Source organism: Lissotriton vulgaris, chromosome 7, assembly GCF_964263255.1.
Source record: "Lissotriton vulgaris chromosome 7, aLisVul1.2, whole genome shotgun sequence".
In the NCBI taxonomy this organism is placed as follows: domain Eukaryota; kingdom Metazoa; phylum Chordata; class Amphibia; order Caudata; family Salamandridae; genus Lissotriton; species Lissotriton vulgaris.
The window spans coordinates 1,151,649,935-1,151,794,113 of record NC_141695.1 but is presented as its reverse complement, the minus strand read 5'-3'; the positions used below and the strand labels follow the sequence as shown (position 1 = coordinate 1,151,794,113).

Genomic DNA, 144,179 nt, shown 5'->3' with positions numbered 1-144,179 from the left:
GATTCATCATGTTTGTTAAGTGACCTAGATTGTACAGTGGCGGTAACATTGCACCTTTGTTTTCTTGTCCCCTTAGTTTACTCTAATATGTCCTCAACTACCCACTCCATTTTTGTCCCAGAGTACTTGCACCTTATATTTTCACAGACTTTGTTACTGTACCCTGGTGTGCCTTGAACAATTTGTCTGTGTCCTCATGTTTCCATTTCCCAAGATGTGTCTTTAAGACTCTCACTCCATCAGGCAGGCTTTTAACCACTTTGTTGACCCTTGAAACTCTCTGTTGCTGAAGGTTCCCCCGGCTCCCAGTACACTTACATCAGCCTGTCCCTGAATCTTCAGTCCAAGGTTCTTCTGTCTCCTTCACGATCTGCCGGATTTTAAGAGATGAGAGCAGCAGAAACCGTTTTAGACAGCTCTAATATGTCTATAGACTATGATAAAAATAGAAATACAATGAAAGGAAGCATAAACTGAGAATATCCTCGTGCAAACATGTTAAAAGCAAATTTAAAGAATAACAAAATGACAAACTATAAATAGCACACAGGCAGTAACATCCATGTTTCATCTAAGTAAGGGTTGAGTCTTTGATCTCTAAACTAAAATTTTTATTTAAAAATGGCTGCCACATCATGACGCATATGAGCGCATGCGTGATGACATCTCCATATGTATACTTTATTACATAGTGCCGTCTTTTTTTTTAACAGTTGCTGTTACTGAACAGCAAAACAAGCATTTTTTTTGCCGAATTGAAATAGCACCTGCAAAAATATTGGTTAAGCCAAAAGGGTGGGTAACGCCACTGAAATGTCGATTCTATTGCTTTCCCAATGCACCTCTTGGTATATCACGCCATGCAATCCTATATGCAAAGTGTCAAATAACAGCAACATCTTTTTTTTTAAAACAAATACAATTGTGCACCATATCAATTGGGTGCCATTTTTGACATACAGGTCATTATTGTCCGGTTCAACCCACACTATATCTTTCAAGATTTACAAGGAGCATCTAAAGTGGGCCTATTGCGATGAGTTTTTCCACTGTACAGAGTCCTACCAAGGAATTATCTAGTTTACTGTGGCTTAAGAAAGTCCAAAAAACGTATGTGTCACTTTGCTTTACAAATGAAAAGATTGTGCACTCATTCGATGTATTTGTCACGCATGTCCTACACGTCATAACATATGCCTGTTGTGGTGCTGTTTACTGCAGGAACGTGTCTAGTCTGGTAGTTTGGGCCTGTCTTTCTTTTTTGGCCATGTTATCTGCCTGGCTTGTCCTTCTTCTGGACGGAAGTTACGTCTACTTCAAGTAGGGTGACCAGACGTCCCGGTTTTCCCCGGACGGTCCCCGTTTTTGGCGAAGTGTCCCCGTGTCCCGACACTATCCGCCAAATTGGTCAAATGTCCCTGTTTTAGAACAGTGTCCGGGGCAAACAGAGAAATGTCCCCGTTTTTAACTGTCCCGGTTGCGCGCATGCTCTGTTTGCATGCACTACGTGTGCCTGTGACGTCACGGAGGTGTGCGTGGTAGCAGGAAGGGAAATCCTTTGAAGAGAGACATTTTCTCTCAGGATTTCCCTTTTCTTTGTTCACGTCGCAGCGCCACCTACGTCATCATGGCAGTCATCGCACAGCAGCTGGTTAGAACCATCTGTGACAAGGATGACCCTGCTTTTACCTCCAGTCAGTGTGGCCCTGCTCTGCCTTAAAGCGAGCGAGGTTCGGACAGTCTCCGACTAAAACAGAATCCAGCTGAAGTTTTGTGACGCTTCCCCAGCCCAGCCGTACCAGCACCGTCGACGGGACCCTGCCTCCGCATCAGAGATGCCTCAGCCTGGAGCCAGGATGATCTGTAGCCATACAACGAGACTTGCCCTGCCAGCCCGCAACATGAGTATTTTAATCCCTTTCCACACAGCAAACCACCTTGCCCGAGGCCTGACACACGAGCATAACTGCCATCACAGTCAGTGCCCAATTGTGGCTTGACCAGTAAATTTAAAAGCGATAAACCCCAGCAGAGTAAGTGTTCTCTTATAGTATTTTTTTTTAAATAGGATCAGACTTACGTTTATATGCCCTTGTAGCACATCGGATTGGTTTACCTTTGTTTCGGTGTAAGATGGGCTGAAACCTGATCAATGAGTTGCTAGGTTTCAGTATACGGGCTTAAATATTGTTACCTATTTCCTTGCTCTTTGTGTCTTGCCTGCCCCACTATAAGCAATGTAAAGCCTGCATTTTAAAACTTTGTCACATTAATAAAACTGCTGTAGGTACGTCTAAGAAGCACTGTTAGGTTTGCTGTCCTATAAATTGAGTTGTTGCAATATGTGCCAAGGCATTCGTTGCTGTTTGGTGACAAGAGTTTAGATGTTTAGATTTCTAAATTTCGTATGGGCTTCAAACTAGCACAAAGCCAGCCGGAGTGGACATTTTGCTGTCACTTTTCACCAAAATCGCATGAAAGTAGATCTATTAATCAGGATGATGGCATATGCAGTGGTACTACCCACTAACGTACACTTTTGCCACGGGTGGAGCAGAAAAAGAACAGCAATCATAGTTGGTAGGGCCTTTGCAACCCAGCAAAACTATTACTAGAAGCAGGGCATAGCAGACATTTATCCAACAATATCTGCAAGAAACAGGCATGCAACCACTTGATGAAAGTAAGAGATGGGACTGAAAGGATTGATTTGCTGGAGCAATCACATTAGGAGTCTTTTCAGGCTGCTTCTCATACATATATAGACTGCAATCTGATGGCTTGCCTAAGAAGACTTTTTACCAGCAGTCAGGTTTCCCACTCAGAGCCTCACTTGACTGAAGTTTTAGATTCTCTTACAGAAACCCTTGTCGGGCTTCAGTAAGTTTGATTCACACAGGTCAAAAGCTCTCCTTCATTGTGATGTCAAACTTTTTACTTCGATCTTAGAGTCCTGATTGGCCGCAGTATAGCTCTGTCTTATTTCACCTTATCAATCCGGATACATTAAGGTCAGAACCAACAGCAATAATACTAGGTTAGTGCAGTCCCCAATAAGGGTATGAGAACAGTCCAACTTCTCTATGATAGTTCTCTGTTTAGAGGCTGAGAAGTTGTTTGATAGTGCAGAATACAGTTACCTGTTTAAGTTAACTGATAAAAGTACCCTAGCATTGAGCTTAAAAACAAATATCAGGGCTCGTTGTGTGCACCCAGAGGCCACTCTAAAAATGAATAAGCACTTGTCATCTACAATAGGTCTGTCTCATCGTACTTGACAGGAATGTCCAGAGCTACACTCCTTTAACCCCTTTGCTGCTGGCAGGATTCCCCCACTGTGCTGGGGGTGGGGGGGAGGGGGCACGCACAGCGCCTCGGTGCTCCTGTCGGGCTCAGCTCGTCATGAACCACGGCACTCCGGTGCTTATGACGAGCTGAGCTCGTCATGACCACGCCTGTTCCAATGGAACGCTCAGCACAGCAGGGGAATCAGCCCAGCATGCGAGCGTTCCATTTAACGGGCGCGGTCAAGACGAGCTGAGCTCGTCATGAGCACCGGAGCGCCGTGGCTCATAACGAGCTGAGCTCGTCATGAGCACAGGAGGGGTTAACTACTTTCTTTAAAACATTTTTGTTTTAAAATAAATTCAATTTTATCAGAAAACATGCTTGGAATTTCAAGGCAAGGGTGGTCACCAACTATAGCAAATGGTGAGGCAAAGTGTGTTTAAATGAAATTAATGGTTACTGCCGATAAAAGACCTCTGATTTGTCGTCTGTAATGCTTCATCTCAGTCTGTGGAGAGAGCTGTCATTGTAGTCCTTTTTCTATGTCTGACAGCTGTCAAATAGTCCTACTTTTATGTCGATGGTTACTGCAAACCTTAGTCCTACTTCTATGTCTATGACCTGTCCCCGTTTTTTGTTTTGAGAATCTGGTCACCCTAACTTCAAGTCAGCCTCGAGGCACAGACCGCCATCCCTCCCCCCGCATGACATAAATACACTGCCATGTAGGCACAGCAACAAATGAAACCGAGATGTTGCCTGCGCCGCTCCGCCTGTGAGAGCTAAGCTCCACTTAAGGGAGGCTCTCGTATCCGGAATGGAGAAGCCGGTCGGCCCGCTGGGACTTGCCTAGCCGCTCCCTGCGGTATCCACAGTGAGCCGAGATATTATCACCTGGCTCGGGCACTCCCTGGTCTCTCGGTTACAGACTAGTCCACGCGCCCTGCAGAGATGACGGTTTGATGACGTATCCGCCTGCGGTTGGCTGGGGCAGCTGCTGTGTTTCCGGGTGCTGGCGCGCTTCTTCCCCAGGCATTTCGTGTCTGTTCTGTTGCAGGTGTCTGGTTGTGTGGGTGGGGCTTTCTTTGAATCCCTTGATGACAGTGGAGAAGGTCACCTTTTCCTATTTTTTTGTTCTCGATTTCTCCTTCGAGCTAGTGCGTCAATTCGTTTCTTGGACGGAGACAAAGCCTGCCAGCCACCCTGTGGCTATGGTCGGATTGGGATCACAGTTGGGCCCCGACACTCCGAAAAAAGTGGCGTACATTAACGGAGCGTCCCTTTCATGGATCGCCGTTTGGCTAATCTCATTGAACGCATTTTTAGAGAAATGTTTGTTAAATTAAGCATTTTCAAGCTTATAGAGCCAATAACATTGATGAAAACTAGAAGCACTGCATTTGGCAAGCTTTGCCACCTGGCTGGTCTTTGCCAGCCTGACTGGAATTTTATTGCCCTGCCAGGTACGAAAATGTGTACTAAAGCTTCCCTAACGATCTGTGACTGATAGTAAAACTAGACAAAGGCAGGAAAGCCATGTTAAAAATGAACACAGATATTTTTATATAAAGAGTCCTTGCCTTATCTTGTTCAGACCGTAGCATAATCTGGCCGGACATTTTGTGTTTGTGTAGTTTTATATAGCATGAACTTGACCTAAAGACATTGCAGTGATTTACATGCACACCGGTTACATTACAGAAGATCAAATTCATTTTTTTATTTTAGACCTTGGAGGATTAAGTTATTTGCCCCAAATCACTCGAACACCGTTCACATCCTTGGAAAGGCGGCCTCACAGTGAGGCCTATGCAAAGACCCGCCCCCCCACCAAGACCTAAGAGACACTTGCCTCCTTGCCCCCAGTGAGGCCCCTGTATACTCCCTCTTCGCCCGTCCAGTATGGCCTGAAAGTGGCAACCTGGACGGGAGGGGAAAAACACTTGTGCTGGGCCCGGTCAGACACATGGGGTGCCAAAGTGAGAATGGCCCAAGGGCCAGAGCAAAATCTGGACCACAGCCTGGCTCGGGTGATTCCTGACTTGGATGAGAGTGTGTGGCTGAGGTGAAGAAAGCCCAACAGCCACATCACCTGCCCCCCAAGAGGTTGCTGAACTATTTCCACCCTGCCTCAGTTTGACAGCACAGTAGTGGAGTGGGACTTTCTTTCTGGGGGTCTGTGCCCTTCCCACGGGGACCAAGCTGAAGTGTGCCGGCACAATACTAGCCTAGAGTTGCTGTAAGCTCCTACCCTCTGAGAATCTGCCTGCCCATGATGCTTGCCCCATATTACAGTGGCCTGGTGGCAGGGCCGACTGACTACGGGGCAGTTTGGAATGCTGCCGAGCTGGGGGCTGATTTCGTTTATGGAGACCTGCGTGTGCTTCGAAATAATGAAAGCAAAACGAATTTTGTTTAGTACACGCAGGTCCCCATCAACGAAATCAGCCCCCAGCTCAGCAGCATTCCAAACTGCCCGGTAGCCAGTCCGGCCCTGTCTGGTGGGGGCCTGAAAAACAGTAAGGCTTTGTGGGCTGGTGAACTGAGCTATTTAAAAAATGGCCCACAGGTAAACCTGACGCTTTGGCCCATCGCCCAATGCGTGACTGCCTACAAACCCTGCATGTGGCCTGCTTTCTCAGGCATTTCAGCTTTTCCGTGTTTTGTATGTTATTCATGTGAAAGTGTAACATCCAAACAGCTTTAACACTATACAATTGTGGTTCAGAAAGCCTCTCAGTTAAAAGAAACAAAGCGTGTGGATTGACGTATTTGGTGGAAAAACTCAGTAAAAAAAGGGAATGCCTGCTTAAATTAATTGACGTAAAAGTCCTGGAAAAAAAGGAAAAATGTGCAGGTTTTGGTGCATTAAGTACTGATTCGGCCTGTTATGACTAATTCCCAAGTGAAAAACTTGGAATAGGATATGTTTACCATGGCTGGTAAATATCTCACCCCTAGGTAATGGCATTTACTGTGTGCTGTAAATATCTTACCCCAACTAGCCCTCCTGTATGCATGGCCTATATGTCCATAGTGAGTTTGACCTCATAAGGAACCATTGTTACTCTCATAGCAGTTTGAGTTAGGGTCAATCCAGTAAGTGGAGTCACAGGAAAGGGTCCTAGATATGATCGAATGCTCCTTTTTGAACATTCAGACCATAGATCATTGCTTCGAGTAAAGCCTAACATATCAGTTTGAATAGCCAATCGTATCAATCCTGTCGGTGTTGCTGATATGCTTATTTTCAAAGTTTATGGAACGCATTGGTAAAAAGAGACTCCTATGATTTTCTATTAAATAAAAAGGAGACGGCTGATTACAGGTGCCCTGTTAAATTACCATTTTCACACAAACACGTGTTTGCGCATGGGTCGCAATTAAAAGTAATGTGATGTTTATCACACCTAGTAATTACCAGGTGCAATAGAGTTCTCACCCTTCATTACATTTTGGCAGGTCAAACATGCCTGAATTTAACTAAGAGAAACACTTGGTGTTTACCAGGACAAGGGGATGTTGTAGCGGTAACCACCAAAATCCGCATGTTCTTCCCCAAACAGTCGAAATAGGCGATGATAATTTTAACATCCAAAAAATTCCTAACACTTCCGTGCTGGATTTGATTGGTTATGATGATTATTCGATCCGACATGAACCACTCATAATCAGGCTCTTACAATTGAAAACACCGAGAACATAATAATTAAAATCACAATGTTCTTCTGTTGCAGAAGGTGAGAGGCAGAATATGAGGTCATAGTGTTTTCAACACACCCTCATTCTCCACTTTTTTCAAATTTGGTTTCCTCCTCAGTCCCTCACTTCTTTGTGCCATTGCCACATACAATTCCTTGTTGAAATGTTATGTTAGATGCCTATTTATAGTGCCTGTGCATAGTTCTATAGGGCTTTAAAACCTGTGTGCCGTTTATGGTTCTAAGATTCTCACTGACCCTGGTCAAAGAAGTTATTTGGGCATTAAATAAGTTACATTTCGTATTATTTAAAGGTACATCATCTTCGCTTTCCCCTTTTCTTCAATGTACTCCTAAAGAGGGGTTTCCTGCTTCTTTGTTATCATAGTTTAAGTATGGGTTTTGTCTTCGACCAACCTTTTCTTCCCTTACTTATTTTAGCACAAAACACATTTGTTTATTTATTTTACAGAACTGCAAGTCCACTTGGCATATGTCCCCACCCAGTACAATGCATGGAGACTTTCCTGAAAATGTAGCTTCACTCTGGACAGCACACAATTATTAGGGTACTTTTATGAAACGTAGTTGTGTTATTAGGTTTGCTACCCACCACTTTGCACAGTCTACATTTTGAGATATTGCCAACTGCTCCTTACCAAAGACAAGTTAAGTCCAACTTGAGGCTCAGGCCACAAGCAAGGCTTCTAAATAGAGACTGTTTCAGGGTGGCCAAAATCCCACAGGGTTTATGCACATTAGTCCATATCTAGCGTTGGGAAGTGCGAACCCGTGAGCCTTTGCTTACTTCAGCTACAAATTTGAGCTGTATTTCTGTATAGTAAAAAGTTTTTTATGGAAAATCTCGAAGAGCGCACATTTTGAGGCCTCGTAAAGTGTAAAAGGTGTGCGTGCACTGAGTGCATTTCTATTAAGAAGTGCTGATACTCCCTCTTTGATAGTAATGGATCTCTACTTAGATAGTACTGTTACTCTCCCTGTCAGACTACATGTGTAGCTGTTAATAGATTGATATTACTTGCCTATTTAAACACGATCAAAAGACAAGTGGCAGCTTTAATGGCAGTCAGTATGCAGACTTAGAAATCTTTACCACCCTCACTCACTCTTCTGCCCCTTTTCAGTGGCTTTCCATGTGACTTCTTCAGTGAATTTAGTCTTTTCACTCGACAACACTTGGTATTGTCTAACTCACTGTTTAGCTGTTGTCAGATAAATACGTTCCTATAAGCCCCATTGTGCAGAGTGATGCTGGCTAAAAGATAAGAGTGCGCAGAATTGGCAACATTGACTTTTGTGATTTTTGTTTTAAACTTCATGAAGTCAGACAAGTTAAAATACGTGGCAGGTGTAAAATATAACAAAAACTAAGATTCACAAAAATGACGAGCCTTCTTTGGCAGGGAAATTCCAAGCAGCACGTGTTTTTTTTGTTGGTACTACTAATCTCATATTTCGCTAGAAGAATTTTAAATTCACACTTAACAACCAGGACTGACTGATGGTGTCACAAACACGCTGCAATTTGACACTGTTTCACAGCTCACATCATCAGTGACTCATGTTCAAGGAGAAACGCGAGTCATCTCCTAAAGGTGCTCGGTAGCTCTGGGCAATTTTTGGTCGTCAGAGTAAAGGAAGCATCCGAGACACAGCATTTCCAATACTCTTGTACTTGCAGTCTTTCTCAGACTGATTTTTGGGTAATATAAAGGGTCTTGAAAGCAATTAAGTTGTTCAGTGGGTAATGGGCCTCTAGTTTCTTCCTAGGTACATGTCAACCATGGTGATGTCTGTCGTTGGGGTTTGGGCTGTCTTTCAGATAAACCAGTGGTTCCCAAACCTTTTCGACCTGTGGCTCCCTTGACCTAATTGGCAGTTGGCCGTGGCTCCCCATCATGACACTTTTATTTTACCGGTGGGGGGGGGGGTGTAAGCCAGACCTTGGGAGTACTTCCAGTACTATAACTGGTTAAGTGAGAAATAATACAAAGCTCTTGCTTACAATGAGTTGTGAGATTATACTCATCATAGTGTAAAAAAGATCTACAAGCCCCAGAATGCACTGTCTTAAATGCTAAAAAGAGCCAAAGAGCAGCTGCCTGTTCTGTGCATTAAAGGAAGCTTGCGTTGTTGCAAACCCAGCTGTATCTGTTTATGGTCCGTTAATAATGCTTTGAGAAACTTTCATTTATGAAAAAGCTAAAACATCTTCTATCCTCTCAGCCTTTTCGTTTCTCAACCTCTTGTTGCTGCCTTTCCTCTTCAGACATTCTTTTCTCCCCTTTCTCTGCCTTGTCCTGCTTTCCTTCTCGTTCCCTTTGATTCTTTCACACTTTGTTCTACCCTTGTGTATTCCTTCTTCCACCTGCTGCTTGCCCTTATTTTCTCAGGCTGAAAGTCTTGGTGTCACTTTTAGTTTCCTATTTTTCTCTCATCCCAGAAATAAAACACACGTGGGCGATCCAGTCTCGGGTGATTTAACAGCCTCTCCTATGCCCAGGTTGTTTCAGTCTGAGCTGTGATGTTTTGTCTGAGGTAGTAAGCGTTTTATCCATGTAATTGCAATACAGTTCAAGAGACTTTTTTAAAGGTTTTATTATACTTACTCGTTTAATTTGAGAGGCCTTACTCTTCTTGTCACTAACATGGAGAAACATTCGGAGAGAAGAATGAGGAACTTTCACAGAGGCTGAGAAGGAAAGGTTATTACAGTGACTGGGTTATTACATGGTTCCTGCCAGGCCTTGCTGAGGGGAAGACTGGGGCTGGGAAACTAATTCTGTCTGTAATGCGGCCTATTTCCACTGCGAGTTTGCCCACTGAAATTTCTGACTTGTAAAATTCGGTACAGTTTTTCCTCACACGAACAAAGTTCAGGAAAAGCAGCCAGCATGGAAATACACGGGCTGCTTAGGGGTCACGAGTTTGACATGTTCCCCTTCTTGACATTAATGATTAAAGTAACAAGTAACTTAAAGCAAGGAGTATTTTGAAACCAACCTATTTGTCTCTTGAGAAGAGGGTCCCCAGAGGCACGATTGAACACCGGCAGCAGTAACTATCAACATTCATTTCTGCAAATATAGGCAGAGGCAACGTGAAAGCACGTAACCGCAGCTGTGCGCTCTTGAGTCAAACCATTCATCATGATCATACAGGTGGCATTTGTAACACCCCTGTGTGTAATTTAAATAAGCTTTGGTTGGTGCCTTCAGGCCGATGGTAACCTAGGGTGTCAAAAGACGCATCATTTTTTATTAATTGCTTACATTCTCACCTGATTACATTCTTCCTCGGCACAAGCTCTTTCCCACGTCGTGCTCCGGCGGCGCCCCTGGCTACTCCTAATGGCGCACCATGGAGCCGCGGCGCACTGTTTGGGAATCACTGAGACAAACCATTGAAGATGGAGGGGAAACCGCAAATACCACGACCGCTGAACTATAAATTGCTTTTACAACGCGGGCGGAACAACAAATGCATCTGACCACGTATTCCATTTACAACGCAAGTCGTTACAACGACAAGTGTTAGGTAAAGCGGCAAGACTTTTTAGAATTGCTGTATTAGCCATGCCATGCCTCATCAGGGCTAATTCCCTCGGTTGCTTATTCACATTCTTTTCCCTATTTTCCAGAATTCTTAAGGGAATCAATGCTGTATTTCCCCAAAAGCTGCTGCCGTCTCTCAGCCATAATTATTCCTTCCTAGATCGGGGAGTCGAGGCTAGACCTGGATAAGCCAACTTGGAATTTGGGAGCATTTTTACAAGCGGGTGCACTAAAAGGTTTGTGGTGAAATGAAGTCAGGAATAGTATAGGAATATGATTCAGTGTAAAGTGCTCCAGCAGCTAGGGTGAGGAAGCAGTGACTCAACACCCAGGAGTTTACTGTTCCTTTGTTTTGACACTCCTCAATGTCAGTAAAGCGAATCATTGTATTTGGAGTTGACGTCACTACTCAAACGGAAATCCTTTGTGTACTTTTATTATATACATTTAAGAAATGCTCTGTGTCTTGCTGCTGATAACTGTGACAATTCAGGAAGAGCACACAATGCACCATATTGATTTTGGGAGCTTTAAATTTTGATATCACTACTCATCAGAAGGAATGTATTTTTTCACCAGGGGATAGTAAATGGTTAGTCTGCTCAGCTGTATTCAAATCCTTTGAGACTCTCAGATTTAGGGCCTAACTGGCTTTTGAGCCACACTTGCATTTCCCTGGTTGGATCCTGGCTCTGGCGCTACGTTTAGCGCTAGATGGGCTGCCATGAACCTTTGATGAAATCCACACGCTATAAGGCCGAAATGTAGTCTCCACCTCCTGCAGTGCGGAGCTGGTTTCAGCATTTTTGCCAGGGCTGAGTTTTCGTTCCAGTCCAACCTTGTTAAAGTTCCACACACTTCACCACAACTGTTGTCTTAACCGACTGCACCATCTTATTGACTGTGTTAGTTTGAGGAGTGGAACATAATGAGACCACATACTGCTGTTTTCTAATTTTTAGGTTCAGCGTTAGCCAAGGCCTTTTGATGGTACTAAAATTAAATGTATGATAAACCTACTTATTGGGGCTTCCATCCAGCCCTCTTTATCAATTGGTCTTTAATTGTGTCATTCAAAGTTTTCTTTCGGCCATGACAGCATACATCATTGGGCAAAGGGTCAGCCCACTTCAAATATTGGCTAGATTCACTATAGGTGACGGCATTCTATGGTAATGTTATTGTTTTTTAACACGTTTTTTTTCTTCATTTTTTAGATTGACAAGGGCCCAGCTGCTTCCCCTTCAATAACGTTTTGGAAAAAACTGGAAAAACGATTCAAGCATCGACAAAGCCGAAAGGCCTGCGTACAATTTGCCATAATCGCAAATTACAATTTGTGGCCACTTGAGGGCGGGCTAGGATTAAGGTTCAGTAGGGAATTCATGGACTCCCTTTGCATGCGTGTCTATAGATCACAACTTGAGAGCTTACACCTGAACTGGTAAGCTTTCACTCTGTGGCTTTTAGTGACCTTTTAGTCCAACAAGCCTGTTTCTGTCTCTTTAAAACAGGTTGACGCATTCACTACATTTTATTAGTAATGTGTTTCTATGTAGTGCTTGCTGTTTTTCATTACTGTAAATAATAAATCATACTTTTACTCAATTTAATTATACTTTTTAGTGTGTGTGTGTGTGCGCGCGCGCAGCACAGTTATCAATTACATGTGGAACCACAACATGCACTAGTACCACACATTGTATCATTGATACCATCGATTTCCGAAGCATTAGCAATTGTTCCACTGTAGGCCTATGAAATAGGAAGTAACAGGAGGAAATGGGTACCACCTCATGAATTTCCACACGAGTCTGATTTCCAGGCCTTTTCCGGGATCAAAGTCCTCCAGGTTTGACCTGGATTTGTTCCCGGAAAACAATGCACTATACCTGCATGTGGCAATACCATTGGAATCTTAGGGGCTTTTTTACAGGCCCCTTGCACTGCCGGTGCGTCACGTTTTCCCCTATTAAAAGTGACGCACCCGTCGGCGCAAGGGGATTGTAAATAAGCCCCTTAATATTTTTGGGACAGAAAACCATGTTTCTGCACAATGGTATAAAGGGAAGCTGGTCATAATGAGATCCATTACCATTTAAGTGCGCAGAGAGGGTCTTTCAAGCCTGTATGAGCCTCAGCACGTGGCCACTGTGTCAGAGCCCTCCTGATCTGGGAGGAGGGGCAAAAGTCTGAACCTTGTTTTTTCTCTCCACCAGGGCCGGTCCTAGAACTTCTGGGGCCCCGGGCGAAAGGGAAGATGTGAGGCCCCCCTAATTTCTATGTAACATCCAGTCGCGGCCGGCATGATGCACGGGTAAGGGGTCTCGTAGGGGTTCGGCGCGGGGTAATTAAAAAAATTAATAAACTTACCTTCCTAGGTCTCGTAGCCGTCTCAGCTCCTGACCTGCTCTCCTGCTTTCCTGCCTCTGGCAGGAACAGGAAGCAGGCAGCCTCCTTTCCCTAAGCCAATCGCAAGGCTGCAATAGCAGCATTGTGATTGGTCGATACGCCGACCAGCCAGGCGCCTATGGGGAGGCCTTTTTCTCCATGTAGGGTGCAGTGCCCATGACTGATTTGGTCGGCCCGGACCAAACAGTCAGCGCCCTTAGCAGTGGGCTAGGGACTCCTCCCCTGCCCTAAAGCAGACCCGCCCACCCCCAACCAAACACTTCTGCTTTCTTGCAGAGCGACAAGCAGAAACATAAAATGGGAGTTTTAGAATTTTGTCTTTCTGCTTCTCGCACTGTGAGAAAGCAGTAGGGCGACGATCCTCCGCCCGAGTGGAGGAGCCGCCCTTGGTAACATCACAAGAAGTGACATCACTGAAATTGACATCTAAGCACAATTGATCTCATTTGGCATCCCGAAGAGACCTAACTTGGATACCAGTAACATGGACAAAAAGATAAATATACATATAAAATAAGTCCATATATTTTAAAACTGTATTAAATGGATTACATTTGTCACATTGGATGGGACAGCTAGGTGCAGTTCTCACAAAAATGTATATTATTTACTCCTCGTTAACTGATTGTTTCCAGATGAGTGCAAGATTCAATTTCCAGTTCTGCCTCATAAAGGGGGGAGATCCTGTTGAGGTAATGAGAGGCGGAATCATTCAAAATATGAAATGACACAAGAGAAAATCTCTCACACTATGAAAATAATTGCAAATTTGAAAAGGCTCCCTTATCTTTCTGTGCCATTATTGTGCTACCTTAGGATGACATTAATACTTCTTAATTTGTTTTAACATAAATCCTCTCACCAGTATCCCGCATACACATGCTAAGAGATGTAGGACAATCTTTTTTGTGTGTGGGATCTTTACTCGCCAGAATTATGTTAAGTGCAAAAACACAACGCCTAGTACAAAATTACAAGACACCATTGCAAACAAATAAAGATTGTACATAAATGAAAAAAGACTTGAAACAACCAAGACCACTGCTAAATCATACATTGACTTGAAGGTAAACTTCAGATTCAAGGGTTGTCAAATCAACGTTTTTGATTTGGTGGTAGAACTGTAGGAAGTAGAAGTGGCCGCCTTTAGCGCTGGTGGAGCCCTGTGCGACAATGTTGGTGACCCTCAATGACTCTGCCATGGATTCCCTCACTACCACCCTTTAACAGTGCCACTCAAGTCTCCATAACCACACTCTCTCTCAGATACATTTAATTTGATTTACAGAGCCGCTGATACCAGTGTAGGGTGTCAGAGAATTTATATCACACTTTACATGGAGACAATCAATCCTACGTGTGTAAATCACAATAGGTAATGTTACATAAGACAAAGGACTAGGAGTCACATTACAATCATACTAGTAGGCAGTATGGTGTATTAGTGATTGACCTGGAAAAACACAAACTCTGAATTTAGAATGTAATACCATGGTTCAGGGTTCTATTTAATAACTAGAATGGATTTCTGTCCAAATTAACCCTTTTTGCAACATTGGGATAATCAAAGACTGGGGAAAAAACCATAACACTGTAATTTATACCTTGTAGTTTGCATGCAGCTCTTATGACAGTTAATAGCTCATTGTTCAATGTTAGGATTTTGACTTATAAACTGCAAGTAACAATAGCATCTGTCTGACAAAAGCAGTAACCCATTGGCCTATTTAAATTATGTGGATTTAGTGATCTGCATGGTACATGTTCTTTGCAGCAGGCACATTAACCCTCTGCGCTACCTTTTAAAGAAGTCAAAACTTCCACTTGACAAAACTCCATCTCTCTCTAGGAAGAACATTAATCTTCGGAGTATTCATGACAATTTTATTGTGACCAAAATTGTTGGAGGCCAGGAAGGAGGCAACAAGTGCTTTTAGAAACATAATATACTCGCAAACATGACTCCCCCGCCCGAAGTCAGCACTCAGTGCAATCTCATAGGTCGAACCGCCCTAGAGCCTTCCTGCTGAAGGGTCCTATGACCTCAATGACGGTCACTAGGGTGTGCTGCTTCGAAGGCCTGCCCAATAAGGGTTGTAATGGACAGGCCTTCAAGTTTAACCCACACTTGCCACCGCTATGGTCCACCTGCTGGTGCTCAGACACTCTTCTTCTAAAGTCTTTCGGGGCCTACTAAATGTGCTCTCTTAGGAGAGTGGTCTGGTGGACTGGTCATGAAGGCTAAACCTGGTTTCCCAGTTCCAAATTTGGCAGCTCTGACCATAGTGCCACATCCTCTCCCTCACTGAACACCATACTGCCCCACTGGGAGAAACTTACATTTTGAACCTTTTATTTCTCTCCATCCCAATGCTGCAGGTTGGAAGAGAAAAATGTCAGAAAAAAGACGACCTTTCCAGCAACAGTTTTTATTTTTTGGATTCATTTCACTGGAGAACAAATAAAGTAGTACTGGCTACAAGGCCCAGGGAAAGGGGCCCCCACACCTGGACCTTGCAGCTTTCTATAGTGCTTAAAGGCCCAGGGAAAGGGGGCCCCCACACCTGGACCTTGCAGCTTTCTATAGTGCTTAGAGGCCCAGAGAAAGGGGGCCCCCACACCTGTACCTTGCAGCTTTCTATGATGCTTAGAGGCACAGGGAAAGGGGGCCCCCTCCCCTGGGCCTTTGAAGCTGTGAGTCAATTCGTAAAACACTGCCCTAGCACTGGCAGTTCTACATACATTAAGTTAACAAAAGCCAGTTGATCTGGCTGCTCCCTCCTCCCCTCACCCACCTCTCCTTACCTGTGTCTGGCTGGTCCTGGAAACAAAGGGGCCTCTGTCACCTGGCAACAAAATGCAGACAGGGAATGGCCGGTACTTATCAGAGGTGCTGCTCCGCCCCTGACACTGTGATGCTGGCTGGCTGCTCTGCCTTCCCCCCACCCCTGCACCCCCAGGAACGCCAACACGCCGTGATCAGCAAGGTCGACTCCAGACTTGCATGTGTATTGTATTGTGATTGTGCGGGGAGGGGGCCCAGCAGGAGCAGATGGGCAATCTGTGAAAGTGTGGCCTTTCACAGTGAAGCGGTGGTGGCCCCCTGTCTTGCAGCCGAGCGCGAGGCCCTGGGCAGCTGCACACACTGCCCATGCCTAGCGCCGGCCCAGCTCTCCACCCTTTCCTATTGTTGTAGGCTGGGGTGGAATCAGGTTCACTGATCCCGCTCCCAAAGTGTGCAGTCTAGTGCGTTATCCCAGCCCCCCTCAACTTGACACAGTTTGGGGGTGGGTCCATCAAACCTTATCACACCAAAGCTGGTGACGTAAAAACGAATACGAATAAGTGTGAGGTCAAAGGCAGCTCCAGCGTCAGTATTGGTCTACACCTCCTTCAGAGAATAAGACCAATGGCAACACTTTAGAGGCTGACGGTCGCCCCTGCACGCAGGGCACAGGGCACAGTGCAGTTTATTAGCATGCCAGCTTGTGTTTTTGCTAGCCTTGCCCTGTACACGGGCACAGCAGCTGCCAGAGTTGGTGTACAGTGGAGTGGAAGCTCCAGGAGGAGAGTAGAACAGGGTGCTAATTGAGGGTCGGGTTGGTAAGGCGGGCACTCGGGCAACTGCCGATGGGCCGGTATCGAAATTCCAGCTGTGGGCTGCTTTTTTTGGCAGCCTGGGGAGCTGCTTTGGGCTGTGTCGGGCGTGTTCAGATGTCACCAGCGGCCCAGTGGTACCCTGAGTGGCTTTTCTGAAGGCAGATGGGCATCCATTACCTCCCTTTTATCAACGAGCAGAGGTGGCACTCCCTTTCTCTCGCTGTGCAGGCCAATGAATGTGTGCATACTGAGCGGGGGCAGGGGGCCTGAGCAGAAGTGGCCTCCAATGTTTTCAAGTGTTTATAAAACTTCGCTGAAGCAGTATTTGTAGGAAAGGCAATATGCAAATGTGGGCCACTTTTTTTTAGCGTGTCCGGGCCGATGTCTAATCCCAATCCAACCCTGGCTGTTGTCATTCGATGCAGAAGGCTCACACACACTGCTCTGCTCCTCAAGTTGACTGGATTGTGCTGCTTATGCTGAGAAAGAGAAGCCGTGAGGTGGCAATGTAAGGGGGTGAGCATGGAATAAGAGTTTTATTCTTCCTTGCCAAATTCTCATCCCGTGCGACGCATTGGCTCTTCATTATTCCACACTGTACCACTTCTTTAGCTATTTTTTTGTCCCTTTTCGAGCTCGTTGTCTGTGAGATAGAGAGACCATAGAGGGTACATGGGGTGTGAGCAAATGACTTACCCAAAGAGACCACATTCATATTGTGTGTATGAGGAGACCCCACCCCTTTATCTTATACCTATTTACTCTGAAGGAGGAATGCTTAAATAAGCCCTGCCTAAAACGGGTCAACGAAGGACTAGTGGGGGATGCCTGAGAGGTGACTTCAAAGATGCCCAGGAGGTGATTCCAAAGATGAGAGGCTGTTCCATCTCGCTTGGCATTCCTGCGATGAAAGCTCTAGGGAGGGGGTGCATACCTGAGCTCTTTGGAAGGTCTGAACTGCAGCGGCGGCTCCTCTCCTAAGGCAGAGGAGCGTCGTCCCACAGGAAAAATAAATTGATAATTGGGGCGGAGCTAGCCAGCGTCGATGGCGGACGCATAAGCGCGAAGCTCCGCACCATCGCCTCACCATAATCCGCAGATTTATCCTTTTCTCGGCAGGGCTGCCCTACAAACCCTCGGGGGTCCCTCCGGATCCCCCCGCCCAGACTCCGGTGCAAGTTTCGCCAAGGGACGACCCCGAACTGCGGCGCCAACAAGCTCCGCCTCAGAGCGCCGGACCAGGCCGGAATCCCCGAGCTCCCCTGTAAGGCGAGCCGCCCTGCGTGCGGGCGCGGGCGGGACCAGCGCCCGGGGGGTCCGGGGCCTCGGAGTGACTGCTGCTGATTCTGCACCAGCCCACCGCTAGCCTCACCGCATTACGGGAGACGGGAACGGAGACCCGCTGGGAGCCTGCGGACCCCCGAGACCCCCCACGTTGTGGCCCGGAGCAAGCACACAACCTCGAGGCCTGGAGGTGCCTCGCTACAGCTGTCGACAGAGACTGAGGCCTACCAACTGGGTGTAAGGCGTGCCTGGAAGCCGTGCTTGTGACAGGCCATGGAACACCAGGCGGGGGGGGGGGGCACTAAAGCGGTAGGAGACAGCCCTGAGACCTCCCCTGGAGCGGCGGTGACAACCCAGAACCGGCTGCGGCGACCGTGGCCTACCAGGAGGAGTGCCCCACAGCCACGCACTGCAACAAGCGGGACCGCCGCGGAGCTACTGGAGGCCGGCGCTATCCCCCTGAGCACGTGTGGGTGCCGCATCGGGAAAACCTACGAAGAGTCCTCGACTGTCCCCCCTTGCCACCACACCCCTCGCCCTTCCTTGGCCCCACAGTCACATGAGTGGCGGGACAACTTCATCTGAGGGTGCCGAAGCAGGGACTTGCAACCCAGGACTGCGGGGTCTCGAGCTGTGCCGGGACCGGACGGCGGCAAGTACCGAGGTGACCAGTGGAGCGGCTGATTAGGGCACTGACACCCGCCAACGACTCCGGCACACAGGTGCTCCCTATCCCCCCCTACGGTGCGACCATGGGGAAGGGAGACAGAACACAGTCCAAACTCTCCTTCGACCAACGTCGCCAAAAAGACCCGGAGCCGAGAGCGGAGGCGACGCCAACACGTGGTGACGAACCGGGGAGCTCCCTCTGCGCTGAAATCAAGGGCATGCTTACAACTATGGAAAAGGGGCTGCAGGAGGGCATATCGGCGATTGGCACCAAAATAGACGCACTCTCATACCGCATAGACCGCATGTCCGAGAGGGTAGACAAACATGCGGAGAGGCTGGACATGACTGAGAGACGCCTCACTGAAGCCGAGGAAGCCCAGACCGAGTGGGACCGCGACCGCAAACAGTTCAGCAGACTATTGCAGGCCATACAAGATAAATCCGAGGATTTAGAGGCGCTCTCCCGAAGATCGAACATTCGCATAACGGGAGTGGCGGAAACGACACAGACTGGGAAAATGGAGCTCTTTGTGGAGAAACTCCTGGTCACTCTCCTGGGGGACGGCGTCTTCTCACCAATGTTTATCGTGGAGCGTGCACATCGCACTCTGGGACCGCGTCCACCCCCGGGCGCGAACCCCAGACCGATTATCGCGAAACTCCTCAATTACAGAGATAGGGATGCAGCATTGAAGGCGGCGCGGGAGAAAGGAAAGCTGCAATACGAGGCAATGGATATCTCGCTCTACCCGGACTTCACGGCGAAAGTGCAGGAGGAGAGGAGACACTTTGCCCCATACAAAAAGCAACTTCGGGAACTCGGGCTGGATTACGCCATGCTGTATCCTGCGAGGCTGAGGATTAACAGGCAAGGGCACTCGCACTTCTTCACAGACCCCAAGGAACTGCAGAAATCTTTGAAGGCCTGGGCCAAAGAGCAACGCAGCAGCCCTAGGAGTCAGTCCGGAGAACACGGCACCAACAATGACTTAGAAGAACAGGACTAGGTGGAGGCCGCGGAGCTATGGGCCCTATCGGCATCCCCGGTACCACGGACTCGACTCCTGGGCCCCCAGAGCGATGGCGGGGGTGCCATGGGGACCTGCTGAACATGGACAGGAGAGACAACGAGAACCGACTTGGGTGAGATCCTTGCATGCAGGCGTGGCGACAGGGGGGAGAGCCGCTTTGCCTTAGAGACACTGCTGGAAGTTTGGGATTGTACATATTGTTTGGTTAAATGCTTTTCGCGCATAAACTACTGCAGAGTTCCTGGGTGGGGGGGGGGGACGAATTGGGGCGACACAGCCTACTCGGTGTAGACATTACCATGCCGAGAATGTCACTCCAGTGTGGGGGGGTGGTGTGGGGCAGGCCAGTGACACAAGACTGTAACCCAGCCTGGAGGAGCTGGACAGTGTTCTCTGTATGGCAACCTCTGCCCTGGCGCTGTTGGCACTTCTGGCCCACATCAGGTCCAGCTTGGGAGTGGGAATTGAGTTCTGGTTGGGGAGGGTGGGGGGGGAGGGATGGGGTTTCGGTCTGACCAGATTGGGGTTGGTTGGCTGTGGGAGGCGGGGGGATCTGGGGGAAATGTTGAGGTTCCGATACGCTGAGTGGTTCTCAGAAGGTGTGGGAAAAGCTCCGCTGACGACTGTTGCGATGGTCTGGATGTGTACCCAGAGTGAGTTATGTGCTACGGCCCAGTCCCTCCCACACTGGGTTAGGCAATTCAAGGCCCAGTACCCGAACGAGTTAGCTGGGTTCAACACTGCCCACAGGTTGGCTAGATATCCACTAACCTGTACTCCACCTGTTGGGATCCTCTTTGCAGAGGAAGTCCGGAACAGACTAGTAGATGCACACACAATAGAAACCACAAATGACTATGGCTGACGTACATTTGGGACAAGCGATGGGGGACACTGAGTCCTTCAAGGCAATGACATGGAATGTGAGGGGTCTCAATGACTACCGAAAGCTCCGTAAAGTTCTACATTACTTACAGAGGCACCAAGTAGATCTCGCACTACTACAAGAAACACACCTCCCCTCTAACAGCAAGATGCTTTCCTATAGGGGGCTCCAAGGGAACATCACACATGCGGGCTTTACGACACATGTGAGGGGGGTCATCACCTGGGCAAACCCGAAGTCCAAACTGCGCCTCTCACTGCTGAGTGCTGACCCAGAGGGGAGATTCGTGCTGTCTCGGTGTGTGGGTAAGGGCCATGACCTAGTGGTGATGAACGTATATGGCCCCAACTTTGACTCCCCCGACTTTTTTGCTGCGGCGGCTAGGCACTGCGCGGGGGTTGTTCCCTCTAGAATGCTATGGGGAGGGGATTTCAATTTGATATTTAACACTGAGCTTGACAGGTCTTCGGGCCCCCTAGACGCCCGGCGGCGGCAGCTATACAACTGCAGGCTGAAATGGTGCAGCTGGAATTGGTAGATGTCTGGAGGGAGAGACACCAGGACAGGGGGGGCTTCACACACTATTCTGCCTACCACAACATACACACCAGGATAGATTACTGGCTGGCCACGCGCTCACTACTGGAGAGGGTGCGAACATGCAAGATTCTGCCGCGCCCGCTGTCAGACCACTCCCCGCTACTACTGATAGTTGATACCCCTAAACGTAGGATCCCCCCCTTCACATGGCGCTTCCCCCCGTACTCACTGCTGGACGAGGCGTTTAGGGGTGAGCTGAGTGACGAGATAGAGTCCTTCTTTGCAACTAATGTAGGTTCAGTAGACAGCTTCCGGACAGTGTGGGAAGCATTCAAAGTCTATATCAGGGGAGTAGCTATGGCTAAACACTCTAGTGTGTTGAAAGATATTAAACAGAGACTGGCACACCTCGAAAGACAGATAGCAGACCTCGAGAGGCGACATATTGCGGGCATAGTAGAGGCTGAGTCGGGGGAACTGCAGACACTACTCACTGAATTCAATGATGAGGCAGATAGGGAAGTCCGGCACCTGGGCAAATACGCGACGGCGCGGGTTTACGGAGAGGGGGAGCGCCCGGGCTCTCTACTGGCCAAACTTATGAGAGGTAATAGGAGGAGACAGGTGGTCACGGAACTGGATACGGGGGCAGGGGGGCTGCTCACTGAGGAGGGAGACATCCTGAACGAATTCAGAAGCTACTATGCAGAACTGTATACCACTAGGCTTTCTGGGGTGGAGGAACAGATCGACAACTACCTCAGTTACATTAAGATGCCGTTCCTAGAGAACTGGCAAAGAGAATTCCTGATGTCACCAATCCTACAGGACGAGATCTCGGACGCGCTGGATAGCATGAGGCCTGACGCGCCTGGCGCGGACGGGCTGACGGTAGGTTTCTACAAGACGTTTAAAGACAGGCTCCTCCCACATCTTTCCATGCTATTCGACGATATCTGCGAAGAGGGTACCATGCCGGCCTCAATGAGAGAGGCAATGCTCGTTACAGTTCTCAAACCGGGTAAGCCCTCAGCCCTAACAAGCTCGTATCGGCCGCTGTCCCTGCTGAACGTAGACGCCAAAATCTACGCGAAAGTTCTCGCAGCACGTCTGGCACTGGTGGCCCCAGACCTGGTGGCCCCAGAACAGGCGGGGTTCATCCCTTCACGCAACCTCACCTATAACATACGCACGGTGATGGGGACAATCCAGCACACGCGACAGGACACCAAGGCAATAGCGGTGTTCCTGGACATGGAAAAGGCGTTTGATTCAGTGGAATGGCTGTTCCTGAACAGGGTCCTCAAGAAAATGTGGCTGAACGAGCCTTTTCTCCAAATGCTGGGTTCCCTCTACCATGGGCCCACGGCCCGTGTCCGGCTGGGCGACAGGGTCTCTGAGCCATTTGAAATAAGCAGGGGCACCAGGCAAGGATGCCCGCTCTCGCCACTACTATACGCATTGGTGGCGGAGCCATTGGCCTGTGCGATTAGAGAATACCATTCATATGAAGCCATCAACTACCCGACGTACAAGATCGGGATATCTACATACACTGACGATACCCTGCTTTATGTGAGGGACCCAGCTAGTAATCTATCATCAGTGCTGAGAGAGGTGGTACACTTCGGTGCACTCTCTGGACTCCGGGTCAACTGGGCTAAGTCGGTTGCCTTCCCTCTCACTCCCGTCACCGAGCCCTTTGACATGGACTACCCGCTACAATGGACTACTGAGCCGATCCGATACCTGGGTATTAAGTTGCACACTGACCCGGAGGTCATGACCAGAGAAAACTATGGTGTGGCCTGTAGTAAGCTAGAAGAGGATGTGAAGATCTGGACTAAACTGCCCTTGTCCCTAATGGGGCGAATAGCAATAATGAAAATGGTAGTACTCCCGAGGTTTCTATTCCTCTTTAACAACATCCCGATAGTACTGTCACAGGCATTCTTTGCCAACTTGACGAAAATTCTCATCCGTTTGGCCTGGGGCGGCAAGCAACCCAGAGTGAAATGGGACGTGCTGAAACTTCCATATGAGCAGGGGGGCTTAGGCGCTCCAGATAGGGAACGGTATTACAGGGTAGCACAGGCCGCCCATCTCCACACGTGGATCCACGGGGGTCCGAACATCCCACATGTCATAATGGAGAAACTGTTCGTGGACCCGGTCCCCCTCCCGGCAACGATCTGCGGCCGGTCAGACCGCAGAGTGGGGACGTTGGACTCTATCATGACCACCAATCACGCTTGGCACTCCCTGCTACGTAAACAGAACAAGGAGTTGCTGTACTCGCCGCATATGCCTACGAACTGGGCGTTGTGGCTCCCAACCCTGGCGGAGACAGCGGTCTCAGGTGAGCTTCGGAAGCTAGGAGTGCACACAGTTGGGGACATATTCGACCAAGGGAAGGTTAGGACTTGGGAGCAGATTACACGGGAGGGGACCCGGCCCACACACCTGCAGCGATTTCACTACCACGGGGTACGCAGTGCATTCCTTGAGCTGCTGGGCCCGGATCTGGAGGAGCCACCCGAGGTCCCGGAGCTGTCATATGTCATCAACACAGCTGCACCACAGAAGCTCATAACGAAACTTTACAAGATTGGCCACGAGCATACAGCACAGCGATACACTAAAGCGCGACTAGACTGGCAGAATGACTTACACATACAAATAGACGATCACATGTGAGCTTACTGCTGCGCGAACTCTAGGAAAATATCCCTGAATGGTCGACACCGCCTGGTCCACTTCAAATACCTGCAGCAAGTTTATTATACACCAAGAAGGCTCCACAGGTATGGCCTACGTGAGACCCCAGAATGTGAAAGATGCCGCGCCCCGGTGGCAGACTTTTTACACATGGCTTGGAATTGCCCGGGAGTGCAGAAGTTCTGGCACTCGGTGTTCTCAGAATTGGGCACAGTGGTTGAGTTGGAACTGGCGATGGACCCAGCCCTTGCCCTACTAGGTTACTCGAAGGGGATACCAGTGGCGGTAAGAAAACTGGTCGGTATGGGGATGCTACTTGCTAAAAGAGTGGTGGCAAAGTGTTGGATGAGGGGCCCCTTACCCACATTGAAACGGTGGTCCAGTGATATGTTGTTTTGCAACACACAATCAGACATATATGCTGAATTGCTCCCTCCCAGGAGTCGCCCAAAGAACTTCTGGGGATTGTACCAGGCCTTTATCATCTCGAGGGACACTGCTGAGGAGCGGGAGGGGGAGGAGCGGTCGGAACTACATGACGCAGGCTCAGAGGCAGCTCACGAGTAGAAGTGCGTCTCTGCAGGGCTTGAAAGAGCAAGTTCCCGGGGTAGAAGACAGACGGGAGGCACTACATGTCTTGTCCACGTCGGGGGGGAGGGTTCATGTTCGATTGGAGCCCCCCTAGGGAGGGACTGAAAGACTAATTTGGAGATTATGCGACAGACCTGAGCACTACATTCACAGCAACTGCATAACCCATAACTGGAGCCACTTCGGGGGCAGGGGGGTAGTTGGGACAGGTTGTTTGGGGGGTGGGGGGGTGAAAATGTTAAAATAAAATGTTACAGGATATCAGAGAGGGGGCAAAGTGTAGCTCTCCGTCCGCGACACCTATCTGAGAACATGATTTGTACACTGTCTGCATTTCCGTAATATGTCAATATTTGATCAACCTCATTGTTATGCCGGCCCGGAAGGGTTGTAGGCGGACAGTTCTGTGAAAGAAGCATCCTGATAATAAAAAAATAAAAAATAAATAAATAAATTGATAATTACACCATTTTATTATCATTTTATTTTTCTAAACTGGCTCGGTTTAGGTGCAGGTGTGGTGGGGCTGGGCTGCCCACAGAGCAGGGGGAGGAGGCGTGGTGGGCACTTTCTAAGTGCGCATGGCAGTTTGGCCGGCTGTCTTGGGCCCACCAAACAGTCATGCGCACATAGCGTGTTTTCCATCGGCTGTATTACACAGCTTGAGTGGGGAACATGCACAAGCTCCCAGTCCCTGTCTGATGGCTCAACTATGTCAGACCAATCACAATGCTGCTGTCATGCTAGTAACAGCAGCGTCATGATTGGCTAGGGGAGTCTGGGAGCCTGTGTGCTTCTTGTTTCCTGCGTCGGACAGAGGAGAAGCGGCAGCTGTCATATAAGTAGATTTTTGCATTTTTTACAAATCAAACTAGTACAGCCCCGTAGGAGCTGCTGCTGCTCAAGAGAGGATGGGGAAGGCTGAGGAAATCCCATCTTCCAGCAGTCTTCCAAATTGATGCATGGGGGAAAGGCATTAAATCCACCATTGCGAGGGAATGGAAGTGAATTTATAAAGCGCATGGCTAGGATGTATGACGTTACCACGCATACTTTTAGCACGCATACTTTACCACGCAATTTTTACAATGCAGTATCCATTACAACGAAGTACCATTACAACGCATTTTTTTACAACGCAGATGCCTTTACAACGCATACCATTACAACGTAAGTATTGGTAAGTATATAATATTTTTAAAAATGTAAGTAATTTAAATTAATATAATTTAATTTATTTTAATTTAATTTTAATAAAAACCCAAACCTATCCCTGAACCCTAAAATACCCCTTTTCCCAAAAACCCAAACCTAGCCCTGAACCCTAAAAATACCCCTTTACCCAAAAACCCAAACCTAGCCCTGAACCCTAAAAATACCCCCTTACCCAAAAACCCAAACCTAGCCCTGAACCCTAAAAATACCCCTTTACCCAAACACCCAAACTTAGCCCTGAAACCTAAAAATACCCCTTTACCCAAAAACCCAAACCTAGCCCTGAACCCTAAATATACCCCTTTACCCAAAAACCCAAACCTAGCCCTGAACCCTAAAAATACCCCCTTACCCAAAAACCCAAACCTAGCCCTGAACCCTAAAAATACCCCCTTACCCAAAACCCAAAACTAGCCCTGAACCCTAAAAATACCCCCTTACCCAAAAACCCAAACCTATTACATTTTAAATATAATTAAATACTTACCAATACTTACGTTGTAATGGTATGCGTTGTAAAGGCATCTGCGTTGTAAATAAATGCGTTGTAATGGTACTTCGTTGTAATGGATCCTGCGTTGTAAAAAATGTGTGGTAAAGGTATTGCGTGGTAAAAAATGCGTGCTAAAGGTTGTATACTGCATGGCTACCCAGGGCCATCCCAGCGCTGTAGGATTAGCCAAAGAACAACTGAAATTAGGGGAAAAGCCAGGTTTTCACAAGTGTGCAGAATTTTAAGTGATTAGTTTCCTTCCGGATGTTGAGTGGGAGGGAGTTCCAGAGCCTGGGAGCATTGTAGGAAAAGAGGAGTCCTCCCGATCGCGCCCTCTTGATTCTAGGAGTGTTGGCTAAAAGGAGAGAATCGGACCGAAAGTTTCTATGGGGTTTGTAGGGGTTCACCAAGGTCCGAAGAATAGGGCGACCCTTATCCTGAAGTATTTTGTGTGAACCCTATTCAGAAGGAACTTGGTTCCCAATCTCCCAGGTTTTGTCAGCGGTCCCTCGCGGCGTTCTCCCTATTATATCCATTTCCTGCACTTGGAAGCCAAGAGGGAGGTGGATGAGAGGCTACATTTAACTAAGCCTCCTCAGTCAGGTGACCAGACCTCCTGGATTTCTGCGAACAGTTCTGGTTTTGAGAGGAGTGTCCAGGTGTCCGAACACCTTTCTTAATTTTAATTATATGTCCCTCTTTTTGACAAAGGTCAGGTCACCTTGCAAAGTAAAATGAAAAGGTATGCTCTCCTTTCACAGGCCCTGCTAAAGTTTGAAATATTGTAAATCATTTTTCTGCTTCTGCCAGGCAGCTCAGAAGGAGGTCCGCCGCCTGCTCTCAAACAGACAGTCGGGAGGAGGGCGTGGAGGCAGGGCCGGACTGGCTACCGGGCAGTTTGGAATGCTGCTGAGCTGGGGGGTGATTTTGTTCATGGAGACCTGTGTGTGCTAAATTAAATTCGTTTTGCATTAATTATTTTGAAGCACACGCAGGTCTCCATGAACGAAATCAGCCCCCACCGCAGTGAAATCAGCCCCCAGCTCGGCAGCATTCCAAACTGCCCGGTAGTCAGTCCTGCCCTGCGTGGAGGTCCTGCAATAGCCAATGTGTAGTAAACATAGCCTTGTAAATTGTGTGTGTGTGTGTATATTCTCTGTGTGAGTGTGTGTGTAGAGGCACACATTTACACGCCTATAATATATGTATATGTAGGCATACATTGAAAAGGGTCAAAGTAAGAGAGAAGACCCCTCAGGTTCCAGGGAACAGGGTGCTATGTAACCAATAAGTCCAGAAAGAATCCCTGGAGTACTTTTAAGAATAACGGTCTGTGAAGACCACCCCTAAGCATGTATTTTAGGGACACACTATAATACACACAATACTCTCTTTTGTTCCCTTGCGACGCAAGGGAACAAAAGAGAATCCAACTAAGCCTAGAAGATACCAATTATACACAAATGTAATAACTGTGGTATCATGTTACAAATGCAGTAAGGCTATTGGATCCCATTAATTGGTTGAAATATCATTCGAGCAAGTACTTTCTTTGGGGTGTTTCTGTCCTGTACAATTTGTGTCATTGATATTCTCACATTATGTTGTATTTGTCTCATTTTCAGGTCTACATGTAATGTTTTTGCAATTATGAAATGTTTTTTTAATTATGAAATGTTACTCTTGTGTTTTTAAAGGTATATTTTTAATATGAAATGGTAATGCGCATTGTATACACTGTATATTTTCAGAAAAATGATTTCTTTTTTCAGAAATTTTAAATTCTAGTTTTTTGTTTTAATAAAAGACTGTAAACGTTATACTTTGGTTGTTGGTGTGTCCCTAAAATACATGCTTAGGGGTGGTCTTCACAGACCGTTATTCTTAAAAGTACTCCAGGGATTCTTTCTGGACTTATTGGATACATTGAAAAGGGTATGCAAAAAACTGACAGACCAGACATAGAAGTAAGACTAAAGGCTTTAGTCCTACTTCTATGTCTGACCTGTGCGGGTTTTTGCATCTCGAATTCTAGTCACCCCTATTCTCAGGAAAGAGAGGACTGCATGGGCCGAGCTACATCTATCATTTCACTCCATCACCCTCCAGACCACCTCAGAGACTGAAGTTTTGGCCAAGTACTGCTCCTTTAGCACTTGGAAATGTGGTGAGTCATTACTTCAAGGAAGGAAGCACGAACAGTGAGGTTACCACTGCACATAATGGGCAAGAAAGCAGGTTTCCCTTCTACAGTATTAATGTTCGCTCCTAACCCAGCCACCAACAGCCTTTTTACAATTTCTTTGTGGACCCCGCACCGGATGCCATGATTTTAATGGAAACTTGGCTCCATGATTCCTCCATCCAGGATGTTATTGCCACGTTATCACAACATTATTCCATGGTAAGAAGGGACAGCCCTAGCAAACCAGGTGGTGGGATTGCTATTGTGTTTAAAGAGAACTATAAATGCAACATCCAAGAATGTATCAATATCAGCCTGAGAAGCAGTGTCCTTCTCAATGGAACTTACACACAACTTCACAGTAACTGGTGCACTAATATACTGCCTACCCAGATACACTGGTAAGTGGTGTACGTTGCTTCCTGACCTACCGGCCCCCCATTTCCTCAGATCTGCCAATTTTACAATGTATGGGGATCTGAATATCCATCTTGAGTGTAGCTTGTGCCCCCCTGGCCAGATCCTAATACAGGTTCTCAGGACACTGAACCTGGATATAATTTGTTCCGAGCAAATTCACAAAGCAGGACACCTTTTAGACCAGATCTTTTCCAATATAAAACATCTTGACACTGCCCCTCCCCTGAATTACTGTAGTCGGATCAGTGTGGAATATGGTTCTCTGTCCAAACCTGTCCAATTCCGGCCAGAGCGAGGGGTGGATCACACTTTAAGACCGGAACTTGGACAAGACTAAACATCACACTCCTTAAGAGAAGTGTGGCTCAAATGGTTAGAGCGGCAGACCCTGATGCAGAGGTGTGGTCAGGGACCAGGGGGCAATACCCGCCTCGGCGGGTCTTGGGCTCAATTTCTTCGGACCTGATAACTCTCGCCTCAGTGCCTATTCTAATCATGGGTCCCACTCTGCAACTCTGGGCAATAGCTTGCTTAATCTCCACAACGGCCCCAACAGCGCTCCAACAGCGCTGGGATGCCTGGCTTCACCTTGGGGGTGCCCAGGAGTGGGCATTCCACAGGGAAAAACCAGGAAGGGTTCCTAAGCGGTATACAGACAGCGCTGGGACACCTCCGTTGGAGGTAGCTGCGTGCTTTACAAATGGCATTTACAATAACCAACTGAGGAACACAATGCCTTAGCTCAAGAGACTGAGCAAGACCAACCTAGGATTGATGACTCTCTGCAGGACTCACTGGATATAGTCCTGCTAGCTAAACTCAGTCACCCAGTCAGATCCTACCCTACCTCTCCTTGGTTTTCCGAGGCACTATGGGTGAAGAAAAGACACAAGGGCCTGGAGAGGTCCCGGTGGCTCACCTATAATGAGGATAGCAAGCTCAAATGTATATCAGTATTGAGAAACTATCAGAGTCTCTTTAGAGCTGCCCGGGCCACTTTTTACTCTGAGCAAATCACATCAGGCCAAAACTACCCCAAACTCTTTTTAGAGTGGTAAAGGCACTCTCCGATCTCAATAAGGTTTCATCAGCACCGACATTGTCCCAGCCTTAGTGCGAGGAACTGGTGCTTTTCTTTATCAAAAATGTGTCCGATATCAAACAGTCTCTGAAGGCGGTCTGGAGGTACATTTTCCTGTAAAGCATCAGCTTGTCCCCTCTTGTTACTGAGGACCTGATTATTTCAGCCACCTTACAAGTTCGCCATAAATTGGATTGTTGGGCCACTCTGGACGTGGGTCTATGTCTGTCGCTGCTGCAATCAATAAAGTCCAGCTCCCCTAGAGATCCTCTTCCCCCTGCCAAGCTCAGCACCCTATACCTGGATATCTTGCAGCTATTGATTGGGCTCCTCATTTCTTCCTTACAAGAGGGGCCTATCCTACAGGCATGGAAACATGCCATGGCCGAGCCTCTCTTGAAGAAACCCAATCTGGACCCTTCCATTTGGTCTAATTACAGACCAATTTCTATGCTTCCCATCATGTCCAAAATCATGGAGAGACATGTTAATAAACAACTCACCAGTTTTGTGGAGTCCCAAAATTCCCTGCACCCTTCTCAATCTGGGTTCAGAGTGGAACATGGTTCTGAATCCATCCTTCCAGGAGTCACTGAACACCTTAGAGGGTTCCTGGATGAAGGCCATACAGCCGCATTGACTTTACCCGCTCTCAGTATGGACTTCAATGCTGTGTCTCATGCCACTCTCTTATAGATGTTGGCTAAACAACGTCTCCAAGGGACAGCCCTTTCCTGGATGACATCCTTCTTAAAGGATGTCTCCTCAGGCAGTGCCTCTTCCAAATGGCATGTCCTTGTCTCAGGGGTTACCCAAGGATAACCCCAAAGCCCGGCATTCTTTTGATTTCAAAAGTTTTTTATTGGTTGTTTCCAAATAAAACAGAACATACAATACTGCAAATGAGGGACATACACAATAGACATACGAAAATAAACAATTAGAATAAGACACTAAATAAATGGCAAGCAGATGCCACTGTTAAACAAATTGATATGGCCGTAAATCACAGATTAAACACTTTTAGTATCAGAGTATTACCACACATGCGGCGAAGACTGTATTCGAAGCCATGAGAAGTATCCAAATGATCAGCAGAGAGAGCCCGAGCACATGGTACATAGCACAGATCACTTAGAAATCTGTCTTAAGAGTAAAGCCCGGCATTCTTTAACATCTATGTATGCCTATTGACTGACTTGGTGGAAAGTTGCGGCCTCACTTTATTTTCATACACAGATAACACACAAATCATCTTCTCGTTGTTATCTGATCAAGGCCATAATCCTGAGGCCTTGAACTTCTGTTTGGGCTTTGTTAGCTATATGAATGAACAACAATTCACTCAAACTTAATGGAGACAAGACCGATGTACTGGTGCATGGCAAGAAACCGTCACTTTGTGGCCCACTGCACTGGCCACAAAACATGGGCACTCTACCATGCCCAGCCCCCAGGTTAAGAACCTTGGCTTTCTGCTAGACGTAAGATGTCCATGAAGCCCAGGTGACGAAGGTGGCTGCCACCTATTTCGCCATCCTGAAATGGTAACCGAAAATAATTTGGCAACTCCCCATCCCAGGTCAAAGGACGGTTATTCAGGCGCTCCTTATGTTGAGACTGGACTATGGCAATGTTCTTTATCTGGGACTGATAAGGCATCCATCACATGGCTGCAAGTGGTCCAGAACTAAGCTGCAAGGATGCTATACAGACTCCCTAAAACTACCTCGACCTCATCTTTCCTCCGCAATATCATTGGCTTTGAGGTGGGTATGCAGATTCACTTTAAAGCATTGTGCTATGTGTACCGAGCTAGTTCAGTGTCTGGCCCACAGTACCTTCACAAACTGGTGAGACCACATCCCCTGATCTCCAGCGAACTGTCTCTATGCACTGTCCCCAGAGTCAAACGCACACGCATAGGAGGCAGCTCCTTTGCATTTAGGGTACTAAGTTGTTGAGAAGTTGTACCTCCCAGTCCACCTTTCATAGACAGTCAGTTGAAGACTTGGTTGTTCTGAGTCAGTGGGGCATGGACAGACCCGACCTGCTGCTAGAGCACCGGTACACCCCATGTAGGTAGTTGTGCGCTATACAAGACTCGCTAATATTAAGAAAAACTAATAGTTATGAATACAAAAGAAAATGATATAACTAAATGAGGAAAGAGAGGAAAAAGTACAGAAACTGGAAATGGGGATATGGCTCAGATGATTACAAAGCAATAATGTTTACAAGCCAATCACTGCCACTGAAGTGTAAGTAAAGTCAGGCGATGAAAGAACAGTCTTGGACCATTAGGAGCAATAACTGTCCAATGGAAATAAGTGAACTACATGTGGAAACGTGCATTCATTTGGGGAGCAGCTCAGGACCCTGGTAACTCAAGTATATGCCAGTGGGACATTTCATGATTGCATAAGCGTTCTACATAGATAAGAAAAGGTCTCTGAGTTAGTGTCTTAAGAATCCTTTAAAACGGAAAGGATCAGGGCGCCATTTAATAAAAATAAGACGTCATCTTGGCATCTGTAACGACGATGAGTGGGAGTTTTAAAGACCGAATGAATATGTCCATTATATGAAAAGTGCCTGCTTCACTTTAACTTACGCTTAGGGGAGAATTCTGCAGGAACACCTCCTCCAGAGTGCGCTTGTGTAAAACAGAAAGTGTTACAAATATTCCTTGTTCGATTTCCAGGCAATTCAGAGGAAGAACTAACGAGATCACCCAATACCCGGGCATGTAAACACCAAAATGAGAAACGTTTCCATAGGGTCAAAGTATGTAAGGCCCTAAAATCAAGCCAGTGTTGCCCCTCTGTATAATACACCTTAGGTAGGTCGGTAGTGCTTATGCCCCGGGATATAAAGTTCAAATTCCAAGCCAGTCCCTGTAATGCCCCACACGCTTATACACTATCCTCTGGCAGGCATTGGTAATGCCCCAAAGTATAAGGCAGTGGCACCATGCCCAGGGAATTACATGTAATACCCAGTTTGTAAAACACAGTTCCCAAGGCTAGTAAAAACATGTATTTGCTTATATATTTGATAAAGAGTGTGATTGCCAAAAGGGCGTCCTAGTGCTAAAATCAGAGCATCCAACCATCTTTGGCCTACATTGTAAATAGCCAGGTCTTTCATTTCCTAAACATAAGAAAAATATTCTGGCTTCTCAATTCTAGTATTAGAGAGTTTCAAGCTGTGACCACCTGGTAGGTTAAAGATATACCATGCAAACAAGATTGTTGTGTCATTTGGATCTGTAAAAATGTGACTATGGAAGATCGTAACGTTATGGGAAGCCAGTACCAAGAGAAAATCTGTTGGACACATAGAAGTTCAGTTTATGCAAAGCCTTGAAGCCGATGCACCAGCTTTTGAACAGAATTCACCTCTGGTTCAGGAGCCGGTGCAAGGGGCAGAAGTGTTTTGTAACTGAGGCATTGCGTGGCAAGTTCTAAAGCAGGCGAGCAGCACTAATTTGGGGCAAATACATCTGTTGAACAGTCAAAACAGAGAGACCGAGATAGAAAGCATGAGGATAGTCCAGATGAGATCCTACCTTGTATTAATGGGTATTGAGCCAATTTGTAGAGAAATCGTGGTTTTCCTTAAGATCTTCAACTGTCAAAAACGGAGATGTAATTTTGTCAGTTTGAGTATGACATGTGAGACCCTCATCAAACATAACTCCTAAGTTTTTTTCACAAACTCCAATGGGATTGGAGGCTGGCTAAGAACTTCAGGCTAACAATCAGGGGTCCAGAGGGAAGGGGAACCTGACAGTAACATGCCCTCTTTTTTGTCTGAATTTAATTTTAAACAGATAACCAACATCCTATGTGTCACCGCCTTAATCCCGAAACAAAAGTAAGGACTACATTCCCTTTACCATCAAGTCTTATGATAATCTGTGTGTCAACAACATAACACATACATGACAGATGAAAGTCATTAAGTATAACAGATGGTATAACGCTGTACTTAATTTGTCAAATATGAGTGCATTGACCATGGTATTGTACTGCAGCCGGCACCACCCACTGTTGCTGCTGCTGAATGGCAGTGCCAGCATTGCCTACTAACCATCACGCCTCACACAAGTGTGCCATTTTGGATTATTGTAGGTCACCCCAAGGTATAGGGATGGCCTGGAAATGCAAGTGTTATAATTTTTTAATACATTGAATATTAAACAGTTGTGTAGTGTTGAAAAATAGGCTGAGACTGCCACCATGAGGTGTGAGTTCATAAACAAGTGCCAGCATTTAGAACTAAGTGCCGTTGCTGAGCACTGGCAAACACCACCACAAATTAGCACTGAGGCCATGTAAAGATTGTATAAAATGGGGCTCAGGGAGGACCTTTGAAGTACTCTGCACTGCCAGGGTTTGGTTGTAGATCTGTCAAGAGGACTGACTACGGTGAGTTAAGAGGGACTGAAACCAATTCAATGGCTGCTCTTGCACTTCGACCTCTTCTCTTGACATGACCCCCTCACGTGACGTGTCAGATGGTCTCAAAGGCCTGTGGAGAGAACAAGGAAGATGTGAGCAGCAACTTGCACTAGCTCTCCGATCATGTACAGTTCATTTTGAATTGCTTTTAAAGCAACCTCTGTTTCATAAAAAGGCTGAAATTCACCCTGAACTTTAACAGTGGTCAAAGTGGGCGGGATCGGTAGAGCACGGTGTACCCCTACTTCTTTTATTAAAACGATTCAGTTCCCCTACTTTTTCTTTTCAAAACTGTGTCCCAGGACGGCAGAAATAGCAAAGGCATTCAGGTAAGGCTCGGCTTCCTTTCGTGGACGTTCGGGGACGGGCAGAGAAGGAAAAGGACTCTGTCTCTTCCTTACTGCCCAGCGAAGACACAGACAATATTCTCTTCTTTTCTGTGCGGGCAGCTGCCCCCCTCTTCTTATTATTCCATCTCTTTCTGTCTTGCTCCTCACTTACTGAAAACCGGGACTTGAAGAAACGGTTCACAACCTCTCTTTCCTTCTTTCATTTAGTTGCTTCCCTGTGAAATGGATTCAAAAAAGAAAAACAATCTTGCGGGAAATGCCCCTTTTCTGTTGTTTTTCTATTCAAAAGTGCAGCCTCGGGATGGAGAGAAATAAAAGGTTTTAAATATGAAAAATAAATACATAACTAAATAAAGCAAGACAGAGTGGTTGCAAAGTGCCCAGATTGGTTTTATTCACATCCAAACTTTTGTTTTCTCATCTTTCTTTGAACAGCATTGCTGTCCCCAGGTGGGGAAGTGCACCATTCCTGGATGTATTGCAATACCTGGTTGATGGGTGGATTGGAAAAAAAAATGTGTACCATGGCTCTGTGTTTATGGATGTGTTTTTTTTAAACCATACTGCTTACGTTTTGTAAGGATATAAGCAATGGTCATTTGGAACAGCTCCCTTCAGGGCCCTGCAGTCATGTCCTTAACTTTTCAGGTAAAACCTCTTGCTGAATTCTGAATTGTGAGTGAGAGATCTTTAAGGTAACCATGTTGTTTCTGCGTACATTTCACATGCTTTACTTAATCTTGCATTCCCTATGAGAGTTTGCTTTCACTTTTCTTTGGGCAGCATGTTACTCTTATCAAGTGCATAATTTGAATTGAACCACATACAAGTGTTTATAGTGGGGCACAATTAAGTCGTAGCTGAAGGCAGTGCGCTTTTTTTCTCTGTGGGGCAGTATGGTGTTCAGTGGGGGAGAGGATGTGGCACTATGGCCAGAGCTGTCGAATTTAGAACTAGGGAACTGGGTTCAGCCTTCATGACCAGTCCACCAGACCACTCTCCTGAGGGAGCATATTCCCATGATAGACCTTAGAAGGCCCCACTTGACCTTAGAAGGCCTGATGCCTTAGCACAAGCAGGTGTACCCTAGTGGTGTAAATTGTGGGTTAACCTTGAAGGCCTGTCCACCACAATCCATACTAAAGTTCATCTCCTGTCTTGCGGGTAGGCCTACGAAGCAGCACACCCTAGAGCAACAGTGATCCAGTCACTGTGACTCTGTCACTGAGGTCACGTGAACCTTGAGCAGGTTAGGGCAGTGTGAACGGTGTGACCGCACTGGGTACCTATTTCAGGTGGGTGCGTAGTGTTGCAAGTATATTATGGTTTTACAACAAACTTGCAGCCTCCTTCTAGTGGAAGGGTTGACTCCTGGAAAGGTAGCACAGAGGTTTAATGTGCCTGCTGCAAACAACATGTACCATGCAGATCACAAAGTACACATAATGTTAACTAGGTTAGTAGGTTACTGCTTTTGCCAGAGAGATCCTTTTGTTACTTGCAGTTTATATGTTAAAATCCTAACATAGAACAGTGAGCTATTAAACTATTCTGCCTGCTAGTATGGTTGTTTCGTGGCTTCTACACCTTGTAGTCCTTTGTCTTGTGTAACATTTCCTATACAGTGATTTACACATGTATAAATGATTGTCTCTGTGTAGTGTGTGTGATGTAAAGTACTTACACTGTAGACTGGAATGAGTAGTGTTGTAAATCAAATTAAATGCATCTGAGAAATAGTGTGGTTATGGAGACTTGAGGGGGACTGTTAAAGGGTGGTAGTGAGGGAGTCCGAGGCGTAGGTGATAATTGGGGGCACCAGCAAACATTGTTGCACAGGGCACCCACTAAAGGCGGCCTTGCCATCAAGGCCAGTCCACCTCACACATTGGTACCTCCATTGGCCTTGTTTCAGCAGTAGTAGCTGCAACTCACCAAGGATCAGCAATGCAGGATTTGCATGCACACCAAACTAAGTTTGCAAACTTCACAGTCTCTCTGCTTCATGCACAAGCACTTTTAATATGTCCTACATGCTCTGGAGCCAGTGGAATTATGCAGCAATGGGGGACAAAATGATGCTGCAGTGTTGACTAAATTATGCAACAAAAAAGGCTTCATCCTAATGCAATATATTTCTTATACTTTATTACTTAGACATTTTTACACATGTTAAGTCTCAGCAAATATTCTGTCTCATTAGTATCAGTATAACATACAAATGCAGCAGTAAGAAAAGTGATCAATCAACCTTTGCAAAGGGCCGTCCACTTTGCAGCAACTCAAGTCACGTTTTTTAGTAACTTTTTATCCGTTTGAGCTACCAAAATGATTCGTTAAAACTGTAAGATTATGCAGTGGATGATGTATTATGTGGCAAATATGGCAGAGCCATAATTATATAGAAAACATTTGCAAACTAGGATATTTTGCCATTCATGTTTGAACTGCTCTTGTGGAAGAAGGGAGGAAAAGTGCTAATAAGAGAAACTGCATGGCTTGGAGACCAATGGCGTATGATTCCACTTTTAAGCATATTTGGGACATTGTGTGATTTCAAATATATCCTACTTTGTGAATGTATTTAAATGTAAATTACTCCTATTAAACTTTAAATAATCAAGTGAATCCATTGGTTTAATTAAATAAGACAATAAGCTGTAATTGGTCGGTGAAATGCCAAACAAATACTAAATATTGGGATGTTTGGCACATTCCGGCCACACCTCTGACTCCGCCCACTGATGCAAACCGTGGGTTAGCTACGCCCTCAGAGTCTCCGCCCACAGTTCCCCTACTTTTTCCCCCCACTTTGACCACTGAACTTTGATGAAATTGCATTAGCAGAAATTAATTCAGAAACCTGTCGATTGACAACTTTTTGAGTTACGTTGACATAGTAAGGAAAAAATAAAATAGGGCAGTAATTGCAAAGAAAATAAAAGACCAAAAGAGTATTTTTTTGTTTGTTTTAGAACTGGAACAATAAATGTTTTTTTCCAGTCGGAAGGCACAAAGCTAGTCTTCAGCGATGAGTTAACTAGATGATAGACCACTGGATTGATGTTAGTGGCAATAAGATGAAATATACGATAAAATGGTAAAGCACCATCTGTGGACCTGTACCTGTAATGCCCTTGTGTGCAAAACATATCCCCAAGCCAGCCAGTACCAGTAATGCCCCAGTACGTAGAGCACCATCCAGAAGCTGTAATACCAATTGACTGTAAAACACTAGCCCCAATGCCAATTCCCGTAATTCCCCAGTGCATAGAGCGTACAATACATGTAATCTCCAGTATGTAAAACACAATTCCCCAAGAGAATACCCATAATGCTACAGCGTGGAAAAGTTAACCTCAAGCCCGTACCTACTATACCCCAGCATATAACACACAATCACCTGGGGCATGCCCATAATTCTCCAATATGTAGCAATACAGGAACCGTGGCATCTCGCCCAACAGGGAGTTTGGGAGCAGAGCTCTGCCAGTCCAGGGGAGAGGGAGTAAAATGAGATTGACTGACCAATCTGCTGCAGTCCCTCTGCCTCTTCTGCAGTAGAAGTGCATTCGAACATTGTACAGCCACACACTCGTCATACGTGGGTGGGCACATGCAAGTTCAGCCCATTCTTGAATGCCCACTGTGATTCTATCAGGTAGCAGTGAGAGCAAAAAGGTCAGTCCCGAAGATGGCAGCCCCCCCCATCCTCCAGCACAATGGGTGCATTGAACCCCCTGGTCTACACCCCCTTTCTTGGGCTGCCCCTATGAAGGGTAAGCCAATGAGCCAATGAGTGGAAATGGTGGAATTGGATAGTGAAGTAGCCATTGCTGCTTTGCCGCTGTCTTAGCCTTCCCTACCCTTGCCATTTCTAGATGTGCCCAGTCTGTCCACTAAGCCACCACCCTGCCAATCCCTGACCTCTATCCTTTGGTCCCTGACCCACTTCATGGCTCTCCCAAAACGTATTTGGGCGGAGGAGGCAGAGAGCTCTGGTTAGAAGTTCCCCCTCTCCTGAGTCAGCCATGCAGGGCCGGCTTTAGGCATGTGCAAGCTGTGCACCTGCACAGGGCCACCAAACCCCAGGGGCCACCACGCCAATATATATCCATCCTCTGAGGATGGATACATATTTGCGTGGTGGCCCCTGGCAGGGATTTGGCGGCCTACGGCTCTGTTCCACTTCTAAACACCCTGACCCCCTCCCCTCTTTACTGGCCTGCGCATTCCGCCCGCCTGGACCCCCTCTTCCGGGCCCCCTACCTACGCTCCTTGCCCAGGGCCACCATGAGCCTAAAGCCGGCCCTGAGCCATGCACCAAATGGCTACTTCCTACAGAGACCTGCACTCACCTCCTGCTGTCACATTACCCCAATGGGTTTGGATCAAACCTGGTAGATTGTGTGGCCATCAAAAGGAAACCAGAAAAAAAAGAACTGGTGGGTGTCTCTCGCTCCACACCATAGAGTTAGTATGCTCTTGTGAAGTAGCGGTAAGAGTCACACAAACGAGTCAAAGAATCTCTTACATCTACTCGTAATGTAGAAAAAAACACTCTAAACCCCAGAAGTAGTATACACACACATTTTGGGATTTTATAATGTTTTATAATTTATCATGTGCTATTTTCTTATAAAACGGGTGAAAAAGAACTATAATCATAACATTGAAATCCCCGCAATTCATAAATATTTGGCAAATACGTGTCTGGCATGCCAGTAGTACCAAAACTGTACACTGGGTGGCGATCTTGTCCCATGCTTATCAAAAGTGAAGTCGAAAGCGACTTAAACTGAGTCATAGGAACAATGCAGAAAATCATGATATGACATGGCTCTATTAGTATGAAACACAATAGCGCCGATAGCAGACAGCTATAGCTGTGTTTGGCTAGAGTCTAAAAAAATAGAATAAGATTGACTACTAAGTAAACCACAAACACTGTTCACAGACATCCCTAACTTAATAGTGATATCGCTAACTATATTGTATGTAGCTTGCTTAAAGCCTGCTGCATTAATCTATCATAAGGTTTGCTGAATCATGTAAGGTGCCTCTGCATACCTGGCTCACTGGTTAGAGGCGGCAGACCCGAGTGCAGAGAACGGCCCGGGACCAGGGTTCGATTCCCGACGCGGCAGGGTCTTGGACCAGGATCAGCGGACTGATAATTCTCGCATCGGTGCCTACTCCGACCAGGGAGCACACTCGGCAACTCTGGGCATTAGCTTGCCTCATCTCCACAACGGCCCCACACAAACGCTGGGGATGCCTGGTTTCACCTTGGAGACCCCCAGGAGGGACTATCTCACAGGGAAAGCCAGGACGGGTTCCCCAGCGGTCTATAGCGCTACGAGGCCTCCGGGTAGCAGTGCGCTTTACAAGACACAACAATTTACAATTTACCTGTATGCGTGAAGGCCTCAAACCTGAGCTCCACATTTCAGCATCTCGCCTCAGGAACGTTTCAGCCTTCTTGACCCACTCCAGTTACTTTGGTCTTTTATACCTGTTTCAATGAATTGGGGTCTATGAAGCAAGTAGTCACTCTCAGATCCAGCATCTGTTACACAGGACAGAAGACATTGCTTCTGTAAATGTGTTTGCAAGAAACTTGCACAAGGCCAACAAACAACTGGATTTCTAGTTGCTGTGAAATGCTGATGATGATGGGAAAATCCTTCTGTGGCTTTTATAATGGCAGCAGGGAAAATACATGAGAAAAGCAGCATGTATAGTTTATTATAGCAAAAGTGAAGCCAAGGAGTGTTAGTGGAAACCTGAATCATAGAGCTAACACTTCACAATCACACGCTTAATCCATTCAGTGGACAATCAAGGACCATGTTAACACGTTCCAAGGTCTGTGACACATGTAACATCATTGAACCTATCATATATGCATACACCACTCCTGCCACCCCCATGACACTGCTATCTGCACCAGAGGATGACAATGCAAAGCTGGGAGAAAGAATCGCTGAGCTGGGATCACTGTTGTTGGAAGGTAAGTGCAAGGGGTTGTGAGATGGAATGTGTGTGTGTGTGTGTCTGTGTGCGTGTGTGTATGTTGGAGCATGTGTGAGCATGTATCAATGTGTGTGTCCTAGAGCACGTGCTTGTGTGTCTACGTGCTTTTCTATTTATGCCCAGGAAGTGGGCAAGACTGACACATTGGGCAGTCCAGTAATGATTGTGGGCAACACTATTTGGGCGGAGTTGTGGCATATTTGTGACATATATTGGGAATCTGGGGCACTGTCCTGGCAGTCCATGGCACAACAGTGACCCAAACCTGGCATATTGTGGTATTTGTTGGCGAAATTCTGATTTTCTGTGGCACGGTGCTGCCCCTCCAGCCCTAAAATTGGCATTGCTGACAACGTTTCAATCGCCTGGCATAATAATGGCCCATCGTTTACATATTATTGCCATTCTTGTAAATAATATGGCAAGTGACTTGTGTCTATCTGTTGCATAATGGTGGCACACATTCAATGGAACTAACACTGGACTCTTTTATGGCCTTTCCCGGCATAAATATTGCTAGCATTAACACAATTGGGGCGAAAGTCTCTATTAATAATGATCTTCCCTGGTGTTTAATGGTGAATAGAAATGGAAATTACAAGTAGATCTTGTACATTTGCACCAGTCAAAAATGAAAGACTGTTGTTTCGGGACCAAAGGAATTAGCCGAAACTGAAACCTTTTTTTAAATTTGTGAGGTATAGTCTATATTTTCACTAATTCTTTTTTCAGCAGGAATCATGCTCCCTTTCTTTATTTACTTAACTTTTGTGGATTTATGGTTCGGTTCTTTTGAACATTGAAGTCTGCTCTCTATGGAAGGCAGGGTCTGGGCAGGTTATTGTGAAAGCTCCATGCACTGTAATAAAAAAAACTCGGGTATCCAGCAGCATCTTATTTACTTGACAGCATCATACAAAGGAACAGAGTATGGTGCTTTATTGAAAACGTTCTTGTACATGCTTTTTATACTGTCGAAGCTAACAACACAGGGCCTCATTTACAAGCCCAGTGTGCTGTTGGTGCGCCAATTTTTCTGATGCACTGGCAGCGAAATGGGCTTGCCCATATTTACAACTCCATGTAAAGTCAACCTGCATGCCTTTTCATGGCCTTGTAAATATGGGCACCTTTCACGCATTACTCTGCATGAAAGAGGCAATCCATGGGTGTTGCTTGGGGTGTTCCCACGCAACATTCATGAAACCTGACACATTTCCAGATTGACAAAGTTTTGTAAAGCTGGGAGCGCATCCGAATCCTACGCCTGCCCAGGGGAGTCATAGGAGTGGCGCAACGAGGAAAAATACTTGTATTTTACCCCGTTTTTCCCTCTTACTATGTGTGCTGCATTCTGCAGCGTGCATAGTAAGAAGAAAATGCCATCAATGATTATTTTTGTGCAGGAAGGTGTTTGTTCCTGCACAAAAGTAATCATCTCCGCAACGCAGGCACCATTGCAACATGATGCAAGTGTGCCTGCGGTGGATCATGGCAGCGAGTTGTGCATAAGCGCAAAGCACACCAATGCATCATTTTGTTGTTAATACCTGTGCTTCTAAAATGGCGCAGCTCTGCACAACAAAATGGCTCGCGGTGCCGTGATGCATCATTTTGTAGTAAATGAGGCCCGTATTTTTTAGTTACTGAAAACATTTATAACCCGAAGCCCTATTTTAACAATGGTCCCACAAGAAGCCGCAAATAACTCAAAGGAGTAGTGGGACACATAATAGTTATGCCCATTATTGACCAGATCGCACTTTTGAAACCTGCATTTAGGCTTCTTGCATGCAGTTGTTAGCATAGTTAAACCAGTGCATTGTGAGCTACAGTCTTAAAGTGGGTTTATAATGTGGCAATATTGTCAGTGTCAAACACTCTGTGTGTGTGTGTGTGTGTGTGTGTGTGTGTGTGTGTGTGTGTGTGTGTGTGTGTGTGTATGTGTATTGATGTATCCTCCAGAATATCTGAATCTTGTTTAATGTTAGTTCATCTAAACGGAATGTACAGCCAAGTACAGCGATTACAACAAAGAACACATTACCTATAGCAAGCCAGACTTATTTGTTTTGCTGTTGCTTGGTTTCTTAGCACCAGCTATGTAGGCGGAGGTCTGGTCTCCCCAGTGATCCCCCCACACTGCATCAAAAAAGCATTGACAAAGTAAATAGATCCAGCTTTTAATTGCTAGTGCGTCAGACCAATCGACACTGCCAGTGCTTGTTTAATCCGTGTTTCAGTTTTGCTGTATTAATTATAAATTGATTTTAGAAATGCTCTTTTGTACTTGGGTCATTGTGTCGGCATCGTTAGTTATGTGATTTATGTAAATGTTGTTGCAAGCATGACTAGAAGCTATGTCCCTGACATTTGTTTGTGGCTTACAAATGATAACCAATTGTATTTGTAATTGTAAAGAATGTGCATAGCGCGTTAAACCAAGAGGCATCAAAGCGGCAGTGGCGTAGCAAGGTCAGGTGGTACCCAGTGCGGAAAATTTCTTGTCACCCCCTGCGTCGAGTTCAGACGCGTTTCGTTGCGTTGATTGACTGAACTAATACGTTTCAATACGTACATATTTTTTCCATTTGGTCATCCCCCTCAGAGATGACACCCACTGCACCCCCTTCCTACGCTGCTGAAAAGTGCTAATCCAGATAGGAACTCAGTGAAGGGGGAGGGGGGCCCAACAAGAGAAATCTTAGCAACCTTTCAGATCTGATGGAGGGCTAATCCGAGAGTAACAACGCTTTCACCTGCCTACAGAAGATGAGGTATGATTTTAAACTCCAAATATGATCCGGGAGGGCGTTCCACAGTGTGGCGTCACCCACTGTGAGTACCTGCTCTCCCACCTAACTTTCCTACACCTAGGGATACTCACCAGCTGATTTCAGAGGAGGTCTACTGCGGACGTACCAATTAAAGGCAATTCTCATATAGCTTGACCCTGCAGATGGAGAGCCTTGTGGACCAAGCAAAGGGCTTTGAAAGAGACCCGCCTCCGCACTGGCAGCCAGTGGGGAGTTCTCAATCCCTCCCTGACTGAGCTGTGCTTAGGCTCACCCAAGACCAGTCGTGCTGCATCGTCTTGGATGATTTGGAGCATGTTAAGTGAATGCAGGATAAAGGGCATTACAGTAGTCCAAGCTTGACGTAATGAACGCGATGAATACTGACACCCCAAGCACTTCCTGAAGAAACTGCAGAATTTTCTAAATTGTAGTTGTGATTACAATGCACTATGATTGAGGAATAAGCTTGATTGTGTACCCGCAAAAATGATAGCATCCAACCGTATTGCCGTTATCTAATTAACCATCAGATATCAGCAGAACTTTCGCAATCCATGTTGGAATTTAAAACCTGGTCAAGTCCATCTAATCCAAGGCTGAAACACAGGCCTCTGACTTACTCCAATGGCCTGACGGAGTAAGGGCCTTTGGAGGTTCAGCCATTAGACCACCTGCTGGATTCTTGTTGGGCGGTTGAATGACCAGTTTCCACTCTCTCTTGCGGCTGTGAAAAACATGGCAATAAATGATAGTAAAAATGTTTAAATTACCCCACACCATGGGAGAAAACTCCCATGCTACGAAAAATCTTCCCTCTGTTGCCTGACACGTTTAGGAAGACCTTAGTGCAAACCCTTGTTCTAAGTCGTATCGACTACTGTAATGGCCTGCTCCTATCTGTCAACGAGGGAGTGTTGGCCAGACTTCAGGTAGTCCAGAACACTGCGGCGCGCCTAGTGCTGAATGCTCCACCAAGAACAGCATCCAAACCTCTTTTACAACAACTCCATTGGCTCTCCATACGACAAAGAGTAAAATTTAAAATTTGCTGTATAATACATAAAAACATAAATGGACAAGGCCCTACCTACCTGCAACAGAAATTCATTCCCTACATCCCGTCTAGGCCACTTAGATCCAGCACAAGCCATCAATTGGTGGTTCCTCGTGTCAAGAAGACCAGACACGGAGGCAGAGCACTGTCCGTAGCAGGACCTAATCTATGGAATCGACTCCCCTTAAATCTCAGACTCTGCACCTCTCACATACAGTTTAGAAAACTCCTCAAAACTGTCTTATTTAAAAATTAGATCTAATCCGTATTAGTGTTCCTTTCTGTATTTGTTGACTGGCCCAAAAGCGCAGAGATACTCCTGATGGAGTCGATTCCAGCGCTATATAAGCTTGTAAATAAATAAATAAATAAATAAATGTGGGGAATTTCCATATTGCCAGCTTTGGGATTTTGTATTTGGAAAACAAAAGCATGTTAAATGTGTGATGGACAGTACCATCATTATGACTGTAATGTTCATCAAACTTTTAGTACATTGACACAAACCACCATTTCAGCGGTTTCTGCCAATATTAAGAGATGTCTGCCTCGCTAGCGGACATCTCTAAGGCCCAGATTTACAAATATGTCAGACAATGCAGCGCAGCACCCAAAGATCTGGTGCTGCGTTGCATGACAGGGATAGAGCAGGAAGGCGCCATATCTTCGGAGATATGGCACTATTCTGCTCTCTCCCTAGTGCCAGTGCACAATCATTGTACCAAGCACCATGCACTCACCTTTGCACCATAGCGCAAAGGTGTCTGTGTGAGTCTAGCATGGGTTTTGTACCGGAAGGGTACCATTCCACTACAAAATACTCTGATTAGACTAACTTTAAATGTTTTCTCACTTTGATGTGAGCTGTAAACTGCAGGGCACGTGCAAAGTGAGAAAAGTTAGGAGAAATAAAGGCATATCTCCTATTTAATGTCTGCTTTCAAGTGGTGTTAATCTGTGGCGCAAAAACCTGTCAATTATTGTTAGTAGATGGAGTTATGCCTCAAAAACCATGGGTGGTTGCATCAGAACGCCCATGTACCACCCATGAAACGCCCCTTGATGCAGAGTTACTCAAAGCAGCATATTGTGCTGGTTTGTGTGACTTTTTCTTACCAATCAACACAAATACCAATTTGATTTGGCTTGTAAATCTCAAAACCGATTTTGTGACGGGCCTGCGCTAAAAAAGTAACAGAAACCTGACGCGAAATCTTTGTAAATCTAGGCTCAGAATTGAAGTATGGTTGCTCCAGCAGGGCGTTAAAGCAATTTACTTTGTTGCCCTGACAGAGTATATAAGTTACTCAGGACTCTATATCAGCATCACAGTTTCCAATGCTGTCCTTGATATACTCTTCTCACTGTTCTCCTCCACTTCTCCACTCCCACTTCCACCTCCCACATTTCTATTTTTAAACCTTTACATAATAATGGAAACAGAAGACGAAACAGTGAAAATAGTCTCTATAGGAGGGTTCACAGTTTTATACAAAAGTTAGCAAGTTTGTGTTGTATGTTAAATATTCCTGCTCGCTCACCATTATTTGGAAGGAACCCGTGGCTAATTTGTAAAAAAACTAAGTGCAGGGGCTCTTGTCAGGAGGCAGCTTGCACCAGCCCATTTCTCCTGTTAGTGCTGCCTAAAGCAAAACCAACTACAGAACCATGAAAGTGGGAAGAGGATGTGGCCTAATGGCCAGAGCAGCCGACTTCGGAGCTGGGGAACCAAGTTTGAGTCTTGCGTCTGACTCAACCTCCTGGGATTGTGGGCAAATCACTTAATCTCCCGGTAAGTGAATGTATCCTTAACTGGTCCTCCTGAAAAGCGCTGGTGTTGAGGATTAAGTGCCAGTGCTGAGCACCTGATACCACAGGCCCAAATTAAGCACTGGAAGGAGTCACTCTTAATGGCATTGTCCAACAAGCCATCTCCTCACCAGTGGCGGCTCCCCCATTTGGACGTGGGGGCGTCGCCCCACTGCTTTCCCGCGGTGCAAGAAGGCAGAAACATAAATGGTTATAACTACCATTTATGTTTCTGCTTCAGCCGGAATTCGAAAATGCAGGACCAGACGGCGGGAAGCTGAGGTGGCGCAGAAGGGTACGTTTTTAAAACATTTTTTTTACCTTTACTCTAAAACTGCCCTTTGCGGTGGGTTCATGGTCTTTCCATACACATGTGTCTTTTTTTACCCATTTCTGCCTGGTGCCAGTCGCTGGCACTGGGCCTGGCGCTCGGACCTGTGCCAGGATCAGACTCCGGGCCTTCTGCCCTCTGGAGCCCTTGGTTAGAAAGAGGGCTTAAATCAAGCTGCTTGATAAAGTCTGCAGTTAAACGAGAGACAACTTTTGTGCCGAACCTGCTTTCCATTTCCCTTTCTAAACTGTGGCTCGTAATGACCGTATTTTATGTTTCCTGGAGCCCGCGTATGAAAACAATGCGAAACTGACCTGTCCAAGGAATGGGGAGGGGAGGAAATGACGAAAACAAGGAGTGTGTGAGCACAGTGTACCTAAAGCAGGGCCCAAAACACGGGAGGGATGTGGGGTGCTCATGGCAAGCCAGAAAGAATGAAATCATTAATTAAAATGGATGGCAAATGGATGAGATGCATTTTCGAAATGGGATTTAAAGTCCCGAAGAACAACAACCTTAGAATCATCAATCTCAGTTTCAAACAATGCCGAGGATTGGAAGTCCAGGGCTTCCAGACCACCATTAGCGGTGTCTATAATTAAGTGAGCAAATCCCCAGGTACCAGAAAAGGACCTGAACTTTCACAGTAAGGGTTTCTAGATTGAAATGACATTTTCCAAAAATGTGGCCCTCCACGTCGCCCCAGATGATGAACATGCTTCACAGAACGATCTGGAGTCATGCCCCTTCAAAATATCCGGAGTGCCATAGTGGAGCCATGTCTCTGTAAACTATCCTAAGTTATATTCTCTCCATAGTTCAAGTATGTCAATGTGCTATATCGCTGCCAATCATGCATTGACAAAGGTCTCACGCAGTCAAAAACTGTGACTAATGTGAAGACGGGAAGGGAGAGCAGGATTGTTCATTATATAGGCCCAGATCAATTATGCTGAGATGTTGCAAGGTTAGATGTTTCCATCTTCAGAGGGGCATCGTTGTGCAGGATGCACCAGTAAAGGCAGTTGGTAGAATTTCTCAGTAATATGAATTAAAGAAGCACCCATGGTAAAACAACATACATGCCCAGACGCCAGTTTTTGTCAGTGGGTCAACCTAGGTGGGTTCTGCTTGGAAACTGTATGGTAGCACCATGCGCTTACCTCTAGGGGCGCTGCTGTTGCCTCTCTTTCTTCCTGCAAGTTATGTAAAAGACAGCCAGCACAAGGGAGGAGATGCGATAAAAGGCAGTCAACACAAGAGAGGAGATGCAATAAAAGACAGTCAACACAAGAGAGGAGATGTGATAAAATACAGCCAACACAAGAGAGGAGATGCGATAAAAGACAGCCAACACAAGAGAGGAGATGCGATAAAAGACAGCCAACACAAGAGAGGAGATGCAACTAAAGACAGCCAACGCAAGAGAGGAGATGCGATAAAAGATAGCAAACGCAAGAGAGGAGATGCGATAAAAGACAGCCAATGCAAGAGAGAAGATGCGATTAAAGACAGCCAATGCAAGAGAGGAGATGCAGTAAAAGACAACCTACACAAGAGAGGAGATGTGATAAAAGACAGCTGTCACAATGGAGGAGATAAAAATAAAAGCCAGCCAACACAAGGGATGAGATGCAATAAAAGATAGCCGACACAAGGTATGAGATTCAATAAAAGGCAGCCAACACAAGCAACCAAAGTCGTGGCCACTGCAACTACGGCGATGCTCACATGGATAAACAGAATCCCGCCAGTCGGTTGGTGCATCAGTATATGTAGAATAAACTCATTAAAAGTGTCCCCATATACAGCCAATGGGGTTCTAGGTTTTTAGAGTATGCATGACGGTAAGTTTGAGTCAAGGTGTGCTTTGAAAGGAGAGTTATCCGGCATTATCATGTCATAGGATTGTGTAGATTTGTGAGTAGAGTAATGGAGAAAGTAAATAGAACATTGTGATGTCAGAGTGAGAGAAAACCAGACAGGTCATTGCTTTGTCAGAGGGTCATGGAACAGAACATTGGGATGTCAGTGCTAGAGCAAATGGCAAGGGGCATTGTGATGTCAGAGGGCGGAGAGACATGTGATGTAACGAGAACATTGTGCTGTCCAAGAGTGATGGGTCATGGAACAGAACATTGTGCTGTCAGGGTTCTAGGAAACTAGACAGGGCATTGTAATGTCAGAGGGTAATAGGTTATGGAGACAGGGCATTCTTAATGGGTCATGGAACAGAATATTGTCATGTCAGAGGGTTATGGGTCGTGGAGCAGACCATTGTGGTGTCGAAGTTATAGTAAACGAAACACAGCATTGTGATATCAGAGGGTTATGGTCAGGTGAACAGAACATTGTGTTTTGGGGGTTATGGGAAACAAGACAATGCCTTGTGATGTCAGAGGGTTATGGCACTCTGGTTTAGATGGTGTACTGTGGCTCACTTTATCAATCTTGTTTAGGAATGAGCATCGTTTTTATTCTGCAATTGAGTTTTTGCTAAACCTTTAATTTTTGAAGTGCCTGTGGTGTTTGTGTGTTTGTGTGTGTGTGTGAGAGAGAGAGTGTGGAGTGAGAAAAACTATATTTTTTCAGTGATATGTATGCTCCATCACGGTAGGGGTTCTGGTGACGAAGTACACAAAGCCGCCTTTTTGTATTTGTTATAATGCATGTTTATTTCAGGTACTATTAGCTTTAATAACGTACGTGTCTTCCGCTGAATAATGTTTATTGAAAACAGTATGTGAAACAATGGACAGTGCGGTTTGGTTCCAATTAGTAACAATACCAACATGTTCAGTTATGTTAGTCACAAGGTGGAGTTTTTCTGAATACTTTGAGATACCCATCTGTAGAAGATGGAGCATTTTTGGCAGGCCTTTGTCACTGAGCACTTGAAATGTTGCTCTTATGGTGGCAGTAAAACCACAGAAGACAGGATGCCTGGTCTGACAGCGTCATTAGGCAGGTCAGGCGCAGCACTTTATTCAGCCACTCATTGGTATTAACATTGGCGAGGTGAAAGTGGACATCTGCAAATTAGTCAAGAGGGGTTTATGTGACTTCAACTTTGCTTGAAAATGCACCATTTGTCCACTCTTTTATCATAATTTTCTCAGGGGATGTTCGGGCTCGCTCGCTACGCTCGCTCGCTAAGGTGCAGTATGACAATCATTTTACGCCACACCAGTTTCAAATGTCACCAGCTGCCACTGCTCCTCACAAAGACCTCAGCTTCGAAGACTTCAGTGCAAGTCATCCTCAAAAAAAATTTCACCTCAATTGAGTTCAGTGAGTTGACCTTTTGCACAAAGCATTTCGAGTTGATATCTTAAATAGGCCTAACTAGGCTGAAACAAATATGAAACTATCTGTTCTCTGTATTCAGTTTAAAAAAAAAACACAGTTAAAGGTTAGTTGTGGTTCAGTGAACACAAACCCAAGCAAGGCTTGAAATTCGCCAATTATGGTACGCAGCATACAACGCACATCATAATTCAAACCTCCTCCCACGCTCAGTGCGCCACTTTGCCAATTGTATGTAAAAATAACAGTCAGCTAAGAGCAAAACTTGGCCGGCTGTGTGAGTTATGGTGTGTGTTGTGGGTTGCATATCATAACTGACAAATTTCAGGGCTTGTACAATCTACCAGAGTTTTCACTCAAACACAGCCTTGAATACATATTTTATCATTAAAAAATTACTTTTATCAACAAAGGTTTAAAAAGTCATACGTTTTGGATTTGTCTGAAAATTACTATTTGTTTCTAAATACGAAAATGGCTGTGCAGTTGTGGTTTTCTGGAAAATCGTATCTTTATCGATGGCAAATTAATTCTTTTTTTGCATTTCTTCTTTCCATTTTCACCCCTCCTTGTATGCCCTATCACTCCTCTAAGGGAAGGCACCTCTCCTAGTGTCTCTCCTTAGCCGTGGATTTTATTTTTCAACATAAAAATCGCAATTTTTACAAGAAAAATTGGCAGGGACCATTGTCTTTGATACCAATCATCAACCAGTCACATTCCTTGATAACTGACAAGTGATTGACAAAAATCGCAATTTTTGTCATCAGCATTTAAAAAGACGTTATTTATAAAAGTGTTAACCCTTTGAAACCCACCTGGCACCTTTTTTAAATGCTAGTATTTTTTTTTTAAACTACTGAAATTTTTTGCACTAAACCTTGAAATGTGCATTCTGAGTGAAGTTCTCTAATCAAGTCAAGTTTGTTGTCAATATGTTCAGTGGTTTTTGCTGTAGCAGTGAGAACAATTTCCTATTTCAATAACAAGAATACCGGTGCAGTAAGAAGGCCTTGCGTTGTGAGTCCTGGTCTTTGCAAAGATTTGTAAAATGTACGGTTCTGTGATTATTGGGAGACATAGGGGCCTTTTAAACCAGATGGAATTGAGTAGTTAGTTTATTTTCTACAGAGTTCTGGTTTTGCAGTTGAGGCCTGACATCTTTAGTCTTGCTGCCATTAGGTTAATGACTAAGTTTAATTCTATAGAAAAAAAACCTGCTTGGGATTTTTTTCTTTTTTATGAGACGGTAATTTTATTTCCCTGTCTAGACTAGAGGGTTAAGGTTGAAAGTTGTACAAAGAAGTGTTCTATGCCCAAGGGTTAGTTAGTCATCCTGTTCTAGTTTCTGTTTAGTAATAACGCCCTGGGAGAGGCCTAATCCTCACTGATCAATGGTGAAGTCATGAACTTTAACATGGACCTTATCTAGGAGTTTCTAATTTATCCTTTGGTGTTGATGCAATTGTAATAATTTCTTATTAAGGAGCAATGTTTTTTTTAATCATAACTAATAATGCAAAATCCAACTTTTTCAGGGCGAGTTTAGCCACAGTTGTCTTTCAGTGCTTATCAAACTTAGTTTGGCGGAAGGTCAGCTGGGGATGTTTAATGATCGGTGGAGAACTGTGCTAATAAATGCACATCTTTTCCCACGCCATTCTGGCAGCCACTATCCCTTGACATTTTTTTATTCATTTTGTATGCCATTAGTCACTATGAAACATACCTGTATGCCTTCATAAACTGTGTTATGGTTACCCAAAAGAGTTTAATTTCAAACACATATGCATACCCTTCACAATCCCAACAACAATCAGCTCCACCTCAACCTCCCACCCTAGATCTCCAATACACACCCCGTGCGCCACTACCTACACTCACTCCCTATACCACTAGCTGTTCCAACATCTACACCACCAACTGCACAGATGCCACCACCATGCTCCTAAACCACATCCACACCACCTAACCTTACACTTCAAACTACATTACCATCTACACCCTCACAATCAACTGCATCCAGTGGCGGCTGGTGACATTTGAAAGTGGTAGGGCGTAACATTACCACCGAACAACCTACCGGGGGTGGGGGGGGGGGGGGTGTTCTCCCCATAAGAACATTTTGAAAGAAGAGTGGAAGGACTGGGCCTAATACACATAGATCCATCACTGCATAGGAAAAGCTACTGGAGGCTGTGCAGTTGGCGAGCAATCATTGCAGGTGGCTAAAATGGCAATGTGTAACTGCAAATTCCAAGAGCAGCTTTTGCAAATACCCATGTCTTATCTCTCCCAAATTCAGTCCCCCTCACACTTTTTTATCCATGCATTTGCTGCAACAAAACAACCTGTCAACCGAGAGAAGAGTAAGTTTAGCAGCAGCACAGTAGAACGGACCCCGTTAGTATGCATGGCCATATCACCTGAATGCAGAGTATCGACCACAGATTGCATGCAAGGAAAAAAGGGCACTTTTACAACCATGAATGCTCATTCAGAGACTAATTTGAGGCAGTGTTTGTCGGTGCTCGGCATCCGGCACTTAATTACAACACTGTCACTTAAGTCAATCCCCCGCAAGGTGGTGATATTAAAATATGTGAGGTAAGCACTTTAGCAGAGAATTAGGCACTTCAATATACATTTACAAATAACAATGCATAATACCAACAGGTGCAGGCCATTCTTACAGCTTTGAGCGTAGCACTGTAGCGTACCCTCCGGAACAGTGTTAGCACCTGCACTAACAGTCCTTAAACTGCTTTGATGTGCCTTGAACACCACATCAACGAGGCGATTTGTGCATTTGTCCATCACACGTCCGTCATTGTTTCGAAATAATGGGACTGAAACACTCAGGGTGGCGTACATGACCGTGCAACCTTTAACTATGGCATATCCTGACCTGTAGGATTTGGAGGCAATGGGGCAGAAAGAATCACAATGTTACCCAGGGCCATCTACTGCCTTTGTCAAGTGCCATTAGTCACATCTATTGCCTCCTTTGTGTAACCTACTCGTGTGCAGTGCTTTCTATATGCAAATTACTAGGACTTTTCACATTATTCAACATTTGCATTATCGAGTCTAGTTTGGCCCTCTGTTACGGAGTTTTTATACCCAGGCAGGATTGCAGGGAGCAGTATGCTAGCAACTTGTAGAGACACAATACATTATTTCAAGACGAAGAATTTCACTAATGAATCTCTGCTCTCTGGAATAGTACAAATCATGTGCATGAAAAGTCTGTGGACCTGCACGGCATAAAGGCACCATGTAGAGCCGAATCGGAGGGCACGCCACGGTACAGCCGCTGCACTCTGTGGACTGGTAAACCCAGGGTTGGGCCACGCAAATACAGGGCATGGCTGTAAACCACTTTTTCGGGAGGTGCTTTGTGAATATCTGTATGACCAGGCAGGCGAACTTGACATCGGGTGGAAAGCAATTACGTTTGATTTTCTTATTAATAGGCCTGGCTGTGTTGCCTTTTCCCCGTCTGGCCCAACAGGGTTGAATGTGACACACATGATTAAACACAGCAAAAATCTTTGAATCAAGCAGTTCACTCCACATCAGACGAGTTAAAAAAAGTTAGAGAAACATTCCAAAATAGCACTATGAGGCCAGGGGCAGTCTGTCTACAGTCTAAACCATATTTTCCCACTATAAAGAAACATACAAATAAAATGAGCATACCCAGTGCTGCTGCAATAATTGTTGGCGGGCCATCCATCCGTAGTAGGCACAAACTATCTGCACAAGTCACGACGACGAGTCAGGAGTCAGTCACGCGCTCTCCTTCCTGACTCTGACTCAGTACTTTCACTATCACTTTTATTGTTGTTCAGTTGTTCTGGCACTGGTGCGCCACGTGCGGTGATGTCACTGCAGCTTAGAGAAATGGCCAATCACCTCCACATGGCTTGATATAGCCATATGTGATTGGCCATACAGTGTGCACCCACGCGAGGCACCATCCTGCTGTAGCAGTGTATACTCAGCCAATCCTGGCGAAGCCTCAACACCTGCACAGCCAATCCTGGCGCAGCCTTAACAGCTGCACTGCGCCAGGATTGGATACGAGCATGATAAAATCTGCCCATAATGAGACCGGGGCCCCGGGTCCCGGCCTGTGTCTCAGTGCTATAGGGGGGGTGGGGGGAGAAGGTCTAATAAATGCACGCATGCGCCGGCCAGTCTAAATTAGGAGTGCTCCTGGCTGTCACATGCGCAGTCTGTCACCAACGCTATTCTCAGTGCTCTGGCTGCCTGTGCGCTACTGAGCTGTCACTCTCTACCGCAGCCCCGCCCCTACGTCCCACTTCCTTAAGCAATGCCCGATTCTGTCGGGCTTGTCCGGGCAGGTAGGCTAAATCAGTGTGCTCAGATTAATAAAAAAAAATATGTTAGTAAAACTTTTGTTATGCATGTTGTGGCACAGTGACGGTCGTCCATGGCTAGTGGGGCAACGCCCCAACGCCCCCAATGGACGCACCGCCACTGACTGCATCCCATATGTACACCATGTACATTGTACAGCCTATTTGCACTCCACCTCCACCACCAACATGTTTACATGCTACACCACCACACATTCCCCATGCTGTGGAAAATGAGCCCATAATTCTATCGATGCCCAGGCTGCTGGCGCAAACCGCCTCTTAGTTTCCATGTTGAATAATTACCAAATAAAGAGACGGGCGCTGGAAGCAGGAATCAAGAACAGAGTTTAATTCTCATGAGGAGAGCCAGTCATTTCGGACACGAAACACAGTGTCTTTCGGGAGGTGCTCTAACAAGTGAGCTGAGACTCTGGCTTTTATATCTTACAAAACACTTGAGAGTACAATCAGGACAGTATGACGCAAAGGAAAAGACATCCCTATAATCCTCGTGCCAATCCTACCCCACATGCGTTCACAATAGGGACCCTTGACCTGCTGATAAGAGGGGAGGGGTCATCACGCAGTTGAGTGTTCTGCCGAGTCTTAGGATGTGTGCGCCTGATCATATCACAGGGGGTGGGGAGGCCTTGGATCAATAGAGGGTCCTTTGAAGGAGAGGGACCTTATACAATAAGGGGGCAGTAAATGGTATCTTCCGGCTTAGGCGATGGCCTCGGACCTGTGTGGTCAGCCGGGCTCGGGGGAAGGGGTCATCAAAGGAGTGGTATTCATGCCGCGTGGACAATCGAGCGCTGAAGGAAAGGCTTGTCAACAGAGGGGCATTCATGGAAGGGAAGGAGGTGTTGGTCAGGCGCGGCCGTGACTCCCAAGGACTGGGTCTTGCAGAAGAAGAAGGTTTATGACTTGCCCATGTGAGGAGAGGGAGGGGGTCAGAGTCGCACAGAGAGAGAGAGAGAGATCCTATGACCTGTACACGAGAGAACAGGGGCAGTCAGATACAGCTGGGGGGCTATGTCAGCTGAGGCGAAGGATGCTTCTTCGAGAGGGAAATGGGGAATGCCTGGGTCAAGCAGGAGGGTTGCCTTTCACATCAGGGTCGCGCAAAGGGAGAGGGTTTCATGGTCTATACATGAGAGAGGGGGTGCAAGATACGCGCAGGAGGGAAGCCGGGGATTCCGATGGGTAAAAAGGCCATGGTGCCCAGAATGGCTGTGCATATGCATATAGGAGTGGGCTCCCACTGGCGGAGTGATGCGGTCAATAGTCTATGGTATTCATGGTGTTCACAGGGAGAGGAGTGGGAGAAGAAGGGAAATGAATGCTGTCTATGTACATCAATTTCTTCAACTTTCACAGTCGCCCCTTTTTACATAACAGCAGTCATTTTTGCAATCGATGGGTTTACAGATAGACAGGCATCGCTGATGAATTAGCATTTTGTCGATACTAACATTTGACGTACAATCATAGACAGTCGAGGTGATGGGCAGAATGCAGCACATAGGAAATTGCATTTCGTTGTGTTCCTGACAATTAAACGCACTACATAGCATAAATCTTCTTAACTTAAAAATGCGACCAATGAACAGTTTTGACCAGATAGTTGAGAGCGGAATTCAGTTCAATACACAAGATTTCTTCGTCACAGTGTCTTTTTATCAGTGAGCCATCACTGGTAGGCTCTAGTCCGTGTACTTTCGTTGGCGCTGTTGAGCACCGGCGGTGGAGCTATAGGTCCAGCTCGGTTCTATCCTTACGCGTTGCAGGGTGCGGTCAGTCCTCTGCTGTTAGACCACAGTCCTGTTCCCTAAACAATCCGTTTGGCGGCGCCTTATGCTCGGCACCTATAGTTCTGTGGCAACACCCTATTCCCATATGGATGCAGTTCTTTCCTTTGGCAAAAAGTCACGTGGGAAAGAGGGTGAATGTGGTTCAAATAGTCAATAGGAGAGAGAGAGCGGAGTTGGGTCAGAGTTCCTGGGACACACAAAAGGGACCAAGGGAGCAAAGGATAACAAGCAGGCAGGCCCATCAATCGGGCCCAAAGAAGGCGGACGGAGACTCCAGGCACACGTGGGTTAGCAGTCGGAGGGCTTCAAGGCGGCCCGTCATTTTTCATTTTCCACGTTGAAATTGCGGTCTCGTCCCGTATCTTGTTGCTCTGCAGCTCCACCTTTGGTCGATGTCATACGTGTCCCAAGATCTGCAGTCAGGCTGTACGTCACATCTGACCCATCTCCTTCGGTGATCGTGAATCTTTGAATAGGTACAAGACAACGTTTTAGAGAAATGGCAGAAGAAGATATCTACGCATGTGAATTCCTCCCTCAATTCTACGCATTTGAGAGTTTATGCTCATCGGTCACAGTCAGAGGTCTATTACCAAGCAGTGCATGTGTCAGCATTCCTACTGAGTTTATGGCAGGTTTATTCATCGTCCCATTTAGAATTCAAGTGAGGACAAAATAATATTTCCATCAACTGTGCATTACATCATATTCAACATTTGCGGAGCATTTCCCTTCAGGACTGGCTAACCTTTTCAAACAGGGCGGGGGCGCTATCGTCGAGAGTCGGGCAAAACAAGGTTTTCTCGAGGGTCAACAGCTACTCATGGTCATCATGTTTATATCCGGGACAGCAGCTGGGGTCTATCAAATGGGGAGGGTATACTTCGGGCGCTCGCGCTTGGGTGCGAAGGGGTGGGGCAATCTGGGCATTGGGGGTCAATCTAGACGTTGGCGTTCGTCTCTGAAGAACAGACATAAGGTGCCATTGACATACAGTTCCCCTATGAATGGCCAGATTTGGGGGACCTTAGCCGTCTTACCTGTCCTTTCCTTTTCAGCCAATTCAAGTTCATTTATTTTTGTAGAAAGGAGAGGCAGTAATATGGCGAGATACAATCATTTTTAGTTTCGGTCAATTTCGCTGAACACCTTCGCGTTCAATATGTATCAAATCAGACTGGTGCCGGTGGGGCACAATTTTACCAAAAAGAGGGAGAGAAAATAGGGAGACTCTCATAGAGAGTGAGAGTCGTCCGCAATCTAAACGAGCCATTCGGTACACGTATGACATGTAGAGAGAGAGAGAGAGAGAGAGAGAGAGAGAGAGAGAGATAAGGGGGTGGAGAGAGAGAGAGAGAGACGTGTACGAAAATAGGTCATTTAGTGCGCTCACAACACAGAACAGCAAAGGTCAGGTGACACGCAAATACAGACAGAGGGAAGACATAAATCCGTACATTACACACACACAAACTCAGACAGGGAAAACGGCACATGCATTGCACATATATAAGACATTCACGACAGGACAGGAAACAACAGGTGGCCAACAAAATCCATATTATATCCTACGTATCTTTACTATCCTATTTATCTATGTGCTTAGCTCTTTCTACCCTTCCCTCCTTTTCCTTCTCGCTAGTTATGTCGGCCAGCGTTCTCAATTGCCAATACTTACACCTCAGTTGGTCGGTCAGAAATTAGCCTGGTCGTGCTATTTACCCATGGTTGGATCTTAAACCATTTTTCAGTTCCTTCCTTTGGTGGGAAGTTCTCCAGGCTGAGGCAACGGCAAGTATTGATCGGGAGAACAGTCGGACAGCTTGGCTACATCTATAAGAGTGCGAAAAAAGGGGGGCAGTGCATTTTGAACACTAGCAACATTTCTAACTTCCCAGACGGGTGGTGCCGTGATAACCCTTACCCGTATATTTTTCTTTGTCCTTTCCCTACCTTAGTCAAACGTCCAGTTACATTATTTAACGCGTCATTTCCAGTCAATTTTTCGTCATTTAGTATCTGTCAAGTCTCTATGTCAGTCCATTCTCCCAGTCACCATGTTCTGGGGAGATACAGTCATGTCAAATCTACGTCCTTTTAGGAACTTATCACTATGAGGACTATGCACATATTCCCTCCTTCCCTTTTTCGTCGGTGGTTCGACCATCGCTCTCCCACACTTCAGCTGACGTTCTGACGTGACCTGCAGAAGGGAGGAGAAAGAAGGGGTGGGGGGGGCAGCATTCAAAGTACATCAGCATGCAGTAGTCCGTAAATGTTTTTACCTACCACATACTCGACCTATCTCCACATACTGCATTTCTTTATCATCTCGGCGTTTAAGCCCAGAGAGACCAGTAATGTCAGACAGATAATCATTGACGATCTGCGTATCTACATGAGTTACTTGGTCGTAACCCCTTTTGATCGGGTACAAGGGTGGCGGTCAGGTGGTATTTCTGTGGTGTCGTTTTAGGGCTTCTAAAACACTTTTCCGGCTGCCTGTGACACATAGTGTGGCTGCTAAATATCGAGTCCTTTTTAACCTTTAGCCTTCATCATACTTTCTCGTTGCTCACAGTAGTAATACATTCAAAACTCATTAATGCAACCGCTACAACTATGCTTTCGTTTTCAAAATACTTTTAATAAAAAGTGTTGACGTATAAATACAGGCCTACAACCCAGTGGACTGGCCACGGAGCAGATTGGAACTGTACATAGGAAGAACAAAGCTGGTGGCAGTTCATTGCATAAAGTGCGGCAGTGCAATAAAATCGTATTAAACTCCCCTACAGAGCAAACATGATGCATGTCAGTAATTCATCTTTAATAAATTCATAAATTCATTATCCAATGTTCATTCATTACCTAAATTACACCAATTCATTTTCCAACTCATAATCAGTACCCACCCTAAGTCAATTCATTGTCCAAGCACATACTCAATATCCTTCATATCTACTTTCATTATCCAAAACGTTATATATATCTCGGGGCAAAAAGCTTGCGCAATCAGGGTGCTACAAAGTTTATTCAAAACGTCTCATTTTGTGTCTGCGCCATTTTGGGTGGGGTCAGGCGAGTTCCAGCACAGTCAGAATGTCTCTAGTCTCGCATGGTTGGCCCAGAACCTTCTGTTGGCAGTTCAAAAAGTTTTGTGCTATGTGGTTAACAGTCTAACAAATATGGACCATTAGTCAAAGAGTGGGGAGGGCGGCAACAATTTTCCTACCGGGTCATTCTGGTGTTCCTCCGGAACTGAACAAGTCTGTGCCGTGGCTGCATTTTAGCCATTTCCAATCCGAGGCTGGCGCCGGCAGGAGTGTCGATGTCGTGGTTCCCAGTGAAGGGGGCGGGGGCACCCATGCAAGGGGGTCGGGGGCCCCCCGGCTCTTATAGAATCTTCAAGGTCGAGGAGAGACGATATGGAGCGTGTGCCCGTCCTGGGCAGAAGACCGCTTTTTGATGTTGACCCTCTTTAAGTAAGAGCATTGGGGTGTCGCTGGAAGCCTCCACCTGGAGGGAGGTGGGGGAGGCTCGTTCGCGCCGCCTCCCCCTTCCAGCGACCCCGCGCCGTTCCTCGGCTCCGTCGCTTCGATATTGGCCGTGCCAGCCATTGAAGATGGGGGGGTGGTCGGCGGCTGAGGCAAGACAGCCCCCCCTCTTTTCTCTTGACATGTGGCGGGACTACCTGGAACTGTCCAGGGGTGGACACGTGGCGGGACTGCTTGTCACTATGCAGGCGATGGCATGTGGCGGGACTACTTGCAACTATCAGGCGTTGGGTGTAGTTGCGGCCATTATAGCACAAAGAAATGCCGTCATCCTCGCCTTGGCTTCGGCCTTCGACGAAAGCCGGATCGGGTGAGAGAGAGGGGTGGTCGGTGGCCGAGGCAAGACAGCCCCCTCTCTCCCCGCGGCCTGCAGGGTGGCAGAAGAGAAGAGATGGAGAGGTCCTTGTCATTCTTTGGACCGCCTGCCCAACATCACCTCCTACCGACCGTGGCCAGGCGAGCCCCTCGTGCCTCGAGGCCTCGCCTTCCGGATGGGCGTAACCGCGGACCTGTTGCACTTCGGGAGCTTCCGGAATGGGGGTAGGTACCTATTGAATTGTTTCTATTTCGTGTGACCGTTATTTGGGCGTGGCGGGCAATGAGGCAGACATGTTGGGAGCAGGAACAGGCAGTGAAGCCTAGCTACCTCGTGGCTATTTTTTGCTGTCAAACCCTTTCGCCATTTTACATTTCTTATTACGAACTATTTCTAATGTTTCTTATTTTTGGTGAAGTCAAAAGCTCATCAGGGGGTTACTGACTTAGCCTGATTTCTTTTTATTTTCTTTCTTTTCCTTAGCGTGTTTCGAGCTAAAGTCTTCTGTTAGTAGGGAACGGTGATCACTTCATATTTTTATGTGTCCTTTTCACTAGGGGGTACTTCTGGACGGACCAGACGAGTTCCCTCCAATAAATGGTCCGGGGTGGAACGAGATTATCGATCAAAAAGGGGAACATATATTCCTTCATTAGGGTATCATCCTGGACAGACCGAGCGATGTACTTCCACTTACTAGGGTAGCCTCCTGGACGGACCAGTCGGTCTATTTCTACTAAATGGCCCATGAGTGGAGAGCATATGTCCTCCATAAGGGTAGTCTCCTGGGCGGACCATGCGAGCTACCCCCCAATAACCAACCAGTGGGGAGTGGGTAGGACTGACGAATTCACAAAGGGGCATAACCTACCCTTTTCTACTTGCAAAGACTAGACAGAATATTTCTATTTCACGTTGTTTGCAAATAGAAAATACCTCAAACGAAACAATTCCTGGGACAACAATGTCCAGGCAACCAACCAATCAATGGGGAGAAAAACAGGCATGACGGATTACAACGGGGACAAATGTCTGCATTACCTGCCCTTCGCTATCCATAAAGGGAACAGAATATTCCTATTCGTCTCTGTTTGTGGACAGGGAAGATCTCAAAGAGCAACAATCGATTATTAATCGACTTCAAAACAATCAATGGGGAGAAAAGTAGGCATGACGGATTACAACGGGGACAAAAGTCTGCATTACCTACCCTTCTCTATCTGCAAAGAGGGACGACGTTCCTATTCGTCGCTGTTTGCAAACAGAGAATGTCTCGTTCTCCAGAAGAGAACCAATATGTCAAGTAGCCTTCAAAGCTAAATGAACCAATACCAACCAATACAATTTCAGTATACAAATACTGATTTCAATACAATCAATCAATCAATCAGGTGGATAGAACCACCCTACCAATCAGGCGTAAAAACACCCTACTTAATCTTACCCGGACCGGACCATACGGACAGTTCTTCGTCTTCCTCCTCCAGCGCCTGATTGTTCTCTTACTCCATATAGCATTCCTGTGGGATTCCAGTCAGGACAATAGGTCACTCAAGAGAGGTCCTTTCAGAATTGGTGAAGTTCTTTTGATCGGCAGCCGGGCTAGGGCCCTCTCAAGGCAGGTATACTCCGATCATTTTAGACGTTCACTGATGGGCCCCACGTAGGGCGCCAATTGTGGAAAATAAGCCCATAATTCTATCGATGCCCAGGCTGCTGGCGCAAACCGCCTCTTAGTTTCCATGTTGAATAATTACCAAATAAAGAGACGGGCGCTGGAAGCAGGAATCAAGAACAGAGTTTAATTCTCATGAGGAGAGCCAGTCATTTCGGACACGAAACACAGTGTCTTTCGGGAGGTGCTCTAACAAGTGAGCTGAGACTCTGGCTTTTATATCTTACAAAACACTTGAGAGTACAATCAGGACAGTATGACGCAAAGGAAAAGACATCCCTATAATCCTCGTGCCAATCCTACCCCACATGCGTTCACAATAGGGACCCTTGACCTGCTGATAAGAGGGGAGGGGTCATCACGCAGTTGAGTGTTCTGCCGAGTCTTAGGATGTGTGCGCCTGATCATATCACAGGGGGTGGGGAGGCCTTGGATCAATAGAGGGTCCTTTGAAGGAGAGGGACCTTATACAATAAGGGGGCAGTAAATGGTATCTTCCGGCTTAGGCGATGGCCTCGGACCTGTGTGGTCAGCCGGGCTCGGGGGAAGGGGTCATCAAAGGAGTGGTATTCATGCCGCGTGGACAATCGAGCGCTGAAGGAAAGGCTTGTCAACAGAGGGGCATTCATGGAAGGGAAGGAGGTGTTGGTCAGGCGCGGCCGTGACTCCCAAGGACTGGGTCTTGCAGAAGAAGAAGGTTTATGACTTGCCCATGTGAGGAGAGGGAGGGGGTCAGGGTGCGCGCAGGGTCAGAGTCGCACAGAGAGAGAGAGAGAGATCCTATGACCTGTACACGAGAGAACAGGGGCAGTCAGATACAGCTGGGGGGCTATGTCAGCTGAGGCGAAGGATGCTTCTTCGAGAGGGAAATGGGGAATGCCTGGGTCAAGCAGGAGGGTTGCCTTTCACATCAGGGTCGCGCAAAGGGAGAGGGTTTCATGGTCTATACATGAGAGAGGGGGTGCAAGATACACGCAGGAGGGAAGCCGGGGATTCCGATGGGTAAAAAGGCCATGGTGCCCAGAATGGCTGTGCATATGCATATAGGAGTGGGCTCCCACTGGCGGAGTGATGCGGTCAATAGTCTATGGTATTCATGGTGTTCACAGGGAGAGGAGTGGGAGAAGAAGGGAAATGAATGCTGTCTATGTACATCAATTTCTTCAACTTTCACAATGCAGCCATCTACTCGCTACATACAAATGCACACTTACACTAACTACATCCGATATCCCAACTCCTCTTCTACTGCCATCTACATCTTAGATGTCCATTACTGAGTCCTATCAACTACACCTGTACTTAAACACTTTGTCTTAAACTACTACATGCATTCTACATTTTTACACCTTAGCCCATTTATTGTTACCCCTTCAACACTCTACCATGCCTTTACCATACATGCCTTTTCAAACTCTATTCCTTACACCATACTCGTCTCACACCACCTACAATCTGCAACACAACCTACACTCTGACACCACTTAAACCTACAATGCCATCCACACCCTACACCCAACAACATTGCCTGTATATAACCAAATACTTCACCAACATCCTGCATACACACTAACACATGCATCTCCACATATAACCCACACCCATCCCACCACTGGCACTATATAGCAACAAGACCTACCCCCTATACAACCAAATTACACATACATTGCAATAGCCCCCACACTTAACACCACCCTACATACATCTTCACTTTCACTGCACCTACCTTTTACACGTAAACCTACACCACATTGTGCTTGTCCAACCAAACATGTACTTCAACCCATACATTCAATTACACTCAACCACACCATCCTCTTTATCATTGTGTACATAGCACTCACACCCTCCTGTACTCTACAGCCACACCACAAATACCATATACCTCACACTGACAGGTCCACTGTACACCTTCAATTACCCTTGCACACCAAACTCACAATTAAATCCCAGCTATACCCTCGCCTATTTCAAAGGTAACCCATAACTCACTTCAGCTATACCATATGCAACCTTCTACACTGTCACTATACCCCTACAGTACCCTCCATCACAATGTACACTCCACTACAGCTTTTACAAACTTCATTAAGCCTTATATCCCACATGGACGCCATAAGTTGCATCACACACAATCCAACAACACCACCCACACTCTGCACAATTTACACTGTACCCTACCAGCTACCCTCAAATTACTGTTTACACTCTACTCCTCTACCTCCAATTCCACTCTGAACACACATCCTGTACTACTACACACATAGACACCCCAAACGTACATTTACACCACTCCCTAAAACTACATTAGTACTTGAAACCACACCATTGCCTACATGTTATATCCTATACCCAAACCACCTTCTTCATCACCATACACCTACAACACCTAATCCCTGCACAGTACCTGAATCAAGCTCCGCCATTTAGACCCTAACAATAACACCCAACACCTACAACACATTCCTCTTAAATCTTATCCACGCATCCATTCGTGATCAACAATACGTTTCATAATCCTAATACTCTACAGTACTTTATACATCCAGCCATCGGCGGCCTTCATTGGCTGCCCATGAGGAAACACATTATTTTTAAGGGACTCTTCACAGCCTATAAGGCCTTGCAAGGCCAAGTTCTGATGTTCTTTAGAGTTAGGATTAGATGGTATTTACCAATTAGGTCTCTCCACTCAAGATCTGTGTGTTCCCCTGTACAGACCATCGACCTGGGATGGTGGGAGTCTTGTACAGTGTATGGCTTTGTATTCTGATCGCCTCCCTTGGGAACTGAAAAATGCTACTTCCCTGCTCAGGTTTAGGAAGGAAATAAAGACCTGGCTATTCTCCCTGGATCTTTGAGTGATGTGGCTTTTTTGGGAAAGTTGATGTTTCTGCTTTTTGGGTTCTTTTCTGTCATGGGTAGCGCCATGTCACGTTGGGAAATTGTTAGCCCTTTATAAAAACTAAATCAAAATCAAGCACTGTTTATTATACTGAGAATAAAAAATAAATAGGATAGTGATGTCCAATTGAGCATGGGATACTTTGGAAGTGCTGCAGTTGTACGTAGGGCTTTGAGTAAGCCCTTTGCCCAAACCTGTTTGAAGTCAACAAGCATGGGGTCTGCTGGTGGTAGTAATTGTAACTGTGCAACACTGTACATTTATTCCTACCAGATGGGTGCAGGAGCTGGAATGAGATAGATCAGATGTAACTTGTACACTGTACAGGCATCAATAATGGTGGAAGAAGAGGTCGCAAACCTTTACTCAAAAAAATACCCGTCCCACAGGGATCTCTCCACTCTCTCTAATCCGTCTACTCTTCAACCCTCTTCTTTCTTCTTGCCTCGCCTCATTCCTCCTCATAAACAGGGATACGCTAGCCAGGCATGTGTCCTACCAACCTGAGACAGAGTGGGAATGCCTATTGGTTTCCCCTTGATTTCCTCCCTCACACTCCAGTAGGCTTCGGGCCACCTAGTAAATGACTCGAGGATTGTCAGACCAACTCAGTCAATATATTGAGAATATTACCTGCTGCTCTTTTCAGGGTTATCTAATAACATGAGCGGATGATGGATATTAATCATTGTCGCTAAATTTTAATGATCAATGCCAGACCATGGATATAAATTTCTCATGAAATCAAGTTATATATCTCATGCACAAAACACCACTGTGTAGCTGTGACTAACATGATGCCCTCCATTATTTTATGATATTTTTTTAACTCTAATTCATGCTGTCTTCTCCAATGTCATTATCTGGTTAAAAAGGGATTGCTAAATCTCTGCTATAAATTAGGGCACAAGAAGATCTCAAAGTCTGTGAAAGATAGTAGCTCAGCCAGCTGACGAGCAAAGGTATATCACTCTTCTGTTTTTTAACCCGAATTCTTTCCTCTATGAGAAGCTCTATGTCATAAGACAAAGGCTTTCGGCTAACTGCTAAACTGATGCCCTAGCCCAGGTATGTCCTGATCACCTTCTCAATCTTATGCTTCCCTACACAGTTAGTGGAGTCTTCCAACTTGCCCAGCAAGGAACCTGCTGGCCGGTACTAATTGAACTTAAACTCTGGCTGGTGGCATCCAGTTTGGTTATTAAAAAATCATACTTCTAATTTTGTCTTTGTGATTCTCTCTCTTACCAAAATGTCCTTCCCTGAAGGTTTTGTGAGGGGCGCATTTAAAGAAGGCATTGTTACTCCAGTGCTGAAGAGGTCTGTTTTAGATGCTTCGCAGCCCTGCACTTACAGACCTCTTGTGGGGCTTGCAACTGTGGCCAAGATGATGGGGAAACTAATAGAGGACCAATTTCAGTCATTCCTGAAATCACTCTCCAGGATGTCCTCATTCCAGCCTGGCTTCTTTTCCATCCAATTTAAAGGACGGGGCATTGTGTATAATCTGTATGTGAAGGCAGTTCGAACTGCTGTTGCTAGTGTTGTACCAGTTCTATGTTTCCTCGTGAAAATTGAGAAACTTTTTCACTACACAAAATCCCCAACTATTGCCTTTGTCAGTGTTTGTTATTAGAGAAGTCACGCCACTGCACATTTCTTGTGGAAAATTAAGCATGTCTATAATAGCCATTAGAACCTTGGACTGTTGAGAGTTCCATTGAAGACAATGGAGTAGCTCCGGGCTTAAAATGGCTGGTAAAAGATCGGAGCACCAAAATTCCAATGTTTGCCCCTTTTTACTTTAGATCATTCTACTCTTAGTGGACGGAATATTCTTGTAGCCCTTCTGCCTCGAGCTATGCCAATTGTTAAAAGCCCTCTCTCTTTTATAGACCCTCGCCTGTTGCTTGGGGCTATAACTCGGGTTCAGGGCCCTTAACAGCCGGCATAGCCCTCAGCAGTGGGCTAAAATAATATATTATTGGCCCTCTTCAACTCTATTATCTTCAGTTGTGCTCCCAAAATTCCAATATTCCTTTGACGAATACCATCATTTCATTAGCTTTCCAGACCACAAAGGTCCTTCATTTGACATCAGTTTGCAAACGAGAAGAAAAGTTTGAGGAAAACCAGTGCCACATCATCCTTCCAGAGTTGTGTTTTTGTACTTTTTAGGCACGTATTCACAGAGTTCATTCTCATCTATTTCACGATTAGAGTGCAGTTAAATTGTCTGCGGTTCTTATCAATGTACAAATTTCAGCAGTTGGAGAAACTGAAAAAGAGTGAGTTGAGAGGCGAAATCTACATGTTAACCCCTTCGATGCGTGTGACAAGGTCAGCTCGTCATGGGCTTTACCTGCGCTGTGCGTGTGACGAGTTGACCTTGTCACGTAACGCGGGATTTTTAAAATCGCAGCGCTCAGCTGGAAAACCGCTAGTGCGCATGCGGTTAATTTATGGGAGGTTGAGCATATGAATGGAGGAATAGATGAATGGATGCATGGATGGGGTGAGTCTCTGCGCGGATTGACAATTTTCATATTCAATCATTATTTTTCTTCTGGTTGACAAAAATTCTGTAAAACCAGCATTAGCGTATTCCCAGAGAGGAGTACAGTGAATTCTGCATTGAGGAAAAAAATCAGTAACTTAAGATGCCATTGAGATGCTAGTTCTTCCGATTTTCAGGCACTCGCATGATGCAGAGTGAGATGAAGTGTAAAAAAAAATAGCACATATACGAGCATTTTAAACTCATATATAGAAACCTCTATGAATAAAGCAGTAGTAGAAAAGTATGAAAATATACTCGCTACAGTGACATATGTTAATGAGACAATGGGAGGGAACGCCAATCAATCAATCAACTCTGATTTGTAGTCCGCGACTAATCAGCCGTGAGGGTATCCAGGCACTGGGATCTTGCTGGGATCAGTTGAAGAGCCAGGTCTTAAATCCTTTTCTGAATTCAGGTAGAGAGGAGGCTGCTCAGAGGTGCAGAGAATTGTTCCAGGGCTTGGTGACGAGGTAGGAGAAGGTGCATCCTCCACTTTTGCTTCGGCGGATGCGGGTGTGTGTGTGTGAGGGCGAGGGAGGCAGAGAGCAGGTTTCTGGAGAGTTATTCCTTCTTCCTTGGTGATACTGCGATATATCACCATATAGATGATATATCGCAGCCTCAACAAGGAAGAAGTTGTCTCAGACAGCATAAGTCCAGTCCCTGAGGCTGAGTGAGTCTCTTTGACTGGTCACTGACTTCCCTACCCTTGTTATTCACCCAAACGCTTCTTACAAGTGAGGCTAAGTGAGTCTCTTGGACTGGTCACTGGCTACGCTACCCTTGTTATTCACCTAATCTCTTCCTGCGAGTGATGCTAAGTGAGTCTCTTTGACTTGTCACTGGCTTCGCTACCCTTGTTATTCATCCAATCTCTTCCTGCGAGTGAGGCTAAGTGAGGCTCTTTGACTGGTCACTGACTTCGCTACCCTTGTTATTCACCCAAACTCTTCCTGCGAGTGCGAATAAGCGAGTCTCTTTGACTGGTCACTGGCTTCGCTACCCTTGTTATTCACCCAAACTCTTCCTGCGAGTGAGGTTAAGTGAGTCTCCTTGACTGGTCACTGGCTTCGCTACCCTTGTTATTCACCCAAACTCTTCTTGCGAGTGAGGCTAAGCGAGTCTCTTTGACTGGTCACTGGCTTCGCTACCCTTGTTATTCACGCAAACTCTTCTTGCGAGTGAGGCTAAGTGAGTCTCTTGGAATGGTCACTGGCTTCGCTACCCTTGTTATTCACCCAAACTCTTCTTGCGAGTGAGGCTAAGCGAGTCTCTTTGACTGGTCACTGGCTTCGCTACCCTTGTTATTCACCCAAACTACCGGCTGGTCCAGTATTTAAATATATACAAGTCATTGACCGACTTATATTTTTTCTTCCCAACCCTCAGTTTCTCTCATTGATTGTTTGGAATATTTGTTGTTTGTGATAAAATTTGCTTTATCATGTTTGTAAGAATTGTTTTGTCTAATGTTTGATGCGAGAACATTTTCTAATGTGTGATAATGGTTTCTAATGTGTAAATAATGTTTGCCTTTAATGTTTGTAGGAAGTTTATTTAGTCTTGTAAATATTTGAATGTAATGTCTTTCCTTCTGCGATGAATTTTTTTTGAAAATACAAAAAATATAAAATGATTGACACAAAATAATAGTTGTCTAGGGAAGCGACAATAAATTGGTTTCTTGCCCTTTAACAAAAAATGATTTGAGTAATTGTGGTTTGGGCAATGTGTGTTGTCTACTATTGATACAGGGTCCAGCCCTCACCACGTAAAGGACCTAACCCCCTTTTGTTCCCAATTGTTCCTTTATTTAGCTTTTTTACTTTATTCCTATGGTCCTGCTTATTTTTATTGAGTTGTTATCCCGATACACATTTACTGTAAAGCGCTCTGATACCCGGAAGGGTCTTGTTCGCGCTATATAAAACTCTCAAAATAAATAAATAAAATAAATAAATTCACCCACACTCTTCTTGCGAGTGAGGCTAAGTGAGGCTCTTTGACTGGTCACTGGCTTCCCTTCCCTTGTTATTCACCCAAATCTTCTTGCAAGTTTTTATCAGGGTGTAGATAACAATAAGGCAGCTGGAGAAGTAGCACTGGGGCCCACAGGGGTGAGCTTCAGATTTTCCAACAATCACGTTGGCATATAATGTTAAAATGCATTATTGACAAGCAAGGTGCAAGAGAGGGGCTAAAGAGGCAGAGAAAAGGGAGACACTCCAACCCTCTCTCCCCCCTCCCTCCTCCCCGAAAGATATGTCCCTGGTTTTAATGCTACTGAACCAGGCGCCTGGGATACAGTTTCCTTGCTTGCATTAGGGTCATGGCGCCCTTGCTATGCCACTGGTGTTCGTTTACTACTAGAGATGCCCAACATTGGATGTAGTGATTCTAGGGGTGCTGGTGACACAGAGTGCCTTAAAGGGTGACAGTATTGGACGAGGAGCTAAAAGCAGACCTGGACAATATGTTCATAGCAACCACCTAGTGCACAGAGTGCGTATTACAAGTCAGTCCCACTGCCCCCGTGGGGATTAGGGGGCACATTTTATTTCTGTCTGCAAAACAGTGTGCGTTTTCCATCAGGGCTGTGTGCCAAGATGAATTAATGGGTATCCCTTCGACCCCTCAAAGCAGGTCCATGGTCCTCAGCCTGCCGGGGTTCTTGGGGTGAAGTGAAGTTACCTGCGAGTATTGGCATCTCTGATCAAAGTAGGGAAGGGAAGGGTTGTGGTATATGGGGAAAGCGTGTATTATAAACCTTTTATTATAAATAATACAACAGATTTTTTTTTAAATAGTGATTTTATTATTAAAATACTTGCAATCGGAAACAGAAGTCAAAGAATTAGAATACAAAGTGAAAATCAGGCATGCAAACTTTTGAAAATCCGTGGAGTGCCAGTTTAGGGCTCGGATATCACGCCAACACCTACCTCGGTGGGATAATGCACCAGCAGCCACGACACGACCTTGGTGCAATCTAAAGGTCACTTGTTTAAGTCCTGTCAGAGCAGGCTCCGGCGCGTTTTATTTACACATGTATGAAAACAGTGCCTCAGATTTGGATAACATCAAAACCTATAATTTACATATCTACACAGAATCGGCAGGACTGAGGCAGAGAGCTCTTTAAGAAAACAAGTTATTTTTAGACAAGCTTTTCATATTTCAGTCGGTTTTCGTTATCCGCCCAGACAAGACTCCATCCCGCTTCTTTCAACCTCAATGTTCGAAGTGACGTCATCAAAACTCACAGTGGGCACGCGACACCATGAGAGACGATAGAAGCCCACACTCCAGGAGCCCTGGTGCAGATGAGACGACAAGAGAATTCAGAGGAAGAATCACCCAGCTGCCAAGCCATGGCCCCAAGAACAGTATTTCCAGGAATCCCCATCCCAGCACACAAGGGATTCCTGGGAAAACTGGACCTTGAGGACAAGGTCAAAGTTCAGGTCCTTCTTTTTAGCTTCACGTTTTGTTCAAATAAACACATGGCACAATCAACATCTTAAAGACTTTAAATGTATGCGCCCTCAATAGTATGTGCACTAAAAATGGATAAACCACCCACTACACCGTGTCATTGGAAAGGTCACGTGACACCCTACACACTGCTCTGCTCTGTCTGCTCGATTATGTTGTGAAATGTCATAAGAGAATCAAGACCCTCAGAAAAGTTCTGAGTACCCACAAACTTTCACTCTAAACTCCCATGGTTTAGCTTTCCCTTTTGCACCAAGCAAACTTCAACAGTTGGGGGCACGTTTATGAGTCCCTTGGACCGCGGGGCAACACTTTTTGTGACGCTCCAGTGGCACAAACTACAAAATCATATTTATACTTAGGCTTTGAATGGCCTCCTAGATATGGAGTAAGGCAAGACGGTGCAAATAGCTGTGCTGCCTTTCTCTGTGCTTGAGAGGCGTTCCATAAACGTTGCAGTGGGTGTTCCCACGCAACACCAATGGATTTTGAGGCTTCCCCCGATTTACAAGACCAAAACGTTATGTCTCCCGAGGTGAGGTGTAATGAGGAGAAATAACTTATTTTCTCCTTGTTTATTCTTCTTTCTATTCTGCAGCACACATGAGGGAAATGCCTCTCAGGATTGTTTTACAACACGGCCACTCTTGAACCATGATGCATGGGCGCCTGCATTGGCGCTAGGCTGCCAAAGCGGCGCCGGCGCAGGGGGAAAGGACTGGAATGCACCGTATTGGATAAATATGGTGCTTTCCTGCCCTTTCACTTTGACTAGCGCAGCTCAGCAGGATGACTTGCTGTGCTTCCCCCTACGTCAAACCCCCAAAATGAGTCCTTTATTTTCTGAATTTTTGAATAGACATAAGCCCTGCATCCGAGCGAGTCTTGGCTCTGGGGTAGAAATTGCTTGAGAAGAGAAGAGTCAAAGGGCATATATTTTTTCTGTACTTCAAATCAAAAGAACTTTATTGTTCTGGGGAGCGGTGAACAATGGCAAAATAATCTCTCACACTACCGTGCAACAACAGAACTTGTCCCTTAACACCTTCTGAGCTTCGAAAGTTCAGCGCCCAGTGCTGAACGTTCGAATAACGAATGCTGACCCTTCGGCCAACGGTCGTGCGCAGCACTGGCAAGGTAGTGCTCGTGACGACTGTTGGCCGACGGCAGCACTTAAAGGGTTAAGAAAACACCTTACCTTAACTGAGTTCTCGTCCCTTTTGTTTACGCTTTTATTGCAAACCTCTGAGTTCAGATATGTCCTTTATGTCATTGGCCATTTGCTGGCTGCCCTCTGTTCCTGCTCATATACTTGTCTATTTAACTTTATAGCTTCCTGCCCCCTGTATTTGCTGATAGTGCCCCCAAGCGATCTCATTCAACTCTGGATGCACTCATCAGTCTGTCTTGCTTTCAAGGCTCTGCAGCTAAATAATCCATTGACTTTATGTATAGTGACGCTATGTGCCGCACTCGCAAACTTAGGCTAATGACCTCATCTTGACGTGCAATAGCCATTGCTCCATAAGTATTGCACTCCTTCGGCTTACCATTGACATTTTAACCCTTTAAGTAATATGCATTTCTGTGCTTAATAGATCTGGCTGACATCACAGCTGTATGCTTTATATATTACGACCAGTGCTTTAAAACATACATAGAGTGGCCTCTGGCTTTGCCAAGAGGAGCATTTCCCTCTCACCTAATGCTATAAGCTGTTTGGTGGATCATACCGCTTCCTTTGGAGAGCATTGCTTTGAAATGTACAAGGTACTATTTTACATCTTAAAAGTACAGTGAATCGTGACACATTAAATTCTTTATCACATGGGGAATCATCTACAGAAAGCAAGCATGTTTTTACACTTTGAGGCTGTTTTTTTTTTTTTAATTGTGTGGCCTCAAAATGCTTGCTTTATTTCTAACGTAGTATAATAATGTCTTTGTAACTGAATGCTGCCCCAGTTATCACATTACTTTTGTTTTTCCTTGAAGTTCACCAGCTCTCCAATTCTTTTTGTTTGTCACAGCTCCTATTCGTTGGGGCAGTCAATGGCACGACTGAGGAATTCTGTCTGTCATGATGTTATGTTTTATTTTCCTGATCTGGGGTTTTTGACTTGCCTCGTTTTCACACCAGCCTCTTCTATTTGATATTGTTGATTTTCCACCATTTTACTCTCTCCCCTTCCCAAATGTTTTCAAAGGTGCAACAAAGGCCAAGATAACTGGATTATATACCCATTAAGTTCGGGCATAACTGCCTGTAGTATAACTCGGACAAATGTTCTTTATATATACTACAAATGCTTTTTGCGTGTTACCACAGTAATACATGGCTGACTTTGTGTTCAAATCTGCCTTTTTGCGTCAGTAACTTTAAGACAAAGATGCAAGCAGTGGTACAAAGTAAAGGCAGTGTTAGTTATACGTAACTTTTTTGAGCCATTGGCAGATATTTTATAAGCATTCTCATTACTTGGTGGTGTTTTTTTAGAAGAAGTTTAAAACTGAAGTAATGTAATTCCAAATGTTTTCAATGTTATGGAGAGTAAATAGGATTTAAAAAATAACGTTTTTTGACCTGAGATCAAGACCGCCCCACCCCTTTTTAGTATAAACCAATTAAGTGACATTATGCCCTATGAGGGATGCCCCACAAAGTTTTAGGAGGCTCTCCCAAGGGGTGAAATTCAAAGGCACTGGGTCATAGCTGCAGGGCCTTGTGTTATGCCCTGGCCATCGTGCTGTAAGGCACTGTAAGTGTGATGAAACGTAGCTCGCCATGTGTTTTAACCTGTAGTCCATGTTGAGCAGCTAGGTTACAGGATTCCCAAACCAGTTGCAGTGAGAAAGCACAACCTTTGACAACTGTTCCAGTACTGGTATGACTTGTTCATTCACCAAGTAAGATACTCCAGTCAGGTTTTCAGAATATCCACATTTGCTATGCACTTGAAAGATGCGCACCAATTTCAGAGTACTTTTTGTACATTTTTGTAACCCTGAAATTTCAACTGGATTTTCATATTTGGTGAATAAAGGAGCCATGGTTTAATTTTGGTGTTTTTATTGGAGGATTGCAACCATATTGCATTCATAGAAACAATAATGTCTTCCTACTTTGACCTCTCCTTTCTTAAACGGCTAAAATACGAATAGCCCCCCCCCCCCCCCCCCCCCCGCCCTCCCCAATCCATTTAAAGCAAGGGCCGGGGGCAGTGTGCCTGGCTGGGGTGAGAAGCATTTTTCATTTAAGTGTCAGCCTTCAAAGACCCTTTCTTTATTCGATGATCAATTTCAGCTCATATCTTTTTGTCTTCACTGTGACTACAGTTAGTAGATCTACTTCCACAAATGTGTGCCCTCTTTTTTTTCTTATGTACAGGTTGATAATGGACAGATACTGTCAGGCACGGGGTACCTGCACTTGTTTATTTGAAAGGGAGAGTGCCTGCACTTCTCAGCAGGAGCAGGAGCGACTGTCTGCACTTCTCAGCAACAAAAAAGTCAATTGAATCAGTAAGTACCTGCACTTTTTACTGATTAGGAGAAGAAAGCACGTGTTGTACTATATTATATTTGCATTTATAGAACACTTACATATAAAACAGTGCTGTCCACTTTGTAAAGCTGCTTAATCAAAAGTAAGGTTACATAAAACAGAACTCAAACGGTTAACAAAATGCATCTCTGAAACCACCCTATTTTTTTCGCATTTTTGTAGCAGCTACCCAAATATAGCACACCTTCTGCTAATTGGCTCCTTCGAGGCGCTCCGTCGTTCTCTTCCGTGACGCAGACATCCCTCCTCTCCCGAGCTACAGTGCTTCATCTCAGACTCACAGCTGACCAGAGATGCAGCACTGCACCCCGGGCCTGGAGGCGCTTCCGGGTCCGCCTGTCTGTCCGTAAAGCAGTGCTCCCCAGCACAAAGGACACGCTCTGCGTCTCACAGCGCCTCGAGGCGCGCCGTGAGCTGTCTTCACCGTGACGACATACATTTTCTAAAATGAGCACAGACCCACCTCTCAAGCAGCACATCCTGGGTGAGTGAAGGGTGACCCCTGCAATCAATGCACGACCGTGGTGAACATGGAGAACACTGCAGTGTGTGAAACAACATAACATAAATAAACATATGGAAATATAATAGATGTCTGTCTGTATGATGCAGCCGACCAGGACCAGCGTGGGACAAAACCCGTGTGTGTCTGACGGCCTTTATCGTTCTGTCTGCTCCGTTTGTCTGTCAACTGCATGTTTACCTGTTAATGTGACGCTCACTCCATCTGTTTCCTAACTATCTAACTTTTTGTATCTGGTTTTTATGTGGCGAAGGTCCTATCTCCCTGACTGCAAGGCTGTTTTACACAGCAGCTTTCTGTCAATCTGCGACCTGTCTCTCAAGCTGTCTACCTGTCTACGGATATGTTGCATGGATGTTTGTCAGTCAGTACGTCAGTGTCCCTGTCTTCCTGTATGTCTGCACGTCCATCTATCTGTCTGTTGGCGCCTCCCACACATGCCGAGCAGGTGAGCTCAGAGCTGCCTGTCATCCATCCGGGGTTGTGTCAGTTTCCGCCAGGATCTGAGGGCTTCACGTCGAGTCTGCTTCCTGTTCTCCCGTTTCCTCAACGCTTGAAAACTCGTTTGGTTTTGGTTTTCTTTCTGGCAGGTTCTCTGGTCCACCCGTCACTACAAGCCAGCTCCCTGTTGGGTCAAAAAAAAAAAACACATACAAGTTTAAATGTATCAAAATTCACTGGCAGTGAGATGCTTGGAACACTTTGTACTGTGTTTATGTCTGCTTATGATATCATCACATATTAAATACAGACTGTAATCTACAATTCCATGCGATTTATTTAATGGCCCAAAGAGGTGAAGTTGAGCTAAGAAATGATGCACTAAAATAATACAGGTAGAGGAAGTGACATCAGACACACTTTCTACCTTGATTACAGCACATACAATGACACCAAGTGATCTTTCCGGCCACAAGAAGTGACATTGCCTGACTCTGAGCTCTGATTCCATCACGCTAAGTGACATCATGGTAGTAGGTCAAACAAATGATACCTGAATACCGACATCATAACATTACTTTAAAATCACATTTAAGGTGATAGTAATCCCATAACAATGATTGCAACTTCCTAATATTTTACTAAAATTGTCCCTTCATATGGCATGTGAATCAATGTCCACAGATACAATGGCAGGGCACATTTTTATTGGAAGATAAATGTGATAAAGCAGCTGGCACAACCCCCTGACGATATTTTTATGTTGTTTATATTTCTTCTACTTGAATAATACACACACTTACATTTTACTATCACACGAGTGTACAATTTATAAATATGCACAATATCTTCCTAACATTTGTAATCTATGACAAAAATAACATTCACACTTATTCCTTTAAATAATAGGTTTTGACCGCCTATAATACATATATTAATGCATCATATAATGTAAAACTCACAGGGCCCTATTTATGAGCCTGTCTGCCTCGTATAACCCAAGGCGGTTGTATGTATATTTTTATTCGGCTAAAAGCAGGAGGAAAATGACAACAAAGTCGGTGGATACTTGTGGCAGGGGACTTGGTAGATGTTTTCCCTGCTTCTGACCAAAGAAACTCATAATATTGGTACCGCAGGCCGTGATGTGCTTTTATAATAGGACGTACATAGGCACTTAAAGTCTAAGGGCCTTATTTATGAAGGACTTGCGCCGCCGGCGCATCACTTTTAACATGGGAAAAAGTGACGCACCGGCGGCGCAAGTCCTTCATAAATAAGGCCCTAAGTGCCAATGGTGTGTGTGGAAGCTCATATGACCATGTGATCCAAGCTGAGGTGTGCATGCGATAAGCTAACCCTTCCTCAGCATCCATCATCCTTGACCCTGTTCACCCACAGACATAATTTCAGTCATAAACCTCATACCCGAAACTACCCTTTATTAACAGTAGTTTTAAGTGCATGGCAGGAATTGTGGCACCAAGTAGAGCAGTAGATTTATAATGCTACTGTTCACTTCCTGCACTGTAAAGGACAGAAGAAAGAAAAGGAAAAAGGAAAGCAATGTGGAGCCTGTGTTTGCCAGCCCCGAACGACACCAATTATTTCGACTCCTCATGTTTTCATGTAACAGACTTGTATGTTATTCCAGCTTTTTGTGATTCGAGAAGGATAGGTTTGCTTCTCAGGGTGATATCAGTCTATTATCCATTCTTTGATTTTGAACATTGGAATATTTATCTTTATTTGTCAATAATTGCTTGCATATTTTTTCTGAGCGGTGGACTTGTGGCTTTATCTTTCATTTAGGGGTCATAGGGTGCACGTTTAGGGGGGTAACGGCCTGGGGCTAGTGCATCTAGGGTTGAGGATTGCTGGGAGTGCCTTCTAGGCAAGTGCTTAAGGGAGGTGTGGGTACTTAAGAACACTTTTGGATGCAGATTATTTTCGATATTTTTGGACCCTTCCCTGTGGCATAAGACTTCCAATGCTCATGATGTCAGAAATAATTGCAAAACTTCCATCTACTGTTCAGCATGGCTGAATATCACTGAAAAAGGCGCTATGATGCGCCAGCGCGATGCATGTCATAGCACTTTGTTGTGTTAGGAGGGTCAGGACATCAATCTTAACATAGGGGCAAAGAGACTTGGTGTCGGCTCAACATCCTGTGATTCTAAGCTTTAAGTAACTTTCAGCCATGCTGAACAGCAGATGTGCTGCTAGACAACATGGCTAAGAGACATTCACATTGATAAGGTCCAAAGCTCGGGCATTGCTGATACCTATTGGCTTTGCAAATGCTTGTTTTGAGCCAGGGTCTTGACAACCAGAGTCCCCGCTTTTGTCGGAAGCTGTGTGATCTTAGTCAAACAGCTGTTTCTCTCTGCACCTGAGCTAATCCCCTGTTATGGCTTTACTATCATCCAGCCCCTTGGCCGCGCTTCCAAGTTCCTCCTAACACAAATAAAAGTAGGCAAAAGACAACAGTCGAGAAGCGTGTTCCGCTCACTTCCTGGTGCAAGCCCTTAGATCCGGAGCCGACCAGATGCGCGCAAATATCTGTCCGATGTTTCCGATCCGGTTTAAATATTTACGTTTTTGATAGTGATGCATGTGTCAAACTTTTCTTTCTGAGAAAAAAAAGGGATGAATGCGTTTCATCCTAAGAAAGAGGCCGAAAACGAGCCTCAGCCTGTTAGGAAATCGACAGCTGCTAGATTGCTTAATTTGTACAAAATTAACGTAATTGCGTGGCACCCAAGGTTTTTCTTAGCAGCCTTCTGCCAAACTGCTCAAAGGCGGTTGTCTGCTACAGAAGTAGGTAAGCGGTATAGTGCTCCATATATGACTGGCAAGTGTTATATGTATATATGTTTCAAGACAATGCAGTAACAGTGCTTAATTTGACAAACAATAAGTGCCACGGCCCTTTTCGGGAGGCTGATGCAGCTTGCACCACCTGCCAATGTAAATGTAAATTGATACTTGTATAGCGCACTACTCACCCGCAAGGGTCTCAAGGCGCTTGTACGAATACCGCTGTGGAACCCATCCTGGCTTTCCCTGTGAGGCGTCCACTCCTGGGCACTCCCAAGGTGGAGGCCAGGCATCCTTAGCGTTGTGAGGGCAGTTGTGGAGATTAAGCAAGCTATTGCCCAGAGTTGCAGAGTGGGACTCCATGATTGGAATAGGCACCGAGGCGAAAATTGTCAGGTCCGAGGAATTTTTTAGCCCAAGACCCACCGAGGCGGGGAATTGAACCCTGGTCCCTGGCCAGAGCTCTGCATCAGGGTCTGCCGCTCTAACCATTGAGCCACACTGCTCTACACGGTCTCCCCGCAACTACTAACCTTCACACTGCTACAACTGAGGCAATTCAGACTGTTAGGCCCCAAAAGCCCAAATAATGGTATGGGCAACATGCATTAGCTCTTCTCAGTTATTAAACAACCGTTGCCCTACTCATCTCCAAATTACACAAAGAGGCTGCCAGCTTTCACAAGTGCTGGTGTTGACAGTGAAGTGCTGGTGCGGAGCACCGGAAACCACTAGCTCAAAATAAGCACTGCAGTACCAAGGCTGTCTAGTCTTGTTTCCACCTCATGCCTCTATCGTCATACCTCCCTCATCTCCCCCCTCTTGCGTGTTATTTTATTTCCCTGCTTTCTCCTGTTGTCACTGATTTCCTATTATCTCGTTCTCCTTGTTTCTCCCTTCTCTTCCTTTCTCTCTCATGCTCTGAGCCAAGGTCTGATGATGAAACATAAGTCCCGGTCCCCACAAAAGAGCACACTGCCCATCACCTGCACCCACCGGCACACATGGGGGGCGCTCTAGGCCTGAGGACCAGGTAGAGAATTCTTGAAATGCTGAAAGGAGTGTGGGGCTGGGGCTGAGCCGGTCCTGACAGTGGAGATGGACTGAACGGGGAGTTTGCCGGGGTAGATGGAGATTCCCTCACACGTCAGATCTTCGGGCCCCTCAGAGGCCCAGGCGCGCGACTCCATTCCCCTGGAGGAGCCCTGGAATGCCAGGACTGCCAGGCACGAAGTTCCCTGGGCTGGGAAAGACGGATTTCTCCATCTGGCGTCCCAGAAGTGTTTCCTGCCGAAAGTGTGCTTCGTGCCTGAGCGTGTACATTTCCTGTTGTCTTTAATTGTAAACCACTACCAGCCCCTAAGCTTGAGGGGATGGGGGCGAGGAGCTCGAGACGGGAGACCAAGGCCCACCTGGGAGTCGCGCTCCCTGGACAGCCTCCGACGGAGACTGATCGGCAGAGGGATCGAAAGCGTTCATTGCTCATTCACCAAGAAATATTTGTGTTTGGGGCGGTAACAGGGGTTTATTCTTTACCCAGGCGAATAGCGCTCATTTTAACAAGTGCAGAACGATGAAAAGCTGAGTAGACCCACCAACACTGAAGAGAAGGTATTAGTGCACCAAGACACCAAAGCCATTGCATGTGACACATCCGGGTAGATGACGTCACCATTGCCACGAACGCACAGCAGGGACGGGCGCTCGCCGGGTATAGGCTCTGGGACCCCAACATTCAGGTGACAATGAGTCGTATTAATCAAAGCGAAGCTGGGACAGGCACTGCAGCTAAACCTAGAGTAGAGACATCCGAGAGAACAGGCACCGAAACCATTACGATAGGAGTGACACCCATAGAAACAGGCACTGCGGCAATGCTATCGGAGTGACACCCATAGAGAACAGGCACTGCACCAATGCTATGGGAGTGAAACCCATAAAGAACAGGCACTGCACCAATGCTATGGGAGGGACAGCCTAGAGAACAGGTACTGCACCAATGCTATGGGAGGGACAGCCTAGAGAACAGGTACTGCACCAATGCTATGGGAGGGACAGCCTAGAGAACAGGCACTGCACCAATGCTATGGGAGTGACACCCATAGAGAACAGGCACTGCACCAATCCTATCGGAGTGACTGACACCCATAGAGAACAGGCACTGCACCAATGCTATGGGAGGGACAGCCTAGAGAACAGGCACTGCACCAATGCTATGGGAGTGACACACATAGAGAACAGGCACTGCACCAGTGCTATGGGAGGGACAGCCTAGAGAACAGGCACTGCACCAGTGCTATGGGAGGGACAGCCTAGAGAACAGGCACTGCACCAATGCTATGGGAGGGACAGCATAGAGAACAGGCACTGAAACCAATGCTATCGGAGTGACACCCATAGAGAACAGGCACTGCACCAGTGCTATGGGAGGGACAGCCTAGAGAACAGGCACTGCGCCAATGCTATGGTAGTGACAGCCTAGAGAACAGGCACTGCACCGATGCTATGGTAGTGACAGCCATAGAGAACAGGCACTGCACCAATGCTATGGGAGGGACAGCCTAGACAACAGGCCCTGCAACAAATGCTGCAAAGGAGACACTCAAGAGAACGGGCACTGCAGCCAGTGCTACATGACAGATACACATATATAGGATTTGCAGCTAGTACAGGTGCGATACCCAGTTGAGAACAGGCACTGTAGCCAGGTCTACGGGGGAGGTTCCTGAAAGAAGAGGCACCCTAGAGAACAGGCACTACAGCCAGTGCTACAGAGGAGGCACCTAAGTGAACAGCAGTGAAGCCGATGCTTGAGAGGGGCGCCGTGGAGAACGGACAGGCGCAACACTCAGGGGAACAGGCACTGCACCCAGTCCTTCGGAGGCATCAGAAAGAGAGACGCCGTCCTTGGAAGTCATTGCTTCAGGACGTGCAAAGACACCATTCATTCAGGTCTGTGTGCTAAATTCCTCTCCTCGCTTACACTCTACCAGAGGCCCTGCACCACTGCCACACCTTTCCTCTAACAACACAGGAAAGCCGTGTTAACCAACTTTCCGTAATGGATACTCACCTGTATCTGGCCATATTCGTGTGTAACACATCAGGGGCCAGATGTACGACGTTTTAAGCAGTCGCAAGCGGGAAATCGTGCCGTTTGGGACCAGTAAAAAGAGTTGTAGCATGTGTCAGATTTCCCAACAGTACTAAATAAAACATTTATTAGAGGGAGTAACACCCCAAACACCCCCCCTGAAGCTACGCCCCTGGGGACTTTCCTTCCTAGTAGCGAGTTGCAGGGGATGTAAGATTGTTTTGCGACCACAATCGCATTTAGCACCAATTTCAAATTGCTGGTAAGCCAGTCGCAAGCGGGGAGGGGTCCCAAGGGGACTCCTTCCCCTTTGTGATTGGCAACAAAAATGTTTTTTAAGAACAGGCTTCAAACATGAAACTGAAACATTTATTTTTATTTTTGAAATGCATTCCGTTTTCCTTTAAGGAAAATGGGCTGAATGTAAGAAAAAAACTGCTTCATTGAAAAAGCAGGCACAGATATGGTGGTCTGCTGACCCCAGGAGGCCACCATCCCTGTGAGTGTAGGCCATCCCCAATGGGGAGCAAAATGCGACCTGCCTCATGTTAATTAATAAGGCAGGTCCTTTACGACAAATTTGCGAATCGCAAGCAGAGTCTCAGACACTGTTGTCCATCAGTGTTAGCGACTCGCAATTTACGAGTCACAAAAAATGCAAATTATGAGTCGCAAACAATGAGAGCCGTATATCTGGCCCATAGTATACACATCTTTACCATTTCTATACGCCATCTCCTTTTACACTGAGGGATGCTGCAAAGACACACAATGTCTATATTTTTTGTTGTTGAGTTTTATATAGCGAGAACTAGACCCTCAAGGTATCAGAGCTCTTTACATGAGCACCAGTTATGTTACAGACGGACACAATAATTTTTGTGAGGCACGGGGAGATTAAGTGATTTGCCAATAATCACAGAATGTTGAGCATCCCTGCTGAGACTCGAACCCAGTTCCGAGGTCGGCCGCCCTAGACGTTAGGGCACATTCGGGGAACTTGCTTTCCAGCGCAATACATTTTTCGGCAAATAGTGATGCAAATTTTGCTTTGTACTACTTGACGTCAAGGGGGCGTTCCATAGGTGGTAATTGGGCATTAAAGAGCAACTGGAATGATTAGACTGGGCTTTGCATAAAACATAACACCTCCTTGAAGCAGGCGCAAACTTGGAGATTTTTTTTATTTCCTTCAACATTTCACACATTGCATAGCCCCTGCACTGTACATCACAACCCTAATGTGTGAAATGTTTTAAAGTTTGTCAAGGCATAGTGTTTTGTACTAGAGAGGCATTATGGTGCAAAGGTGTGTCATAACTTTAGGGCAAAGGGGAATATGTCTGACCTTCCGTCCTTTAGTGCCAGAATAAGGGATCATCTCCAAACAGCAGTGTAAGATCAACTTTACTAGATCAACACAACACATTCTCCAGGCATGCTGATGTATCAACACATAGAGCTTTCCCTCTTGGGGTGAGGGTCACCCCTAAAATCAGTAACGGATAAACCTAAACAGTATTTGGTACACAAGACTCCTGGTACCAGTTGAAACATACACTAGTGTTACCTACCAGCTGTGGCTCGTGCAGGTAAGAGTGGTGGGGCAGTGGGGCCGGTGGGGCCCGCTTGGCGGGGATTTCAACAGACAATGACGAGGGAAAATGAATTATTTATTTAATTTTCCCTCGTCTTCATCCATCGAAATCTCCCCCCACCCCTCACCAGGCCCCACCTCTTACCTGCTCGTGCCGCGGCTGTTACCTACCCACTTGCTGCTCATCCCTTTACTAGACTAAGCAATCTTTCCAGCACCACAAAGAAGTAAACCTGGTGTGTACTTTGCACAAACAACAAATGCACCTCTGGGCAAGCACACCATCCAAGCACGCTTGCCAACCTACAGAAGAGCTCATCGCTTGAAGGCAAAGTGAGGGGTCTCGCTCTCCCACACAACAAGAAGGCACACCTAGGCCGTACTTTACAGGGATTGAACTAACTAAGAGCAACCGGATTGTGAAGGTTACTTCATCAGTGTGCTTGACAAATCAACACCCCGCTTTTTGCTGGCTAGAGTGGGGTTAGCTCCGTGCCACTTAGATGCACCTTTGAATATCACGTGTGAATTTGCTTTTAAAACTGCAAGCAAGTTATGCTATTTGTCATTTTTATCCCGGCCCAATGATCTGCCTATACAATTTCTGCTTGTTAAGCATAGTTTAGGGCTATATGCAAAGAATTTCGTTTTTTATTAAGCATGCAACATATTGATCTTGAGAGGATGTGGCACCTTCAATTGATTACTATTATAATATTTGACGGCCCGTTTTTTATGGGTTTTGTTGTCGCGTGATAGGGCGGTATTCTCAGCGCCAGAACAATCTTAGGAGCACCTGTCGTGCTCTTTGAATATTTGACTGATTGATTCCTTAAATCAAATGTTTCAAAGTGTTTATATGGACATAGGCTTTTTTATTTTTGCAGTTATATGTAGCGTGAACTCGACCCAAGCGCATTGGAGCGCTTTACCAGTTACATTTCAAATTGTTTTTTATTGTTCATTATTTAGGCAGAAGGAGTTTAAGTGGTTTACCCAGACACGTAGGATGTTGAGCCGAGGCTGGACTCTAACTTTGTTCCCTGTTCCAAAAGTCAACAGTAATTTCTCTAACGCCACATCCTCTCTCCTTGTGATCCTGTGTGTATCTAAAACTGCTTTATTAATATAAAAGAAATAAACTGCACTTGGAATACATAACTTCTATATCCAATACCTAAGATGGACTTCAGGCACACCGGATCTCTTATATACAGCTCCCCCTTCCTCAGGGCTAGCAGAGCACCCCAGACAGCAGACAAGTGTTAACCCAATGTGTACTGAGTACTCGGGGGATGTGTCAAAAGCATTAACAGGCAAACCCGTCACTACAACTGCAGCCAGTGCTGTGTGAGAGGAACCTGAAAAGAACGGGACCAATGTGACAGGATGGACACCCAGCGGACGCTACAGCTACTAAAGCCAGAGACACACCCGGGGAGGGGGTGGAGGGGTGGGGGGGATTGGGGGGGGGGGGTGGCAGGCTGCAGTAAGTGGCACAGGGAGACAGGTAGGTAAAGAGACACGTATTCTGAGAGGCAGACACCCTTCCTGAGAGGATAGGCTTTGCAGTCAGTGGGACAGGGGAGGTAGCTATATAAGTAAAGAGACAGGAATCCTGAGGGATAGACACCCTTCCTGAGAGGACATGCTCTGCAGTCAGCGTGACCAGGAGACAGCCAAAGAGGTAAAGAGACGGACAGATACCCTGAGAGATAGACTGATGAAACCCAGAGAGGACAGGCTCTGCTTTCAGTGGGTCAGTGGAGATACATGAAAACTGATAGGCGGATACTCCTTTACTGTCCAAAATAGAGAGTGGAAATCGCCGTACTTTGTCTAACTCTCCAGATGTTGGGCGGGCGGAACAACATTCATCACTCAAAGCTCTTTGAATTTGTGGCCAGCCTTAGTGGCATTTAATGGACCCATCACATTTTTCAAAAAGAGCGTGGACAGTAGGGAAGATAAATACATTGCCACAAAAAAACTAACAAAAAATGTGCCACATGAGTTAAAACCACAAATGACAAGATAAACCGCTGCAAAATACGTGGCATTCTTTCGTACAACATGCAAAGGTGGCCATTCGCAAATCTTTAGTATTTTATATGTACATGCATAAAGGCGTGTGTGTGTGTGTTTGATCACAAGCATGAGTATGTATGTACATATACATGTTTATTTATGTATGCACAAGTGAACATGTATTATATCCGTGTGTGTGTAGATGTACCTGTTTGTACGGTAGTTGTATAGCGCAAATGTAGTTAGAAAACAGGGAAACACAGGGCCTAGGCGTACAATTCACAAATCATTGTGGGCAGTAAATACTATCATGTGGAGATGCAGTGTTCTCCGAAGAGAGTGGCAGTAGTTCTTTTTTTTCTGCATATACTACACGATATTATTTCAAATGCAGAAAGATTTCAAAAGCAGTCAGTTGTAAGATGAAGGGCATCATGGAAAACTTCTCCTAATCACAGACAGCCTCACCGGGAGGCCTTTCGGACCCCTATATGTTCCGATGTTTATTCTCCAGCAGGGCACAAGTCCTAAAAAAATAGAAGTGGGGGGACGCTGACGTCACGACAGGAACTGGCGTCACGAAAGGTGGCTTTCACCATCAGACTCATTGCGTCCCCTCGCTCACCCCTTAGATGCGTTTGCATCAGAGAAGCCAGCGCGTGAGCAGCGTTCTGAATCAGCTCCGATCTCGCCCCAGGGAGGCCAAAGAGTGAATGTGTGGCTCCATTTGCTCCAGTGATCGAGCTCCCAGTAAAATAAGTGGGGGGACGCCGTCCACCCGCGTGGTATCCCAACTCGAGCCCTGTTCTCCATTCTTCTAATTCCGCTTTCTATTGGCTGATGCTCTGCGCGTCCACAGCGCTCGTGACCTAAGCAGTGTCTCTCGACCAGCCACGCCCTTCCATATACATTTACACCAAGATGCGTGGAGCGAGGGCCTTTGTAATCACAGAAGTATGTTTACTTGCATGAAAATTAAAATCTTAAAATATGTGCAGTTTCTTGAATACATGGCAATAATAACGTTGGACTCAGTTTCTCATTTCATGAAAGTAAATTTTACTTGAATTCGAGCAAGATAATTGATAGAGAAGGAGAATGACAGGAAGATAGGTTGAAAGGGGCCCCATATAGATAGGTAAGAAGTGACATGTAGAGGTAGGGGGTCCTATGAAGAGGAAGGGCGTAATATGTAGCTCTTGAAATGTGCCTGTTGTATCCCCTATTACCCGTTATCCATTGTCTTTGTATTTTTCCTCTTGGACCTTCACACTTTGCAATGAGGAGTTGACTCGCAGTATCACTTTTCCCATCAAAAATGTCTCTTTTCAGCTCTTCGGTGTTTATAGTTGTAACATGGAGAAGAGAGGGCGCAGGAAGTGAGGTAGAACAATGGTACACCTCCTCAGCTTACATTCCCCTTTCATTAATCTTAGCAGGAGGCCCGCCACTGTCTTCTAAATATGGCGCGGCCTTCTTCAACAGCAACCACGGCCTTTTATGGTCATAAGCCTGGTCTCCGGGCCCTGTCCCCAGTCTGGGAGCTGGCACTGGACCATGGGCCGGAGGGATGGATTTGTGGATTTCTGTGGGATATATTACAATACCAGCGAAATGAGGAGCAGCTTTTGGCCTTTTGTTACTGTGAACCCCCAAGTGCTCATCCGATCTGACGGAGAGAGACCTAGACTGGGCAGAGCAGCCGAACTAGGCAGGCTGAGACAAAACCAGACAACTTCAAGACCAATGACCGGTCTTGAAGTTGCCCAACATAAAGAGCACAGGCCCGAATACAAATTTGCAGACAACTCTGCTGATAGGAAAAAAAGCCTGGGAAACCGGCCCCTGGACATGTTTTCCTTTTTACGCCATTATGAAGACGTATCTGCACCGCCCAGATCTGGCTGGTGCTTTCTGGGACAGAGAAGTAACTTTAGCCCGCTTATCCCTGGACGTCTTCACCAGGCCATGTGATTGACATTGTTGATCTTTTGCCATAGATTGGTGTAATGCATGAGTGGAACAGAAGTAACTAAAAAATTCAGGGCCTTATTTACTAGAAAGTAATGCAGAGCAGTGCTGCAAGCCATTTGGCTGCGCCGTGATGCATTACTTTCAGAGCACAGGGATGCGACATATTTACAAAAATATGACAGATCTCTCTACTCTCGTCTGCGCTGGCGCACAGTTGGCTGGCATGCGCCAATGCAGGCATCCTTGCACCATGGTGCAAGGGTGCACCGGCGGTGCAAGGGGCTTGTAAATATGCCCTTCAGTGTGCAACCATCTTCGTACGTCCCACACACTCACTCAAGCATATACTCCGATAACACCTGGAAAAAGCATAGTTGTAGCTCATACAGAAAGATGTGCACTAACAGCACAAGCAGATGAACACAACTGACAGGCAGGGTGGGGGATGAAATGACCCACTTCCACACTGTGATACACTGTGCAGAGCAGTGCGTAATTTGTAAAAAGAAATAAGTGCTGGGCTCTCATCAGGAGGCCTCTGCAGCTTGCCCCATACATTGCCCCTGCCATGCTGCCAATTATAGTAACAACACAAATACTAACCATCACACACCTGCAAGTTTGACAATTCAGACTAATTCAGGCCCCCAAATTTATATGAATGGCTTGGGCAGCAAGTGATAGTCCTTTTTAATGTATATTGAATTAATAATTAACTGTTGTTGTGGTCATCTATAAATTTGCCAGACAGCACCACCTTGTGACAGACTGTCACAAGCGCTGTGTTGATAATTAAGTGCCGGTGCTGAGCACCGGAAACCACTGGCTCAAATGAAGCACTGGTGCAGAGATTACTCTAAGAGCACCTCACCTTCCCCCGCATTTGGGCATCAGGCGGTAATGTTTCACCCATGCCCTTTGAATCGTAACTGCATGGAAAACCCAACAACCAATAAAACATCACCCCTCCCCCCTATTTTAGGCTAGGTATGGCCACAGACAGCCCCATGGATGACCCTTTATGAGCATACCCTAAGGGACCAAGTGAATGACGAATCTCTCTTATATCAAAAGTACATTACATAACACATGTACCTAGGGGGAAAAACTGTCCAGTGTCCAATTTATATCGATATTCTGTAGAGTGCGCAGCAGCGCTGGGAGCACGCAGCACTGGATATGACGCAACGTTGCTTCCTGTAGAAGGAGGTTCGTGAGCAGATGGGGGTCCTGTCCAGAACAGTCTCCCAGAACAATTCTTAAGAGTGGTATTGAGCACTCAGCCTAGTAGAATTTTTAAACATTTTTGGGCCGCTTTCCAGGAGAGGAGTAGTGTTAAAGAAAGACTATTATCCATAGTTATGTCATCTGCTTTCCATTTATACTGAGTTTTACAGATAAATACAGAGAGAAACCCATCTATATTCCTGTCTGTCTCTCACTACTTTTAGTCATAGGTGACAGGTGAGTAGCTGTGCAGATTGAAAGGTAAAATATAAAAAACTCGGAAAAACGTTTTCCCAATGAAGTTTAATTAATTGCAGGCGTACAGCTTTCTGAGCAGTTTTACAATGAACATGCTTTCTGGTGATTGCATTGTACGGTAAACGGCAAAACTCCACAAATTATTAAAATGTGAATAAATGTTCATAAGATAAAGAAATGTGGAAATATACCCATGGTTGCTTTGTTTTTACACAAAATACATATGCCTGAATATAGATAAAATGAGCAAAAATATAGACGGATAAATACAAGCGGAAATGTCAAAAAAGTAAATACCATAAAACAGGAAGCCCTTTTCATATTTAAAATTTGATCTGCTCCCTGGTAGAATAAGATATTATTCGTAAGAAATAGGAGAGTTTCCAATTGTCCAAACACGAAAGGGGAATGGGTCAAAGGAAAATGAGATACAGCTTTTGAGATATGTATACTGTTGCTTACCATGGGGTACATGAATGTTGTGTGTCACAAGTCTAGAAGGAAAAATAAATAGGGCTGGAGATGTTTGTCCACAAACGCATGTCTGTGGCTGTTTTTTTTGCGCTGGCACCAACACTATTTGTTTAATCCTGGATATGTAGAATAAGATCTCTAGGGACGGCCCCTCCATTTGAGCGGAGGAGGGTCACTCCGCCAACTAAATTGCTCCCAAATGCCCCAGAGCTGAAAAATAAAATGGTGATAAACTTAATTTATTACCCTTTTATTTTTCATCATCCCGTCCCCAACAGAGTATTAGCAGTGACAGCAGCAGGGAGGAGTGGTGGGCTGGCTGAACACTTAGGTTTAAAGTGCGCATGTCTCTTTGGCCAGAGGTCTTGCGACGGCAAGCCAGACATGCACACTTTAAAACTCTCAACCCAGCTGTCTAGACAGCTGAGTTGAGAACAAGTACAGGCCTCCAGGGCCCTTGGAGCACCAAGAGAGGCTCTCCCTCCAATGCTGGCACTTTTCTCATGCTGATTACAGCATGCAAGAAGCACCAGGATTGGTTAAGGGAGTTTGTTGGGGCCCGCACTGAATCCCAGACTGGAGCGGTGAGGAGGACGCAGCATGTAATGCAAGTTAATTTGAAAATTATTTTATTTGTGCCTTACATGTAGCGCGCATTGCGCCCCCATTTGCGCCCCCCCTCCATAGATGACTGCCGCCACTGAAGCTCTCTTTCCCATGTGTTGACCTTATAGGAAGGTCCAGGTATAAAGACCACTGACATCACGTCTAGTTTGCATCCACAAAGTGGTGCTGGCTTCCACTCCATCTTACAGCGGAGAGGTGGGCGCCCGGTCCCCTTCTGCTTACGTTCCTCGTTCTCAGGCCCATACCCTGTTCCCCTCCCTCACACACCACTGCCACAGGAAGAGAAGAGCGTGTGAGCCCGGCCTCTGACTTGGGCCCTGCTGTTCTGTTTACAGGCAACATTCCGGACTCGAGGACAGTGTTCTCCCAGAGAAGTCCCACGGGACCCGGAAGTCGTCCCCACGCCACTAGCGGCCTCCCCACTTCCTCCCAGGCGGTGGGGGTGTATCTGCTTGGAAACTGTGGGAATGCGCAGCGGAGTTTTAGGGCAAAGCATTAGGAAAGAGCACATGAGGATGAGGTCAGATTGATATTACAAGAGGTGAAAGCAGCGATCGCATCTGGATGAGATGTTCCTCGACGTAGAACTTCGCAGCACACTGATCTTTCTCTTGGGGTCAGAGTGCTGTTTTTTGTGAAAACGAGGGCCTGAGTCCCCCTTCAACTTTCCTAATACTGCATTCCCACACAGCCCCACCCAGACCAGATCATCTTCAGGTCCTAGTGGTTATGGGTAGGACCGGACTGGCCATAGTGGGCACTGGGCATTTCCCCAGTGGGCCGGAGAGGAGTGAGCCGGTTTTGTGTCGGTAAGGGCTGGTTTTATCACCGGGGGCCGGATTTGCAGCAGTGCTGCAATATCGGCCCCCTAGTAACAAAAGCGGGAGCAGTGCTTCTTGCTGGCACCCCCGCTCCCACGGCCTGTCGAGCAGCAATCTGCCAGGGCTGGTTGCCACAGAGTTTGTACAAGTTAGTGGAAGTAAAAGCAAGGGGACCATCCTCAGACTACCCAAAATATATGTCACGTCTTTGTTGTAGTGTCAGTCTTGTTGCACAGCGCACTCTACGATCTCATACTAGCAATGGGAGTTGGTGCCTGCGATTCTGATGTCAGGAATACCCTTGCTGCTCGGTCATAAAGAGCACCGCCTACTCTGCAATGACGTCCAATGCTGATGTTGATTCGTGATGTCACCAAGGGGTGTTTCTTTGTGATGCCTGGACATTATGCTGCTGTGCGATGTCATCAAAATCCATTGCTCCTTTTTGTGTCCTCAAGGGAAGGGGATGTGCAACGTGATCATAATATTTATCTGCTGTGTGATGTCATCAGGAGAGGTTACCACTAAATGTTCTTACCAAAAGCTGTTACTACATTGATGTGAGGATTTGTCCCTGAATTTGTGACCTTAGTAATGCCTAGTGTTCCTCAGCATTACTCTTTAACAGATTTTTTTTCCTCTACGATGTCACTAAGAGCTGCAGAGAGCTATTATTTGTTTCTAGTTTCATCAGGACCCATTGCTGCTCTGTGATGTTATAATCTGTTGACGCTCTTTGACGTCATATAGGTCTGCAGCTCCTCTGTGAGGTCATCAACAGCTGCCAGCGCTCTGTTAACAGGTAACGAGCTGCTATGATCTGTGGTCCATTACATCTCTCTGATGTTAAGGATTGTCATACTTCTGCAATATTATTAGGGCTTCCAGGTCTAGGGAATTCATTTTTTAAAATATTTCCTCCTGTATTTATCCATATTCATTTCTTGGCCGTCTCGTTGGTATTTATCCATATGTATTTCATGTTATGGGAATAAATGGAGTCATAAAATGGTATATTTCCGCAATTATTTAACTGATGACAATGAATTCATACTTTGATGCCTGTTGCATTTTAGAAAATTAAACCGCCAAATAGAGCAAAACACTTCTCAGTCAGGCAATTAATACCATTATTCTACGCACACACACAAACACACACACACATATATATATATATATTACCCAAACTTGCAACAATACTTCTCTGCTTGCGCGCAGAATGACAAGCGCAGACCTTTTTAGTGTGCCAGCATTATTTTATTTCAGCATGTAGTCACGACGCGTTTCGGCCGTCCGACCGTACACACATATATACACATTGCCTCTATTTAACCCTATCAGTGCTGCCATCGGCCGCTGAACGTTCGGAGCACTACCTGGCTGGTGCTGCAAATGTTCAACGGCCGACACAGCCCCGCCCACTCTATAGAACGCCCGCACTGCGCCAAAATAACCACAGCAGTAAACGGGTTAAGGAAATGTTATCTTGTTTTTTAATGCCTCATGCTGTCTATATGCTCCGCTGTAGGCCTGTAATTCATGAAAGACGGCAGGGAGAGTCATGAGGTTCCGTGACAATTGTAAGTGGTGCATTTGACTCACACGAATATGGTCGAGTCTGGTATCTATGAACCGCAAATGACGAGTTTAGTAAGTGTGCGCAGTTTCGCTGTGCTAACTTAAACCGTTCGTCTGTTACGTGGGTATTCCTATCTGTACCCACGGGTTCCATCTTAGATACGGCATCCATTTTGTCTCTTGCCCTCAAGTAGCCAGCGAACGGACGCTGTCCGCTTCGCGACCCTGGGATTCCCAAGATATTTGCGGAAGACACATGTTCTTTGTGAGTGTCTTTATGACGAGGGGGATGTTACTGTAAGGCAGATGGCGCCGCTCAAGGCTCATCTTGCCGCACGGACTTATTGTCTCAGCCGTGCATCTCATTAGGCACGTCTCTTTGATGCCTGTATCTCGTGTTTCTCGATACCTCCCCTTTTGCACCCTTTCCGATCTCCTCACTGTCTCCGTCTTCCTCTGCACCTGTCTTTGTTCCTACTTCAATCTGTTTTACTACCGATTGGAATGCACTAATGTTGGGAAGATGGGTTTTTACAGTTGGGAACCGCCAAATGTTTCCGCAATTATGATCCGGACCTTATGTGTTTCAAAGTGACCAAAGCGACCCCTCTGGGGGATGATGGTGGGAACCGGGTTGTAAACTTTTGTGTACCATGTTGTCTTATGGGTAAAAACTGTATAAAAGGAGCGATCTACAGAACCAATTTGAAGCAGTCTCCCCAAGTTGCACGTGTGTTGCTTGTCGTGACTTCTGTGTTCCCTGCAGTAAATAAACCTTGAATCTTTGACGCCGAAGGAAGTGTCCCGTGTCTCTGTGATTCGTACGCCGGAGCAGGTTACCCACGAAGGTTTCAGGTGTTGTGCCCTGGCACCGCTGGGTCCTACAGAACCCAGTCCTTCAGTTGGCGCCCAACGTGGGGCTGCATCAGTGGTACCGGTCCAAGCCCGACGATCGTGAGGAACTTCGTGTGAAATCTCCGAGGGAAGGTGCACTCCGCTTCATCGATCCTGTTGTCGAAATAAGTGGCCCGAAGACTTTTCCCGCGAAGATTCCCGCCTCCGGACGGCTGCGACGGACTGCTGCCCTGACTGAAGACCTGTTTTGGCGGCTGGCGTAGACCTTGGTATAGCGAGACGACAGACGGGCCTTCCTGGTGACGCCATCGATCTTTGAGTTAAGTATTTGTGGGTCGCTCCCAGAGTTCTTGGTTGTGGTTACTTAGTGGTTGCATGGTTCCATTGCATTTGTGGTTCTTGGTACTTTGTTGTGTTGTTTGACGACTGCAGCCGCCAAAAACCGAGGGTTTTGTTCTTTGCTGGGACTTGGTAAATCCCGTAACCCTTGAAGTTTGTGAAACTCGGCTAGCGTGCAAGATGCCTGGTCGTAGTACTTTGTTTAGTTGTTTCAGACCTTGTGGTGTGGATTCCCGACTGGAGGATTCGTGTCCGATACCTCCGGTTGGAACTCCTACTTATGACCTGTATAGCAAACATGGGCTAGGCCCGATTACCTTTAACGATTATTGGATTAAATATACAAAGAAGGACGGCGACCTTCGTTGGCCACCTCACGGTAGCTTCGAGGCGCCGATCTTAGATAATCTAGAGATTAAGTTGTTCGAACGAAAATCAAGGCCGGCCATGTTTGATGCCTTTCGGTTGTGGCGCAAAGAAGCCCGACAGAAAGAGATCAGACAGAATAAACGTAGTCAGCGAGATAATGTTGCTACCATAGTGAAGAAAGCTGAGCAGTTCCAGCGTGATAAGGAGGATAAGGAAGTGTTTGATAGATTACAGCGTATGACTGTAGATAAATGTTATCCCGCTCTGCCTACGGAGTCGGAAAAGAAGGAAGAGCCAGTTGAGGATCCTTTAATGTCTTATCTTATGAAGTCGCCACCTCCCTACGTACAGGGTACCGCAGCTTCTGTGGTTCCCGCCGTACCTATTCTTCCGCCTATTCTTCCTGTGCCTGTTCCTCAGCCTGTTCCTCAACCTGCACCTGCTCTTCCGACTGTTCCTGTTTCTTTGCCCGTTTCTATCCCTACTGCTCCTCCGCTTCCACATACTCCTGCTCCCGCTACTGCTCCTGTTTTGTTAACTCCTGCTGTTGCTACGGTCTCTACTCCTTCTCTTGTTAGTCCTGTGTCATATCTTTCTCCTTCTACTCGTAGTCGTAACTCTCCCCTTGCGGCTAGTTTCTTTCATTCGCTCGGACCTGTGCATGGGTCCGCTGGTTCTGATGGTCCTCAGAGACGTAGTCAGCTTCCTGGAAACAGAGAGCGTGTTGCGCTCTATAATATGGCGATGGGTTGGATGGTAAACCCTCTTAGAAATCCACCCCGTGTTGTCCTCGAGACATTTTGTCAATTTAATATACCAACCCAGAGATATGTGTTTGACGAAATGTGTAAGTTCCTTCATGATCAGATAGCGGCCGATGCGCCTGACGAGGTGCTGACCGCCCTGTCTGAACTTCGGCTCCAGTTCGCAAATGGACTGATAGTAGATACTAACGTTCGACGTGCTATTGAGCGGTTACTATCTTTCCGTCCCGCTCCAATACCTCATGCATTGTTTGTCGAGGATATTGAGAAACAACCAGATGAGTCTGGCCAATACCCCATGCGAGAAGTTCCACCGGTTTGGATACCACCTAATCCTAATACTCAACCTCCGACAACAGTGGGGCATTTCCAGAGAGTATGGATACATCTCCCATGGAAACGCTCGGAAGTGTTACAGGTGAAGCAATCTTTGCCTGATCCGCGCAAAAATCCTACAGGGTATTACAAGGAATTATCGCAGCTCGTAGATGCTACGGTAATGAATCTTTCCGATATCGATATGTTGTTCGGTAATGTCGTACCGCAACCGGTATGGGCTAAGATTCGGCAGGAAGATCATCAGAATGAATTGGGTGGTGATTGGAATGCCATTGTAGCGGCAGACGCCGGACAAGTTGGGGGTGCTAAACCCGACCAGCTGATTACTGCTCTTCCCCAGCGAATAATTACGTTAATGAAGACTCTTATGCCAGCTATGAGGGTAAATTGGGACAAATTGTCAGCTTGCAAACAAAAGAAAGATGAGAGTGTTTCCGACTTCTTTACGAGGTTTGAGGAAGCATTCATTGACCATAGTGGACAGGATATGGGTACCGAGGGTGGACAAAGGTGGTTTGTGGATAAATTTGTTTCGAACTTATTGCCCGATTTGAGCAACAAATTAAAGAATTCGGAAAGTGCATGGGCCGTTTCTACCTCAGCTCAGATATTGGCTACGGCACAATATTATGAAAACAGGGAGAAAGAGGAGAATGACCGTGCTGACAAAAAGACGAAAGAGCTGAAAACTAAAGTGTTGTTGCAACAAGCGTATCCGCCGCGTTCTAATCAGAATGCGCCCCAACAGAATAGATCGCAGTCGCAATCGAATCGGTCACAGCCGCGAAACGATTCCTCCTCCCAAAGATCATCGTTGGGGTACAATCAATGTGCTTATTGTAGACAGGAGGGACACATTAAATTCAATTGCCCTGTTTTAAACGAACGTAATAGTGGTAATCCGTCTAGAGGAGGCCGTGGTGGTTCGCAGCAGGCATCACGTGGTAAGGGTCGTGGTGCTCAGAACGATCGCTCAGACAACTCATCTAATTCTAATAATTGTTTCGATCAACGTGGATCGTCGCAAGGACGATCTGCGCAGTACAATGTGGACGATTACTACGTCGATCAGGGAACTGACGACAGTAATTACTAGGACAGCCTAAGACAAGGAGAGGGAGTGGTATCAGTTCCGGTTGATCAGAGAGGGCCTTACGTCGCAGTTGCTACATCGGGCGTCGTTGAGCCTTTTCTGTTGGACACTGGTGCAGCGAAAAGTTCTATCATGTATTCGAAACTCCCTGGCGCACCTTTGTCCGGCTTAACAAATGTTTCCGTTGGATTCTCTGGCGCCCCCGTTAGCAATCCAGTTTCGCGCCCTTTGCCCCTTACAATAGGGCCACGTGAGCTCCAAGCTCCGTTGATTTTGACTACTGGTTGTGGTGAAAATCTTTTGGGTCTGGATTTGCTTAAACGTTTGTATGCAACTTTGTATTGTTCTCCTGCGGGTGTAAAGCTTACGTTAGGAGAGAGGGTTGTCTCTCCTATGTATTTGTCTCTCGATAGGCTTCCACCGGAATTGAGTTCTCTTCCTGCGTCTTTGTGGGCGACAGGTCCAAATGACGTGGGCCTACTGGATATCTCTCCCTATGTTGTTCAGTTGAAAGCTAATGTGCGATTGCCACGTATTCCCCAGTATCGTATCTCTCTTGATGGTGAACGAGCGTTGTTAGCGATCATTTATGATTTGATCGAGAAAGATGTTATTGAAGAGACTAGAGGAAACGTGTGCAATAGTCCTGTACTGCCCATTCTAAAACGTACTGATCCTTCAAAACCACCTGTTTATCGTTTTGTTATCGATTTACGGGAGGTGAATAAAATTGTTGTTCCTCAATTTCCCGTCGTGCCTGACATCACGGCGCTACTGACTCTGATTCCAGCTTCTGCATCCTGGTTTTCGGTGATTGACTTGAAAAATGCGTTTTTCAGCATCCCGATTGCCGAAGAGAGCAGGGACCTTTTCGGTTTCTCTCTCGGTGGACGTAGCTTCCGGTTCAAACGCGCTCCTCAGGGCTACTGTGAAAGTCCATCGATTTACAGTCAAGCCTTGAAGGGTCAACTGGATGCGTTTAGGTTGCCGGTCGGTGCGGCCTTGATCCAATACGTCGACGACTTATTGGTGGCTGCCGATACTCAGGACATTTGCAAAATTGCTACGGTGTCGTTGCTGCAACATCTCTGTGAGTTGAATCACAAGGTGTCACCTACTAAACTCCAATATTGTTGTCAAGAAGTAACCTATCTAGGTCACTTATTGTCAAAGGAGGGAAGGAGGTTGACCCCAGAGAGAATTGCAGCGATTGCACGAATGGCTGTGCCAAAAACCCAAAGAGATGTGCGTGCCTTTCTAGGTATCACGTCGTACTGCAGGCAATGGATTCCTAATTTTTCATTGCTAGCGAAACCATTGGTGGCTCTTACGTGCAAGGATGTTTCAACTCCTTTACCATGGACGGAAGAAGGTCAGAAAAGTTTTTCTGAACTGCGTGATTCATTGTGTTCGGCACCTGTGTTAGGTACCCCTGACTACAGTAAGCCGTTTACATTATATGTTCACGAGAGGGAAGGTTGTGCTTTGAGTGTCTTGACGCAACCTTTTGGTGGTAAGCAGCGTCCATGCGCATATTTTTCCTCGACCTTGGACCCAGTAGCTAGAGCATTGCCGAGTTGTTTGAGAGCAACTGCGGCAGCTGCGGTCTCCATCCGACAATCAGCAGGATTGGTCATGGATAATATGCTTACGGTGATGGTTCCGCATGCAGTCGATACTCTTTTGAATCGTACGAAAACTCAGCACTTGACGAGTGCGAGGTTGTCTGGGTAAGAGTTGACACTGCTGGCAAGCCACATTCAGATAAAACGTTGTAACGTTCTGAACCCGGCAACTTTGTTACCGATTAGCACAGAGTCAGATGAAGTAGCAGAACATGATTGCTACTTGAGGACTGAAGAGGAAACGAAAGGTCGAGTGGACCTTAAAAACACCCCATTGGAAGACCCGGATGGTACTTTGTATGTGGATGGGTCATGTTTTAAGTTGCCGAATGGTGATGTGACTACTGCTTATGCTGTTGTAACGTTGAATACTGTTGTTGAGACTGCGAGGTTGAATCAAAATTCTGCCCAAGCTGCAGAATTGATTGCTCTTACTAGAGCATGTGTGTTAGCGAAAGGGAAACGTGTGAATGTGTTCACCGACAGCCAATACGCTTTTGGCGTCGCGCACAGTTTTGGACGATTGTGGCGAGAGAGAGGTTTCTTGACGTCGCACGGTACGAAGATTCAGCATGGCCAGTTGGTGAATGATCTTTTGGATGCATTGACTTTGCCTACGCAAGTTGCGATTGTTAAATGTAGTGCACATCGTAAGGTGACGGATGATGTTGGTTGTGGTAACGCGTTTGCGGATGAGGTTGCTAAGGAGACTGCACGGAACCTTAGCACTCGAATGTATGTGACGAGTTCGGTTAGGTGGCCTACGGAGTCGAGTATGTGTGAAGACACTATTGAAAGCGTGAAGAAAATTCAGAATGAGGCCACCGAGACTGAAAAGGCGAAGTGGAAAGAAAGTACGGGAAAGCTGGATGCGAGTGGTTGTTGGATTGATTTGTCAGATCAGAAAAGATGGTTGTTGCCGGACGCGTATGTGCTGGCCGTTGTGACAATGGCGCATGGGTTAGCACATATTAGCTCGAAAGGTATTTGTAAGTTGTTATCCCCTGTGTGGAAGAATGATGGCATTACGAAATGTGCTGAACGTTTGGTGAAGAATTGTATGGTGTGTATGATGTACAATCCTGGCAAAGGAACCCCAACTCCTCCTGGCAGTTTTGCTCCCCCTTCGTATCCCTTTGAGGTGATTCAATTGGACTTCATCCATATGGAGCGATGCAATAACCTGAAATACGTTTTAGTTGTGGTTTGTGCATTCTCCCGATGGATCGAGGCCTATCCTCTCAAAGACAATACTGCTTTGTCTACTGCGAAAATCCTACTGAAGGAATATTTTCCTCGGTATGGAATGCCTAGAGTCGTGTGGTCAGATAACGGAAGTGAGTTTGTGGGTAGTGTAATGAAGAGTGTGTGTAAGGGCCTTGGAATTAATCAGAAATTCCATAGCGCCAATCATCCCCAGTCAGCTGGTTTGGTTGAAGGGTACAACGGCACCCTTAAACTAAAGCTAGCAAAGATTCAGGCTACGACTGGTCTTTCGTGGCCTGACGCTTTACCTTTAGCATTACTGTCAACTAGGGCGACTGTACACTCCCGAGTAGGGCTTAGTCCCTATGAAATAGTGTTCGGCCGTCCTGCGAATGTGTGGGGGGTTCCTAGGCCAGGAATGTTTTCTGATCTTGAGTACCCAATGTTGATTGACTATTTACATGACTTGACTGCTAAACTGAGGTTAATTCACCAACAGGTTTACGACGCATTGCCGACGCAGACGGAGGGTCCAGGCCACCAGCTCCAGCCCGGAGACTGGGTGGTGACAAGAAACTTTTCACGTAAAAACAATCTGGACCCGAGGTTCACCGGACCCTATCAAGTGCTCCTGGCCACGAGGACTGCCGTTCGTCTCGAGGGACGTAAGAATTGGGTGCATGCCACCCACACTAAACGAGTCCCCATTCCTTTGCCGGCAGACCCGTGGGTAAGGAGAGGCATTGCGTCATCAGAAACGGAAACATTGCCGGCGTTTGTGCCCTTCAGTGACGCGCAGCCTGTTGGAGAATCCTCAGCGCAGCAGAAAGGCACTGTTGAACAATTGTCATCAAAAGACTCAAGACCAGAACAATCAACTGATCAGCAGGACGCTGTCTCTTCAACGGATCCTTTGTTCGACAAGCAGACACGTCCTGGGAAACACCGATACTCTTTGCGATCTCGTACTAAGGACAAAAAAAATATTTTGCTTTGCTGAATTGACGACTGCATTATCCCCGTTTTCCGTGATCAGTTTTGAACATTCGTATTACTGTAATTGATTTTTGTACACATATATTGAGCTTCCTTCCTTGTATCTTTTTGCTTTCACAGCTGAGAGACTTTGTGCTTGCATATACATATTGTGTATTGAAGGCCGTAGGGCCGCGCGCGTACTTCCTTCTGGATAGTAGGTCTTGACGCTAGGTTAAAGGCCGTCGGTTCCTGGGAACTCCTAGGGATTGACTATTGCTACACAGAACGAAGTGCGTCAAGAAACGTTGCGGACGGTCGTAGGGAATGGCATTCTCGAAGCTGAATGATTTGGAGGGAGCTCAGGTTCATCGATTCAAGCTGCAGCAACTCAGCCGTACCAAATGTTTTATATTCCAACTGTTTGTATTGTTTTTGACTGCTTCTGCATTATTGGCGGGTGGGGTGTATTACACGATGTCTTACTTCTTACCTGCTACACCTACTCTTACTCCTTACCCTAATCTTACCTCTACTGCTTCTCCTCATTCCTTTCACATGTTACCGGAACACGAACAGGCTAGACGTGTAGAATTCCGCAACAATTCCTTTATTCAGCTCCTTCATCAGCATCAGTTAGTGGTTAACACTACTAATTGTTGGGTGTGTGGGTTGATGCCACATACTACGGATAAGGGAATTCCATATCTGGTGTTACCGTATAGTTCCCAAGGGTCAGCTCGAGCATTCCAAACAATGTTTCGAAGCGCACTGGGTTTCCACCCCATTCGAGAACCACGTTCCCCCTACTCTGGTCCTACCTCGTATCAGAAGCCTTTGTCGATAGCAATAGAGGATTTAGATAGCGATATCTATGATCCCTCGCTTATTCCCGAAGAAGAGGTACAAGCCTATAGAGTCCTAAGTAGAGGTGAATATAGTGTGTTCAGCAGCGAAAAACAGCTTAAAAACTCGCCTCCAATATGGGTCGTACCCCACACTGGTAATTTTTGTCTTATGGGTCGTGGCCGAAGATCGCAAGCCCGACTTGGAGCAAGTGCTTGCACTGAAAATTACATTCTGCCGATGTCCTCGTCCCCTGTGTTTCTGGCTGCCAAGGGTACATACTTTATCTGCTATGATCGTGCATATGCATGGTTGCCCGCTGACTTCATGGGCTCATGCTTCATTGCAAATCTGTTGCCTCCGACGTTCACTGTAGACGCCGATTATCATAAGACTAGAGTTGTACGAGGCGTAATTAGCGAAGAGGATACTGCCGGTCAAGAGGCAGGAGACTTTTTCAAGGGTTTCCTCCCGTTTTGGGGACCTATGGCTAATAGTAGGAACCTGAGACAGTTGACTCGAGTGGTAGAATCGACAGCTAATATTACAGCCAGTGCCCTTGGTAATATCACCACAGAACTTCAGGCGGAGAGACTTATGACGTTACAAAACCGTATGGTTTTAGATGTCATTTTAGCAGATCGCGGTGGGGTATGTAAGGTGATCCATTCGAGTTGCTGCATTTTTATTCCAGATAATGCTCCAACTGTCTATCAAGCCATCTCGAGGTTGCATAAGATCTCCGAATCCATACACGTGGATGTAGGGGATTGGACGCTGCTAGGATGGTTCTGGGGCCTGATGTCGACTTGGGGTTGGAAAATTCTGATGATCATCGGAGTCGTTGTAGTGTTCCTGTTCACGTGTTGCCTTTGTGTGCAGTGTGGTCCTGCCTTAGGTGGCCTCTGTGCTACAACGTGTATAAGACAACCACCTGTTACCAAGGGGACTCGGTTGGACAGAGCTATGCTACAGCAACATCTCGATGGTCTGATGAATATCGAGTATGATTCCGACTAGTGCTTGCCTACATGAGGGCAAAAGGAGCGTCTGAGGTTCCGTGACAATTGTAAGTGGTGCATTTGACTCACACGAATATGGTCGAGTCTGGTATCTATGAACCGCAAATGACGAGTTTAGTAAGTGTGCGCAGTTTCGCTGTGCTAACTTAAACCGTTCGTCTGTTACGTGGGTATTCCTATCTGTACCCACGGGTTCCATCTTAGATACGGCATCCATTTTGTCTCTTGCCCTCAAGTAGCCAGCGAACGGACGCTGTCCGCTTCGCGACCCTGGGATTCCCAAGATATTTGCGGAAGACACATGTTCTTTGTGAGTGTCTTTATGACGAGGGGGATGTTACTGTAAGGCAGATGGCGCCGCTCAAGGCTCATCTTGCCGCACGGACTTATTGTCTCAGCCGTGCATCTCATTAGGCACGTCTCTTTGATGCCTGTATCTCGTGTTTCTCGATACCTCCCCTTTTGCACCCTTTCCGATCTCCTCACTGTCTCCGTCTTCCTCTGCACCTGTCTTTGTTCCTACTTCAATCTGTTTTACTACCGATTGGAATGCACTAATGTTGGGAAGATGGGTTTTTACAGTTGGGAACCGCCAAATGTTTCCGCAATTATGATCCGGACCTTATGTGTTTCAAAGTGACCAAAGCGACCCCTCTGGGGGATGATGGTGGGAACCGGGTTGTAAACTTTTGTGTACCATGTTGTCTTATGGGTAAAAACTGTATAAAAGGAGCGATCTACAGAACCAATTTGAAGCAGTCTCCCCAAGTTGCACGTGTGTTGCTTGTCGTGACTTCTGTGTTCCCTGCAGTAAATAAACCTTGAATCTTTGACGCCGAAGGAAGTGTCCCGTGTCTCTGTGATTCGTACGCCGGAGCAGGTTACCCACGAAGGTTTCAGGTGTTGTGCCCTGGCACCGCTGGGTCCTACAGAACCCAGTCCTTCAGTCACTCACCAGAAGCACAATACTTCTGTATTTTTGCACTTGTCAAAATAAATACAGACAGGTAACACATGGTTTTCTGCCTGTATTTATCTGTAAAAATTAGTAAAAAAGGAGAACTGGGAGCCCTAAATACTATATAGATATATTGTAGCTGCTCTGCTTGGTCCTGAAAAGCTGCCATTGCTCCTAGATATCAAGAACTTCTGCTTATCTACGATATCATAAGACTTGCGCGCACTGTGACTTCAATCAAATACTGAACTCTGAATGAAAGGTAACAGAGTACCTTCATTCTTTTTTGCTGTCACATAATGGAGCATTCAGACTGCAGAGGACAGGGCTGGCTGCATAAATGGGCAAACTGCTAGCCAATCAGACACATATCTTTGTGACCTTTAATCAAGGCCACTGGAATTATGAGAATTGAGTCTGTGGCATTTTCTGCATAGTTATGGGTTTGCTGCATTTTACACATTATCCATCATGTGCTGCATAATTTGCAGATTTTAACCCCCAAAAATGTGTTTCTAGCTCAAACGGATCAAAAGTTACTAAAAACGTAGCAACATGTGTTGCTGCTCCGTGGAAGGCCTTTTGCCAAGGTTGACTGCTCACCTTTCTATTGCTTACTGCTATATTTGGGTGGTAAACTGGTACTAAGGAGGTGAAACCTACACCCAGACAGTGTTAAGAAGGGTAACAAATGACAACATAATGATCACAAAATGTGGCGCATTATGCCACATAATTTGCCATTTCATGCCACATAATGTAGTCACCCCTGCCGCACAATGTGGTCCCGCCCTTTCGCATGATTCCTGTGACCTTGATTTTAATGAAGGCAAAAGTATTACACGGGCCGGGGTAAAAGGGCATTGGTGTGTGCGTGAGTGGCAAGGAGGACGTGAAGGGGGCATGTCGAGGGATGGAAGTGTGAGGCACCGGAAGAACGAGATGAAAAACTGCTGTAGCAGCTGGTTTGTTTCGAATACACAGATAAATACTAACAAACGTGTACCCAAAGCAGAAACGTAATGGTGACAAATCACTTTGAAATGGTGCTAAACAAAACACTCATGATTCCACTCATAACAGCATTCCGGTGTTAAAGGCAGCCTTCCGATCGAACGTCTGTGCCTGCTGGACGGGCGCTTCCGAAACGTGTCCCTCCGAGGGGGGGTCGCTCCGCTGCCGAGGGCCCGTGTGGGCTGAGCGGGAACTGAGCCAAGCTCAGAGAGGCTGGATTCCCTAGAAGCCTCTGGTAACATTCTTCTTCAAAGGCCCCGCGCCCCCAAACTCACGTTCGTTGCACAGAGCACAGCTGCGCACATCTGGAGGGTCCTCGGCGTTTCCTGTAGCCGGGCGCCATCCGCACTCCCCCGAGTCTCCCGCCATCTCTACGCGGCCTGGGAGGTGGCTTGGATGGAGGAGGCGTTTGAGGAGCCAGCCGCTCATTAGACTGTATTGTAGCTGCGTTTATATAGTGCTTCACACACATGGTGAGGCGCGGATATGCATTTAGGAATGGAGAGCATACGTCTCTTTCTGTGCAGATGCGTGCTTCATTTGTAATAAAAAAAAAAAGAAAAAAAAGAAAACACGAGTGGAGAGGCTCGTGTTTTTTTTTTTAGAAATTCCCTCATGGTATTACCACATAGTGAATGGGATGCACCCAAAGGCTGCCTATGTTGGATTTCATCTCATACCTCTTTCTTCCACACGTTACAATTCCTCTCTGTTTAGGTCACTGCTGCAGGTTGGTTCTTTTACGGCACTACTTTCTCCTTAAAGTTTTGCCACTGTTTTCTTATCTTTGTCATGCCCCCCCCACACTTCTGTCCTTATTTCTGCCTTTCTCTGTCTTGAGCTAAAATAAGTGCCAGCGACACACCTGGCAACTACAGCACAAATTAAACACTAGCAGTGCTTAATTTGATCCAGTGGTTTCCGGTGCTCGGCACAGGCACCTAATGGCCAGCACAGAGGCTTATGACAGTCTGCCACATGGTGGCACTGTCTGGCTAATTTAGGTATGAGCACAAAACAGACGTCTATTTGTTCAATTTACATTGACAATGAGTAATACCTGCCTCCCAAGCCACTCTTACAGCTTTGGGGACTTGGAATAGTCCGCACTGTCATACTTGTAAGAGTGTGATGGTTAGTAGCTGAGTTTGTACTGTCATTGGCAGGGGCAATGTGTGGTGCAAGCCTAAATGGCATCCTACGAGAGCCCCTGCGCTTATTCTATTCCAAATTAACCCTTTCGCCGCGGCGGCTACTTTGCTGCAGTGCTAAGGGGCGGGGGGTGGCGCGGCGCTCCGTTGCTAGTGACGGAACCGCTCCGTCACGCCCCTCGGGTGAGCCGTGCTTGTGACGGAACGGTTCCGTCACGGCCCCTCCCGCTCAATAGAACGCGCCGCGCAGGCGCAAAATCAGCACCGAGCGGGCCGTGACGGAACCGTTCCGTCACCAGCACAGCTGACCCGAGGGGCGTGACGGAGCGGTTCCGTCACCAGCGTGGGAGGGATTAAGCACTAGCAGTGTTGTACTTCCTTGCTTATGCTACAATGTGTGCTCATGTTTCATTGTTGTTCCGCTGCTAAGGTGTAGGTGCGCTTATGCATGTAGCGAAGGTGAGGGAGAAATACCTCCTGCACAATGCGGTTGTGCTTTTCATCAAAGGAGGTTATTTGGTCGAGGTTAAGGTTGGTATATGCTTTTAAATATTGAGGTGTTTTCCAATAGTAGGGCACGCACCAGGTTCAGAATGGCGTCAGTGGGTCATTGAGATGGCTCAGAAGTGTGAAGCAAACCGGGCAGTGGGCTGCTCAGAATCGTCCCAAGGCAGACTCCACCAGGACTCAAACAAGTCCACCTATAGTGGACTCGAGGAAGGAACTCAAAGCCCATTTAAACATCCTTCTTAAACTGAATTACAGATACTTTGGCCAACAACGCCCAATCCAGAAAAATGTTGAATTAGTTTGCAATATTTCATCAATGTCGCAGGCTTTTAAAAAGGAGGAGTAACAGAGGACCATGTGCCAGATTTGAGTTAAATTGTGTTGCATTCTGTGAACTTCTGGGAGGGCAAAGTGTACTTGTTTTTGTCCATGGGTATAAATCTCACGGGAAGATCCAACATCTTACGCGCATTAAGATCTCAGCCGGATGTTAAAATAACACAGCGATGCACTCTGCTTGTCTCTGTGCCCCCAATCCACAGAACCCCCTTTTAACGGCGTCTGCCACCTCTCCGGACAAAGACTTGTGAGGCGGCAGCACTTCTAGTTTTAGACATCAGACGATCTCAGCAATAATAAGCACACACCTGCTGCTATTCAGGAAGAGGTGCAAGACCTGCCTCTTCTGTGATCAAAGGACCTACTCAGTAACAATTCTGCATGGACTCCTCCAGTAGATCTTGACCCCCTCACTGTCTCTACGCTTCTACTTTCCACTTTGACTATTTCCATTTCCAAATCAGTTCCTTCATGGAAGACTGTGCGCAGTGAAGTGACTCTGGTCTTCATGGACATTTTGCAATTGTTCTATAAATCAGTACATAAGGAAATGAGCCAGAGTCCTTGTCAATCAAATATGACACTTAGCAGCATCAGTGCTCCAATGCTGTCTGACGCAGTAGATCAAGCTTGTCGGGGAAGAAGCAAGGGTGGGCCTCCTATGATGATTAAGGCCCTGGAACGGTGATCTTGTACAATGATGGTGAAAGGCATGGAGATTGGCCTCCTGCGTACAATGAGGCGCATGTGGGCGATATTGTTAAATGTTGATGACAGCTACATCAGAGGAAGTCGAGATGTTGCATGATAATGAGCACTAGTGTGGAGGAGGCCCTGTTCGATACTGTAAAGTGTGGGGGGTGATCTTGAATGAATTGATGAATAATAAATGGGGGGTGGTCTTGTGGGATGATGATCCAGGCTATATGGGGATGATGTTATTGAATACTGATGAAGACCGAATAGGAAGTGATATTGTGGGATAATGAAATCCAAGCCGGGGATTTGATTGTGTTAGTTTTAAGTTGTTTTCCAAGGAATTACTGTCAACTCATGACTACGTCAGAGCACATGGTAAAGTTGTGGTTGGCAGGTGTTGTTAGTCAATGGTTGGACCAGGTAATGCCCAATTGGTTCAGCACAGTGACCAGAGAGTTGAATCTGGGTACTTCATATCTTGCGGCCGATTTAATAATTTCTGAGTCTGGCAATGAACCATGTGGATTCGAAGGAAGGCAGTACGTTGTACAATGTAATTGGATGTATATGGAAGGGTTTGGAGCATACAGATTTGATAATTTTGGTATTTCTTCTAAATGTTAAAACAAGTAGTGAGAAAGAGAACATTCAGAACAGACAATTTAGAAAAAAATTGAAATTTGAAAAACTAAAGTTATAAAGAAAAGGCAAGGGACGGAAAAAATAAAAATGCAAAAAATCATTTTAAATATAGAATAAGGGTGAATGTCAGTGTCAAGTTAAGGTTTAGTGTGAGGGTAAAGTTCTGCATTAGGTTTCGGGCAAGAGTTGGGGTAGGATTAGAGGAAAGGTAAGGATTAAAGATAAGGCTAAAAAGGGTATTATACTTTTAATGGTAGGGCTATGTTTACAGATAGGGTTAGAACTTCACATAATGGTAGGGCTATGTTTACAGATAGGGTTAGAACTTCACATGGTTTGGTAGATCAATATGTTGTGTTCTGATTTTAAGTTGGGTTGGATGAAATCGCATATTTTTTTTACTCGCTACATTTTATGAGAACTTTTCAAAATTGCATTCTTGCGGAAAAATGTGAATTGCTGGTTTCACTTTTTTACACAACTGTGCACCTCACATTAAGAAGGCTCAGGCGATACCAGCAGAAAATGGTTCCAGTAGAAAATGTATTTTTGTGAGACATTTTCTCTTCAAACCAGTCCCCAATTCGTTCATGTATAATGCGTGATTTTAGGGAATTCTTTGGTAATTAAAATTTTGTCCAGGTCTAATTTTAAACTCCTCCAGGGACAGAAATGTTGGTCCAGCTTCCCCAGACGAGCAGACCTGGAGTTAGAAGTCCTTCTGCATGGTGTACTATGCTTTGTATTGCATTTCATTTTTTATTCCATGAAAGACTGGTGGATTTCCCTGTTTGCCATGTTGCAGGCTCTTCATTATTTATTTTCCCAGGTCAACGCTTTGTCCACCTTCCTGCTTCTTCATCCTGCACATGATGCGCAAGATCTTGAAAAGACTGCCTCAGAGCTCGCGATGCACCTTGCCACAAACCGTCATCTCCAGTTGACTAAACTAAGGCAATGCTCTCTACTCAGGGATCACAGCCCATCTCCTCCATAGGCTAGTGCCGTGGCCAGACTTGTCCTCGACTTCACGTGACAAACCCACATCACCCCTCGACTTAGAGAACTACATTGGCTCCCAGTACAGAAGAGATGGCAGTTCAAGTTACTCACCCGCACTTACAAGGCCCTACACAACTGTGAACCCACTTACATCAAACACCGCCTGAATTTTCACCAGCTCAGCAGAAACCTCCGTTCCGCCACCCTCTTGCTTGCTCACACCACCACCATATCCGCAGGAGAGGAGAATGCTCCTTTTGCCTCGCAGCGAAGATGTGGAACAACATCCCCCTACATCTCCGAACCTCCCCATCTCCACCAGATTCCAAAAGCCGCTTAAGACCTGGCTCACCGACTGAAAGACTAGACCCGGCTAGCACCTGGATGCCCGAGGGGCGACAAGCAGCGCTCTATAAATTGACTGATTGATTGAATCCTTTGTGTATGATGTTAGTAAGGTGGTTTTTATACCTGAGGTCTATTGTCAGATGGTGGTAGAGGTTGTGGTGGTGATGAAGAGCTCTTTAGATGGGTTTCTGCTGCGGAGTGTGTAATTCATGGGGAGGTAGACTTTTGTGATGAAGATGTCATGGTCGCCGGTTCGATCCCATTAGCTTCATTCAACCGTTCACCCCTTCCGAGATTGATAAAATGAGCACCATTGAAATGGGTAACAAACAACAAACATCTGTTATTTGTCAATAGCACCCAAATCCCCCTCCTCTCTCCTGTTATGTTATGATGAAGACTTCCGTGGGTGATTTTGCGGGTAGATCAGTGTCAGGGCCGCCTCTGAGGTTCTGGCTCGAAGCTCATTTCTGCAGGAACTGAGAAGGTGCTCGAATCGGATTCTCTCTGGCGTAAATGAGCTCACCCTCCCTCTGCCAAAACTGCAATTTCTTTCCATCGTGAATCCCCACGTTTTCCTGTTATTGACTTGTTCGGACAGGAATTCGCTGGCTCGAGTTCACATTTATGGACATCTGTTTTATTTTATTTCGTATTCCTTCCCCTCTACTTCTTTTGCTGGAACATGAGCCAGACAGTTTGAAAAGCACATTTACATTTATTCTTCCTGTTTATTTTTCTGACTTCCTTGCACTTCGCTTTCTTACACACCTGTTCTGCACTCCATCTACTGATGCTCTTTTTTCATTGTTTCAATTTTCCTTATTCACTCATTTACATTTTCCTTCTTGGCTTATTCCTTCCTCTTCAATTGATTGCCTTTTGTACATACCCTTGTGTAAATGTCTGCACATTTCTGTGGGGTCCTTTCCCACGCTACTTTCTAGGGCAGAGGATGATCCTGGAAGACTGTACCAGCAAAGCATCAAGAAGAGAACTAAAGGGGTAATCTGCTGAATGTCACAATGCATCTAAAAACTAAAGTAGGATTCCCAACACAAAGCACAATTCTACAATGACTATTGCTGGTGACTGTTTCAAAAGTGCAGGACTGGCTCAAAGTGGAAGTTAATACAATTGGGACGTTAGAATAGTTTCCTCAAGGTCAGGAAACATCTCCAGATCTGGTTATTAAAGCAGCAGGTCACTCACTATTTGGTTAGATGGTCTGTTTTTAGCACCAGGATGTCTCTTTTGACACTCACACAATCTATAAATTCTTTACGAAAAAAATTACCATGAACAATTTAGTGGAAAACCTTTCTCTTTTTGGATCATACTACGTTTTGGGATTATATTGTATAAGCCGGTAGTAAAATATTTGTCTGTTTGAGAGAAAGTATTTCTCCAGGTGTGATGGCAAAACAAGGAGGGGAGGAGTTAGTGTGACCTCATAGTTTTAGATCCTGCTTTGGTGTCCTTAGATCGGAGTTCAAACTATGGAAGTGTGAAATTCGAGTAATTTGATTTTGAGTTATTATATATATCACAAATTTGAGCAAAATTTTGCCAAAGTGTGCAAAGTTATGTGTAATTACGCAAAATGTAAAACTGGTATTTGGTGCTACGTTTTGGCTTAAAGTGGGGCCTCGTGTTGACTTGGGACACAAGAATGTTTTCATACTAAATTTATGCACAAAAATGAAAGCACCACGACAAAAATGCTTTGTTGTTCTCATTGATCCTGTGTGTTCTGGATAACATTTTACAGCATATGGCATGTAACCAAGCAGTGTGGCACAATAGCGTATTTTTGGGAATTCCGCTTAGCAAGATTAATGCAAAGTTACTGAAACTACACCCCAGTGTAATGCAAATTTCACCTGGGCCTAATTGAAACCCTGCTGTCAATTACTATGTATTGTGGATTTCACAAAGAGTGCACTTATACAGTGGTCGCTATTGATACATATTATTACACTAAAAAGGTGAGTGCAAAGACAGGATCTTACATGTTCTATAAAGACTATACTGGTCATACCTTCAGAAGCCAATTTCTCAAGACTGGACATATGCGGACTCAAAAATTACCATGTTAATAATTTATTGTTCTGTTTTTATATAATGAAGGATGTCAATACCAAAAACATCAACCCCTCTTCTTGCACTGACAAATCTTGTTGACAAAGAAAACAACGAATCATAAAGCAAATGAATTTCAAAAGTCTTGCTAAGCTTACATTGTGTACTATTGTATCTTTTTGAGACTAGGTGTTCTACTTTTGCAAATCATGCCACTTACGCTTTTACTTTCCATTTCTCATTTTTCATAATCTTGTACAAAAAAAAGAGAAATCCATTGCTGAACCGTAACTCCCACTCCCACATGCTTAGCAGTATTTGTTTCATCACTTAGATGCTCTTCATTGCTCAATCATGCACTCACCAACAGTCTCACACACACTCATATGCACTCATTCCTTCACACACTCGCAATCACTCACTCAAAGTCTGACCATAACACACCCACTCACTATAATTCATTGGCTAGAGTAATAGTGTGATTGGTGTGAGTTAAGCCCTTGTTACTGGCTTCAGCGTGCATGTTTAAACCCAAGTTATTCGTCTAAGTTCATTAAATTGAGTACCATAAATGTGGGAATTAATAACACATTGCATGGGGGGATGTCGAAAAGGCAAAAACTGGGGTATTATGTCCCACGTTAAAAATAATTTATGTTTAGGCTTGACAACACCCACAACTACCCAAAACAATCCATATACCTCGCCCACGCACTACCCGCATGCTAAACATTACTCACCCACACTCTTAAAATTGTTCACCCAGTTGTCACTCCATCACACTCTCCCCACTAGCTTAGTCACTCACTTCCACCCACTTTCCTCTACTTAGCCAAGCTATCACCTTCACTCAAACACTTTAACCATGGTACAGTCACCATCACTCACATTATTTTTCCCTCATTCGGTTACAAAAGGCACTCCTACGCACCAGGCGTACAGCATCATTCACCTAGCCACACTCACCACCATTAAAGAACGCCGTCAGCATCCAAATGGTACACACTCACGAACAGTCACTCACACACCGCAGTCCACTTCCCCTCACTCACGATACTGGTATTTCTCTTCGCTTCCTGGAGATGAGGGTTAACAAGCCCCATCTACAGATATTCCTTTTTAAGAGGGTCCATCTGCGGTTTTACCAGCAGTATTAATACGAGCACGCTACAGTCGAGGGTAGGCTAGTCCTATTTTGGAAGCTTCCCACATGGCAGGAAACGTCGAGCTGGAGTTGAAAACAAAACCTTTAATCACTCACAGACAGCACCGTGAAAGAGGGGGAGTGCAGCGCGTCTAGACGGCCTTTGAAGGGAGCCCCTGCAGAGGCTGCCGGGAAGTCCTGGCCGGCTGGGCTGTTTGTAATCCGTTCAATGCTATGTCTATGGACGTCCCAACGTGCAGTATATAAAATCCAGGCACCCCTCCACGAGCTGCAGGGGCGTAGCTTCAGGGGTTGTTTGGACTGTTACACCCCCTAATGTATGTACGATTTAATATATAGTTGGGTACAGGGCGTTTCAGTCGGGTATGGCAAGATGTCTGTAAGATTTCACCTGGGGTTTTTATATACTCAAACACACACAGTCACACACACACACAAACTCGCCTATGTTATAAATGTCTTCAAACATGGTTATCTAAGAAAATACTGTTTTTTTAAGTGTCCCCAAACCCCATCCACACTTCTTTCCCCTGGCCTTTAAGCCCCCCCCCCCCCCCCCCCCCCCCAGCATGTTCTGCTTCTCATATAATGATTATTACCATGGTATGCCAGCGTGATTGACGGAAAATGTGAAGCTAACACTCCACCCCCCGTCTTACTGACCAAGCTACGTCCCTGACGAGTTGAAAGGTGTACACTACAACAAGGACATTTAGGCAAGAAAGCGGTCTGGACACTTCAAATGCCACACAGTGACCTGATCGTAAAGGCGGCTCAGGAAAATATTGTCACGAACCTTGTCTGTGTCTCTCTGTGAGCACACCGGGGCAGATGAGAACAGCGCCCCATTTTACAGACAAACAATTTTAAAGCCAGCAGGCCTGGATTTTATATGCCAACACATGCAGTGTTAGGACATTAGTTCGAGATGCACAGAGGGAGCCAGCAGGATAAAGTAGTCCATCTTGAAGGTCAATATAAGCAATTGAGTCGAAGAGGAAGGATACATCCAAAAGTACCAAGAAAATTAGGTATGAGATGAGCCGGGATGCGATTGGCAAAGTCTAAAGCCAGTGGCTGAAAGTGGCTGGTTGATGAAAGCTAATGGTTGAAAAGGGAAGGCCAAAGCCCACTTTATGTATACCATTAGCAATATGTCTGCCTGACAGCTGTGATGTCAAAACCCAGACCTGACAAGCATTGGCAAAGCCAACAGGTCTTTCCTTTGGAAAAATATTGGATTTACCAATGGCTTTTTTGGATGCTCCACAGTTGCTTTTTTATTTTATATAGCGCAAACTTGACCCGAATCGGGTATCAGAGCGATACATGAGGACACATTCATTTTACACATTCATTTTTGATAGGCACAGGGAGATTAAGTGATTTGCCCATAATAACAGGATGTTGTGGTGTCATTGCAAAGACTCGAACCCAGTTCCCCAGATTTGAGGTTGCCTGCCCTAGCCGTTAAGCCTTCTCCTCTGCTGTGCAACTTCATACAAAAATGTAATTAAAGATGGCATATTGATTCAAATGCTATTGGCTGATTCATCATCATACCACTGGTGAGCACATGCGTGAGGACGTATGCATGCTCATGCATCCGAATTATATGGACACCATTAGCTTAATTGTTTTTATTTACCAATCCAAGATGGTGGGTGTCAATTAGAATGATCAATTTAAACAACTACGATTTATTGAAAATGAAAGTGCAAATTTTATTTAAAAAGGACCGGGTTGGAGGGGTAATAGAGGGGCAATTGGGGGTGCATGCAGTGATAAGGAGAGTAAAAGCTTCACACAAGGGAGACAGCAATAATGGGGGCAGGGGAAACCCACACACAGAAGAGAGAAGAACGCGGAGCCCTGAGACAGGGGAGAGAAGAGCATAGCGTGGAGGTAGAAGTATACAAGAGAGCAAGAGGCACACAAAAGTGACAGCAACAAAGGACACGAGGAGAAGCACACATGAGCGCAAACAAAACAGAGCACAAGTGGGGCAGGAGCGAAGTACACCAGAAAGAAACATGAAGTGCAGGGTAGGCATTTGGTTGGACTATATGAGGGAGAGAAGTAGAGAAGTGCAACTCTCGTAGAGTGCTTAATCAAAAAGAAATAAAGTTATCTAACAGAGAGCAGTAGAAAGGTAGAAGCCAGCCAATGGAGATGGTAAAAAGAGACTATAATGTATGGGCCAGACAAATACAAGATGGACAATTTAGTAAGAGGAAAGCCATGAATAGTAATCAAGCAAATTAGAGTGACTTTAAGGCCTACCAATGGTAAGCAATGGGAGGGCTGATAGCCCCTGTATGTTTTTGATAAGCCCACAGTGTGTCTTTTATATCCAGGCAGTTTGTACTGTAGGCTTGGTCTATGAATGCACCCTCCCTCGAGCAGGTTCAAACTTACGCTTGGTCAGGAGACAGCACAACAGTGAACCACGGATCAACTTTTTTAAACCACGGGTCCTTATTTCACCGTGGAACAACCTTCCTTATTTTAAAGGTATAACAAGCCTACAGATATCCACCCTATCAGCTGGTGCTCTTTATGGGTGCACATGCCAGTGAATGTCCACTTGTTCTCCAGCTGATCCTTGCTGCAGGGACAAAGGCAGCCCCACATTTGCACTGGGCCACACTCACTCCCATGCAAATGTTGAAATGGACCTTTGTCACTGCACAGCCTTACAGAAGGGGCTAGAGAAGCATCAGTAGATCACGTCTGTAATACAAAAGTGCCACAGGGGTGTAAAAGAGGACACACATGCTTGTCCAGTCCCCAGGCCACTGTAATACAACCAAACCTGATGACGGCTCAAATAAAAAAATGTCTGTAGCACTCAAATGTCTGCATTTACTAATCAAAGCCATCTTTATCATCATGCAGCCCACAGGAAACAGAAAAGGATGGAGGCAGCTATAAACAGATGGTGGGCTGGTGGCCTGGAAAGAGACAAAAGGCACACAGTGCACAGGAACCAGAAGCTGACAGAGGCATGCATACAGAGGGAGGGCAGGACAGCGACTGAAGCAACAGACTCTACTAAACGATGACCGAGTGGTCCGGCGAACCACAGGTGTATCTATTTAAGTAATTGTCCTGTGAGCATTGCTACACAACATGACTGTCCAAGAACCATCAATTAAATGCTGGACATAAGTACAGAATTCATCCAGGGATCTCGTGCCACCAGGGCCAATATGTTGTTAGGGGGGTGTATAGTTTATGAGAGGAGTGGCTCTTGAAGGTGTACAAGCATACAAACTAACACTACCAATTTAAGCAAGTTTATTGGGAAATTGAATTCCTCCATTGTGTTACCTAAATCTCCCTCTTATCTGTTCCCAAAAGTTGATTGGCATGAATATGGAGTGGAAGGTCTGTGTATAGGGCGAACTGCCCATTTAGCAGTATTAGGTAGTCAACAAGGGTGGCAAGTTCAATGAGGTGCCAATATAGAGAAATATAAATAAAAACTATGATGGGGCACCGACTGCATGGTTCACCTAGGGAGCCAGCTATTCAAAGCTGGTCTAAGAGAACTCCAGATGGTAGGAGCTGAGGGGCTGCCGGGTCAGGCACTGATTTGAAGACCACAGAGAGGCACTTGTGCTCAATCCTATTTCAAACTGAAATACAACCGACCGAGCCAAAGAGGAGAAGCAGCTGGGCAGCATTTTGAAGGCCGAACAAATTGCAGAGGAATAATTTGAGATCTTTCTTAAAGAGTGGAAGAGTCCTTAAGAGAGGCTGAAAAACACTGGTGTGTCCTCGTGTTACTGTTGTGATCGTATGTGAGACCATTGAGCAATTCTGGCCAAATAAACTGAGAGGCGGAGCCTGGCCTTGCGACAGAGGAGCGGGTGGTTCTGTGCCGAAGCAATAGTTGAGGCAATAGTGGAGAAGTGTGGCTCAATGGTTGGAGCGGCAAAACCTGATGCAGAGGTCTAGCCCGGGACCAGGGTTCAATTCCTCGCCTCGGCGGGTCTTGGGCTCAAAATTCCACGGACCTGATAATTCTCGCCTCAGTGCCTATTCCAATCATGGAGTCCCACTCTGCAACTCTGGGCAATAGCTTACTTAATCTCCACAACGGCCCCCACATCGCTAAGGATGCCTGGCCTCCACCTTGGGGGTGACCAGGAGTGGACGCCTCACAGGGAAAGCCAGGATGGGTTCCCCAGCGGTATTCGTACAAGTGCCTTGAGACCCTTGCGGGTGAGTAGTGCGCTATACAAGTATCAATTTACATTTTTACATTTTTACAATTTACATATTCTGGTTGAAATGAGACCTCAGACCCACAAGTATTGGGTTGGTCAGAAGAGGAGCAAAAGATGGGGGGCTGGGTGATAGAATGTGAAACAGTCACCCAAGAGCAAAAGGCAAGATACCTTGAGTTGGTCAATCTGGCACCCAGCACAGAGCAGTTCCACTGGAGCCTAAAGTTGAGGGAATAGCAATTCAAACAAACCTAAATTACAGCAAAATCTGAGTGTTTCAGAAAAAAAGACTACATTGAACGAGCATCAAACTCTATTGCAAACGTTAGACAGACCAAAAATTGTGATCATTTGCGTTCAGAATAAGTCCATCTGAACTTTATAAACTTGTAATAGGGTTTCTGTTATATAAAGCTCTCATGTACTCAGTGCTATTGTGAAACAACTAGCTCAATGACCCAACCAAAATGTAAGGGCAAATCATTTGAAATGATAAACTCACATAAGGTACAGCATGGAAGCTGAGTGTAGGCTCTACTTTCTTTCACTAATAAGCGCTGACAAACCAATAGGTCTGCCTTTTGTTTTAGGAAGTCTTTGGTCATATTTGGGCAACTTTCTGTGTGTTGTCCCTGCTGTCACAGAAAAAAAGTCCCATAAAGAAGCAACATCTTGGGCTACAACAGTATGGAAGCTGGGAGTGGGGCCACTTTACTGAACAGACTGAATTAACAGAATAAGTCCATCTGAACTTTATAAACTTGTAATAGGGTTTCTGTTATATAAAGCTCTCATGTACTCAGTGCTATTGTGAAACAACTAGCTCAATGACCCAACCAAAATGTAAGGGCAAATCATTTGAAATGATCAACTCACATAAGGTACAGCATGGAAGCTGAGTGTAGGCTCTACTTTCTTTCACTAATAAGCGCTGACAAACCAATAGGTCTGCCTTTTGTTTTAGGAAGTCTTTGGTCATATTTGGGCAACTTTCTGTGTGTTGTCCCTGCTGTCACAGAAAAAAAGTCCCATAAAGAAGCAACATCTTGGGCTACAACAGTATGGAAGCTGGGAGTGGGGCCACTTTACTGAACAGACTGAATTAACAGAATAAGCTGTACCTCAAAAGAGGAGTGATTTGAAAAGGACTCAGTAGATAACGTGTGCAAAGTACTGCATACTAGGGGCCAGATGTACCGCTGTTTCATTTTGCGGGTCACTAATTGAGAGTTTTTGTGACTCGCAATGTACGATTCGCAAAATGCAATGTACAAATGTGTCTCAGACATGTTTAGCGATTCCCAATAGGGTCGAAATTGACCTGCCTCATCAATATTCTTGAGGCAGGTCACAATTTGCAACCAATTGGCAATGGCCTGCTGGGGCTGGATTCTTTTTTAAATGAAGCAACTTTTTTATTGAAATTCCGCCCATTTTCCTTAACCCCTTCGACGCTGATGACGAGCTGGGCTCGTCATGGCGTAGCCTCCTCGCACGCTGATGACCAGCCCAGCTCGTCACGTAAAGTGCGTTTTTTAAAAACCCAGCGTGCGAGCGGAATTCCGCTAGCGCGCATGCGGTTAAAGGAAAATGGGGTTTATTTCAAAAAGAAAAATGAAAAGCTACCTTTTTATTTTTTAAGAGAAGCAGTGGTCTGTGGGACCACTGCCTGCTCCTGAAAAGTGTTGGTGCCCACATTCACAAAGGGGAAAGGGTTCCTTGGGGACGCCTTCCCGTTTGCGAATGGGTTACCACCTCCTTCATGGTGTTGGTAAAATATGAATGTTTTGTGGCTGCATTCCCGTAGCAAATCATTCATACATGACCCTGCGACTCTGAATTAGGAAGGAACTCACTTGGTACGCACCTTCATACTACCAACTTGCAAAGCTTATTTTACTAGTGTGTAATAAGTTACTGACTTGCAATATAGGGTTAGTACATGCTGAAAGCCATTTTAAGTTCAAAAATAAGTTTATTAAAAGAAATACAAGGTAAGAATACAAAATAGGAACATGCAAATGGCCCGATTCTCTGTTTGCGATAGCTAAAACTGGTCATACATCTGGCCCCAAATTCTTTTGATAAATGGCCAGTTTTTTTACTGCATCTTAAAAAAACTGTGCAAGTATTTCTTTATATGTGCTGGTAAAAAGGCTTAAAAACATGTTCTCATAAAAGCAAATTTAAAAAAATGAATGTGCAAGGATGCTCAGTGAATAGCACTGTGTCCTTATGATGGGCCAGGATATCCAAACTTTGCACACTTCCTAAACAAAATGTAATTGCGTCTGCTCTGTAAATACATCCAAAAACGCACACTGGCTATCAATTAGAGCTATGTTCATGTCTCATCTGCAGCTTAACAAAAGGACTACTTGAAGCTCCTTCACCAAAACTTAATAGGAGCACAAACGGTACAATGTAACCATACAATAAATGCCAATGCCTTGAACGACAGTCCATCAAAGCAATGGTAAACCAAGAAAAACACATACAAACAAATGACTGAAGGACACATGCCTCAAAGTCACTCTCTTTCTATACTCCTTACTGCCCTTATTTTTGCATAATGCATGTATTTTTGCAGAATTGATGACATGAGGTACCCCAAACAGCTGAAGCAGCTCCCGAAAATAATAGCTCAGCTAAGCCAGGAAAAGATGTAGGGATAATGAATCGCAGGTAAAGGGTAGGATTTTTCTGGACATTTAAACCTAACTGGACAAAACACTGCACCATGTACAAGGACACTCCCTGTGCTCGCACTAAAAGTGGCCAGTGTCACCTCTGGACTGGGAAACAAAAGGTGAGTATAACAACAAGTACTTAAATGCAACTGGAAGACAGGCAGTACTATTTTGTGCTTTGAGAAATACAGATGGGGCAAACTACATCACCACACCTAACAACAGGGACTCACGTGTCCAATGCATCACTGCCCGTGCGCCCACTAATGTGAAGAAGCAATTGCAAAGCCTGCTGCAAAGGACACACGAAGCACCTATCTCGACTACGCTGCTAACATTATGCATCCATGACATGTGGTACTGTATTCATCGGTGACTTTACATCGCAGTCTGGCACTAAAGTGAAATGCTAGCAATTTCATCCTAAAATATGACTTGACTTAACAGTTCATGGTTGCCAAGAACGTTGGCTCTATGTTGCTGGGGCAGAGGACGGCGAGGTGAGGGGTGAGCAATTTAACCCAGGCTGACTTCTGCCTCTGTTGTAGGACCAACAAAAAATACTAAGCCAAAAAAATTAAATCACAAAAGAACTGCTGCAGGGCAGGTGCAGTGCTTAACTCAGAAGCTGGGACTCTGACGAACAGGCTCTGATAGTGACTTATAGGAAAAAGTAGAAAGTAATGAAGCAATACTATCACAAAATGTGCCAGATCACGTTGTATATGCTGCCATTTCTTGCCACATACTTTATTTTTATCTTATCTTAGGTGCAATTTGTAAAGCGCACTGACGCCGAAGCTTCCTGGCGCTGATAGACAGAGTGGGTGAGGAGGGAGCGCAGGAAGCGAAACCTAGCTGGGGGGGGGGGGGGGGGGGGGGAGGTGGGTTTTTTAAAATGTTCTGAAGTTAAGAAGGGAAGAAGAGGATTTGATTGAAAGAGGAAGAAGATTCCAGAGCACAGGAGCTAGGTAGGAGAAACGGCGAGCTTTATTTTTAGTTTATTAAACCCTGCTGCATAATTTGCCACTCCCCTGCCGCATAATTCCAGTGGCCCCATTTATAGGGCAAGTCTCTATGGCAAGCAAACACAGGCTCAGATGTATTAACGGTTTGCTTCGGGTGTACGTAACTTTTGTAATGAAAACTCAATGCAAACTGTTAAAATGGGATTTAGTATCCAACGCAAATCTTAGTTTGTGTTGGATAGTATCCTGTAGTAACTCAAAGATGCACAGTGCGCTGCCTTGCTTTACTTTGTGTCAAAGGGGGAACTCCACGGGTGGTGAATGCTTGTTTCCATGCTACCACTCATTGGTTTTGACTCAAATCCCCATGTAAATAGAATCATAGACAGGGATTTGCACCAAATTTCCTATGCCTCCTCGAAGCAGGTGCACAGAGAAGAAATATTGTAATTTCCTCTAATTTTTCCTACTTTGCATGTGTTCTGCATCGTGTAGTACCCATGTAAAGTGGGAAAAGCCTTACAGTATAGTTTGTTCTACATTGGAAGGGGCCCCTTGCAATACACAGCGTATGGTTTAGAGAATACAGACACCCTTTCACCATGGTGCAAGTGTGCCTGCATTGGCACATTAATGACAAAAGTGCGTCAGCACAGGGAGAGAAGATAACAGCATCATATCTCAGTAGATATTGTGCTGTTCTATTCTCTGCCTTTCCTGCAGCTCAGCACAGCAACTGCAGTCACTGTGCTGCATTGCGTGACTTCTTAGTAAATCTGGTACACAGTTTCCTATGATAGCGCTTAGAATTGTTACTGATATAAGAAAGTCTGAGGTTACAGAGTGTCTATGGCTCTGATCGTGCACAGTGTTCTGTTAGCAAGACTGAAACTCCTTCCCTGTGAGCTTCCTACTCAATGTGCCCTGATAGTGTGAGGGCTTCTGTTACTCATAGAAGATTGTCTGCGACTAACATGCACAAGCCCCGTTTTAATATTGTGTAGCGTTGACGATTGCGTCACGCAAAGCAAACAAGAGTGCTGATCAACTTTTGTGTGGAGGTAGATTTTTGTGCCAATAGGTTGACACAAGTGCAGTGTTATTGCGCACTATGTCTCAGTAGCAGGTAGATGTGTGGTACCCTTGTGGTCTGTCAGTGGGCGGGAAGGTCCCTGTCTCTGAGGGTGTGATGTACAGTGCCCCAGGCACAGGAACCCTTGAGGTCTCTCGGTGAGAGTGAAAATCCATGTTTCTGAGTGTGCGACGCACAGTGTTCCAGCGACAGGTACCCTTGTGGTCTGTCAGTGGGCGGGAAGGTCCCTGTCTCTGAGGGTGTGATGTACAGTGCCCCAGGCACAGGAACCCTTGAGGTCTCTCGGTGAGAGTGAAAATCCATGTTTCTGAGTGTGCGACGCACAGTGTTCCAGCGACAGGTACCCTTGTGGTCTGTCAGTGGGTGGGAAGGTCCCTGTCTCTGAGGGTGTGATGTACAGTGCCCCAGGCACAGGAACCCTTGAGGTCTCTCGGTGAGAGTGAAAATCCATGTTTCTGAGTGTGCGACGCACAGTGTTCCAGCGACAGGTACCCTTGTGGTCTGTCAGTGAGCGAGAAGGACCTGCCCCAAGTGTTTGTAGCCTTCCGGTCTGTTTGTGAGAGAGACGGCCCCTGTCCTTGAGGCTAAGATGCACAGTGTTCCAGGTGCAAGTAACCCTTGTGATCCATCAGTGAGTGAGAAAGCCCCTCTCTCAGAGGTTAGTTCACAGGGTTGCAGGCTCTGATAGGGAATCATGGACGTCAATTCACCATAATGCCAGGGGTAGCGGAAGTGAAATCCTGCGCCCTTTGACCTTCACTTTCACTCACATTCACACCTACATACACTCTCCTTCACGTAAACACGCTGTCACCCGTCAGTAAACTCCCTATAGACATTTAAAAGCAATTTGCTACTCACCTCAGCTCCTAGGGAAGGTCATGTTCCACCTAATTGTACTCCATGTTTTATTACACTAATAGTAAGTTACTGAGATGGGTGGCGGATACTCGGTTTTAATGCTACACTTGTCAGGGTCCATAAAAATAAGTTTAAACACATCGTGTTTAAAACCTGCAAATGAATTTTGGGAATTATTCCTCAAACAAAAAAGCAATCAAGAAGGCACAGCCCTCCACCTATTACCCAAAATTACACTAATAGTGACTAATGTAATATTCCCTATTCGTGTAATAAAAATGACTGAAAATAAAGCGATCGGAGCCCCACCTAAGGTACGTTAGGACAAGCTGTCACTGTGTCACAGGCACTGATTTTGTCACTGCTGAGGCAAGGGGTCGCATGGGTAGTGCCAAGGGTAACAAGGGGCAAGAATGACGTCCATGATGGGGATCGGTGCTAGATTGTGTAGAAGAGCTTGGAATTCATTGGGAATCGCTGCTTGGAATATGATGAATGCAGAGCTGGGAAAGGAGTAAAGATCAGCCCCTAGAGAAGATTAGGAAGAGAAACTGCAAATGGGAGACTGTTGAGTCCCAGAATGTGATGGACTCTCAGCTGAGAATGAAACTGCTACCAAAGATGGCCATGGAATGTGAGCTTAGCTAGGCAAGGACCGTCCATGAGAGATGAGGTGTCTGGCGTGAGTTGAGTGGGGATAAATCTGGGCAAGTGTTTTGAATGGCTTGGTTTTACTGCTTATAAAGTTTCAAACCTCACCAGGGAAACAGCCATCACAACGTGGCCGTGACCACGCGTTACCATTATAATGTGGATGTTACGACATGAGTGGCGTCACCATCTATAACCATTACCACACATTTTTTTTTCAACGAATATGCCTTCATCACGCATGTCTTTAGGTGGAAAGGGTAATTTTAGGGTTTAGGGTAGGTATGGGTTTTTTGGGTAGGGAGGGTAATTTTAGGGATTAGGGTGGCTTTAGGTTTTTGTCTAGCAAGGGTAATTTAAGGTGGATATGAATTTTAGGTGGCAAGGGCATTTTTAGGATTTAGGGTGGGTATGGGTTTTTGGGTGGTAAGGGCATTTTTAGACTTTAGGGTGAATATGGGTTTTTGGGTGGAAGGGTATTTTGAGAGTCATGGGTGGGTATGTGTTTTTTGGGTTGGGACGGTATTTTTAGGGTTTAGGGTAGGTCTGGGTTTTTGGGGGATGTTTTTTTTTTAGGGTAGTTATGGGTTTTTAGGTGGCACAGGTAATTTTAGGGATTATGGCGGGTATATGTACAGGTTAGGACTAACCACAAGATGGTGTTAGAGTGGGGGCATAATATGCGATAGAGCACACTTTTTAATCCCCTTCTAACGGACACAAGTGCTAACGTTTGTGCAAATACCATTTGCGCACTTTTTTTCTAAATTCTTTCCGGGCCTTAATGGGCACAATCTTTTAGAGATTTCCTATGGCCTCTGAGAGGGGGTGGATATCTTGTGTGATGGGGATAAAAAGAGGCCCACCTCTCAGGGATCGGATGAGAATGGGGCTGAAATGTATTCTGATAGAGGCACGGCAATGGAACCTGAATGAGACAGACTCAGCAATAAGGAGCGTAATGTAGGCCCCTCTGCCCCTACGTCGAGCTGGGGGGGTCCCCAACCCAACCCTTCAGCCCCCCCAACTCTTCATGGGGCAGCAAATCATTCTGGAGGCCCCCATCTACCCCAGGCCAATTAACACCTGTGAGATATGGGAGACTCGGGGGCCCTGATCACATTTTGCAGGGGGCCCTATCAGATTGCGCTACGCCACTGTAGCAATGGGAGAGAATGCAATATCTTAGCTCCACCCCGGCTCCCACCATATATCCAGGCCACCTGCAGAGCATAGTTTCCTCTTATTCCCATCTCTTTCCATACCTTCTTCTGAATCCCATCCTCCTCCTATTCCCAATGCTCAGTCTATTCCATTCTCACTTCCTTCAATTCCCACTGCTGATTCCCAATCCCATTGCTTAGCCTCAACCCATTCTCATACTTTTAAATATATTTTGGCGATTCCCACCCCATGCACTGTACTCAGTCCTATAGTTTCTCAGTTCTTAGCCATTTTGCTCCCGCCCTCCCGCCCCATTCATCTCTTTAGGTGCTCTTCGCTGGTCCTCATTCTATTCCCTGTGCTCAGTCCCATTCCAATCCATCCCATGCATATCTTTCCAGTGGCCTCTGGTGGTTTGCAATGTCGTCCATTCTCGGTGCTGATTCCCATTCCAGCATCATCATCATTCCAGGGCCAATATTGGAAGCGTGGCTCAGAGCGCGGACAATCACTGACCCCCCCCCCCCCCCCCCCCCCCACTGCAATGGCATCAGAATTTGCAATGAGGTGAAACTCCCTCATTGTGCAGCACTGCCTTTCCTTGTGTACCACTATTTCCCAAACTCCATCGTTAAAGCATACTGTTCTAGTCCATGCATCACCCATGGGTTGAGAGAGGGGCGGATAGATTGAGCGTGTGGTCCATGACCCCTCCACTGTACCATACTCGAACGCGGAGGGCCATGGTACTCGTATGCTGTACCCTCCGTAGATGACAACTGTTTAGTATAATGCCTGATCCATATAGACACACTATACGAGACATATCTTATGAAGATATCTTGTAAATGTGCCCAGGCCCTGGCCATATGGAAATGCGCATCCGGCTGTGTTCACTGCATAATAAGGTTTGTAATGTGGATGGGCCTAGAGTGGGTTCACTGCACTGTTTGTACCATGTGTTAGTGTATACAAACCCATCACTGTAGACGTGCATAGGGAGTGTGTCTAATGTGCTATTGGTCTTGTGAACGCTGCGTACACAAACACACCCCACCTGCAAACACGGCAAGGTGTAGAATGATAGTAGTAGTCGTGCAGTTGGGTCAATAAGAAGGGTCAATTACAGGAGTATCATCAAGATGGGTAGCTGTAGGTTACTTCTAGAGAGAAGACATAGGACATTTTTTCATGGAAAGCAGACCACGCAGATCCCGACAAAAAACAGACCATCCAAGGACTAATATGATGCAAACCATACATGACCATATATAAACATGTATATATATGTGTGAGCGCGCATACACAAAGATCTTTACGTTGATCAGACCACGTGGGCAAATATAACGCAAACTGTACAGGGATTTACAAGGGGAAAATGGGAGGGATGTCAGTGACTCCGAAGGTTAGACCTGTCAAAAGTTAGTTATGATGAGGGCCACTGGATTTTTGCGATCCTACAGTTGAAGCGTTTTCCACATAATTATGGATTTGCTGCATTTGCCAGATGATCCATCATGTGTTGCATTTTCTGTAAATTTTAAGCCCAAAAAATTGTTTCTAACTCCAACGGGTCAAATATTATTCCAAACGCAGCTACCCTTATTGCCCCAAAGCGGAACATCTTTCGCAAAGGTTGACTGGTTACCTTTCTGTTGCTTATTGCTGTACTCGGGGATTACATTTGTACCAATGAGGGCACAACTTTGCCCAGATAGTGTTAACATATGAAAAATTGATAAAAATATTCATAGTAATATAATACTTTCACAAAATGTGTACCATCACGCCGCATAATTTGCCTTTTCTTGATGCAAAACGTGGTCCTCACTGCCATATAACTCGAGTGCCGGTAGTTATGAGGGTGTTCTGTGGTGCTGGTAACCTCTGGTTCTGGACCCTCCTACCAGGTCACCGAGCATGTAGCCATCAGTATTGGTGTCAAAGGATAATATTCTGACACGTGTTTCCCTCTATTACTGTAAGCCCCTCGGCTTTATCAAGGCACACAATGCCTCTTGATTTCGTCAGAAAAAACATTCGGTTTTGGCCATTGTTACATAATCACCACCGTCTGTTTCACACATGGAAACTAACAGGAAAAGCGTATGTTGCCTCGAGGAAGCGCATAGACATAAGTGGCCCAGGGAATCACTTGTCACAGAAGTATCCTTTTACATCAGTCTAGAACTCTCTTAATTGGAGAGTTGTTATAAGCCCAATCACATATAAGTTTGTCTGCGTGCGCATACACACACACACACACACAAACACACTCTCTTTCTCTTATATAAACAATACCCTACAAGGCCTTATAGAAAGCAAGACGTTCAAGGCTGTAGACAGATTAAGCAGACCATATATGGCATTATAAAAAACAGACCATATAAGGCATGATTTAAAGCGCGCAAGATAGGGTCTTTCATAAAGTAGACCATAAAAGGCTTTATATATATATATATTTTTTTTTAAAGAAAGAAAACACTCACACACATGCTTTTCCATAGAGTATAAACATACAAGGCCATATATAAAGCAGGGCCGCATATAATGCAGATACCTGCAAGGCATATACAGGGGCTCGTCTGATAAATTAGTTTATTTCTACCATAGTGAGTTCGGCAGCATAGGGGTTTATATCCGTATTTTAAATCATAGAAACGAGGCCCGGGTGTATATTTTGGGAAAACACATGAGGTTTAACGTACTCTGAAACACGTGACTGACCTTTTCATCCATATTGCTGTTTCTGAGTCAACGGCCTGTCACGTCACGTTGTTTATATAGCACTATGCAGGAGCAAAGCAACTTCAAAGCACTGCGCCAGGACACAAGAATGGAACAGGGGAGGGAGAGGCAATGGAGCAGGGTATGACGTAGGCTGCTTCTGAGTGCTTGCGTCATTATTAGACCACTCACTACAAAGCTCTGCGGAAAAGAAAGAGCGGAAGGACCCTGGAGCTGAGGATGAGAATGGAAGAGAAAGTCTGACTACGCCATAGGTCAGGGGTCAGAAGTTTCTGGAACGCATACTTTGAGGGAGGAAATGAAGTACCTAGTTAGTTCAACAAGAGGCGCCCTCGCCTAAAAACATCAGAACTGCGTGAAGGGTACCACAGTCTCAGTGACTGCGAGGCACTAGCCTCCCATGGCACCGACTCTCTCCCGCCCTTTCAGAGACACTAGCCTGCTATCTTACACGCCGCTGACGTCTTGCTTCCTTCTCTGAGGCACGGGTTTCAGTGCGCATCTCCGTAGTGTAATGTTATGTTATGTTACAATGGCTTTTGTAGAGCGCGCGGCTACTCAAAAAGAGTGTCCCGGCGCTTTTATTTAAGGTAGGCTGCAGTATACTAACATAACACATTAAAAGAGAAAATGTCACAAACAGAAAAAAGGACAACAAGCAAAAAAAGGCCTACTGGGTGAACAACCAGGTTTTGAGGTCCTTTCTAAAAGCTAGTAAGCTGGTGGCTCCCCGAAGGGTAAGAGGCAGAGAGTTCCACAGCTGTGGCGCCAGTAGTCCAAAGGAGCGACCTCCCACGCGCGCTCTCTTCACTCGCGGGACAGTCGCCAAGAACAGGGATTCTGACCTCAGAGAGCGAGCCGGTCGGTAAAAGGAAAGTCTCCTTTGGAGGTACTTTGCTCCCGTCGCATGGAGGGCCTTGTATGTCAAGGTCAAGGCCTTAAAGGCGATCCGCTTGCGGATTGGGAGCCAGTGCAGAGTCTGGAGCAAGCCCCCGGCACTGGTGCGTCTGTTCAATCCAAAGATCGCTCTGGCCGCAGCATTCTGCACAACTTGGAGCCGCTGTAGCAGGTACTCTGGAAGGCCCAGGTACAGGATGTTAGAATAATCCAACCTGGAGCCTATCAGGGCCTGCACAGTCAGCTTCCTGTGCTCCTCCGATAAGAGGGGAAGAAACCTCCGTAACATCCTGAGGAGGCCGAAACAAGTGCCCGACACGCCCAGGATCTAGGATTTCATGGTCAACCCCTTGTCCATCTTGACCCCCAAGTTCTTAGCCATTTGGGATGAACAAGCTGAGGGGAACATATTGATAGGCCACCAAGCCTGCCAATCTGGCTCCGTATCACACCCAAAGAAAAGTACCTCGGACTTATCGGAATTGCACTTGAGGCTGTTCAGTTGGAACCATTGAAACACAGCCCCAAGGCAATCCCGGATACTCTCCCCATCAAAGTCTCCTCCTCTCTTGCACGAGAAGAGGAGCTGGGTGTCGTCTGCATAGGATACGATCGGGGCCCCGAACGCCTCCACCAATGCCGCCAAAGGGGTCATGAAGATATTAAAGAGGGTCGGGCTCAAGATAGAGCCCTGAGGGACAGCCATTGGCCATGCTCCTCATCAGCTTGTGTAAGCACCACACACACACCGGGTGACGTAACTCGGGATGCATGTTTCTATTGGCTACTTCCAGGAAGTACTGTGCTAGTCCTGAAGAGACACAAACGTGGTTTTGGGGCCGAGGGGCGGCCGTGGAGTGGGCCTCTCTGCGTCCCCAGAACCCCCTCCACTTTCAGCTTTATCTCGAGTTTCTAGCCCAGAATGGACAGAAAAGCAGAAAGCGCAAAGACGCCAATAACCAAAGCTAGCACACCAAATGTGGACCTCAGTAGTTCCGAACCATAACACGTGCTGGCGTCATCATGCTCACCATTCTGACCTCACCTCCCAAAAAAACAATGACAGTTTGGAAAATAGAATCCCAAACTGTCAAAAGTCTATATTTAAAGCAACTTGTGCGCTAGCAAAAGTTTATTGGCGCCACAAATATCTCGGGGACATTTTATTCCGCCCTGACTATATAGTGCGTACGTATTATGGTTTTATCGTAGTAGTTACAGGGCTTTTTAGGTGATTTTCTTTTTACTATTTTCGCTTCTTTTATTCTTAACTCAAAAATTCACTTTTTACACTGGGCTGCCGCTTGAGTTTCGAGTATGTGCTTGGAATGTAATAGTGGGATATTTTGTGTTTTAAATCGCCTTTTAGTGTTTCTGGTTGGTGAGCACCCCCGAATTAACAGCAGAACAGCTTCAGTGGGAAGTCTCATTGGGCCATGTAGGTTTATTTATTCGGAGAGTAGACTAGCCCTGGTTATGTGACGTAACACGACACAGCTGTGCGTGACAAACGTGGACCGCTCCCAAACTGCACTTATCTTTGAAGGTACTTGCATTTTTTCCAGACCTCTGCCTATAGCACTCTGCTCTCCGGATATCAAGCAGGAAAGAACAAACGTGACTGACAGCCGTTTAAGTAAAGGCAAAACATTTACAGAATTATGTTGTTCACTTTCAAATAAATGCACACGTTAACACATCTGGCACAGTTAAAAAAAACTTTTAAAGGGGTGCTGTACATTTAAAGGACTCATGCTCTTCTCCAAAAGAACTATTGCCTGCGAATTTAAGGGCATAATTCCGATCTCTTCTACAAAGTATCACTTGCAGAGCCCTGTAAGGGTTACCACGTTGTTAAAAATTGGCTCCGCATTCCGCGTGAGCATCCGCTCACCTCAGAGCTCAGCTCAGCTGTGGGGGCTCCTTGTCGGGAAGCGTCTCCCGGAATCATGGCCCGAGCAGAAGCTGTTATCATATATGTTGCATCCGTGCAAAGGAAACGAATCGCAGTACGTCTCGTTGTTGTGAAGTTGCACGGACTTATGGACCCTCTGCGACAGGCTGCGTAGAACCCGCGTCTCAGTAAAAGTTCAATAAAGAGTTTAGAGTCCGTTGTATTACTCGAGCGCTGTCACTGTAAGTGTCGCTATTAATTGTGCGCATTCAACCGTCTCTGGCAGGGGTTGAATTTATGGCCATTGGGGCACGCTTGGGTTTGCAACATGTGCCTCAACCCACTGAGCTATGTACTCGCTAATCACTCCCTCTCCCCGCCCGACCCTTCCCCAGCAAAAAAATCTCAGGAAATCAGCATTTGGAAGATGCACGTACCATTAGCTCTGGGTAGGGGAGCACATAGCTCAAAGGTACGAAATAGTGGCCTCTAGGCACTTGCTGCAAGAAAAGGTGGGGGCCTACAGCTGCCTAGCATGGCTCTCTTCCTATCATCTTGCATTAGAGTGTTGGGGGGTGGCATAGCGCCTAGTAGACATATGTTTCACCTATAGACCTTGAACTAAGACTTCAACAGGTACCTTACAATGTCACGTTGTCTCCTCACTATTCAAGTTTCCTGTTCGGAGCCTGCTGTTTGTATTTCATTTTATTTGCGACCGGGGGGGGGAGGGGGGGGGCGTACCTAGACTGAGCTGAGTGAGCGAGTGAGCGAAGCGTCCGAGGCATTAGGTTTGACAGGGAGGGGTGAGGTCAAGTCTCAGCTCAGGCCAGACCTACATGTGATCTTTGGCACGCGTTTTGTCCTGGAGTACTTCGTTAAGTATGAGCATCTAAAAAAGGGGACGAGGAAAAGTCCAACTCTGTGACCAAATAAAAAAAAAAAAACTCTTTGGCCTCTTAGAGACTCGCTTACGTTTTTAAACCACAGCCCCACCATCACCCACTCTTAATTGACTGCTTGGAAGATAGTTTACATTTTCAAATGAAGTAGCATTGTGTGTGTAGTCTCTATGCAAATGCCAGTTACTGGTGGGGCTGTCTCAGCCATTCATCCTTCTAGGGTCGTATAATGTGAACCATGGTGCTGGGTAAAGCTTGCTCCCGCTACAACCTCCCGCTTTGTAATTAATAGATGTCTCTCTTACACAGTGAGTGCTGAGTGAGGTGAGATACACTGTCAGACACTTCCCGATTAAACCTGCGCCCTGCACGTCTGATGCAAAACAATCTACCTGCAGGTTTAAATCACCAGGTTGCACCCTTCAGCAGACCCTCGAGGCGTTCATGTCGGGGCATCAACCCACACGCATGTTCTGATAGGCGATTAAATAGACACCAGCGGGCCTGGTTTGTAGAAATGCCCCCTTGAAACGTAGGTGCTCTCTGCATGAGGTGCTATCTAGTAGCTACATTGAGAGTGGCAGACTCAAAAGCCCGAGTTTCAATCCTGGCTACCCACCCAAGCGCGTAGTGTGACATTAGGTAATAACTTACTATCGATGGGCCTCTGTTCTCGCAAAATATGAATGTGCCTAGAAACGGCTGCACGCTATTATGAAACTCGAAATTCATTGATGCTGAAACGCTCCTTGGGGCACATATGTAATGAATTATACCCAATCCCCCAAATCACCCACTTTTTATTTACATACCTCCAGCGTCACTTGGTGGCCTCTCTGCGCCTCATTTTTCTACTGGACCTCCCGAGGGGTGGCACCTCGTCGCCTCAAAACACGGACCGCCAAGTGGGAGGCTTAGTGTCAACTCTTGGGGTTTTGTAAAGCTAGTAGGCGGGGCGGAGAAGCGAGGGGCGTCTAAGGGGGGGTCCATCCCCCTCACTGGACACTCTTCAGTGGGCTCCGTTCCGAGACTGTGGGGAGAATTCTTTTTGTTTTACCTTATATGAGCTTTAAGGCGCGAAGCCAGGCCCTGCTGTCAAAGCCTCCGAGGCCGGCCATTGGCTGGGGGCGCCCGGGGCTGGGTCACGTGTCCAGCACCCCCCTCGCCTTGACCTGCGACAAGTTCAGCCCAGAGTGGGCCTTGCCCCCCTAAGGAAGGAGCGCTCTACGATTTTCATATTTCTTCTAAATTTGGAGATTTCAGACAATGCTGGAGGCTCGGCTTGGGATTCCAGACCTCCATGTGGAAGCTGTTAGAGTCTGAGAGAGCGGGAGCCGGGGCAGGGAGGGGGCTGGAGCCTGGGCCGGGAGAGGGAGGGACCCCCATTATCCCATCGTCGGTGGGATTTGTTCTGACAGCATGGAACAGCGTCTTTACAGGGCGGGTTAATAGCGCCTTGTAAAGGGAAGGGCACGTTCGTGGCCTGCCGATACCCCTGGGTTTAGGGGGGTGAATAGGGTTGTGGGGGAAGCAGGGGCAGGCCTCTGGTTACTGCAAGTTACTCTGCATGCCTGGGATGGATGTTGCGTGAACTAACACACCGAATGTTACTCATCAGAGCTCGTTTCCTTCTCCCGCGAGCGCCCGTCATCTGGGACAAGGGCAGCGGCTTGAGAACAGACCACACAAGGCCTACATTTCAGTACCTCAGTGACAGGCCTAGAGACGCCAGAGAGTTACTCGCAGCCCCTTCGAAAAAGACCTTGCATGTCAGAAAACGCACAGCATTTAAAAGATGGTCTTTGGGGCTGAGAAGGCCACAGGGATCTCTACAAGCCGAAGGTCCGAGGCAGACATGTTATTGAATCTGCCGCATCTTCATTGGCTAGTTTGGAAGTCACTCACCTTCCCTTTAGCCAGTCACCTCTGCTGTGATTGACTCTGTCCCATCCCAACTGACTGGCTTGGAAATCACTAAAGTTCCCTTTAGACCACTCACCTTTGCTAAAACACATTTTCTCAGAAATCCCACAGAGTATGAAGAAAGGTGACAGGATTTAAATGCATGTTACACAGCTTCCTATTTGGGGGCCCATAGCTGGTACTGTTTGTTTCATTTGTAATCCTGCCAGTGACCCACACAGCAGTATAACCACTTGCCCCATTGACTAGTGTTTTAGTCCATAGATTTAACTCAAAAGGAGACTCCCGGCATACGGGATTGGCAGGGACAGGATTCTGCATGTTGATATGACCCCTCAGTGCAAGGACCACATGGGACCTGCCAGTGTGACGTGGAAGAAGAGGGACTGCACTGCCCGGTGGCAATAGGAGCAGCCCCCTGACCAGAAAGGTTCAGAAGCAAGGCCCATTTCCCTAAAGCCTGCATGGAGGTTGTTCCGGTGAAGTGAGGATTGTGTAGTCCACTGGCCTAACCAAGCCTTTACCCCATGCTAACAAAATCTCACTTTTATGACGTTTCAGAAACAGGGTCCGTCTTGAACCTCCACCACCAGCTCCTTAGAACATTCCTGGACCCGTGAAGATGCCATCTGAAGAAGTAGGCCCTGTTGGAAGAGGCCCATGACTTCTGCTCGCGATGAAAAAGAAGACTTGGGGCGCGGTCTGCTTTTACCTTTGATCGGTGCTGGAGGGCATAATTCCACCTGCTGATCACAGATGATCAATGCCCTTTCCAATTCTGCCTTTCGCTAGTGGGTCCCTGTTTGGGACATGCAATCTCCAAGAAGGGATCTGTTACAGTAGGCCATCGGGGACAATGATTGTGGTGGGGGAAGGCGACCCTGGACAGTCCTCTGCACACACTCAGTATTTTTGACCCACCTGGAGCACAGGTGTGAGTGTTCACTCACAATCTGCCCCCAGTCCACTAGACACCAGGGATATGTTTATGTCAGTATTTTTGAGGGCAGTGGCCCCAATGACATGGGCCTGTGCTCCCCCACCTGTGCTCACTTAGTCTTTCTGCCCCCAAGAGGCAGATAGAGGTGCTTATCCAAATCTGCCCCCACATAGGGCAGTAAGCCAACTAAACACCAGGGATAGGTGAAGGGACAGTGTTTTTTGGGGGGCTTAGGGGTGTCAGCTGCCCAAATGACATGGAATAAGTGCTCAACCCATACCCTGGCTCAGGCCTCTCCAGGATGCGACCCTAGGGGGCAGAAAGCCAGCTAGAAACCAGGAATATGTGAAAGGCTGCGTTTATTAGGTAGGGGCTATAGCATAGGACTTTTCTCCCCCTTGCCCTGGGCCCAGTTATTCTTTCTGCCCCTGTGGGGCTTTTTGCAGTGATCACCCCCAATCTGTCCCCCATGGGTGGCAGAAAGCCATCTTGGGCCATTGCTCCTTCTTGCCCCGGGCCCAGTTACTCTTTTTGCTACTCCGGGGGTGGGGGATGTGGGTTTTCACCCCAATCTGACCTTCCCAGGACGGGCAGAGAGCTTGGGCATGGATCTGTGCTCCCCTCATTCCAGACCCAACAGTCTTCCTGCTCCGCATCAGATTTTGGTAGTTTACCCCAATCTGCCTCCAGTGGCAGAAAAGGGAAAATATGGTTCCAAGAAAAGAAGGAGCGAGGTGGGCTCTGGCCCAGGAATCAGGCAGTACTCCTACCCCAGAATGGGGGCATCAGTCTTTTTGCCACCTGTGGGTAGATTGGAGGAATTTATCTTCAATCTGCCCCCTGGGAGGCATAAAGCCCACTAGATACCAGGGATGTATTTTTTATTGTAGAAAAAAAATCTGGCTTGTGATTGGACAACCTTGGTGTAGGGCCTAGCCTCCATCCCTAGAATCTGAGCAGTTTTTCTGCCCACCTGGGGCGCAGACTGTCCCAATTCTCATGACAAACAAGAGGAAATCTTTATTTGTTAGGCCTGTAAATGGTCGCACTGTTCAGGTCCGTGCTCTGCAACCAGGGAAACCAACTAAGCTGAAACAGAGTGGTGTGCATTGTGTGGATCCCACAACCTTTTTTTCCCAAAAATGCCATATAAGCCTCAAACTTTGTCCAAAATCACACATTTTCCTTAATTATCCAGTGATGGAAAGTTCTGGAATCTGTGAGGGCTCAAAAATTTCCTACCACCTAGCATTCCACCACTTGTCCCGATAAAAACTGTACCCCACTTGTGTTGCTGACCCTAACACCTGCAGCACAAAAGTCCACAAAATGCAATATGGATAAATCAGCACTAGGGGTAGCAGTGGTATTTGGGCCTGAGCTTGAAGGCCAACCAGAGATACCTACCAAACCTAGACATTTCTGAAAAATAAACACCCACATTTTTATCAGGACAAAGTGGGGGAACGCTTGATCCCTTCTGGATGGAATTGTACGTCACAATAATGCAAAGAACTGCAAGATTTTAGGCAAAGGTTGAGGTTTACAGGAGATTTTGGGTAAGAAACCTTTAGGGGATCCACAATGGTTCACACCACCCTTGATTCTCCAGGGTGTCTAATTTTGAGAAATGTCTGGGTTTGATAGGTTTCCCATGGTGGCTGTGAAGCCTGGGCCCAAATACAGCTGCAATCCCCATTGCCAAAACAAGTCATTTGCTTGACAGGAATGTCACATTGTGTTTTGGGCACTTTCCTGTGGCGGGTATTAGGCACACACACACAACTGAAGTATCATTTTTAGGTCGAGCTTATAGTGGCAGCACGCATACGCTGCTTGCTTTGCGAGGTATGCAGTATTCATTATGGAGTGGAAGCTCAGCGGAAGCTCTGCCCATCTTTTTCATTGGCTTAGTTCCTAAATGCTGCCTTCTGATTGATTTTAGGCTTGTTAGTTCCTCCTCATGACGCCCATGTCGTCATTTGTATCCTTCCATGGCTACTGGCCCCTTTAGTACGAGTGTTGCACAGTATGTTTTATTTAGACTGTGAGCACTATTTGAGTCCTATTGTATTGCAAATGCTTGTTACCCTACTAGGCAGGACTATGTGCTCAGCCGATACAATGTCTGCCGCTCGCCGTCACTAAATATCCTTGTGCAGTCCCGCCCCCCCCCCCCCCTTCCCCACCACTAGCTCTGGCCCTTCGTAAACACAGAATTAACATACAGTAAAGACCCTTGTGAATGCGCTGTGTGTGTAAGTTGTAACCGCATTCTCCCATCCGAGGTCTGGCAGAGGGTTAGGAGCTCTGAGATGCCATGCGAGAACAGCCCTCCCTCTCGGCGGGCTTCACCCCGAAAGCCACGGTCAGCCCTGTGGCCGGAGCCCGCGGACACTTCATCTACCCCAGCTTGCCGCTGTTCAGGCAAGGCATGGAGGAACACCTGAAGGACTGGGGGGAAGAGGACAGGAGCACAGCCCACGGGGAGGGCACAGGCCGTTCCCCAAGATCGAGAAGTCAATGTGCCCCTCACCAACCTGAAGATGATGTTCGAGAAGGAAGAGGCAGGCCATCACAAGGTAAGGACGGTCTGTGCTGGGGGAATAACTTCCGAATGCGACCTGTGACCAGGCAGGTCGCTCCCTCTGCCACTGCGCTGACCCCCTGTGTGCCGCTGCTGCCTCTCCCTGCTCCGTGTTGTCTGCTGCCTCCCTGCAGACTGGTCTGTTCGCTTGTCTTACTGTTTTTCCCTGTTGACTGGTTTTGGCTCTTTCCCTCTTGCTCTTTTGTGCCCCTTGTTTTTTGTGCCCGCTGTGCCCGTCTTTCCTCCCCCTGCCCCCTCTTGCCTTCTGTGCCACCTTTTTCCCACCGCTCGCGTCCCCCATGGCCCCACCTCCTCGCTACCCATTGGCCGCCCGCTCCGGCCTCCCAGCTGCTCCTCCCTCCCTCTCCCCCTCATATGGAGGCCGCGCAGCGGCCGCACACTGCGTGCGAGCAGCTGGCGTGCCGAAAGTGCGCCAAAGGCAAGCCCGTCTGCGCCCGTCCGTGCCTGGACCACGCCCAGAGCCAGAATCCCTGGCCCCCACCGCACCCAGGGCACCCGACTGAGATACGACTCCGCCGCCCTCAATGCACTCAACGCCGGACGAACACCCGCCTGCTACCGAGCCACCCCGAAGCGAACCCATGGACCCTTCACATGTCAAGCCTGCAAATATACCTGCCTTTGAACCTGCAGACCTCCCACCAGATCACGCAACAACAACCACCTCAAGTGCATCCTCCTCAACACCCGCTCCGTCCACAAGCACGCCGAGGAACTTTGGGACCTCATCGACACAACAGCACCAGACGTCGCCTTCCTCACGGAAACCTGGATGAACGCCTCCTCGACCCCCGACATCGCCATAGCCATCCCGGACAGCTACAAGATCACCCGGAAGGACCGCATCAACCAGACAGGAGGAGGAATCGCCATCGTCTACAGGAACACCATCAACATCACGACTACCACCGAAGACACACTCTCCGCCGCCGAACACCTACACTTCCAGATTCACACCGACCCCAAGACCACTGTTAGAGGAACTCTCATCTACAGACCCCCGGGCCCACGCACACAATTCAGCGACACCATCGACAATTTCATCAGCCCGCATGCCCTAGCCTCACCAGAATACATCCTCCTTGGAGACCTGAACTTCCACCTGGAGAAAAACAGAGACAACAACACCAGCACCCTGCTTGACAACCTCAACAACCTCGGACTCAAGCAACTGGTGAACACCCCCACCTATATCGTGGCCACTCACTCGACCACATCTTCTCCCCCAGCAACCACGTATCCTTCAGCCACTCCGCCGGACTACACTGGACCGACCACAGAGACATCCACTTCACCTTCAAAAGAATACAGCCCACCACCGCCCGCAACAAACCCCCCGCAGGTGCTGGAGCAAAATCACCACAGACCAGCTCCACTCATCGCTGAGCCAGATCCCGCCAGCTGACACCGCCGACACCAACGACGCAGCCCACAACCTCGCACAGTGGATCACCAACTACGCCGACGACCTCGCACCAACGAAGAACGCCCCAAGCAGGACCGGCAACAGGAAAACTTCATGGTTCACAGACGCCCTCAAAGAATCTAAGAAATCCTGCAGATCCCTCGAAAAAACCTGCTGCCACAAATGAACCACAGAAAACATGACAGCCCTCAAGATCGCTACCTGCGAACACCACCAGCTGATCCAAACCACCAAAAGAACATCATTCAAAGAGCGACTAGACAACAACACCCACAACAGCAAGGAACTCTTCAACATCGTCAAAGTGCTCTCCAACCCCAGCGCCAGCAACAACGACATCACACCGTCACAAGAACTCTGCAACTCCCTCGCCACGTTCTTCCACCGAAAGATCGCAAATATACACAACAGCTTCGGACCCCAGACTCCGCCTCCAGTCAGCGAACCAGCACCCCCCACCACCACCCTCAGCGCCTGGACCCCCATCAGCACTGAAGACACCACCAACGTCATGAACTCCATCCACTCCGGCTCCCCCTCGGACCCTTGCCCCCATCATATCTTCAACAAAGCCGACATCATCATCGCACCCCATCTCTGGAACGTTATAAACAGCTCGTTCGCATCAGCCGCCTTCCCCGAGAGCTGGAAGCACGCAGAAATCAGAGCCCTGCTGAAAAAACCCACAGCAGACCCTAAAGACCTCAAGAACTTCAGCCCCATCTCTCTTCTCCCCTTCCTGGCCAAAGACATCGAGAAGACCGTCAATAAACAGCTGACTGCTTTCCTCGAGACAAACAACTTGCTCGACCCATCCCTGTCCGGATTTCGAGCCAACCACAGCACCGAGACTGCCCTCATCGCGGCCACCGACGCATCAGGACCCTGATGGACAACGGAGAAACAACCGCCCTCATCCTGCTGGACCTCTCAGCAGCCTTCGATACAGTATGCCATCGCACCCTAATAACCCGCCTCTTCAACACTGGGATCCAAGGAAATGCCCTGGACTGGATCACTTTATTCCTCTCCGACAGAACCCAGAGAGTCCGTCTTCCTCCCTTCCGCTCAGAAGCCACCGAGATCATCTGCTGCGTACCCCAAGGTTCCTTGCTCAGCCCAACCCTCTTCAATATCTACATGAGCCCCCTTGCCACCATCACACGCAAACACAACATCAACATCTTATCCTACGCCGATGACACCCAACTGATACTCTCCCTCACCAAAGACCCAGCCACCGCCAAAACCAACCTACAGGAAGGAATGAAAGACGTTGCAGAATGGATGAAGCTCAGCCGCCTGAAGCTGAACTCAGAGAAGACGGAGGTCCTCATCCTCGGACATTCCCCATCCGCCTGGGACGACACCTGGTGGCCCTTAGCACTGGGCTCCGCGCCGACACCATCGGACCACGCACGCAACCTGGGATTCATCCTGGACTCCTCCCTCACGATGACCAAATATGCCAACGCCGTCTCGTCATCATGTTTCAACACCCTGCACATGCTCCGAAAGATCTTCAGGTGGACCACTGCCAAACTTCAGAAACGACTACAACGCATACAAAATGCCTCCGCACGACTAATCCTCAACATCCCTCGCCACAGCCACATATCTGCCCACCTGAGAATCCTGCACTGGCTCCCCGTCGACAAGAGGATCACCATCAGGCTCCTCACCCACGCACACAAAGCGCTCCACGACATAGGCCCCGAATACCTCAACAACCACCTCTCGTTCTACACTCCCACCCGCCAGCTCTGATCCGCCAGCCTCGCTCTATCCACCGTCCCACGGATTCGCAGAACCACCGCCGGAGGAAGATCATTCTCATACCTGGCAGCCAAAACATGGAACTTCATCCCCGCACACCTACGAATAACCCAGGACCATCTCACCTTCAGGAAACACCTCAAAACCTGGCTTTTCGAGCAGTAGCAGCACCCTCCCTTCAGCGCCTTGAGACCCTCACGGGTGAGTAGCGCTCTCTATAAATGTTTGATTGATTGATCGATTGAATGTCCACAATGAAGAGAGACTGCACTGCCCGGTGGCAATAGGAGCAGTCCCCTGACCAGAAAGGTTCAGAAGCAAGGCCCATTTCCCTAAAGCCTGCATGGAGGTTGTTCTGGTGAAGTGAGTATTGTGCAGTCCACTGGCCTAACCAAGCCTTTACCCCATGCTAACAAAATCTCACTTTTCTGAAGTTTCAGAAACAGGGTCCGTCTTGAACCTCCACCACCAGCTCCTCAGAACATTCCTGGACCAGGGAAGACTCATACTAGACCTCCCCCGCCAAGCTCACATCTCCGGTCACCTGAAAGACCTCCACTGGCTCCCCGTCAACAAGAGAATAATGTTCCGCCTCCTCACCCACGCACACAAAGCCCTCTACGACCTAGGACCCGAATGCCTCAACACGTGCCTGTTCTTTTACACCCCCACCCGCCAACTGCGATCGTCCAATGAAGCCCTCGCCGCAATTCCATACATCCAAAGATCCACCATGGGGGAAGATCCTTCTCCTACTTAGCGACCAAAACCTGGAACTCTCCCCCCACCCACCTCCGCCTTACACAGAACCACCTCTCTTTCAGAAAGCAACTAAAAACTTGGATATTCGATAAGTAAACTACTCCCCCCCCCTCAAGCGCCTTGAGACCCCCTGGGTGAGTAGTGCGCTATACAAATGCTAAACTTGAACTTGAACTTGAACTTGAACATGCCATCAGAAGAAGAAAGCCCTGTTGGAAGAGGCCCATGACTTCTGCTTCTGATGAAAAAGAAGACTTGGGTCGCGGTCTGCTTTCACCTTTGATCGGTGCTGGAGGGCATAACTCCACCTGCTGATCAGAGATGATCAATGCCTTTTCCAATTCTGCCTTTTCGTAGTGGGTCCCTGTTTGGAATCACGCTTGACATGCAATCTCCAAGAAGGGATCTGTTACAGTATGCCATCAGGGACAATGATTGTGGTGGGGGAAGGCGGCTCTGGACAGTCCTCGGCACACACTCAGTATTTTTGACCCACCTGGAGCACAGGTGTGAGTGTTCACTCACAATCTGCCCCCAGTCCACTAGACACCAGGGATATGTTTATGTCAGTATTTTTGAGGGCAGTGGCCCCAATAACATGGGCCTATGCTTCCCCACCTGGGCTCACTTAGACTTTCTGCCACCAAGAGGTAGATAGAGGTGTTTATCCAAACATGCCCCCAGATAGGGCAGAAAGCCAACTAGACACTAGGGATAGGTGAAGGGACAGTGTTTTTTGGGGGGCATAGGGTTGTCAGTTGCCCAAATGGCATGGAATAGTGCTCAACCCATGCCCTGGCTCAGGCCCCTCCAGGATGCGCCCCTAGGGGGCAGAAAGCCAGCTAGAAACCAGGAATATGTGAAAGACTGTGTTTATTATGTAGGGGCTATAGCATGGGACTTTGCTCCCCCTTGCCCTGGGCAGAGTTATTCTTTCTGCCCCTGTGGGGCTTTTTGCAGTGATCACCCCCAATCTGTCCCCCATGGGTGGCAGAAAGCCATCTTGGGCCATTGCTCCTTCTTGCCCCAGGCCCAGTTTTTGCTACTCTGGGGGTGGGGGATGTGGGTTTTCACCCCAATCTGACCTTCCCAGGGCGGGCAGAGAGCTTGGTCATGGATCTGTGCTCCCCTCATTCCAGACCCAACAGTCTTCCTGCTCCCGCATCAGATTTTGGTAGTTTACCCCAATCTGCCTCCAGTGGCAGAAAAGGGAAAATATGGTTCCAAGAAAAGAAGGAGCGAGGTGGGCTCTGGCCCAGGAATCAGGCAGTACTCCTACCCCAGAATGGGGGCATCAGTCTTTTTGCCACCTGTGGGTAGATTGGAGAAATTTACCTTCAATCTGCCCCCTGGGAGGCATAAAGCCCACTAGATACCAGGGATGTATTTTTTTTGTAGAAAAAAACATCTGGCTTGTGAGAGTACAACCTTGGTGTAGGGCCTAGCCTCCATCCCTAGAATCTGAGCAGTTTTTCTGCCCACCTGGGGCGCAGACCGTCCCAATTCTCATGACAAACAAGAGGAAATCTTTATTTGTTAGGCCTGTAAATGGTTGCACTGTTCAGGTCCGTGCTCTGCAACCAGGGAAACCAACTAAGCTGAAACAGAGTGGTGTGCCTTGTGTGGATCCCACAACCTTTTTTCCCCAAAAATGCCATGCAAGCCTCAAACTTTGTCCAAAATCACACATTTTCCTTAATTATCCAGTGATGGAAAGTTCTGGAATCTGTGAGGACTCAAAAATTTCCTACCACCTAGCATTCCACCACTTGTCCCGATAAAAACTGTACCCCACTTGTGTTGCTGACCCTAACACCTGCAGCACAAAAGTCCACAAAATGCAATATGGATAAATCAGCACTAGGGGTAGCAGTGGTATTTGGGCCTGAGCTTGAAGGCCAACCAGAGATACCTACCAAACCTAGACATTTCTGAAAAATAAACACCCACATTTTTATCAGGACAAAGTGGGGGAACGCTTGATCCCTTCTGGATGGAATTGTACGTCACAATAATGCAAAGAACTGCAAGATTTTAGGCAAAGGTTGGGGTTTGCAGGAGATTTTGGGTAAGAAACCTTTAGGGGATCCACAATGGTTCACACCACCCTTGATTCTCCAGGGTGTCTAATTTTGAGAAATGTCTGGGTTTGATAGGTTTCCCATGGTGGCTGTGAAGCCTGGGCCCAAATACAGCTGCAATCCCCATTGCCAAAACAAGTCATTTGCTTGACAGGAATGTCACATTGTGTTTTGGGCAATTTCCTGTGGCGGGTATTAGGCACACACACACTACTGAAGTATCATTTTTAGGTCGAGCTTATAGTGGCAGCACGCATACGCTGCTTGCTTTGCGAGGTATACAGTATTCATTATGGAGTGGAAGCTCAGCGGAAGCTCTGCCCATCTTTTTCATTGGCTTAGTTCCTAAATGCTGCCTTCCGATTGATTTTAGGCTTGTTAGTTCCTCCTCATGACGCCCATGTCGTCATTTGTATCCTTCCATGGCTACTGGCCCCTTTACTAAGAGTGTTGCACAGTATGTTTTATTTAGACTTTGAGCACTATTTGAGTCCTATTGTATTGCAAATGCTTGTTACCCTACTAGGCAGGACTATGTGCTCAGCCGATACAATGTCTGCCGCTCGCCATAACTAAATATCCTTGTGCAGTCCCACCCCCCCCCCCCTTCCCCACCACTAGCTCCTGCCCTTCGTAAACACAGAATTAACATACAGTAAAGACCCTTGTGAATGCGCTGTGTGTGTAAGTTGTAACCGCATTGTCCCATCCGAGGTCTGGCAGAGGGTTAGGAGCTCTGAGATGCCCTGCGAGAACAGCCCTCCCTCTCGGCGGGCTTCACCCCGAAAGCCACGGTCAGCCCTGTGGCCGGAGCCCGCGGACACTTCATCTACCCCAGCTTGCCGCTGTTCAGCCAAGGCATGGAGGACCACCTGAAGGACTGGGGGGGAAGAGGACAGGAGCACAGCCCACGGGGAGGGCACAGGCCGTTCCCCAAGATCAAGAAGTCAATGTGCCCCTCACCAACCTGAAGATGATGTTCGAGAAGGAAGAGGCAGGCCATCACAAGGTAAGGAGGGTCTGTGCTGGGGGAATACCTTCCGAATGGGACCTGTGACCAGGCAGGTCGCTCCCTCTGCCACTGCGCTGACCCCCTGTGTGCCGCTGCTGCTTCTCCCTGCTCGTGTTGTCTGCTGCCTCCCTGCAGACTGGTTTGTTCGCTTGTCTTACTGTTTTTCCCTGTTGACTGGTTTTGGCTCTTTCCCTCTTGCTCTTTTGTGCCCCTTGTTTTTTGTGCCCGCTGTGCCCGTCTTTCCTCCCCCTGCCCCCTCTTGCCTTCTGTGCCACCTTTTTCCCACCGCTCGCGTCCCCACGGCCCCAGCCCCTCGCTACCCATTGGCCGCCCGCTCCCGCCTCCCAGCTGCTCCTCCCTCCCTCTCCCCCTCATATGGAGGCCGCGCAGCAGCCGCACACTGCGCGCGAGCAGCTGGCGCGCCGAAGGTGCGCCAAAGGCAAGCCCGTCTGCGCCAGTCCGTGGACCATGCCCAGAGCCAGAATCCCTGGCCCCCGCCGCACCCAGGGCACCCGACTGAGATACGACTCCGCCGCCCTCAATGCACTCAACGCCGGACGAACACCCGCCTGCTACCGAGCCACCCCGAAGCGAACCCATGGACCCTTCACATGTCAAGCCTGCAAATGTAATGATGATACTTGTAAAGCGCACTGTTACCCCATCTCGGGGTGTCCTGGCGCTGAAGACCGCTGGGGAACCCGTCCTGGCTTTCCCTGTGAGATGGTCCCTTCTGGGTATCTCCAAGGTGAAACCAGGCATCCCCGGCATCTGTGGGGGGCCGTTGTAGAGATGAGGCAAGCTTAATGCCCAGAGTTGCCGAGTGTGATCCCTGGCTAGAGTAGGCACCGAGGCGAGAATTATCGAGTCCGTTGACCCTGGTCCACTACCCTGCCGCGTCGGGAATCGAACCCTGGTCCCGGGCCGTTCTCTGCTTCCGGGTCTGCCGCCTCTAACCAGTGAGCCACACCACTCCACAAATATACCTGCCTCTGAACCTGCAGACCTCCCACTAGATCACGCAACAACAACAACCACCTCAAGTGCATCCTCCTCAACACCCGCTCCGTCCACAAGCACGCCGTCGAACTATGGGACCTCATTGACACAACAGCACCAGACGTCGCCTTCCTCACGGAAACCTGGATGAACGCCTCCTCGACCCCCGACATGCCATAGCCATCCCGGACAGCTACAAGATCACCCGGAAGGACCGCATCAACCAGACAGGAGGAGGAATCGCCATCGTCTACAGGAACACCATCAACATCACGACTACCACCGAAGACACACTTTCCGCCGCCGAACACCTACACTTCCAGATTCACACCGACCTCAAGACCACTCTTAGAGGAACGCTCATCTACAGACCCCCGGGCCCACGCACACAATTCAGCGACACCATTGACAATTTCATCAGCCCGCATGCCCTAGCCTCACCAGAATACATCCTCCTTGGAGACCTGAACTTCCACCTGGAGAAAAACAGAGACAACAACACCAGCACCCTGCTTGACAACCTCGACAACCTCGGACTCAAGCAACTGGTGAACACCCCCACCTACATCGTGGCCACTCACTCGACCACATCTTCTCCCCCAGCAACTACGTATCCTTCAGCCACTCCGCCGGACTACACTGGACCGACCACAGAGACATCCACTTCACCTTCAAAAGAATACAGCCCACCACCTCCCGCAACAAACCCCCCGCAGGTGCTGATGCAAAATCACCACAGACCAGCTCCACTCATCGCTGAGCCAGATCCCGCAAGCTGACACCGCCGACACCAACGACGCAGCCCACAACCTCGCACAGTGGATCACCAACTGCGCCGATGACCTCGCACCAACGAAAAACGCCCCAAGCAGAACCGGCAACAGGAAAACTTCATGGTTCACAGACGCCCTTAAAGAATCTAAGAAATCCTGCAGATCCCTCGAAAAAACCTGCTGCCACAAATGAACCACAGAAAACATGACAGCCCTCAAGATCGCTACCCGCGAACACCACCAGCTGATCCAAACCACCAAAAGAACATCATTCAAAGAGCGACTAGACAACAACACCCACAACAGCAAGGAACTCTTCAACATCGTCAAAGAGCTCTCCAACCCCAGCGCCAGCAACAACGACATCACACCGTCACAAAAACTCTGCAACTCCCTCGCCACGTTCTTCCACCGAAAGATCGCAAATATACACAACAGCTTCGGACCCCAGACTCCGCCTCCAGTCACCGAACCTGCACCCCCCACCACCACCCTCAGCGCCTGGACCCCCATCAGCACTGACGACACCACCAACGTCATGAACTCCATCCACTCCAGCTCCCCCTCGGAATCTTGCCCCCATCATATCTTCAACAAAGCCGACACCATCATCGCACCCCATCTCTGGAACGTCATAAACAGCTCGTTCGCATCAGCCGCCTTCCCCGAGAGCTGGAAGCACGCAGAAATCAACGCCCTGCTGAAAAAACCCACAGCAGACCCTAAAGACCTCAAGAACTTCCGCCCCATCTCTCTTCTCCCCTTCCCGGCCAAAGACATCGAGAAGACCGTCAATAAACAGCTGACTGCTTTCCTCGAGACAAACAACTCGCTCGACCCATCCCTGT

General features: G+C 46.6%; 1 long non-coding RNA gene across 1 annotated transcript; it reads right to left on the bottom strand.

The window, feature by feature from the left end:
* Positions 1-69,852: 69,852 nt before the first annotated feature.
* On the bottom strand, positions 69,853-130,020 carry LOC147703060 (uncharacterized). The gene is made up of 2 exons (XR_015297559.1): positions 129,844-130,020; positions 69,853-75,268 (listed from the first exon to the last, which is right to left on the bottom strand). It is a non-coding gene; the product is annotated as an uncharacterized LOC147703060 (long non-coding RNA).
* Positions 130,021-144,179: the final 14,159 nt, after the last annotated feature.